The sequence below is a fragment of the Pongo abelii genome, chromosome 11 (assembly GCF_028885655.2).
Source record: "Pongo abelii isolate AG06213 chromosome 11, NHGRI_mPonAbe1-v2.0_pri, whole genome shotgun sequence".
NCBI classification, from domain to species: Eukaryota; Metazoa; Chordata; class Mammalia; order Primates; family Hominidae; genus Pongo; species Pongo abelii.
Genome location: NC_071996.2, coordinates 85,896,055 through 86,040,233, shown reverse-complemented (window position 1 = coordinate 86,040,233; position 144,179 = coordinate 85,896,055). Strand labels below are relative to the sequence as shown.

The 144,179-nt window shown below is 37.0% G+C and overlaps 1 protein-coding gene across 1 annotated transcript; it reads right to left on the bottom strand.

The window, feature by feature from the left end:
- Positions 1–75,621: 75,621 nt before the first annotated feature.
- Positions 75,622–121,320, bottom strand: LOC100448860 (protein lin-28 homolog A-like). The gene is made up of 3 exons (XM_054548836.2): positions 121,269–121,320; positions 113,523–113,578; positions 75,622–76,413 (listed from the first exon to the last, which is right to left on the bottom strand). Exons 1-3 carry the CDS (start codon positions 121,318–121,320, stop codon positions 75,715–75,717), a joined length of 807 nt encoding a protein of 268 aa, XP_054404811.1. The 3' UTR covers positions 75,622–75,714.
- Between the last annotated feature and the right edge of the window lie 22,859 nt (positions 121,321–144,179).

Here is a 144,179-nt window from a genome sequence, read left to right as displayed (position 1 = left end):
GTTGGTCCACAAAGCAATTTTATCCCTATTAGGAGAGCTAAAAGACACAACTATTAAAAACAACTGTAGTTACAATAAGTTGTTCAGAGATATAAATTACAGAAACAACTGTACATTTTGACATCAGAATCATAAAAGGGCAAGGGAGTGAAAACGTAGTTTTTGTATGCAATTAAAGGCAAGTTGTTATCAACTTGAAGTAACCTAGAGGGATAAGATATTTTTTGTGAGCCTCATGATAACCACAAAGCAAAAACTTACAGCAGTTGCACAAAATATAAAAAAGAAAGAATAAAAGCATACAACCACAGAAATCCATCAATCCACAAAAGAAGACAGCAAGAGAGGAAGATAAAAAACAAATGAACTACAAAATCATCAGAAAACAAATTACACTATAACAGTAGAAAGTTCCTATCAATAATGACCTCTAATGTAAATGAAATTCTCCAATAAAAAGACAGAGTGGCTGAATGGATTTAAAAATAGACATACAAGATTCAACTATATGCTGCCCATAAGAGATTTGCTTTACTAGTGAAGATACACATAGACCGAAATATGTGCATTTCATGCAAATTGAAAGAGGGCAGGGGTAAGTATACTTATATAAGTCCAAATAGATATGTCAAAAACTATAAAAAGAAACAAACAAGGTCATTATATGATGGTAAAAGGATCAATCCCCCAAGAAGGCATAACCATTGTAAATATATATGCACTCAACATTGGAGCACTTAAACACATAAAGCAAGTATTAAATGATCTGAAGGAAAAGATAATCTGCAATACAATAACAGCAGAGACCCTCTCCTGGTTTTTAACAATGGATAGATCATCTAGACAGAATATTATTTAAAAAAATTAAACTTGAATTATACTTTAGTCCAAATGGACCTAACAGACATATACAGAAAATTCTACCAAACAGCAGCAGAAGACACATTCTTCTCAAGGACACATGAAACATTCTCCAGGATAGATCATATGTTTGGCCACAAAACAAGCCTTAACAAATTTAAAAGGACTGAAATCATTTCAAATATCTTTTCAGATCGCAATGGCATGAAGCCAGAAATCAGTAACAAGATAAATCTAGGAATATACACAAATATGTGGAAATTTAAAAAACAATCGCCTAAACAACACAGAAAAAAATAAAAAAATTAAAAAACACCTTGAGACAAATGAAAATTGAAACAAAATATACCAATACTCCTGAGGTGCAGGAAAAGCAATGCTAAGAGGGACATTAATGGCAATAAATGTCTATATCAAAAAAGAAGAAAGGTCACAAATAATCTGACTTTATACCTTAAGGAACTATAAAAAGAATAAATTAAGCCCAAAGTTAGCAGAAGGAAGGAAAGAACAAAGTTCAGATAAGAAATAAATGATACAGATACTAGAAAGTAAGAGAAAAAAAATCAATGAAACTAAATTTTTGGAAAGACAAAATCAACAAATCCTTAGCTAGACTAACTAGGAAAAAGGAAGAAACTACTCAAATAAGATCAGAAATGAAAACAGAGACATTAAAACTGATATCATGGAAACACAAAGGATTATAAGAAACCATTATGAACAATTTTATATCAACTAATTGGGAAATCTATAAAAAAAAAATTCTGAGATGCACACAACAGAGACTGAATCATAAAGAAATAGGAAAATCTAAGCAGTCCAGTAATGAGTAAGGAGATCAAATCAGTAATAAAACATCTCTCATCAAAGAAAAGCCCACAACCAGAACACTTCATTGCTGAATTCTAAAAGACATTTAAAGAACTAACACCAATTCTTTTCAAACTCTTCCAAAAATTTAAAGAAGAACAAAGACTTTCTAAGTCATTTCACGAGACTAGCATTATCCTGATACCAAAGCAATACAAGTACACTAAAAGAAAAGAAAATTATAGGTCAATATCCCTGATAAACCAAGATGCAAAAAGCCTAACCAAAATACTAGCAAACCAAATTCAAGAACACATTAAAAGAATAATTCACCATGATCAAGTGGGATTTATCCCTGGAATGTTAGGATGTTTCAACATACGCAAATCAATAAATGTGACATACCACATTACAAAATAAAGAAAAATTATATGATCATCTCTATAGATGCAGAAAAAGCATTTGACAAAATTCAACACCGATTCATGATTTTTTAAAAAACTCTCAACATATTAAGTATACAGAGAATGTACCTCAACACATTAAAGACCACATATGCCAAAATCGTAGCTAACATTATTCTCAACAACGAAAAGTTGAAAGCTTTTCCTCTAAGATCAGGGACAAAACAAGGATGCCCAATTTCCACCACTTCCTTTCAACATAATATTGGAAGTGCTGGCCAGAGCAACTAGGCAAAAGAAAGAAAAGGCATCCTACGAAGAGAGGAGGAAGTGAAATTGTCTATATTTGCTGATGACATTATCTACACATAAAAAAATCCAAAAGATTCCACCAAAAAAACTATTTGAACTGATTTAAAAAATCAGCAAATTTGCAAGGTACAAAATCAACATACAAAAATCAGTAGCATTTCTATATACTAATAATGAACTACTCAGAAAGGAACTTAAGAAAACAATCCCACTTACAATAGCAACTCTAAAAAATTAGGTATAAACTTTACCAAGGACATAAAAGTCCTTTCTACTCAAAACAAGAAAACACTGATAAAAGAAATTGAAGAAAACACAATAAATGTTAAGATATCCTGGCCAGGCACGGTGACTCACACCTGTAATCCCAGCACTCTGGGAGGCCAAGGCGGTCGGATCATGAGGTCAGAGATCGAGACCATCCTGGCTAACACGGTGAAACCCCGTATCTACTAAAAATACAGAAAATTAGCCAGGCGTGGTGGCGGGCGCCTGTAGTCCCAGCTACTTGGGTGTCTGAGGCAGGAGAATGGCGTGAACCCAGGAGGCAGAGCTTGCAGTGAGCTGAGACTGCACCACTGCACTCCAGCCTGGGCAACAGAGGAAGACTCTGTCGCCAAAAAAAAAAAAAAAAAAAAAAAAAAAGATATCCTGTGTCCATGGATTGGAAGAATTAATATTGTGAATATATCCATACTACCCAAAGTAACCTATAGACTCAAGGCAACTACTATCAAATTTCAATGTCATTTTTCACAGAAACAGAAAAAAATAATCATTAATTTGTATGGAACCACAAAAGACCCCAAATAACCAAAACAGTCTTGAGCAAAAAGAACAAAGCTGGAGGCATCACACTTTATGATTTGAAACATTATAAAGTAACAATAATCAAAACAGCATGGTACTGGCATAAAAACAGAAACACCGACCACTGGAATTAGACAGAAACTTCAGAAATAAACTCACCCATTTATAGTCCATCGATTTTTGAAAAAGGTGCAAAATACACACAATTAGGAGAGGACAGTGTCATCAATAAATAGGGTCTGGAAACTGATTATACAAAGGCAGAATAAAATTAGACTCTTAAACCGTATACAAAAATAAACTCAAAATAGATAAAAGACTTAAGATCTGAAACTATATAACTACAAGAAGATAACAGGTCAGAACAATGATTTATTTGGATATGACCTCAACAGCACAGGCAACAAAATAAAAATAGACAAATGAGATGGCATTAAACTAAAAGCCACTGCACAGCAAAGGAAAAAAGTGAAGAGACAACTTACCGAATGCAAGAATATTGAAAAGTGTACATCTGATAAGCGATTAATGTCCAAAATATAAAAGAGACTCAACTCAATAGCAAGGAAACAAATAGCTCAATTAAAAGATGGGCAAGGGACCTGAATAAATATTTCTTAAAAAAAGATATATATGAATGACCAATAAGTACACGATATTCATTACTAATCATTAGGGAAATACAAATTAAAACAATGAGATACCATCTCCCATCTGCTAGAATGGCTTTTATCAAAAAGATGAATGGTAACAAGTATGGGAGAGGAGGCAGAAAAAATAGAACTCTTATACAGGCATATTTTGGGGATATTGCAGTTTTGATTCCAGACCATAGTAATAAAGCACATATTGCAACAATAGAGGCACAAGAGTGTTTTGGTTTCTGAGTGCATATAAAGTCATGTTTACAGTGTACTGTAGTTTATTAAGTATGCCATAGCATTATGGCTAAAAAGACAATGTACATATCTCAGTTAAAAGTACTTTACTGACTGGGCGTGGTGGCTCATGCCTATAATCCCAGCACTTTGGGAGGCCGAGGCAGGTGGATCACAAGGTCAGGAGTTCAAAACCAGCCTGACCAACATGGCAAAACACCATCTCTACTAAAAATACAAAAATTAATGGGGTGTGGTGGTGCATGCCTGTAATCCCAGCTACTCAGGAGGCAGAGACAGGAGAATCGCTTGAACCTGGGAGGTGGAGGTCACAGTGAGCCAAGATCATGCCACTGCACTTTAGCCTGGACAACAGAGTGAGACTCCATCTCAAAAAAAAAAAAGTACTTTATTACAAAAAATGCTAACAATCATCTGAGCCTTCAGAGAGTCATAATTTTTTTTTGCCGGTGGAGGATCTTGCTTCAATGTTGATGGCTGCGAAATAATCAGGATGGTGGTTACTGAAGGTCAGGGTGGCTGTAACAAATTAGTAAAATAACACAACAACAAATTTTGCTACAACCATTGAACCTTCCTTTCACAAAGAATTTTTTTATTATTATAAGTTCTGGGATACATGTGCAGAACGTGCTGGTTACACAGGTATACATGTGCCATGGTGGTTGGCTGCATCCATCAACCCATCGCCTACATTAGGTATTTCTCCTAATGCTATCCCTCCCCTAACCCCCCCCACACCCCGACAGGACCCAGTGTGTGATGTTCCCCTCCCTGTGTCCATGTGTTCTCATTGTTCAACTCCCACTTATGAGTGAGACCATGTGGTGTTTGGTTTTCTGTTCTCGTGTTAGTTTGCTGACAATGATGGTTTCCAGCTTCATCCATGTCCCGGCAAAGAACATGAACTCATCCTTTTTTATGGCTGCATAGTGTATGCATGGTGCAAATGTGCCACAGTTTCTTTATCCAGTCTATCATTGATGGGCATTTGGGTTGGCTCCAAGTCTTTGCTATTGTGAACAGTGCCGCAGGAAACATACATATGTATGTGTCTTTATAGTAGAATGACTTATAATCCTTTGGGTATATACCCAATAATGGTATTGCTGGGTCAAATGGTATTTCTGGTTCTAGATCCTTGAGGAATTGCCACACTGTTTTCCACTATGGGTGAACTAATTTACATGGTCACCAACAGTGTAAAAGCATCCCTATTTCTCCACATCCTCTCCAGCATCTGTTATTTCCTGACTTTTTAATGATTGCCATTCTAACTGGCATGAGATGGTATCTCATTGTGGTTTTGATTTGCATTTCTCTAATGACCAGTGATGATGAGCTTTTTTTTCACATATTTGTTGGCTGCATAAATGTCTTCTTTTGAGAAGTGTCTGTTCATATCCTTCGCCCATTTTTTGATGGAGTTGTTTATTTTTCTTGTAAATTTGCTTAAGTTCTTTGTAGATTCTGGTTATTAGCCCTTTGTCAGATGGATAGATTGCAAAAATTTTCTTCCATTCTGTAGGTTGCCTGTTCACTCATGATAGTTTCTTTTGCTGTGCAGAACTCATTAGTTTAATTAGATCCCATTTGTCAATTTTGGCTTTTGTTGCCATTGCTTTTGGTGTTTTAGTCATTAAGTCTTTGCCCATGCCTAGGTCCTGAATGGTATTGTCTAGGATTTCTTCTAGGGTTTTTATGGTTTTAGGTTTACATTTAAGTCTCTAATCCACTTTGAGTTAATTTTTGTAGAAGGTGTAAGGAAAGGGTCCAGTTTCAATTTTCTACATATGGCTAGCCAGTTTTTCCCAACATCATTTATTAAATAGGAATCCCTTCCCCATTGCTTGTTTTTGTCAGGTTTGTCAAAGATCAAATGGTTGTAGATGTGTGGCATTATTTCTGAGGGCTCTGTTCTGTTCCATTGGCCTATATATCTGTTTTGGTACCAGTACCATGCAGTTTTAGTTACTGTAGCCTTGCAGTAGAGTTTGAAGTCAGGTAGCATGATGCCTCTAGCTTTGTTCTTTTTGCTTAGGATTGTCTTGGCTATACATGCTCTTTTTGGTTCCATATGAAATTTAATGTATTTTTTTCTAATTCTGTGAAGAAAGTCAATGGTAGCTTGATGGGGAGAGCATTGAATCTATCAATTACTTTGGGCAGTATGGCCATTTTCACGTTATTGATTTTCCTATCCATGAGCATGGAATGTTTTTCCATTTATTTGTGTCCTCTCTTATTTCCTTGAGCAGTGGTTTGTAGTTCTCCTTGACGAGGTCCTTCACATCCCTTGTAAGTTGTATTCCTAGGTATTTCATTTTCTTTGTAACAATTGTCAATGTGAGTTCACTCATGATTTGGCTCTCTGTGTGTCTATTATTGGCATATAGGAATGCTTGTGATTTTTGCACACTGACTTTGTATCCTGAGACTGCTGAAGTTGCTTATCAGCTTAAGGAGTTTTTGAACTGAGATGATGGGGTTTTCTAAATATACAATCATATCATCTGCACACAGAGACAATTTGACTTCCTCTCTTCCTATCATGTGATTCTATTTGATCGCTTTTGATTCATAGACCTTCTTTCAAATATGAAGTCTATCCTCTCAAAACTTGATGCTGTCTTATCAACTAAGTTTATGCAATATTTTCAAGTTTTTGTCACCATTTCAATAATGTTCACAGCATCTTCAGCAGGAGTAGTTTCAATCTCAAAAATCACTCTCCTTATACCTAATGCTAGATGACGAGTTGGTGGGTGCAGTGCACCAGCATGGCACATGTATACATATGTAACTTACCTGCACATTGGGCACATGTACCATAAAACCTAAAGTATAATAATAATAATAATAATAATAATTACAATAAAAGAAAAAAAAAAAAAACAAGGATACCTATAAAAAAAATAAAAAATAAAATAAAATAAAATAAAAAAATAAAAAAAAAATCACTCTCTTTGCATAATCATAAGAAGCAACACCTTATTCATTCAAGTTTTATCATGAGACTGTAGCAATTCAATCACCTCTTCAGGCTCCATCTCTATTTCTATTTATCTTGCTATTTCCACCACATCTGCAGTTACTTCTTCCACTGAAGTCTTCAACTTCTCAAAATTATCCACGAGGGCCGGAATCAACTTCTTCCAAAGTCATGGTAATGCTAATATCTTCCTTCTCCTGTAAATCTCAAATATTCTTAATGACATCTAGAATAATGAATTCTTTCCAGTAGGCTTTGAACTTACTTTGCCCAGATCCAACAGAGAAATCACTATCTATGGTAACTGTAGTCTTACAAAATGTATTTACTAAATAATAATACCTGAAAGTCAAAATAACTCTTTGATCCAGGGGCTGCAGAATAGATGTTGTGTTAGCAGATGTGAAAACCACATTAATCTCCTTGTAAATCTCTATTGGAGCCCTTAGGTGACCAAGTGCATTGTCAGTGAGCAATAATGTTTTCAAAGAAATCTGTTTTTCTGAGCAGCAGGTCTCAACAGTGGGCTTAAAATATTCAGTACACCATGCTACAAATAAATGTACTATCATCCGGGTTTTGTTGTTCCATCTATACAGCACAGGCAGAGTAAATTTAGCATAATTACAGAACCCTTAAGATTTTCAGAATGATAAGAGAGCATTGGCTTTTACTTAAAATCACCAGCTACATTAGCCCCTAACAAGAGAGTCAGCCTGTTCTTTAAAGGTTTGGAGCCAACAATTCAATTTTTTTTCTCTAGCTATGAAAGTCTTAGATGATACCTTCTTCCAATATAAGGCTGTTTCGTCTACATTAAAAATCTGTTCTTTAGTGTAGTCACTTCCATCACTTATCTTAGCTACATCTTCTGGACAACTTGCTGCAGCTTCTCCATCAGCACTTGATGCTTCACCTTACACTTACATGTTATGGATAAGTATCTTTCCCAAAACTTCATGAACCAGCATCTGCTACCTTTAAACTTTTTTTCTGCAGCTTCCTCACTTCTCTCAGCCTTCTTAGTATTGAACAGAGTTAGGGCCTTTCTTTGGATTAGGCTTTGGCTTGAGGGAATGTTGTGATTGCTTTGATCTTCTATTAAGATCATTCAAACTTTCTCTCTATCAGCAATGAGGCTGTTTTGCTTTCTTATCATCTGTGTATTCACTGGAGTAACATTTTTAATTTCCTTCAAGAACTTTTCCTTTTATTCACAACTTTGCTGATGATTTGGCACAAGAGGCCTACCTTTCAGCGTATGGCAGTTTTCAACATGCCTTCCTCACTAAGCTTAATCATTTGTAGCTTTTGAGACATGTAACTCTTTATTTTACTTGAACACTTACAGTCCTTGCAGGTTATTAGTTGGTCTAATTTTCTGCTGTGTGTCTCAAGGAATAGGAATGCCTGAGGAGAGGGAAACAGGTGAGGGAATGGCCCATTGGTGGAGCAGTCAGAACATACACAACATTTATTGATTAAATTCACCATTTTATATGAGTGCAATTTGTGGTGCCCCAAAACAATTACAATAGTAATATCAAAAATAACTCATCAGCCGGGCTCAGTGGCTCACACCTGTAATCCCAGCACTTTGGGAGGCCAAGGTGGGCGGATCACAAGGTCAGGGGTTCAAGACCAGCCTGGCCAACATGGCAAAACCCAGTGTCTACTAAATACAAAAATTAGCCGGGCGTGGTGGCGGGTGCCTGTAATCCCAGCAACTCAGGAGGCTGAGGCAGGAGAATAGATTGAACCCAGGAGGTGGAGTTTGTGGTGAGCCGAGATCAAGCCACTGCACTCCAGCCTGGGTGACAAAGTGAGACTCCATCTCAAAAAATAAATAAATAAATAAATAAACAATTTTAAATTTATAGATAGTTCAAGAATGACCAAAATGTAACACAGAGATACAAAGTGAGCACATGCTGTTGGAAAAATGTCACCGATAGACTTGCTAAATGCAGTCTTTGCACAAACTTCCAATTTGTTAAAAAAACACGTATCTGTGAAGCACAATAAAGCAAAGCACGATAAGATAAAATGAATTAAGCATATATATTATTGGGGGGAATGTAAATTAGTAGAGTCATTATGGAAAACCTTATGGAGGTTCCTCAAAAAACTAAAAAGAGAACTACCATGTGATCCAGTAATCCCATTTCTGCATCTATATCCAAAGAAAGTGAAATCAATATGTTGAAGATCTTTGCACATCCATGTTCACTGTAGCTATTCACAATAGCCAAGATATGGATTAAACCCATATCTTGGATAAATGGATATGGATTAAACCCATATCAATGGATAAATGGATAAAGAAACTATGGTCTATATATACAATGGAATACTAGTCAGCCTTAAAAGGCAAGGAATTTCTGTTATTTGGGACAACACGGATAAATCTGAAGGACACTAAGCTAAGTGAAATAAAACAGGAACAGAAGGAGAAATACCTCATGATCTCACTAATCTGTGGAATCTAACAAAATTGAACTCATAGAAGTAGAAAGTAAAATGATGGTTATCAGAGGCTGTAGGCAGTGGCGGGTGAGAGGATAGGAATGGGGAGTTGCTGATCAAAGGGTACAAAGATTCACATAGGAGGAATAGGTTTTGAGGTCTTTTGCACAGCAGGGTGACTATAGTCAATAATATTGTATTAAGTATTTCAAAATAGTTAAGAGAGTAAATTCCAAATGTCTCACAATAAAAAATAGGTAAACAATGTGAAGAATATGTTAATTAGCTTGATTTAATCATTCCACATTGTATACATCTATTAAAACGTCACACTGTGCCTCATAAATGTATACAATGATTAACCAAAAATAACATTTTTGTATATATTCTTGCAAGTATTTCAGAAATTATATTAGACATTTCTTGATCTGACCAAAGAGGAAACATCTTGCTGAAACACATGTAAATTTAACCTTACAACTAGTTTGATGGCGGTGCCATCTAATGTTGTTACAACAGTTTAATTTAGGCAGGAGGCAAAATGTACTATCAGACCTAAACAAAACAGAAGATCCTCAAAAACAGTTGATGTTTACATACATGTTTTATAATATACTATTATAAAAATAATTTTATCTCTCCACAGTATTTTGCATGAATTTTGGCTTGCTATTACTAATAATTTTAGCAAAAATTGGCTATAAAAGCCAAACAAATCTAAATTTGGCTTTTAATAAGATTTTCAATTTGTTTTTAATTTTTAGCATAAGTAATTTTTCTAGATTGAAACAAATTGCATGTGAATATGTAACAAAAGTGACAATTCAGTAAAATACTTTAAAAATCATAAGGGAAACATTTGCATGACTAGAAAATATTTGCATATAATGAATCCCAGTACTAATTTCTACAGAAACTGTGTTCTGGTCCTTATCAATCAAAACACAACCTCATTCTTTATAATATCCCAGCATTGAAAAATATAAAAAGATGATCTTTAAAACGTTGCATGGCTCTAGGTACTTATGTAAGAGATAGTAAAATTGCAATATAAGTGATAGTACCTTATAAAATGTTAGAATTTTTTCTAATATTTTCCAAAATAAAGATCATTTATCATATTTGAACCTATTACAATGCTTGAGCATGTTATATACAAAACATGGGTCACTCCAGAATGCTTTAAGAATTCCAATAAAAATTCCAACTGCAACTGCATGAGCAGGTGTGATCCAGTTTAGGTAAATTAAGTAGAACCAGAAAGAAAAAGCCTATGATTAGAAAAAGAAAACACAGATAAAAATAATTCTAAAGTTTCTGTGAATTGGGATCATAGGAGATAAGGCTAATGTCCGAAGGGGCTCAGGGCAAACAGCCCTCTTGTTGAGAAGGTCTGTTCTCATGCTTAGGGATGTTTCTGCTTCCCTGCACTGACCAGGTTCCTGCATGCATATACTGAGTGCCTGTTATGCCTCACAGAGAAACCTAGCACTAGGCATACAGGCTGATTTCAAGGAACTCACACAAAAGTGGCAGAGACAGTTATGAGGAACCCACAATCACAAAGAGTACAGACAGTGTTATAATGGAGGTAAGTAGAGGCAATGTGATTGCAAAGGGGGCTCTCCTAAGACAATATTAGTGGACCAAAGGTTTACCTGAAGATTCTTGATCTCAACCTTAACAAGCGAGAGTAAGCCAAGTGAAAGGGAAGGATAAAGATGTTCAGGGGGATATGCAATAGCACCATGGCAAAAAAAAAAAAAAGATCGTGGTATGGGTCTTTTGATATGGCTGACAGTCCAGTGTATATGGGGAAATAAAAAGGGATGACTCCTAGGTATTTTATTCTCTTTGTACCAATTGTGAATGGGAGTTTGCTCATGATCTGGCTCTCTATTATTGGTTCATAAGAATGCTTGTGATTTTTGCACATTGATTTTGTATCCTGAGACTTTGCCAAAGTTGCTTATCAGCTTAATGAGATTTGGGGCTGAGACGATGGGTTTTCTAAATGTACAATCATGTCATCTGCAAACAAAGACCATTTGACTTCCTCTCGTCCTATTTGAATACCGTTTATTTCTTCCTCTTGTCTGATTGCCCTGGCCAGAACTTCCAATACTATGTTGAATAGGAGTGTTGAGAGAGGACTTCCTTTTCTTGTGCCGGTTTTCAAAGGGAACGCTTCCAGGTTTTGCCCATTCAGTATGATATTCGCTGTGGGTGTGTCATAAATAGCTCTTATTATTTTGAGATACGTTCCACCAATACCTAGTTTATTGAGAGTTTTTAGCATAAAGGGGTGTTGAATTTTATCGAAGGCCTTTTCTGCATCTATTGAGATGCAGATGAGATCATGTGGTTTTTGTCATTGGTTCTGTTTATGTGATGGATTACGTTTATTGATTTGCATATGTTGAACCAGCCTTGCATCCCAGGGAGGAAGCGGACTTGATCGAGGTGGATAAACTTTTTGATGTGCTGCTGGATTCAGTTTGCTGTATTTTATTAAGGATTTTCACATCGATGTTCATCTAAACACTGCTTTAGCATCTAAACACTGTTTTAGCTGCGTCCCAGATATTCTGGTACGTTATGTCTTTGTTCTCATTGGTTTCAAAGAACTTATTTATTTCTGCCTTAATTTTGTTATTTACCTGGTAGTCATTCAGGAGCAGGTTTTTCAGTTTCCATGTAGTTGTGTGGTTTTGAGTGAGATTCTTAATCCTGAGTTCTAATTTGATTGCACTGTGGTCTGAAAGACTGTTACGATTTCCATTCTTTTGCATTTGCTGAGGAGTGTTTTACTTCCAAATATGTGGTCAATTTTAGAATAAGTGTGATGTGGTGTTGAGAAGAATGTATATTCTGTTGATTTGGGGTAGAGAGTTCTGTAGATGTCTATTGGGTCTGCTTAGTCCAGAGCTGAGTTCAAGTCCTTAATATCCCCTGTTAATTTTCTGTCTCATTGATCTAATATTGACAGGGGGGTGTTAAAGTTTCCCACTATTATTGTGTGGGAGTCTAAGTCTCTTTGTAGGTCTCTAAGAACTTGCTTTATGAATCTGAGTGCTCCTGTATTGGGTGCATATATATGTAGGACAGAGAGCTCTTCTTGTTGCATTGATCCCTTTACTATTATTTAATGCCCTTCTTTGTCTTTTTAGATCTTTGTTGGTTTAAATTCTGTTTTATCAGAGACTAGGATTGCAACCCGTTTTTGTTTGTTTGTTTGTTTTTGCTTTCCATTTGCTTAGTAAATATTCCTCCACCCCTTTATTTTGAGCCTATGTGTGTCTCTGCACGTGAGATGGGTCTCCTGAATACAGCACACTGATGGGTCTTGATTCTTTAGCCAATTTGCCAGTCTGTGTCTTTTATTTGGGGCATTTAGCCTGTTTACATTTAAGGTTAATATTGTTATGTGTGAATTTGATCCTGTCATTATGGTGCTAGCTGGTTATTTCGCCTGTTAGTTGATGCAGTTTCTTCATAGTGTTGATGGTCTTTACAAGTTGGTATGTTTTTGCATTGGCTGGTACCAGCTTTTACTTTCCATATTTAGTGCTTTCTTCAGGAACTCTTGTAAGGCAGGCCTAGTGGTGACTAAACATCTCAGCATTTGCTTGTCTGTAAAAGATTTTATTTCTCCTTTGTTTATGGAGCTTAGTTTGGCGGGATATAAAATTCTGGGTTAAAAACTCTTTTCTTTAAGAATGTTGAATATTGGCCCCCACTCTCTTCTGGCTTGTAGGGTGTTTTGCAGAGATATCCACTGTTAGTCTGATGGGCTTCCCTTTGTGACCTGACCTTTCTCTCTGGCTGCCCTTAATATTTTTTCCTTCATTTCAACCTTGATGAATCTGACGATTATGTGTCTTGGGGTTGCTCTTCTCAACCACTGCTATTCAACATAGTATTGGAAGTTCTGGTCAGGGCAATTGGCAAGAGAAAGATATAAAGGAAATAGGAAGAGAGGAAGTCAAATTGTCTCTGCAGATGACACGATTGTATATTTAGAAAACCCTATCATCTCAGCCCAAAATCTCCTTAAGCTGATAAGCAATTTCAGCAAAGTCTCAGGATACAAAATCAATGTGCAAAAATCACAAGCATTCCTATACACCAATAATAGACACACAGAGAGCCAAATCCTGAGTCAATTCCATTCACAATTGATACAAAGAGAATAAAATATCTAGGAATACAACATACAAGGAATGTGAAGGACTTCTTTAAGGAGAACTACAAATCACTGCTCAAGGAAATAAGAGGACACAAACAAATGGAAAAACATTCCATGATCATAGATAGGAAGAATCAATATCATGAAAATGGCCATACTGCCTGAAGTATTTTATAGATTCAATGCTATCCCCATCAAGCTACCATTGACTTTCTTCACAGAATTAGAGAAAACTATGTTAAATTTCATATGGAACCAAAAAAGAGCATGTATAGCCAAGACAATCCTAAGCAAAAAGAACAAAGCTGGAGGCATCACGCTACCTGACTTCAAACTATACTACAAGGCTACAGTATTAAAGCAGCATGGTACCGGGACCAAAACAGATATATAGACCAATGGAAAGAACAGAGTCCTCAGGAATAATGCCACACATCTACAACCATCTGATCTTTGACAACCCTGACAAAAAAAGCAACAGGAAAAAGATTTCCTATTTAATAAATGGTGTTGGGAAAACTGGCTAGCCGTATGCAGAAAACTGAAACTGGACCCCTTCCTTACACCTTCTACAAAAATTAACTCAAGATGAATTAGAGACTTAAACATAAACCTAAAGCCATAAAAACCCTAGAAGAAACCCTAGGCAATACCATTCAGGACCTAGGCATGGGCAAAGACTTAATGAATAAAACACAAAAAGCAATGGCAACAAAAGCCAAAATTGACAAATGGGATCTAATTAAACTAAAGAGCTTCTGCATAGCAAAACAACCTGTCATCAGAGTGAACAGGCAACTTACAGAATGGGAGAAAATTTCTGCAATCTATCCATCTGACAGAGGGCCAATATCCAGAATCTGCAGAGAACTTAAACAAATTTGCAAGAAAAAAACAAAGAACCCCATCAAAAAATGAGTGAAGGATATGAACAGACACTTCTCAAAAGAAGACATTTATGCAGCCAACAAACATGAAAAAAAAGCTCATCATCACTGGTCATTAGAGAAATGCAAACCAAAACCACAATGAGATACCATCTCAGGCCAGTTAGAATGGCAGTCATTAAAAAGTCAGGAAACAACAGATACTAGAGAGGATGTGGAGAAATAGGAATGCTTTTACACCATTGGTGGCAGTGTAAATTAGTTCAACCACTGTGGAAAACAGTGTGGCGATTCCTCAAGGATTTGGAACCAGAAATACCACTTGAAACAGAAATACCATTTGACCCAGCAATCCCATTACTGGGTATATACCCAAAGGATTATAAATCAGTCTCCTATAAAGACACATGCACACATATGTTTATTGCAGCACTGCTCACAATAGCAAAGACTTGGAACCAACACAAATGCCCATCAATGATAGACCAGATAAAGAAAATGTAGCACTTATACACCATGGAATACTATGCAGCCATAAAAAAGGATGAGTTCATGTCCTTTGTCGGGACATGGATGAAGCTGGAAACCACCAATCTCAGCAAACTAACACGAGAACAGAAAACCAAACACCACATGTTCTCACTCATAAGTGGGAGTTCAACAATGAGAACACATGGACACAGGGAGGGGAGCATCACACACTGGGGCCTGTCGGGGTGTGGGAGGCTAGGGGAGGGATAGCATTATGAGAAATGCCCAATGTAGATGGTGGGTTGATGGGTGCAACAAACCACCATGGCACATGTGTACCTATGTAACAAACATGCATATTCTGCCCATATACCCCAGAACTTAAAGTAAAAAAAAAAAAAAAAAAAAAAAAAAAAAAATGTGGCACATGTACATCATGGAATACTATGCAGCCATAAAAAAGGATCAGTTCATGTCCTTTGCAGGGACATAGATGAAGCTGGAAACCATCATTCTCAGCAAACTAACACAGGAACAGAAAACCAAACACCGCATGTTCACTCATAATTGGGAGTTGATCAATGAAAACACATAGACACAGGGAGGAGAACGTCGCACATTGGGGCCTGTCAGGGTGTGGGGGGTAGGGGAGGAATAGCATTAGAAGAAATACCTAATGTAGATAAGAGGTTGATGGATGCAGCCAACCACCATGGCACGTGTATACTTATGTAACAAACCTGCACGTTCTGCACATGTGTCCCAGAACTTAAAATATAAAAAAAAAAAAGAGGCCAAAAGTGAAAGAAAAGTTTCAATCAACTAGATAAGTGCTTGCCTAAATTAAGGCAGTTGCAACGGAGAAAAAAGAGGAGATGCAATAATGAAGACATTTTTTTAAAAAGCAATTGACTTTAATAGTTGGTGGTACGTGTGAGCTAAAGAAGGTAAGTCTAGGATGATTCCTTATTTCTGAATTGAGGGACAGGGTAAACAGCAGTTCCACCTATCAAGATAGGGAATAAAGAGAAAAAGTTGGAATTTAATTCACATCAACTTTATTTTAATGGGATCTCATATTTAATTTTGTTCTGAGTTTTCCCACTGAATTTCCAATAACTCTATTATCACCAACTTCATTGGATAAAGTGTCTGTCAAATGTGTGTGCTGAGACTCCACAGTAAGCATCTTGAAATATGGAGGGTAAAACATTTGTGGGTTTGCGGAATCAAGTTGCTATCAACAACAGGATTATCCTCGATAGAAAGACATACAAAAAGCTGCTCTTGCTTTCTCTTTTGCCATAACATATATATTTAGGCTCAAAATATAATCATGTCATCTGAAAGGATTCTGGGTAGAAAACTCTTCAATCAAAATTACTTATTTCTCTAGCTCTGTCACAAGTTTGCAGTGGTTTTGTCACAATGCTGAATTTTCCAAGCAACAAAACCAAAAGGTTACTTACTAAACATTAAGATGCCAACTGTTTTTCTTCCTTTGTTGATTTCCCTCTTGAAACTGTAAACAGACACCCTATTCCCTGAAAACTTGTTATCAGTCAGCTCCTTTCATACCATACTTCATACCATATGCTTCTCTAGTAAGTTGATTCAATCATTCTAAAGGGCAACATCTATTTCTTTCCTTTCTGCTCAAAATCTTTGCAAACTATAAATTTATATAACTCAAGAGCTAGGAAAAACTGCAAGGCAAAAATCCTCTACACATGAAACAGGATCATGGCAAATAAATGAGTGTACCTGTAATTGTGCATTAAAGAGTCTATCTGTAACTGTGCATTAAAATAACCAAACACAGGCATAAAAATTTAAAAGGAAATAAAAGAGGCAAGACAAATAATGGCTAGTGATAGATAAGAGTAAACCCTAGGAAATCCTGACAATTATTTCATGTGGAAGTCAATTCAGATTTCTCAAAATGAAGTAAAGATGAATGTCTCTTAAACATGATAGTGAGTAAAAGAACAATGCATAAAAATATTCCATGTAGCCTGGTTCCATTTACATAAATTTCCAAAACTGTATTGTCTAGGAATGCACACATAGGTGGCTAAACAAGAAAGATAATCAAGGGCATTTTAACCACAGAATTAATTTCGTGATATCTACTCTCTGAGATGAAAGAATATCTGGGAGAAAGGACCTTCTGAAAGCTGTTGATGTTCTCATTTTTAATCTGGGATGCTTTAGAGAGATATTTGCTTTGTAACAATTCATTATACTATACCTTGATTTTTTTGCACTTATCTGTGTCTTATATTTCATTATAGGTATTTTCTTAATTAAACAAATAAAAGAACATAGCACAGATAAGTACACTCAAAAAACGTTTCTTCCTATAGGTTATCATCAAGCTGTGAAAAAGTTCTTACTTGAAAAGTTTATTGGAGCAATTTCAATAGACTCATTTAGAAAAAAAAAAATAGATAAAGCCATGGAGGACAATATATAACGAAAGAAAATGAGCCAAAGAATTTTTCATTTTTCTGAAAAACACTACTTGCATGAACATTTTTCAAAAAATAGGAAGCAAGAGCCTGAAACTTTATAAGTTTCTCTAATTCTCAACAATGCATATGTCAAACTCTGTTTAATTCTATCACCCCAAGATTGCTAAATTTCAATATTCTGACCAGAACCTCTTGGCCAGATTCTGGTCAGAATTTCAATATTCTGACCAGAACCTATTTTGACCAGAAACAAAATATTTATTTAACTTAATGATAAAGGGTATACATATACATAAAGGGTATACATAATGATAAAGGGTATACACTTTACATATTTCCTATAAAACAATGTTATTACAGGTTTAAGCCAAGATATGCAATATGTCTTTGTCATCCTGAGTTTCATATTATTCTATTTATAATATAACCAAAAAACCTCGAATTATTTCCATGGAAAATTGTATTAATCTTACCATAAAAATATAAACTGTAATAAGAAATTACATTAAAATAATCTTTGAAACATCAAGATCGAAAATGATTATCCCCAGTAAAGAACAGAAGCAAACACCAAAAGATGATTTGGGCACTTTAGCTTGCCCCTCTACCACACCCCACAATTTCTCTCAGTACTCATCAGTCTCTCCTAAGTAAAAAAGTCAAAATCAAATGAATGAATGAATGAAGGTATACTTGGTACACAGCTTAAAGCAAGAGATCCAGTACTATCGTGTACATTGTTTATGTCCTGCTATATCTGAAATTATTTGCTAAGTACACACCAATAGATCTTTATTAAACATGCTATATTTTAAAAATTAATATCCTCCTCCGTATAGCTCAGGCACAAGGTCTAATTTTGAGTCTATTTTAAACTACCCTCTAAAATTATGATAGGTATGATCTGACAGTTACAGTTTATAGAGATCTTACTAAATAAATTCACTAAAGCTTCAGTCCTGTGACTTGGTAATCACCAGACCATAGACAATTTATCAAAGAGTTCACAGATTTAATTAATGAAAATTAACTTGGAAAAGCTTCTTTGGTATTCAAACATATACATCAGTGCCTACCACATTTGGTTACAATTTGCCCCCATCCTGCAATAAGGCCCATCCTGCAATAAGGCCCAATATGCAGTGAAAGAAAACACACTTAAGAGCAACCATTTTTCTTCATAGGATTAGTCCATTTTCTAGGAACTAGAATATTTTTTTGGTCCCGACGTACCAGATCCGGAGAACATTGAATAATTTCAGGTGACATGAATATCAAAGGCCAAAGGAAAACAGATTCTTATGGTTAAAAGACACTTTAAAATCATCAAGTCAAATTATCAATTCAACATTGTACCATATTTCAGTCATTCAGCCTTTATGGAACTTAACATTTTTGGAGTTGATGAGTATGTAGTTATATATGCAGTATGATTCCATTTACATAAATTTCAAAAACTGAGAACACTTGTTTGCAAATGATCACTTTAGCATGTGAAGAAGAGATGGCTAGTCAGAGCCATTCCTTCATTAACCCTTGTTTTGTTGGTAGGCAGGCTACTACCCCTTAAAACAGCACCAGGGACTGGTTTCATGGAAGACAATTTTTCCACAAATGGGAGACAGTTTCTGGATGAAACTGTTCCACCTCAGATCATCAGGCATTAGTTAGTTTCATAAGGAGTGCACAACCTAGATCCTTTACATGTGCAGTTCACCATAGGGTTCTCATTTCTATGAGAATCTAATGCCCCTGCTGATCTAACAGGAGGTGGAGCTCAGGTAGTAATGCTGGCTGGCCCACGCTCACTTCCAGCAGAGCTGCCCAGTTCCTAACAGCCCGCACACTGGTATCTGGCCATGGCCCACAGGTTGGGGAGCCCTGCCTTAAAGGCAGGAAGTTGGCCCCTCACTTCCTATTTTATGGGCTTTCTTCCACTACCTGTATCCAACCCCATGGTTCATTGTCTATTTGCCTATGACAGAGTGAAAAGTGAGGTCAAACCTGTAGTACAAAACCTATCACCAATTCAGTGGGTAGAAAATAAGAAAACTTCCTGACCCATGCTTTGTTCCCCATCTAGCTTCTTTGAGATATTTGAAGAGTCATAAAAGCAACACTTGTTCATATCTGTATAATAGCAAACCTTATGTGTATAACTAAATCTCAAAACGAAGGTGAGAGGTACCTCGAACTCCTAACAGCCATGCTGTGATAGACATTACTGAGGTCTTAATAGTAGAACATAATGCCCCTACCCTCAAATAATTTACAGACTAAATGAGGCACAAAGAATTGCAGCTGATAAGAAAAAACTGTGTACTGGATACAGTAGTTGGCTCTACCTGTAGGAGACACAAAGTTTTGATGAGAGAACGTTTAATTCAAATCCTGAAAGATTTGTAGATATTACAGGTGAATGAGAAGAGAAAGGGCAACCCCAGTCAAAGAGACATGAGCAAAGGTGAGAGGCGTGAATCAGCAGGTAAAAGTTAGAACGTTTCTTTTTATCTTCACTTGCTACTCTCCACTGCACATTGATGGTGAGCAGTAACTCCATATAAAAGATCCTCAGACAAACTGATAGAACTCTGTTTACAGAACAGACTATAAAGTTAAGCACATTTTCAGTGGAAAAAATAACTAAAAAGTATAGGGGATGGGGGTAGTAAGTAGTAGTAAGTGATCATTCTTCCATTCATATCAGGTGGACAATAGATAGGGCTCCTAAGCAATATTAACTACTTTTGGGTAATTGAAAGTCTTCTGGCCTATTTCTGGAACTTTTCACATATTTGAACCATTGTCTTCCCATTGCCCTTTTCCCTCATGTTTCCCACCTCTCAGTGCATCCTTCAGTCACAGTTTAACACCTCCTCCAGGAAGTCTTCCCTAATCCCAGGTGTATGTTATATGACACTGCCCATTGCTTTCATAGTCCCTTGTACTTACCCAAGACAGAATCTCTGCTTTGGAATTCTGTTATTCATCTCCTCAGTCAAGCTATAAGGTTCACGGGGGAGTTGACCTTATCCTTTCTAGTGTGTATCCAGAGACAAAAACATCGCTTGGCTCACAGTAGGAGCCCAGTAAATATTTATGGACTTATTAAGCAATAAGTTAGATAATGTTCCAAGAAAACAAATTTTTTAGGTAGAATATTTAATGACAGATTATACATGTGTTTTTCAATGGGTAGGGAAATATAAAATTCCCAATTAAATTTTTACTACAATTGTGATATAAATGGAATAAACTGAAACAGAGCTAGAAAATGTATCTTGACGGACAAAAAAATTTATTAATAGTAATGCTTAGTAACTTTGCATGTAGATATAAAGGGCTGATATTTAGCTGAAGCACACCTGTAAGATGTTTCAAATGTTTATAGCTGGAATTTCGTCTAATTGCTCAGTCCTTGTCAGGTGTCTGTATTACATCAATTGTCGAATATTTTCAATATGACCCCTATATAGACATAAATGAAAAAACACAGATAAGTATCTCCCGAAAAAATTAGTAATGGTCATGCTATAAAGTGATTTGAATCCCATTATTGATTTTTATATTAGTGCTTTTCAAACTATGTGCTTGTGACCCAAGGGAGTTAGAGACATCACTGAAGCATGGGGAAATTGAGGCTCTCATCTCAAACCCCCAACCCCCTGTCAGAGCAGCTGGGTCACTAGCTGATCTCATCCTCCTGACTCAGTCACCTCTCTCTCAGAGAGCCGAATACAAAGCTGTTTCTTCGCTATTCCTTTCCTTACTAGATTAGGAGGCACCCTGGGCCGTGTGTGTGTGTGTCTGTGTGTGTGTGTGTGTGTATATAATAAGAGTTGCTTGATTCCACAAGGATGATTACAATCTGGTAGAACTCTTTTAAACATTCATTTAAATAGATTTATAAATGCAAATAACTATTAACTAACTATAAATTTGCTGCCTTTATACTGCTAATAAAGACTATCTATACTCATTCATTATTGGAAATTGTGAAGATGTATTTTCTTATTTTGTATCAATCTGCTTTTTTATCCTACAGGGATCATACAAAATTAATAAATTCAGTGTTATCTAAATTTTAAAGCATTAATCTATTACTTTTCCATACTGAAGATCACTATCTCAGAGAAACAAAACTATAAGTAGTAAATATAAGCAAAAATTATATTTTGTTTCATATCAGATTAAAGAAATGTTCTTATTTGGGATCCTATAAAACTGAGAGCCCCCAAGAGTTTTTTTATTACAGTGTGGGACAGAAAGCACCCTAGGGAAAAACCACCTTCAGATCAGCTACTAAGTCAGGCTTAAGTTTTTCCTACTATCATTTCATCGAGCTATCTGAATTTTTATATTCATTGAAGTAGACCTTTGACTGTCTGCCAACTACGCTTTTCCTTTAGGGAATCACTTTCTCCATAGTAATCCTTTCATTCATATGATTCATGTGAAGCTGACTCAGCTTCAGGAAGGAACACTTGCCTCAAGCCAGAACAATCAAAAATGGCTCTGGAACTTCTCCTATAGCTGTCTATAAAGGCACTCTAGGATCCTATACGATCTTTAAATTAAGGATTGTGTACCCTGAAGCTGCAGGTTCGTTTCCCACTATACAAAGTGTGTGCCTGAGAATGAAGCCAACACAGAGAAATGCGGATCTGAGAGATGGTACACAATGTGTTCAACAGTAAGTCAGTAAGAACTAGCATGGACTAGAGAAAGATTTAGTTAGTTAGAGACAGAGTCTCGCTCTGTCGCCCAGGCTGGAGTGCAGTGGCATGATCTCAGCTCGCTGCAACCCCTGCCTCCCAGGTTCAAGTGATTCTCCTGTCTCAGCCTCCCAAGTAGCTGGGGTTACAGGCGCCTGCAACCATGCTCGGCTAATTTTTGTATTTTTAGTAGAGATGAGGTTTCACCATGTTTGCCAGGATGGTCTCAAACTCCTGACCTCAGATGATCCACCCACCTCAGCCTCCCAAAGTACTGGGATTACAGGTGTGAGCCACCCACACCTGGCTGAAAGATACTCTTTATAAAACATCTTGGAAGCATCACTTTGGTGGGTTTGTTTTTTTTTTTCAATCTATGAAAGGAAGTTTTCTTCTCTTATTAGAATATAATTTTATATGTTTCAAAATGGGAAGGTATCATATCAGCCATCCATAGTGACCATGTAAATATATAAAGAGAAGAGGGAAAATAAATGCCCTCTTAAAGGAAAAGTACTATTTCATCCAAGAAATAGAATTCCTACTTTATTTAAAGTTTCTTTCTGTGCATTAGCTAAATCACTACTTGCAGTCATTCCCTTTCTCCTTTTATCAGCTGCATCATCATTGTACCTAGAAAAATCTTAGGCCCTCCCAGAGACAGTCTATACTGGAATGATGCCAAAATGCATAAAATAACAAGCAGTCTAGCAAATACAAGAGGTGGGCAGCCGAGCTGAGAGCATGGCAGGGTGAAAAGACAAGTAAAAGAATTTCTTGAAAAATATTTTTATGAAAATGTCTAGCACAGAGCACAGCACAAAATAGGTACTCCATATTCCATCTCTATTTACTCAGCCAATTTCTAGAGAATCACTCATTTACTACCTACATTTATTTTTCCCTGGTTGCTAATATTTATTGCCATTTCTGGAAGGATCTGCTGAGCAGAAAGTCTCTTCTTTGTGCAAAAGTTCTGAGTAAACTCCAAAGAGTTAGGGTGGCTTAGCAAGCCAAAAAACAAGGTCAGGCACCTGGAATCACAGGGTTACCAGGCTGGTGTATCTTCCAAGGCAGATCTAGGTCTGCCTTCTGTGAGACTGTGCACTGTCCACTGAATCACATCTGACATTCACTTGGGTGAGGGGTGAGAAGATGGCTGAAAAGGGCAGATAGAACTTGCTGGACAGGTATAGGGACCTTGGACTCCAGATAGGAGAACAATCAGCACACCTGAATCTGTGGCAGGGAGCTCAGGTAAGAAGTGTTTATGAGCCCAGCTACAAACCTCTCCTGCACACCTCTACCACATACCAAAGGAATTGCGAGGAGAAAAGAAGCAATAAATCAGCAGCAAGCAAAGGAGAAGCTGACAGCAGGCAGGGAAGGAAAAGAGGGTCCATAAATTCACAATCCCTATTCTGATCAAACTTAAGAAAAATCTGAGCTGCAAAAATTCTTGAACTTCTCTCATTTGACTGTGACAGGATATGCTATTTCTGGTGTTTGACCTTAGAACCTTGTCCCCTTTCTGATTTGAACAGCACTGTCATTGAGCAACCTGCCACAGACATACATGATTAAATCATTCCTTAAGAGCCATTAGTATGGCAAAAACAATTGGTACCAAGGTTAATTTCTTTAGTAACCTTTAAATTTATTCTAGACATAAGTCACCAAGTATATATCAATAATTATTTGATTTGCAGATGTTTCTGACAAAGCAGAATAAAGAACCATCTTTCAAGATACATGATAAATGAAACAACAGACCCAAAGAGTGACTGGAATATTCCTTCTTAGCCTAAAGCAGGAAAATTTAAAAGTTATTGATTCTCATGGTCAAGAGATTATCGCCATAATTTCCAAAAAACTTTAAGCTCATTGATCGTGATATCAGTCTCATTTTGATGCAAAGAAATGAGAAAATACATAAAGCAAACAAACGTGCCAATATCACAAAGTAAACTAATGAACAGAGACATTTAAACAACATCACAGGTTTTCATTATGGAAAACCAAAATAATTAGCAATTTCCACTGAAAATGCCTCCTACTTCTTTTACAAATCATTAAACAGAAGCACTTTTGTCATGAAATTACTGTGCAATTCTATTTTTCTTTCATAATGTTCTTTTTCTTTTGCTGTTTCAAAATAATGGCTTAAGTAGCCATTAATGCTTTAAATCTTGTGTAACTTTCACAATTTAAATTCAGAAGATACGCACTCATGTCTGTAGAGGAAAGTGTGAAATTAAGGCAGAGCAAAGGCAGAATGTTGAGGAAAAGGGTGGAATGATTAGAAAACTCGCTCTCCAGGATGGAAACCCCACCTTACATGATGTGGTAATTACACATTGCGTGTCTGTATCAAAACATCTCCTGTACCCAATAAATATATACAACTACTATATACCAAAGAAATTAAAATAAGAAATGTTTTAAAAAAGAAAAGAAAACTCATCTTCCAAAGGAACTAGTTTGCATTTTTAACCTAGCTCCTTTTAGGCCTGTACTGCCTTGAGATAAACAAATGATTTTGGAGGCAAAAACTCTTGATTTGAAGTTGCTATATGTTGTTAGATAAAATTTACTATTGCAGGAATGTCTATCAACTTGACTGGATCGCAGGATGCCTAGATAATTGAGTTAAACATATTTCCTGAGCATGTTTGTGAGGATGTTTCCAGAAGAGATCAACATTTGATCAGTACTGAGTAAAGCAGATGGCTCTCCCCAGGTGGGTGAGTATTGTCCTATCTGTTGAGGGCCTGAATAGACAAAAAGGTGGAAGGAGAAACTCGCCCTCTCTCTGCCTGAAGCTTTAGCTGGAACATTGATTTTCTGCCCTTGTTGTTACTGGTTCTTAGGTCTTCTGTCTCAGACTGAAATCTGCAGCAATGGGTCTCTGACTCTTAGGCCTTCAAACTGCACCTCCAGTTTTCCAAGTTTTCCAGCTTATGGGGTATCTCAGCCTCTATAATTGTATAAGCCAATACCTTATAATAAGTCTTTCTATATACAGTATATTATCTATAGGTAGGTATATCTATATCTGTCTTCTGCTAGTTTTGTTTGTTCTTCTTCTGGTTTTGTTTCTCTGGAGAACCCTGATTAACATAATTCCTGATAGTCAGTATCTATGTTTTTGTTTCTCTTAAGAGGAGATGTGTGCTTAGGTCTGAACAAGTTATTTTTTTTTAGTAACCTAAAAAAAGAACAAATTATTAAAAGTTATATTATAACTCTAAATGTTAATATCACCAAGCCATAGCTTCTTAGCAATTACAAACTGAAGGGATGTATACCTCTTATCATTCCAGAGATTAAACCAAATGATTCACCTATTTTAAGGGAATCAAAGCAGATACATGATTGTCTGATAGAACTCAAAGTTGACATTACTTTGAGAAATTTCACCTCTTGTAAGCAGTGCCACTAAATGAACGGCATACCATATTCAATTTTGATTGATACGGTAATTGTTAAAGGCTATATTTCAAAACAGTGCACATGTCACCAGTGTCAGAGCTATGGTTCCCTAGAAATATCTACTGAACAACAACAACAATAACAATAAAGTATTGCCATTGAGAAAAAAAGCAGAAGTAAAAGCAGTCTTGATTTCCTGGAATCAAAACCCCCTCCCCCTCACTGTTTCATTACTGCCACTGTCGTAGTTCCGATCCCCATCACCCTAACTGACCGATCTCAAGTACTTCTAATTGCCTTTCCTGGTTTCTTACACTCAGTCTTGTTTCCCACCACAGCCACTCTCAATCCTTTCTGCATACAACCACTAGATTCACTGTGGAAAACAGATTGCCTTACTATTATCTGAATCCCTTTGTCTAATATAATATAACATAATATAATATATATAGAATGGGCAATGGTGTAAGACTTTAGCAATTGTATATAGCTCCAAGGCATGTGGTCTTGCATTCAAAGTCTCCCTCTGATTCCATCTTATTATTCTAACTCTATTTTCTATTCATACTTACTCATCTCTTTACTCCTTACTTTTTGCGTATATGCAAAAGTGTCATAAGCATCATTTGCTTCAAATCCTTTTGGAAATGTTATTGGGTAATTTGTTAAGTAATTATTCATTCTTTTAGGTCCAGCTGCAATGTTGCCAACTCTGTGAACCTTTTCTGCCCTCCTCCAGGGAGTCACTCATACCCCTTTATGCCACTGAATTATTTCATACACGCCTCTATTAAAGCATTTGCCCAATATTGTTGAGATTATGGTTCCACTTAACTGTGACAGGAACTCGTCACAGGAACTCTGTCATCACTGTGTTTAGCTCCAACATCTTACACTTTGATTAGTGGGCACACAATAAATATTTTTGAATAAATGTGTGGTTCCTGTTCTTAGGTAACTAATTATCTACCTCAAAGTGTCATGAGGATCAAATGAAGAGTGAGCAAGTCAAAGGTGCAAGGAGTCCAGTATTTATTGAGCCTTCGCTACCTGCAGGTGCTGTTCTAGTTGCTGGAGAGGGATGAACAACAGGTTTCTTCAGGCCTCTTGGAGTTTATAGGCCCATCAGGGAAGAAAGACAAAAATATATATACACAAATACCATATTACTTCAGTTGGCATGGCTAGGACAAGAACCAGGTCTAACTCTGAAGTTTGTACCTTAACAACTGCATAGCAATTTTTATAAGCAAATTTTATAATTGTGAATATCATTCACAATTTAGTGGGAAATAATCCCTGATTCTAAATGCCAAAAATATAGCTGTACTTAAAGGAATATATAATTAATAAATTCATGCCCAACACACTTCCAAAAGCAAATTGAAAGATGCCTTCAATTATAAGGGACAATAAATTTTCCATGATATTTCATGGAATTCTCCATGTTTCAATAAATTCTCCAAGATAAAAAGAAATTACCACACAAAATGATTTTTTCAATTATCGCAAATTTTTAAGTGTTAAAAATGTTGAAACAGCATGTCTTAAGATTGAAGAAATACAGAAACGACTTAAATAATTATAAGTGTTCAAGTCTACAAGAAAGAAGTACAGAGTGCTATGGAGGCATAGAATAAACAACCCTCAATCAGTTGTGGGGAAGGGTCAGGAAAGTCATTCCCATTGAGTGCTACATTTAGGCTGGAATCTAAGAGACTGTAAGGGAAGAAAGTATTGGCAATGTTGCCAATGTGGGAAGATGCATCGTTAGCAGAATCAATGACAACTCCATAATGGGCATTAGCAGCAGCTCTGCTAGAACTTACGCATGGAAGAGGAAACCAAAGTGGAAAACATGAACCTACTTGTATCCGAGTATACAGAACCCTAAGGGATCCCTCAGTGCTATTTAATGAGGTTTGGATATGTGACCCCAAGCTCTGGAAATGCCAGTTAATTTGGCCATTAATCTGAGATCATTTGTGTTCAAGGGCTGGTAAATCTGGGACCCAGGGTTACATCAAGGTGTATTTACCAACACCATTATATTCTAAGACTTAAAGGAGGTTATTCCAGGCTCTTCACAAAGAATCTCAATTTCCACAATGAGACTTTGATACTGAGAGTGGGGAGATTGGCCTAATGTCTAATAGATGGATGTTTTAATTTTGAAAATTCATTAGTAGTTAGAGAAGTCCATTTTAAAGTGCATTAATTTTAGGAACACCAGGCATCAGCCTAAATTGCTTTAGTTATGCTCAACTTTACGCTTTCAAACCCTTTTATACAAACCTGTGCCTATTCTCCTTCGAACATATAATAGTTTCCCCCAAACCACAGGGATTTGGGTCCAGAAGAATTCCTGTAACATAATTTATAATCAATAAACTAAAGCCATGGAAGAACAGAGCTGGGGAAACAATGTCATAGCTAAATCTGTAAGAAACCTAACACATACTTTCACATTTGTAAAACAATATACTAAGTGAAGATATTAGCCATGCAATATATACACCTATATTAATGATAATATGAATTATACCTTTGCATGCTAGAAGTTTTCAGGAGCTCCCTCTCTTGCCACCTCTTTTCTTCAGTATTGACATGCTTACAAGTTACTTTTGTTTTGTTACAGAAAACAAATATTTCAAAGCAACTCTTTTTAAATTTATCTGTGTCTACATGTCAATGACCATCATCTTTTCAATTTTATGACTCAGAATTGGCCCTGTGGCCCCACCTGCTGCCTCCCGGTCTCTCCAGTTTCCAGGCCCAGTCCTTAGCTCACTGAGGCCTCAATCACTTACCCCTTTTCTTCCTCCTAAGGAGTACTGGTGAGGAGCTTTCCAATCTTTCAGTATCTTTCCCAGTTGTTATAAAAATTCATATTTCTTCTCCACCATCAGCTTTACTTCCTTTTTAAATATTCCTAACTTCCAGTTGCCTTTTCTCAACTCAGAATTATTACTCACAATTCAAATGCAAATAAATTCAAAATCTTTTGATTGACAAAAAGAGCTACAAGGTAACCACATCTCACTTTCAATTTTTACTGGAATCTCATGTTTAGGAAGGGATTATTGTATTTCATTCAATCTTGCTACATGTTTGCTGTGCAGGCACTAAATATATGTATAGTTAAATATTCCTGTCCAAATTTAGATCACACTGAACATCTTCACTTTTGACTGTCTCTAGTTTCATTTAGAAAAAGACATAGATGTGGCATGATCTAGAACAGAAAGTTAAGAAATTCTGGGAGAAAAAATATATGGTAGTATAAATTAAAAAGTTGCCATTAGATGTAGGGGCCCGGGTTTCATATCTGTAGTAAATCTCTATCTACTGTACAAACTATATTCTTAAAAAATTAGAGCGTTTAATAACATGTATTAAACTCCACTATCCAAAATAAGAACAATGTAAAAATTGTTTTAATATGAAACAGAAATTGAACAAAATAGTTGATAAATATATCTGGGTTTAAATTTCTTTAGATTTTATCTTTAAAAATCCTACTCCATTAAAAAGTGGTCAAAGGACATTAACAGATACTTCTCAAAAGAAGACATACATGCAGCCAACAAACATGAAAAAAAGCTCAACATCACTGATAATTAGAGAAATGCAAACCAAAACTACAGTGAGATATCATCTCACGCCAGTCAGAATGGCAATTATTAAAAGTCAAAAAACAACAGATCCTGGCAAGGTTGCAGAGAAAAGGAATGCTTTTATGCTGTTGGTGGGAATGTAAATTAGTTCAACCATTGTGGAAGACAGTGTAGTGATTCCTCAAAGATTTAGAACCAGAAATACCATTTGACCCAGGAATCTCATTACTGGGTATATACCCAAAGGAATATAAATTATTCTATTATAAAGATATATGCACACATACATTCATTGCAGCACTATTCACAATGGCAAAGACATGAAATCAACCCAGATGCCCATGAATGATAGACTGGATAAAGAAAATGTACATATGCACCATGGAATACTATGCAATCATGAAAAGGAATGAGATCATGTCCTTTACAGGGATATGGTTGGAGCTAGAAGCCATTATCCTCAGCAAACTAACACAGGAACAGAAAACCAAACACTGCATGTTCTCACTTACAAGTGGGAGAGGAACAATGAGAACACATGGACACAAGGAGGGGAACAACACACATTGGGGCCTGTAGAGAGGGTGGGAAAGGGGTAACATCAGGAAAAATAGCGAATGCATGCCAGGCTTAATACCTAGGTGAGGATTGATAGGTGCAGCAAACCACCATGGCACACATTTACCTATGTAACAAACCCACACATACTGCACATGTACCCCAGAACTTTAAATAAAAGTAAAAATCTTGATATCAAGCTTCACAAGCATTTCATAAAGTTTAGGAAGTTATTTACATATGGGAAAAAATCAACATCATTTCTGTTGACTTATATTATGATGTCTAAAATCAAGTATAAAATATTTTTTCTACCATTTGACAGTAGATATGAAGACACGTAAAAAGCAGTAGGAAGCTCTCAGGAAAACTACATTTTAGAAATTAATTCCATGTTCTAATAACAGATATAAAAAAATGAAAACGATGTTAACTTTGAATGTCAAGAGTTCACAGTAAACCTACTAAACTGCTTATTAAAATCTTCACACCTCTAAAGCAGTAATATAATTCACACCTCTCTCTATTCTCACCAATTAAAACAAAAAACACTATGCTTAAAGACTTCTCTTTCTTTTTTTCCAAATTGTTTCAGGAAATGATGATCCTGTGTTTCAAATTATCTTAATTAGAACTACTAAGTCAGTCTTCTCTGAAAATAAATCTCTTTTGTCTATTTATCAAAATCTATTTGCTTTTTCTTTGGGGGTATACTTTCCAGAGAAAGTAAAGAACATTAATCCAATTCCTTTACACTCTAAGAATTCTTAGTCAGTGAAAATTTAACACCATAAAAAAAATGAAGATTATACAAATCAAAGGGAACTTGATATTTTCACAAATTGTAAGTGATTTTTAATATATCTATTTAAGGTTATTTGGCCAAGTTATGTGTATTTACTAGGATTTTTTTCTTTATATATTAGGAAATATGGAAAACCATGCTCTGACCAACCTCTAGGAATGTCTCCTACCCTCATTCCTACACGACTGGAGAACAAAATTTAATAGATCTCCTGGGCCCATGTTACAAGGAGTATCACATTTCTCCTTGAAGATCTTTCAACGACAACAGCCAAATTTATTGTAGTTGTTAAAATTAGTCACCTCCTAATTTTTGAAACCGAATTATCTTCTCATACTTTTCTGATTTTCCTGCTTCCAGGCCAGCCAGATCCTTTAGGCCTACATTGCCTGTACTGACTCCCAACCCCTGTTCTTTCCCCCTAGAGGTAGGTGTTTCCCAAAGCTCACCCACTACATTCCATTCTCAGAGTCTAGTCCCATTGTCATATCTCAACTACCACTTTTTGTGCAGATAATTCTCAAATCTGTGTCTTTAGCTCATGATCTCTTTACTGAAGATGTCTTCCTGGCTACCTTCCATGGGTTTCCACTGAGATCTTGCCCACACACTTGAAGCCCGACACAATTATCACCCTCTGACTTTTCCTTTTCTGCTCATGGTAGTTCATTTCTCATTGTTTTATCCATCAAGTCTCAAACTTCTGTCTCCCTTGCCTGCAGCTTCTTTTTCACCTCCTTAATCCAACCTGTCATTAATTTCTATTCATCCTTCCTTCAAGAGTTCCCCAATCTATACCTCTCTTTTAATTTCTATACCTACCATATCCATTTGGGCTGTAATCATAATACCTAAACTGCCTCAATAACCTCCTACTTGACCATCTCATTGTAGTTTCTCACACATTACAATCAGTCCTGCTCTCCACTATAACATGAATCTCCCTAAAATGTTTTACTCTTTAGTTGTATTTCCAAGTCTTACTTCCCAGTACTATTCAACAGGAGGAAGCACCTGCCTTATTCATATCTATCTAATCCCCGATCTTCTAATCTGTCCCATCTGGTTTCCTTGGAAAGCTCTTTCCATACCCTTTACCTAAATATGAATTACCATTCAAAGGCCAGCTCAGATTTTACCTCCTCCATGGTCTTTTCTCAAAGTACTGTGACTTTTCATTCTTGGAACATATTGAACTAACAGTCTGCCCACTCCTATAGCAGCTCAGTATTGTAAAGCAGAAAAGCACTCAACCAAGCACCATACCCCACCCTACCCCCAGGTCTAAGCACAACTCTGCTATTAAGATGCCTTAGGATGCCCATTACAAGTCATTTTACCTCTCCACCTTTGGAGTCTCACTGAAAAAAAGAAAAAAGTGGGAAGGACTAAAAGAGATCTCAGCTTTAAGGATGCAGTGACCCAACTGCCTTATGATACTCGAATATTATTGTAAATTGAACATTTTCAATAAATCTTGTCTGCAGAAGTGGACCGTAAAGTTCCTTAGAGAGCAGCAATGTTTGCTACTTGTTGATGCATGGTGCCTAATACCATACTTTGCATTTTCTAGGCCTCCAAGAAATATTTTACATATTGCTGGGTAAGAAACTTGTTGAAGGTAGCATGCTTCCTGAATTAAAAGAACCCAAATTAGAACCCGTCGATGTTCATTTTTGGGTTTGATTGTTTAAGTGTACACCAAGCCACCAAGGAACAATTTTCCTCAAAGTCTTTTGGAAAAGTAATTATAAATAACTAAATCAAGATTCACCTTTGATGGGGACAACAACGAGAAATGTACTACCATCAACAGAAAAGGAAAAGTCAGAAGGGAAAGTCAGTTTTAAGGGGAAGGTGATAATTGTTTTGGGCTTCAAGTAAGAAGATGACATCTAACTGGAGATCTTTGGAAAGTAGCAGAAAGGTATCTTATGTTCACTGAAGAGATCACAAGCTAAGGATCACAAGGACTCTACTGTAGGAAAACTGAATTTTAACCTGATTTTCTGACATTGGATAGCCATATAAATTAACTTCCAATGTGGTCTTGTCTGAGAAATCATGACTGAAAACTCCTGCCATGCTTATTAAGACATGGCGTAAATGGTAAAATACTGTGGAATGTAAAGTTATTGTTATTGTTTCATAAATCCAAATGGCACCCTGCACTTAATTACAGGTCTACAAATGCTAACTTCATCTACCTAGCCCTCCTGCTATGAAAGGTTGTTTGACTGTACTCGTTCATTATCGGTGAAATCATTTAAAGATACATATTTCTAAACACAAGAACTCTGCTCCAAGAGAGAAACAAGTGCAGTCTTCCGCATAGAGAAGCTTTCCCTTCAGAATAGGATGAAAAGATCATACCTTAAGCCAGGAAAATTTGAATTTCCACGCTCTTCTGAGATATAGATGCTGATGTTTTGGGGCATTTTAATTTTTGCCAAGACAACCAAATCATTGAATTTTGGAAAGACAACTGTACAACATGGTTTTAAAAATCAATTTGTTCTAAGAGACTATTTATTTCTTTCCCATCAAAGGAATTACATGCATGGGTTATTTCACGACATATAAGAAAACATCCCTCATTTTTATGATGTATATGGCACCACTTGTGACTTTGGTGCTCATGTCTTAAAGACTATAACTTGCTCATAAAAATAAATCAAATGTTTCTGCAGAGCCGTGTAATGCTGCTGCCGTCTGCTTACCCCCAGTACCTAATGAGGCATGAGACAGGCTCTGAGCACAATCAAGTTGTTTACTTTCCTCTGGCCAATAAAGAACTACAAAAACGTATTAGAGTTTATATTCAGCTATATCATAGACAAAATGGACACGGCAGGGTGGGGAGAGGAAAGAAAGTTCTTCAACATTAAAATGCTTCCAAGTTTTTTCTACATAACAAGACAAAAAAAAGTGAGTATGAACAAGAATGAATTCAAGCAATGGTGCTATCAATAGCATCGAGATGAAGAACAGAATATGTGTCAGAAGCAGCTAAAGATGCTATCCTCATGTCTCTGGGATCCTCTTAGTCATCCAAAAACAGCCTTTTCTCTTAACATGAAAGGAAGAACAGTCCTAGGAAAGAAAAGAATTGCCTCTTAATAGACGGCACAAAAAAAGATAGGAATCCTGTTATGCATATAACCCTAGCTTTGGAAATGTCTTCTTTAAAATTAAAACACTTAAAGCTTGGTTTTGCAAGAAAAATGTCAACTCTGGCAGCAATAACATTTTCATTGTGTCATAATTTAAAACATTCTGGTAATTTTGGGGAGTATTTAAGGGGAAAGTAATACTACTCTCGTAAGACTTTTACATGTTTATATTGAAAAACATCATTTATTAGCACCTTGGTGATAATGCAAACCTCTCCCCCTTCCAGGTCTTCAGCAGCAGCAAGGGCAGAAGACCAAATGAGGAAGGGGCTGCCACAATGATGGATAGTCTACTGCTCACAAAAGCACCTGCTGAGCTTCTCCCAATTCTGGATTCCTGCCATGCAGCAAAGGTGAAGAGTCAGGCAAGCAAGGCCACATGGCTTCATAAACGTTTGATTTACTCATAGTAGTTGTAGCCCTGCTGGTTAGTGAAACAAGCTTATACAATGTCCAAATTCCTCTTAAACATACAGAATCAGTATATCCCTTTATTTACCTTTCAATTTATTTTTGATGCAGCCCCCAATGCAACCCCAGTCACTTCCCTAAGACAGTTCAGAAAACCTCACATAGTTCCACTCTTGAAATACTTTTATTCCTCTGGTGAGGTTTTGCTTACTGAACTACTCATGTTTTAACTGATAGACATTGCCAGTTTTCCAAACTGGTTGTACCAACTCCCACAAGCAACATATGACAGCTGCAGTTGCTCAACATTCTTGTTAACAGTCTTGTATTTTCAGTATTTATAATTTCAGTCACTCTGATGTCTGTGTAGGGGTACCTTGTTGTGCTATGTCATCTCCCTAGTAACTGATGATGTTGAGCACCTTTCTACATGCTATGGCTTTTGGATAGCCACTTTTGTGAAATGCTCAAACATTTTGTCCATGTTTTTATGGAGCTTTTTTTTCCTTATAGATTTGTAGGAGTTATTTACATATTCTAGATACAGGTCTTATGTTTAATATATGCACTCCAGACATCTCCTCTCAGTCTAAGACTTGCCTTAGAGAAAATACATCTTTTCCTCACCCATCACAAGGTTTGTGGCTCAAAACCCTATAATAATAAACAGATTAACAGTAGAAAAGCATACAAATTTATTTAATGTAAGTTTTATGTGACACAGGGGCCTTCAAAAATGAAGTTCCAAAGAAGCAGAAAACTGCATATATTTTATGCTAAGTCTGATGAAAAAGTGAATAGTTGTGGAGAAACATGATTGGACAAAAAGAGGTATAACCTTACAGTAATTAACTGGGGAGAACATAGTAAGGCTGGTTTGCTTAGATTATTTTCCATGTCTCTGTAGTCCTTCAAGCTAAGAATATTCTTTTCCTCTGAGAGTAAGGAAGACTCCCCGTTGAATGAGGATTTTACAATCTATTTTTAGGGGAAGGTCAGTTAAATTTTACAGTTCCCTTCAGGGTAAAAGGGGCAAGAGGAATTCCTCCTAGTTCCTATGGACTGCTTCTGCTGTTTCCTCAAATCCCAAAGTGTCTTATTTTTGGGTAGCATGTCCTGAACCCCATCAACTTCAATTAATAGATATTCTTATCATAGTGAAGTCAAATTTATTAACTATTTCTTTTAGGAATTATGCTTTTTTGTGTCTTGTTTAAGAATTGTCTGCTTACCTCAAGGTCATGAATACATTCTCCTGTATTTTCTTCCAGAAGCGTTACTGTTCTCTCCTTTTAGATTCAGTTCTATCATTCAGCTAGCCATAATTTGTGTATGGTATCAGTTAGAGAAACAAAGTTTGATTTTTCTTTCCCATATAGATATCTATTTGATTCAACATTATTTATTGAAAATGCTTTCTTTTACCATAAGTTAGTTGATAGTGTGTATGTGTATCTGTTTCTGGACTCTTTTGTTCCACTGATAAAGAAAAGAGTCCAAAGTTGGTAAAGAACTAGGAGTAGATTCTGTTTGACATATCTACTCAGAACTAGGAGTAGATTCTGTTTGACATATCTACTCAGGATAAATCTATCACATAGCCCCACAATTCCACTCTTCTGTCACGAACATACCCAAGAGAAATGAGTATTTATATCCACCAAAAAGAGATGTACAAAAATGTTCATTAAATCTTCACTCACAATAGTAAAAAATATACAACCGAAATATTCATCAATGGAATGCGTAAATTATAGTATATTCATATAATGAAAAGCAATTTTAAAAGCTGCATAGCAGATGCACATTATTGCATATCAATAAAAAAGAATAAGTGAACAAACTCTATAGGAAAAAAATCTAATAATCTAATTAAAAAACAGTTGAAAGTCCACATGTCCTCACTCATAAGTAAGAGTTGAACAATGAGAACACATGGACACAGGAAGGGGAACATCACACACCAGGGCCTGTTGGGAGGTGGGGGGGAAAGGAGAGGGGGGGCATTAGGTTAAATACTTAATGCATGCGGGGCTTAAAACCTAGATAATGGGTTGATAGGTGTGGCAAACCACCATGGCACATGTATATACCTATGTAACAAACCTGCACATTCTGCACATGTATCTCAGCACTTAAAGTAAAATTTAAAAAAAAGAAATGTGTGATATTTAAATAGAAAATATGGAAAGCTACATAACATTTTAAAAGTTAATATTCAAAAAGCTGCTAAAAAATAGGTGAAAGATTTGAGTATGCATTTCTCAAAAGAAGACATACAAATGGCAAACAGATATATGAAAAGATGCTCATTATCATTAATCATCAGAGAAACACAAATTAAAACACAGTGAAATGGCATCTCACCCCAGTTACAATGGCTTTTATCCAAAAGACAGGCAATAACAAATGCTAGTGAGGATGTGAAGAAAAGGGAACCCTCATACACTGTTGGTGAGAATGTAAATTAGTACAGCCACTATGGAGAACAGTTTGGAGGTTCCTCAAAAAACTAAAAATAGAGCTACCATATGATCTAACAATTAAATTTTACTGCTGGGTATACACCCAAAAGAAAGGAAATCAGTATATGGACAGATATCTGCACTCCCAAGTTTATTGCAGCACTATTCACAATGGCTAAGATTTGGAAGCAACCTAAGTGTCCATCAACAGGGAAATGGATAAAGAAAATGGCATGCATATACACAATGGAGTACTATTCAGCCATAAAAAAAGAATGAGCTTCTGTCATTTGCAACAAAATGAACAGAACTGAATGAATGTCATAATGTTAAATGAAACAAGCCAAGAACAGAAAGGCAAACCTCACATGTTCTCACTTATTTGTGGGAGCTAAAAATTAAAACAATTGAACTCACAGAGATAGAGGGTAGAATGATGGTAAACAGAGGCTGGGAAAGGTAGTGGAGAGGCATGGAGAAGTGGGGATGGTTAATGGGTACAAAAATATAGTTAAATGAATAAAATCTAGTATTTGATAGCACAATAGGGCGACTACAGTTGACAATAATTTATTGCACATTTTAAAATAACAAAAAGAGCATAGTTGGAATATTTTTAACACAAAGAAAGGATAAATGATTAAGGTGATGGATATCTCATGTACCCAGTTGTGATTATTACACATTCTATACCTGTATTAAAATACCTCATGTACCCCATAAATATACGTACCCAGTATGTACCTACAAAAATTAAAAATAAAAAAATTTTTAAAGATTTGCTGGCAAGATGGCTGAATAGGAACAGCTCCGGTCTGCAGCTCCCAGCGAGATCAACACAGAAGGTGGGTGATTTCTGCATTTCCAAGTGAGGTACCCATTTCATCTTATTGGGACTGGTTGGACAGTGGGTTCAGCCCATGGAGGGCGAGCTGAAGCAGGGTGGGGCATCGCCTCACCCAAGAAGCACAAGGGATCAGGGGATTGCCCTTCCCCAGGCAAGGGAAGCTGTGAGAGACTGTGCTGGGAAGAATGGTGCACTCCAGCCTAGATACTGTGCTTTTTCCATGGTCTTCTCAACCAGCAAACCAGGAGATTCCCTCTGGTGCCTACTCCACCAGAGCCCTGGGTTTCAAGCACAAAACTGGGCAGCCGTTTGGGCAGACACCGAGCTAGCTATAAGAGTTTTTTTGTTTGTTTGTTTCATACCCCAGTGGCACCTGGAACACCAGTGAAACAGAACCATTCACTCCCCTGGAAAAAAGGCTGAAGCCAGGGAGCCAAGTGGCCTGGTTCCGCGGGTTCCACCCCCATGGAGCCCAGCAAGCTAAGATCCACTGGCATGAAACTCTGGCTGCTAGCACAGCAGGCTGAGTTCTACCTGGGATGCTGGAGCTTGGTGGGGGGAGGGGCACCCACCATTGCTGAGGCTTGAGTAGGCGGTTTTACCCTCACAATGTAAACAAAGCCACCAGGAAGTTTGAACTGGACAGAGCCCACCACAGCAGAGCAAGGCCACTGCAGCCAGACTGACTCTCTAGATTCCTCCTCTCTGGGCAGGGCATCTCTGAAAAAAAGGATGCAGCCCCGGTCAGGGACTTATAGATATCACCCCCATCTCCCTGGAACAGAGCACCTGGGGGAAGCGGCAGCTGTGGGCACAGCTTCAGCAGACTTCAACGTCCTTACCTGACAGCTCTGAAGAGAGCAGCAGATCTCCCAGCACAGTGTTTGAGCTCTGATAAGGGGCAGACTGCCTCCTCAAGTGCATCCCTGATCCCCAGGTATCCTGACTGAGAGACACCTCCCAGTAGGCCAACAGACACCTCATACATGAGAGCTCTGGCTGGCATCTGGCAGGAACCCCTCTGGGACAAAGCTTCCAGAGGAAGGAACAGGCAGCAATCTTTGCTGTTCTGCAGCCTCTGCTGGAGATACCCAGGCAAACAGGGTCTGGAGTGGACCTCCAGCAAACTCCAGCAGACCTGCAGCACAGGGACCTGACTGTTAGAAGAAAAACTAACAAACAGAAAAGAATAGTATCGACATCACCAAAAAAGGACGTCCACTCAGAGACCCCATCCAAAGGTCACCAACATGAAAGACCAAAGACAGATAAATCCTTGAAGGTAAGGAGAAGCCAGTGCAAAAAAGCAGAAAATTCCAAAAACCAGGACACCTCTTCTCCTCCAAAGGATCTAACTCCTCGCCAGCAAGGGAACAAGACAGGAGAGAGAATGAATTTGACAAATTGACAGAAAAAGACTTCAGAAGTTGGGTAATAATGAATTCCTCTGAGCTAAAGGAGCATGTTCTAGCCCAATGCAAGGAAGCTAAGAACCTTGAAAAAAGGTTAGAGGAATTTCTAACTAGAATAACCAGTTTAGAGAAGAACATAAATGACCTGATGGAGCTGAAAAACACAGCACAGCACGAGAACTTCATGAAGCATACACAAGTATCAACAGCCCAATCAATTAAGCAGAAGAAAAGATATCTGAGACTGAAGATCAACTCAGTGAAATAAAGTGAGGAGAAAAAAGAGTGAAAGGAAACAAACAAAGCCTCCAAGAAATATGGAAATATGTGAAAAAGACCAACTCTACACTTGAATGGGGTACCTGAAAGTGTTGGGGAGAATGGAACCAAGTTGGAAAACGCTCTTCAGGATATTCTCCAGGAGAATTTCCCCCACCTAGCAAGGCAGGCCAACATTCAAATTCAGGAAATACAGAGAACACCACAAAGATACTTTGCAAGAATAGCAACCCCAAGACACATAATCGTCAGATTCACTAAGGTTGAAATGAAGGAAAAAATGTTAAGGGCAGCCAGAGAGAAAGGTCAGGTTTACTCACAAAGGGAAGCCCATCAGACTAAGAACAGATCTCTCTGCAAAAACTCTGCATTTCCAACTGAGTTACCCAGAAGATAGTAGGGGCCAATATTCACCATTCTTCAAGAATTTTCAACCCAGAGTTTTATATCCAGCCAAACTAAGCTTCATAAATGAAGGAGAAATAAAATCCTATACCGAGAAGAAAATGCTGAGAGATTTTTTCACCACCAGGCCTGCCTTACAAGAGCTCCTGAAGGAAGTACTAAATATGGAAAGCAAAAACTGGTGCCAGCCAATGCAAAAACATACCAAATTGTAAAGACCATAAAGGCTATGAAAAACTGCATCAACTAATGAGCAAAATAAACAGATAGCTTTATGACAGGATCAAATGCACACATAAAAATATTAACCTTAAATGTAAACAGGCTAAATGCCCCAATTAAAAGACTGGCAAATTGCATAAAGAATCAAGACCCATCAGTGTGCTATATTCAGGAGCCCCATCTCATATGCAAAGACACACGTAGGCTCAAAATAAAGGGATGGAGGAATATTTACCAAGCAAATGCAAAGCAAACAAGCAAGGTTGCAATCCTAGTCTCTGAAAAAATAGAATTTAAACCAACAAAGATCAAAAGAGACAAAGAAGGGCATTACATAATGGTAAAGGGATCAATGCAACAAGAAGAGCTAACTATCCTAAATAAATATGGACTCAATACAAGAGCATTCAGATTCATAAAGCAAGTTCTTAGAGACCTACAAAGAGACTTAGATTCCCACACAATAATAGTGGGAGACTTTAACACCCCACAGTCAATATTAGACAGATCAACGAGACAGAAAATCAACAGGGATATTCAGGACTTGAACTCAGCTCTGGACTAAGCAGACCTAATAGACATCTACAGAACTCTCCACCCGAAATCAACAGAATATACATTCTTCTCAGAACCATATTGCACTAATTCTAAAGCTGACCACATAATTGGAAGTAAAACACTCCTGAACAAATGCAAAATAACGGAAATCATAACAGTCTTTCAGTCCAGAGTGCAATCAAATTACAACTCAGTATTAAGAAACTCACTCAAAACCACACAACTACATGGAAACTGAACAACCTGCTCCTGAATGACTACTGGGTAAATAAATTCGTGAGTAGACCAATAACAAGTTCGGAAATTGAGGCAGTATTTAATAGCCTACCAACCAAAAAAAGCCCAGCACCAGACAGATTCATAGCCAAATTCTACCAGAGGTACAAAGAGGAGCTGGTACCATTCCTTCTGAAACTATTCCAAACAATAGAAAAGGAGGGACTCTTCCCTAACTCATTTTATGAGGCCAGCATCATCCTGATACCAAAACCTAGCAGAGACACAACAAAAAAAGAAAATTTCAGGCTAATATCCCTGATAAACGTCAGTGGGAAAATCCTCAATAAAATACTGGCAAACCAAATCCAGCAGCACATCAAAAAGCTTATCCACTATGATCAAGTCGGCTTCATCCCTAGGATTCAAGGCTTGTTCAACATATGCAAATCAATAAACATAATCCATCACATGAACAGAGCCAATGATAAAAACCACATGATTATCACAATAGATGCAGAAAAGGCTTTCAACAAAATTCAACTAGGCATTGATGGAACTAGGTATTGATGGAACATATCTCAAGATAATAAGAGCTATTTATGACAAACCCACAGCCAATATCATACTGATTGGGCAAAAACTGGAAGCATTCCCTTTCAAAACTGCCACAAGACAAGGATGCCCTCTCTCACCACTCCTATTCAACATAGTATTGGAAGTTCTGGCCAGGGATTTCAGGCAAGAGAAAGAAATAAAGGGTATTCAATTAGGAAAAGAGGAAGTCAAATTGTCTCTGTTTGCAGATGACGTGATTGTATATTTAGAAAACCCCATCGTCTTAGCCCAAAATCTCCTTAAGCTGATAAGCAACTTCAGCAAAATCTCAAGATACAAAATCAATGTGCAAAAATCACAAGTGTTCCTATACACCAATGACAGACAGAGAGCCAAATCATGAGTGAACTCCCATTCACAATTGCTACAAAAAGAATAAAATGCCTAGGAATACAACTTACAAGGGATGTGAAGGACCCTCTTCAAGGAGAACTACCAATCACTGCTCAAGGAAATAAGAGAGGACACAAACAAATGGAAAAACATTTCATGCTCATGGATAGGAAGAATCAATATCGTGAAAATGGCCATACTGCCCAAATGAATTTATAGATTCAATGCTATCCCCAATCAAGTTACCATTGACTTTCTTCACAGAATTAGAAAAAACTACTTTAAATTTCATATGGAACCAAAAGGGAGCCCATATAGCCAAGACAATCCTAAGCAAAAAGAACAAAGCTGGAGGCATCACGCTACCTGACTTCAAACTATACTACAAGGCTCAAGTAGCCAAAACAGCATGGTACTGGTACCAAAACAAATATATAGACCAATGGAACAGAAGAGAGGCCTCAGAAATAACACTACACATCTACAACCATCTGATCTTTGACAAACCTGACAAAAACAAGCAATAGGGAAATGATTCCCTATTTAATAAATGGTGTTGAGAAAACTGGCTAGCCATATGCAGAAAGCTGAAACTGGATCCCTTCCTTACACCTTATACAAAAATTAACTCAAGATGGATTAAAGATTTAAACGTAAGACCCAAAACCATAAAAACCCTAGAAGAAAACCTAGGCAATACCATCTAAAACATAGGCCTGGGCAAAGACTTCATGTCTAAAACACCAAAAGGAATGGCAACAAAAACCAAAATTGACAAATGGAATCTAATTAAACTAAAGAACTTCTGCACAGCAAAAGAAACTATCTTCAGAGTGAACAGGCAACCTACAGAGTGGGAGAAAATTTTGGCAATCTATCCATCTGACAAAGGGCTAATATCCAGAATCTACAAAGAACTTAAATTTACAAGAAAAAAAACAAACAACCGCATCAAAAAGTGGGCGAATGATATGAACAGACACTTCTCAAAAGAAGACAATTATGTGGCCAACAAACATATGAAAAAAAGCTCATCATCATTGGTCATTACAGAAATGCAAATCAAAACCACAATGAGATAACCATCTCGTGCCAGTTAGAATGGCAATCATTAAAAAGTCAGGAAACAACCGATGCTGGAGAGGATATGGAGAAATAGGAACACTTTTACACTGTTGGTGTGAGTATAAATTAGTTCAACCACTGTGGAAGAAGACAGTGTGGCAATTGCTCAAGGATCTAGAACCAGAAATGCCATTTGACCCAGCAATCCCTTTACTGGGTATATACCTGTAGGGACCAGCCCTACAGGGTCTGTGGGTTTTTCTCCTCGTGTGCGGAAACAAGAGATCATAGAAATAAAGACACAAGACAAACAGAAAAAAAGACAGCTGGACAACTACCACCAAGACGCAGAGACCGGTAGTGGCCCCGAATGCCAGGCTGTGCTGTTATTTATTGGATACAAGGCAAGGGGGCAGGATAAGGAGTGTGAGCCATCTCCAATGATAGGTAAGGTGACGCAAGTCACGTGTCCACTGGACTGGGGTCCCTTCCCTGTTTGGCAGCGGAGGCGGAGAGAGAGAGAGGAGATAGCTTACACCATTACTTCTGCATTTTGAAGACTTTTAGTACTTTCACTAATTCTGCTACTGCTGTCTAGAAGGCGGAGCCAGGTGTACAGGGTGGAACATGAAAGCAGACCAGGAGCGTGACCGCTGAAACACAGCATCACAGGGAGACAGGCCTCCGGATGACTGCTGGCGGGCCTGACTGATATCAGGCCCTCCACAAGAGGTGGTGGAGCAGAGTCTTTAACTCCTCGGGGGAAAGGGAGACTCCCTTTCCTGGTCTGCTAGGTAATGGGTGCCTTTTCTAGGCACTGACGCTACCGCTAGACCAAGGTCCGCTAGGTAAGGGGCGTCTTCCCAGACGCTGGCATTACCGCTAGACCAAGGAGCCCTCTAGTGGCCCTGTCCAGGCATAACAGAAGGCTCACACTTGTCTTCTGGTCACTTCTCACTGTGTCCCTTCAGCTCCTATCTGTTGGGCCTCGTTTTTCCTAGGTTATAATTGTAGAGCAACAATTATTATAATACTGGAATAAAAAGTAGTGCTACAAACTAATGATTAATGATATTCATATGTAATCATATCTATAATCTATTTCTAGTACAACTATTCTTATTCTATGTATTTTCTTCATTATACTGGAACAGCTCATGCCCTCGGTCTCTTGCCTCGGCACCTGGGTGGTTTCCGCCCACAATACCCAAAGGATTATAAATCATTCTATTATAAAGACACATGCACACATATGTTTACTGCGGCACTGTTCACAATAGCAAAGTCTTGGAACCAACCCAAATGCCCATCAATGATAGACTGGATAAAGACGATGTGGCACATATACACCATGGGACACTATATAGCCATAAAAAAGGATGAGTTCATGTCCTTTGCAGGGACATGGATGAAGCTGGAAACCACCATTCTCAGCAAACTAACACAAAAACAGAAAACCAGACACCGCATGTTCTCACTCATAAGTGGGAGTTGAACAATGAGAACACATGGACACGGAGGTGCAGGGGCATCACACACTGGGGCCTGTCAGGGGGTGGTGGGCTGGGGGAGGGATAGCATTAGGAGAAATACCTAATGTAGATGACAGATTGATGGGTGCAGCAAACCACCATGGCACATGTATACCTATGTAACCAACCTGCATGTCCCGCACATGTACCCTAGAACTTAAAGTATAGTAAAATAATAAATTTAAAAAACAGAAATATTGCTATGTACAACACTGAACCCTTACAGACATAATGATGAATAAAAGAAGCCAGACACAAGAGTACATATACGATTTCTTTATATGAAGCTTAAAAACAGACAAAATTAATCTGTGGAAGAAAGTCAGAATAGTAATTACCTCAGGGGAAAGACAGAAGGATATTGACTGGAAAAAAAAAAAAACAGGAGGGAGCTCTCTAAGATTCTGGAAATATTCTATATCTTGACTTGGGTGGTGCTTACATGGCACTATAGATGTAGAAAAATTCATCAAGATGTACACATATGATGTTATGATGTGCGCATTTTACTATACACTACTATATAAGTCTCTATCACTACCCTAATTAGTTACCACAAATTCAGCAGCCTAAAACAACACGAACTTATTATCTCACAGTTCTGTAGATAAGAAGTCCAGGTTTGCTCAGCTGGTTTCTCTGATTTGGGTTTTACAGGGCAATAATAAAAATGCTGGTAAGCTAGGTTCCAACTGAGAATCTCTGGGAAGAATCTGCTTCCAAGCTCATTCAGGTTTTTTGTTTGTTTGCTTGTTTTGCAGAATCCAGTTCCTTGATTTTGTATGACTGAGGCCCCCATTTCCATGCAGGCTGTTTCCAGGAGCCACCCCTTAGCTCATGAGGTCTCTTTCTAGTCTTTGTACATGGCTCCTGCATTTCAAAGCCAGTTACAGTACATTAAATCCTTCTTAGATCCTTGTTCCCCTTCTTTACCATCTCCTCTTTTTTCCTCTTCTACCATGTCTCTGACTCCTGTGTCTTCTTCTTTTGCTTTTAAGGACTCATGTGATTACACTGGGTTTACCCAGATAATCCAGTATAATCTCCATAAGGTTCATACCCTTATTCACATCTGCAAAGTCCTTTATGACATGTAACATAACATGTTCATAGGATGTGGGGGTTATAGACATATTTGGGGGGCCATTATCTGAAAAACCACAGTTGTCTTCAATGACTTTTTAATACAGTCACATGAAAAGACAGATCTCTTTACCAAAGAAACTAGGAATGAGCCTGTGCAGTTCATTTTTAGCCTAAATTTCTCTCCCATTTGATCTTATTCCAATTATGTCCTTGACTCACTTCATATTTAGGGTCTCAAGAAAGTAGAATATTCATAGTGGACTCCTCCATATCCATCTGTATTATAGATATAGATATATAGATATATTACTGATAAAGATATGTGCTATGAAATCCACTGAGTTATTACATTTCGATAATAGCATGGCATAAAAAATATTTCTAAGATGTAATACAACATTTTTATACACACCAGTCACACCAGCCAACACATTTTATATGCTAAGCTATTGAAGTAATTCATTACATTTTCTTCTGGTCAGTTCTGTCTGTCAGTTAGCATAACTTCTTTAAAGATTAAAAACAATATTTCACTATTACTTAGGGCACTATGTCAAACAGATTACATAACTATGTTCTCAAAGAGCAAACATGTTTAAGAAGTTATTTGGAATATTGATTTATTCCTTCCAATTTTCTTCAAAACTCATCTTTGCAACTATTATTTTTACTTGATGAAGATTCATGGAGAAAAATTACTCAAACTACTTGATAATTTATGCAGTTTTACTGTCAAAATCTGATGTACTTTCAACTTCCAAAGCACGTATGTTCTTGTGCTGTTTTCCACATAATACAGCATCAAATAAAGGCATCAGTAATCTTGACTTGATTGCACCATAATTATTCAAATATCTTTAATTTTATGCTCTGGTCTAATTTCCATATTTGTTATCATTTAAAAATGATTATAGATAATGTACCTAAAGTACTTCCATTAATTGGAAAATGCAATTCTTGAACAATAGTAGTCATCACAAAAACAACTCAACATAAAGGCCACAATGGCAATGCAGCTGTATTTACTATCAGCATCAATCATGACCAGCACCACAATCTCAGCACCTAGTGGTCCCCTTTGAACTTGGCATAATCATTCCTCAGTGGATCTGACCAATGGCCATTTCAGTTCACCAAGTCATCCTTCCTTACACCTTGCAAATAAGGCAAAATCTCAGGTTGAGATCAATGCCTTAAGAATACTCACTTCTTCTGAAGCAGGGATTTGCTTTTTGCAGCTGCTCAGCAGGGCTCTGCACCTCTTATCAATCAAGAAGGAGCTGCAACATTTCCTCCCTGCTGCAGGAAACAGTGTCTCTAGCTGAGACTTATCAGCAGGGATTCTAGCAGTTCCACAGATAAGAAAAGAATTCAGGGTCAAAGAGAAAAGAAAAAGGTATAAAGGAAGCCAAGAGAGGAGACAAAATTACAAACAAATTAGAGACCCTGTTTATCATAGACCCCTTTGCAGCACAACACAGGAGGTTTCAGCAGGAAACTATTGGGGGTTGAAGAATCTTTGAATATTGCACATTTAAAAAAAACTTCAAAAACTATTGCCCATCATAAGAAAAGAAGCTTTAAGCAGGAGGTAGTATAAAATTTCTTTAAGTGCTAAATATTTTATTAACTTTGATTTTCACCAAAGTGTCCTATATTTCTCTGAACACCAAAACAGCCAAAACCTGAACCAACAATGCGTTGTTTTAAGATATTATAAAGTCCATCCAATTAAAGATTATCAAATTGCTTTTGTTTAATTCTAACTTACATTTTATGGTAATTGAACAATTGTATTAAGTCATTAGCAAGCTATTGAGAGCCTGGAGAATACATACATACCTGGGAGACATTGTGAGTTCGGTTCCAGATGACCACAATAAAATGAGTCACATTTTTGTTTCCCAGCTCATATAAAATTTATGTTTATACTATACTGTAGTCTATTAAGTGTGTAGTAGCATTATGTCTAAAAAGACAATGTATATACTTTATTTAAAAATACTTTGTTTCTAAAACATGCTAACAATTATCTGAGCCTTAAGAGAGTCTTAATCTTTCTGCTGGTGGAGGATCTTGCTTCAATGTTGATGGTTCCTGACTGATCAGGGTAGGATAGTGGTTGCTGAAGGTTGGGGTGGCAATGACAATTTAATAAAATGATTAAAAAAATGAAGTGTACTGCAATGATTGACTCTTTCACAAAAGATTTCTCTGTAGCATGTGATGCTGTTTGATAGCATTTGACTCACAGAAGAACTTTCAAAATTGGAGTTGGTCCTCTCAAACCCTGCTGCTGTTTTATCAACTAAGTTACATGCTATTCTAATTTTTTTTTCACTTCAGCAATGTTCACAGCATCATTACCAGGAGTAGGTTTTATCTCAGGAAACTACTTTATTTGCTCTTTCATAAGAAGCAACACCTTACCTATTCAAGGTTGCTCATAAGATTGCAGCAGTTCAGTCACATGTTTAGGCTCTATTTACAACTCTAATTCTCTTGCTATTTTCACCACACCTACAGTTACTTCCTCCACTGAGGTCTTCAAGCCATCAAAGTAATCTGTGAGGTTGGAGTTAACTTCTTACAAAGTTCTGTTGGTGTTGACATACTGACCTACTCCCATGTTCTTAATCACATATGTTCTTAATGGCATCTAAAATGTTCTTAATCACATATGTTCTTAATGGCATTTAAAATGTTCTTAATCACATATGTTCTTAATGGCTTCTAAAATGGTGAATCCTTTCCAGAAGGTTTTTGATTTACCTTGCCCAGATTCAGAGAAATCACTATGTATGGCAGCTATAGCCTTATAAAATATATTTCTTAAATAAGACTAGAAAGTCAAAATTACCCCTTGATCCATGGGATGCTAAATAGATGTTGTGTTAGCATGAGATTGGTTTGGCTCTGTGACTCCACCCAAATCTCATCTTGAATTATAATCCCCAGGTATTGAAGGAGGTGCCTGATGGGAGGTGATTGGATCATGGGGGCAGTTTTCTCCATGCTGTTCTTGTGATAGTGAGGGAGTTCTCATGAGATCTGATGGGTTTATAAGTGGTTGGCAGTTCCTCCTTCACATACTCTGTCACCTGCTGCCATGTAAGATGTCCCTCTTCCCCTTCTGCCATGATTCTAAGATTCCTGAGCCCTCCCCAGCCATGCAAAACTGTTAATCAATTAAACCTCCTTTCTTTATAAATTTCCCCATTTCAGGTAGTGTCTTTATAGCAGTGTGAGAAAGAGCTAATACAGCAGGCATGAAAACAACATTAATCTCTTTCAGAACTCCTGCATGACCAGATGCATTGTCAAGGAGCAGTAATCTTTTGAAAGAAAACTCTTTTTCTGAGCAGATCTTAACAATGGGTTTTTAATATTCAGCAAACCATACTGTAAGCAGATATACCATCACCCAAGCTTTGTTGATTCATTTATAAAGCACAGACAGAGTACATTTAGCATCATTATTAAGGGCTCTAGGCATCGTTATTAAGGGGTCTAGGATTTTCAGAATGGTAAAGGAGGATGGGCTTCAACTTAAAGTCGTCAGTTATATTAGTGTCTAACAAGGGAGTCAGACCATCCTTTGAAGCTTTGCAGCCACGTATTGATTTTTCCTCTCAGCTATGAGCCCAGGGTGGCATCTTCTTCCAATAGAAGGCTGTTTTGTCTGTATTGACAATCTGTTATTTAGTGTAGCCACTTTCATCAATTATTTTAGCTAGATTGTCTGGATAACTTATTGCAGCTTCTCCATCAGCACTTGATTCACCTTACATTTTTATGTATGGAGACAGCTTCTTTCCTTAAACCTCATGAACCAACCTCTGCTAGCTTCCAACTTTTCTTCTGCAGCATCCTCACCTCTCTCAGCCTTCATGGAATTGAAGAAAGTTGGAAGTTTCCTGTGGATTAGGCTTTGGTTTAGGGGAATGTTGTGGCTGGTTTGATCTTCTGGTTCAGACCACTAAAACTTTCTCCCTGTCATCAATAAGACTGCTTATGGTTTTTTATCATTTTATTTGAGTAACACTTTTAACTTCCTTCAAGAACTCTTTGTATTCACAACTGGGTTAACTTAACTGTCTGTCTCAAGACACCTAGATTTTGGCCTATCTCAGCTTTCCACTTGCCTTCCTCATTAAATTTAATCATTTGTAGCTTTTGATTTAAGGTGAGAGATTTGCAACTCTTCTTTCACTTAAACACTTAGAGTCATGGTAGGGTTATGAATTAGCCTAATTTTATACTATGTGTCTCAAGGAATAGGGAGGCCTGAGGGGAAAGAAAGGGAAACGGCCAATGGGTGGAGCAGTCAGAACACACACAACATTTATCAATTAAGTTCACCATCTTTTATAGGCACAATTCATGGTGCCCCTAAACAATGACAATAGTATCATCAAAGATCACTCATCACAGATCACCATAATCAGTATGATAATAACGAAAATATTTGAAATATTATGAGGCATACCAAAATGTGACACAGAGACACAAAGCGAGCACATGCTGTTAGAAAAATATCACCAATAGACTTGCTTGATGTAGGGTTGCCACAAACCTTCAGTTTGTAAAAAATGCAATATTTTCAAAGTGCAATAAAACAAGAAAAGCCTGTATTGTGACAGTGCCCAAAGCCTAAGAAAATAGAGATATAATAGTGCCTGTCTTTGAAAGTGAAGAAAAATGCCAATATTGGGGCAAAAATGCATGCTACCTTTCCTCACCCATTACAGCCAACATTTGTGTAGCAATAGACAAAACAAATTTATTTAATCAAAGTTTTACATGATGTGGGAGACTTCAGAAATGAAGTTTTTATTTTTATGTGTAGATTTGATGAAGAATGGACAGCCATGTGGGAATGTGATTCGACAGAGGGTATGGTCTATAAGGTCTGGTCAGCTGAGATTCTTCTTGGTCTCTCCATGTAACATTCCTTCCTCCAGGATGTGGGGTAGGACACTCAAACAAGCCAAAAAACCTAGAGAGGTCACTCCCTTCTCCTTTCTCCCTAGGTCCTTGAAGGGAGTCTAGTTTCTCCTTTCTCCCTAGGAAAGAGAATCTAGTTTCTATGACTCCTTCTGGGGAAAAAGGATTCTGGTTTCTATAACTCACTTCAATGGGAGAACACGAGGGCAGAAGGTCAGAAAGACCTTGCTTCTGAAGCTGTTCCCATCTCCTTCAGTTCAAAGTATTCAGCTTGCCGATGCACTGTGGGGATCATGTTCTGAGCCCCAATATCAACAAAAAGGATTATATAGTCCTACGAGAGATTTAAAATTGTCAGTCTGCCAGTTTACTGAACTTAAATTTTTACTATCTCATTCTTCTAAGAAAATGGCAGATATTTTTTCTACAAAAAAAATAAACATCATATATTACGTAAAAGGGAGAAAAAGTAAACTAGACAAAAACCTATCTAGAAGCCCAAGTGGTACATAAAATAAAAATTCAAGAAATGTTACCAAAGCTCTGATCCTCAGCTCTGCCATTGATTAAAATAAAGGTAACACAGGCCAGCGCGGTGGCTCATACCTGTAATCCCTGCACTTTGGGAGGCCAAGGCAGGTAGATCATGAGGTCAGGAGATCGAGACCATCCTGGCTAACACGGTGAAACCCTGTTTCTACTAAAAATACAAAAAATTAGCTGGGCATGGTGGCAGGCACCTGTAGTCCAAGCTACTCGAGAGACTGAGGCAGGAGAATGGCGTGAACCTGGGAGGTGGAGCTTGCAGTGAGCCGAGATGGCACCACTGCACTCCAGCCTGGGTGACAGAGCAAGACTCCATCTCAAAAAAAAAAAAGGTAAAATAAAATAAAAAATAAAGATAACACTACACTACTCTTACCTCAGGATAAATGATGATAATTAGGTATAATCTTTGAGCTCTGTAGGAGAAAGCAAATTTATATGCTTCTAGGAAGAATAAAATACCATTTTTTAAATGAAGGATATATGTCCAGTGTTCCTCTCACAAGTGAATTACAGTGGAAGAATTAAAAAATAATTTAACTACTAACCATGCTCTTAACTCTACTTATTTTGGTCCAACATAATACGCAATTCTATCTGTGAGTAGAATCTAAGTCAGTACTGCAATCTGTACACGGTGGTCATAGCATAGTTTTCTACAAGCCACAATAACCAGCAGGTATTAAATAGAGTTGACACAGTGACTTCACAATCCATGTATCAGAGTGGGGAAAAAAAGTTCTATAGCTATGAGACGATCTACAAAGATGTCAAAAAATCTCAGAGAAACTAACTACCCCATCAGCGATGTAGAATTTACTGTTAGGAACACCTGCTCCCTTGTACCAGTCACAAAGGAAAAAAAAAAAAAAAAAAAAGCTAGTAAAAGACAGAGTGGCACAAAGGTATAAGAAGAAAAAAAGAACAAAATGCCCCAAGTTTGTAATGAAAGGAGTTTTCTTCACTTGCTTAATAAAAAAGAATACCTTGCCAAATTTCCAGGGTTCATTTTATATTTAATTTCACACAAAGCAAACCTTAATTTTGCATAAATTCCATAATTTCTAGCTTAGAGCTAAAAGAAAAAGGACCCCCTGCCAAACATCAGCCCAGAAAAGTCAGGTTTGTCTGAGTGTCAGCATGAACAACGCATCTGAAGGTTAATATTTAATCTGGCCTCGTCTCTGATCCCTAAAATCATGTGGATAAGGTGAAGTTATTTTGAAATTGCTGAAAACAAGGTTTCATTCACCATGAAACAAAGTTATGTCGGGAAAGGGGAAAGAAATAAGAAAGCCATGAAGGATCTATAGAGGCTGAATAAATTTCTTGTACTGGCAACATGTTAAAGAGGACAACTAATTTGAAAGCATAAAGTATCTACTTTAATCTTGGCTTTTCATAGGAATAAACCCTTCAGAGATTTCACTTCCTAAGTATTTATGCTGAGCTAACTCAGAAACAACCAAAAGAATAGGAAGGCCACGTAAAAGATAAAAAGAAAAAAAGTCAGGTATAAAGGGGAGATGTGGGCTAATTTCAGTCTAAAATGTTTGATTCACTATAAGAAAATGTCTGAATATGTTTTGCTTTCCTTATAAATATTTATATATATAATTATATATTATGTATATTATATATTATAGATTATAATATATTTATATTAATAAATATATAAATATATATTTATATTATTTATATATTATATTATATATTATATAATTATATTTTATATTATATATAATTATATTATATAATATAATATAATTATATATTATATTTATATATAATATAATTATATATAATATAAATATATATAAAGAATTCATATATATATGAATTCATTTCTTCACAGCATCTATTCCCAAGTCTAGGTTGTTAACTTTCCCAGGGTTCCCTATCAAGAGAACTTTCCTTCCTTCTTTTCTTGTAGGTTTCAAATGCCTGATTGTCCATTCTTTCATTTGGTCATGAAAGTAAATATTTAAATCCATCCACAGAAATTCCATGTATTGGAATCAATGACCCCATTAATTGCGAGTTATTCCCCTGTTTTGGCAAAAAAAAAAGTGCGATATAAACTGGAGGATTAAAGTACCACATCCACCCAATTTTATAATTCAAAATGATGAGTCATGCATGAAAAAGTATTTATTTTGGCTTTGGAGAATAACGTAGTTTTGTAAAACCATAATGAAATAAATTCCCAAGACAGGAAAAGGAGACGGGTCAAAATAGGCAATCGATAATTCTTTGAGGGTAAGATTCCATTTTCAATGTACTACTTAACACCTACTGTAAAAGATGTTGGGCTAAATGCATTTTTAAACCTTTTTAAAAAAATTTCTTCAGAGTTTTTAGATGCAAGGATTGAGCTGAAAAAAACGTATAGCCAATTGCCATTCTAATATTGGTGCTTTGTTGTTTCTTGTCCTTTTGAAATCCGATAATATTGTACTATCTCAGTGAATTTACAAGTGTCACCTTAGATTTACATTTTCAGAATATTTTCTGCCTCTCCTTCTGAGTTGTTATGAAATCCCTGCTGTTGGCCCTTTAATTTTAAGGTTAATTAGAGATCACATCCTTCTGAAGGTCTCGCAAAATGCGCAAGTGTAACCAGGGAAACTAGCCCACGAAGTGCTACACGTACTACCCGGCTTCTTGAGGCTATGGGAAAAGAGAATTCAACCAAACACTCAGCTTTCACAGCTGAAAGCTCAGTTGAGTTCAATATGATCTATAAAGAAACTAGATGAAAAAAAAAACACAGAAAGAAAAATCATTATAAAGTAAGGCTATGATTAGAATAGTTTAATTGCACAGTTAAATTTCAAAATATTAGAGCCTTGCAGTAATGGTTGTGTAATTCCTGCACTTCCTGGGTTATGAGCAGATGTGTGTGTATCTCTCTAGATGGAGACCATGTCAAACCAATTTTCGCATCTCCAAAGCCCTCCCAAAGCCAAGTACACAGTAAGTGTCCAAAAAATATTTGCTTGAACAAGTACAAGAGTCATAAGACTCATCTCTAATAGAATGTACAGGAAATAAGAAGTCACAGGTACAAGGTGGTAACCGTTGACTGTGGAGGCAGATTACTCAGCCCACATAATCCCTCAGGGGCCATTTCTGAGGAATGTCTACCAGTGCCCCATTCCCTTCTTTTGAGTAATATCATCTTCCACAACATGCAATCTAAATGGGAACTACTTAGACTGGGTAGTTTATAAACAAGTTTGTTGCTCACAGTTCTGTAGGCTGAGAAGTCCAAGATCAAGGCACCAGCAGATTGTCTGGTGATGGCTCTGTTTCACAGATAGTGACTTGTTTCTTTGTCCTCAACCTGGCAGATGGGCAAGAAAGCTCTCTGGGGCCTCTTTTATAGGGCCATTAGTCCCATTCAGGAGGTGCAGAGCCTTTATGACCTAATGACCTCCAGAAAGCCCCATTTCTAATACCATCATGTTACTTATTAGGCTTCAAGAGAGGAATTTTGCAGGAGGCACAAACTTTCATACCATAGCAGGAACTAACCTCATCTTCATGATTAATGGCTAAGCTTGTGAAAGAAACCAGAATCCAGCCCAGGGACTTTTCAAATTGGAAACAAAGTGATGTGCTTTACCTGGCTTTCACCTCTTTGCAGTGGAAAAGAATGAAATCAACAAGTATAGAGAAACAAAGACAAATGTTGAAAGAGAAAGTTGGGGCTGGGTGCAGTGGCTCACACCTGTAATCCCAGCACTTTAGGAGGCCGAAGTAGGTGGATCACCTGAGGTCAGGAGTTTGAGACCAGCCTGGCCAACATGGTGAAACCCTGTCTCTACTAAAATTACAAAAATTAGCCGGGCATGGTGGCAAATGCCTGTAATCCCAGCTACTCAGGAGGCTGAGACAGGAGAATTGCTTGAACCCAGGAGGTGGAGGTTGCAGTGAGCTGAGATGGCACCATTACACTCCAGCCCGGGCGACAAGAGCAAAACTCCATCTCAAAAAAAAAAAAAAGAAAGAAAGTTGGTGTGGCATAGCTTCTGGTCTGGGTATCTAATTACACTCCTGCCCTTCCCAGTTTTATGAGCACATAAATTCACCTCTTGGCCTAGTTAATTCAAATTGAATTGAACTAAAAGAACCTGACTTATAAAATGAGTGACCCCTTCCGCAGCGAAAATACATCACCTGAGTCTCTCCCCAAGGAAAAGCGCTCAGGCTGGAAGTGGGGATATAATGACAGAGGACATTGTATTTGGAAAGATCACCTGTTGTTGCTTGATTGGAATTTGTTCTCCTTTTGATAATAAATGCCTCCGTGGAGGCCAGAGATTGTGAATATGCTTATAAACCCCATACTTTCAGAAAAGCCTATGAATAATTTCCTCATTAGAAATAACAGCTTCTAACACACAAGGCATTTGAGTCAGCTGGGAAAGTTATCCTGTCACCCTTTGTCACTCTTGCGAAAAATAAAAGGCCATGGGGCAGGCTAGAATTTCCGTAGAAATTTGACCCAATTATGTCTTGAACCTTAAGTTATTCTCTCAGACTAAGGTGGTTATTCATCTCGTCATCAGAGCCTACTCTATGAGTTATTGGTTTTATCTTACCACTCAGTAAGCAATTCACCAAATACCATGGTCCACTGTGCCTCCATGCCAGTGTCTGTCCCGCAGACCCCAGCGGCACAACGGATGAATAACATACTCAGACACCGATACTCAGTGAAAGAGCGGGCCAGGGGACCAGGCTGCTGACCAAAAGAGTTGTAGCAGCAACAGCCCTGACTAGCTGGCCCTACCAGCATTTGTTCAGCATACATTAAATCACAAAGGCTTTCAGTCAACAACACTAGAGGGTAATTAACCTGGTCACCTTCCCCTTGAGAGAGCCATCTTGCCCACAAATGATCAAAGGTTAGTTTTAGGACCACATGAGTAAACAAGCTATTTAGATAAACTCCCTTACATTCCTTTGTTCCTACTCTAAGTTATTTACTCAAGGTAAAGATTAGGCTGCCTTCAGCCAGATCTATTACTGGAGCTTATGAAACCCCCTGGCCTTCCAAGAAGGTTTGTTATTTCTTATAACTATCCTTGACTTGGAACCAATGCAAATGTCCAACAATGATAGACTGGATTAAGAAAATGTGGCACATATACACCATGGAATACTATGCAGCCATAAAAAATGATGAGTTCATGTCCTTTGTAGGGACATGGATAAAGCTGGAAACCATCATTCTCAGCAAACTATCACAAGGTCAAAAAACCAAACACCGCATGTTCTCACTCATAGGTGGGAATTGAACAATGAGAACACTTGGACACAGGAAGGGGAACATCACACACCAAGGCCTGTTGTGGAATGGGGGGAGTGCGGAGGGATAGCATTATGAGACATACCTAATGTAAATGATGAGTTAATGGGTGCAGCACACCAACATGGCACATGTATACGTATGTAACAAACCTGCACGTTGTGCACATGTACCCTAGAACTTAAAGTATAATATATATATAAAATAAATAAAATAAAATAAAAAATTTTTAAAAAAACTTTTCTCACAAGCCTGACTGAATTCTCACACCTCCACAGCATGACTCTTCCCTAACTGTCTCCAGCTTGGTATGTTAACCCTCTGTAAAGTCAGCACCTCCATTTTGCCTTGCCCCTTCTCAGTTGGCTATCCTATATTCTGGCTAACTTTGATGATGTCAATTTTATAACATCAATGCAATAAAACATTAACTCTTCAAGTTTAGACCAAAAAGAAGTGGCATTTTTTTTCATTATCCAGAGGCTATCTGGAAAATAACAACATAATAATAACTGCTATTTCCTAAAGGCTGAACACCTGATACACGCCCTGCAGTAGTTCTCTCTTGTCCTCACAACAGCTCTGGAAGACAGAGATTTTAAGACAAACAGATGAGGAAATGAGGAGCCAGGAGGTAAATTAATTCAACTGCTATTTTATCCAAGTATATGTCAGGTTCCTGGCACTATTCTTGGCACCTGACATATATAATTACCTCCTATGCCTGTGACTCACCAATAAACAAGGTATAATGATTTCATCTTATAAATAAAGAAACCAGACTGGGCTCAGTGGCACACACTGTAATCCCAACACCTTGGGAAGTAGAGGTGAGAGGATGGCTTGAGGCCAGGAGTTCAAGACAAGCCTGGGCAACATAGCAAGACCCCATCTCTACAAAAAAATAAAAATAATAAAAAATTAGCTGGTCATGGCACCTGTAGTCCCAGCTCCTCAGTAGACTGAGGAGAGAGGATCCCTTGAGCCCAGGAGTTCAAGTTTACAGTGAGCTATGATCACGCCATTGCACTCTAGTCTCTAGTGTGGGCAACGGAGCAAGGCCCTATCTCTAAAAAAGAAAAAGAAAAGAATAAAAAAGGTGGAGGTGTCTTAGAGCAGTCAAATGCTTTATCCGAGGCCATACAGCTATTAAATAGTGGGGCAAGGATAGAGATGTGTGTCTCTCTCATTTCATAGCCCCTGATCTTTTTCCACTACACTATGCTGTACTTCATGAACTTTTTTTGGTTCAACTGCTGAAAGTTCCCTTCATAAACACGGAATGATTGAGGTTTACACTTCACAAGCTCTCTTTTTATCTTTCTTATGCATCTATTTTCAGGGCAGGAATAAGGTTTTATTTTGAAAATTAAGTCTCATGTTTGCTTTAGGCCCTTTTATTCTAAAAGGAAGCTTCGGTAAAGGTATAGATGGGAGAGGCATACTAACATTCATTAATTTCAGAGCTATGACTCCTTAGTTATCTGGTTTGTATTACCGTAGTCCCTCCTTACCCACAAGGGTTATGTTCCAAGACCCCCAGCAAATGCCTGCAGGTAGCACCAAACCCTATATATAATGTTTTTGTAATATATACACATACTTGAAGTTTAATTTATAAATCAGGCACTGTAAGAGATTAACAACACTAATATTGAAATAAAACAATTATAACAATATAGTATAATAAAGATTATGTGAATGTGATCTCTCTTTGTCTTTCTCCCAAAATATCTTATTGTAGTATACCGTAACTGAAACGGTGGGAAGCAAAACCATGGATAAGAGGTGACTACTGCATAATAAGATGCATGCTTTCTACATTTAAAAACGCCTAAAACTGGCATGCGTTTCATAATCTAATTTCAAGAAAATGTACCTATTATCACCCAGATGAATAAATTCAAATAGTCCCAAGTGTTCTAAGCCATCTATATAATCTGCTCTCTGATTATCATCCTCAGTTGAGGTTTTTTTTAAGTTCATAACACCAGAACAGATTTAATTTTAACTTAAATTTGAATTCTTAACTGTTACAACACTATCTTCAAAGAATGCACATGATGCTGCAATAAAAATAAAAGTTATTTTTTAAGTGTAGAAGATAGTCACACACTAGGACTGCGATTAAAGAGAGTAGACATTTCTAAATCTTCTGAAATACTTATGTCATAGAATATTCAAATACAGGAGAAGTCTGCATACATCACCAGAATACAAAGTCTCAAAACTGATTCAGATTAGTTACATTCTGAATGTGAAAAAGGCTTAGTCCCATATTTTAATAATATTGGAAAAAAAGAGGTATTGGTGCTATTGACCATTAATTTAAAAATCAGTTGTGATAGGAAGAGGGAGACCAAAATAACCATTGCCATGTAATCTTTCTGCAGAAATGAGGACTACAGTATACATTCAAAATTTCTTTCTATTTATTTTAATGTTTATAGCTATAATTTTTTTTAATTTTCTTCTATTCACTTTTTTCTGCTCTTTCATGTGAAGCATATTGTTGGTTCTTCTTTACAATTTAGTCCATATGTTATAGAAAATCAACACAGGGCCAGGCTCCCTGGCTCATGCCTGTAATCCCAGCACTCTGGGAGGCCGAGGCACATAGATCATTGAGGTCAGGATTCAAGACTAGCCTGGCCAACATGGTAAAACCCTGTCCCAACTAAAAATACAAAAATTATCAGGGGTGATGACATGCACCTGAAATCCCAGCTACTCAAGAGGCTGAGACAGGAGAATTGCTTGAACCTGGAAGGTAGAGGTTGCAGTGAGCCAAGGTCGCGCCCCTATGCTCCAGCCTGGGTTATGGAGCAAGACTCCACCTCGAAAAATAAAAACAAAAATAGAAAATCAACACAGGATCACGATGAAAGTAGATGAGAAATGGTCACAAGCTAAAGATGCTGGACATGGAACTGGACGTGAAAACCAATGAATTTTATACCGTCTTCCTTTTGCAGAAAGGATGTATCAGATTTGTTTGGGAGTTTGTTGCACTAACTCAGATTAGAACACTTAGTTTTTGCTATTGTTGATATTGGTTAAAAGTTTTTAAAAAAGAGAGAGAGAAAGGGGGACAATAGACATAGGACAGTCAAGGGAAAATTTTGGTGGACATTTTTCATGCTTTGGGGTCACTAGTACTTTTTAAAGTGCTTCTATCTGAAGAATTTGACACATTTTGAATCTATGCCAGCAACTTATTTTCCCAGTTTCTCCTGCAGTCAGGGTACAAGGATGATTTGGCTATGATATCAGAATCACCCTTGCAAATATTCTATTCAAATGCAACGTGAAAAAGTAGACATCTCACAGGACATGTTGTATCCGCTACGGTGAGAGCAGACACATCTAGCTGTCAGAAGCAGCACTGACAGAAGTTCACTGGTACACTTTGCAGTACCTGTGCCTGATGGGAGCTGTGCGGTTGCTAAAAGAGCAGCCCAGTAGTAAACTTTTTTTTTTTCTGCTTAAATCAGCTATATGTTCTTACATGGGATCTCAAGAACGCACAGAAAGTTTATCAGTTTATGAATTGTTTTTTATATAAATGCAGATTTTACCCCCACCAACCTCTCTTTTTCACACTTCTGCACCCCACCCACATACCCTTCCCAGGCTCTGGTGTCTTATCATTCTATTCTCTACCTCTATGAGATCAGGAATTTTTTAGCTCCTACATATGAGTGAAAACATGTGGCTTCTGTCTTTCTGTGCCTGACTTACTTCACTTAACATAATGTCCCTTAGACTCATCCACATTGCTGCAAAGGACCAGATCTGATTCTTTTTTATGGCTGAATAGCATTCCATTGTGTATATACCACATTTTCTTTATCTATCTGTTGATGGACATTTAAAGTTGATTCTGTATCTTGCTTATGGTAAATAGTGCTTCAATAAACATGGGGTACAGGTATCCCTTTGAAATACTGATTTCCTTTCCTTTGTATATATACTCTCAGCAGTGGGATTGCTGGATCTTATGGCAGTTCATTTTTTTCTCTACATCCTCATAAGCATTTGCTATTTTTTATAATAGCCATTCTAACAAGGGTGGGATGATATCTCAATGTGGTTTTGATTTGATTTCAACTTTCTAACTCATTTAAAAAGAGAAACACTAAATGAAAATGTTAGCAGTGTTTTTATTTGTGTAGTGGATTTGTAGTAATTCTTTCCCCTAGTTTCTTCTCAATATTCTTTAAACTATTCTGCATTTCCTTGGTTTTAAACATGTATTTATTTTATAAGCTTAAAGACATATATTTTTAAATGTTAAAATGAAAAAACACAAAACCTTGAGAAGAGAAAACCAGAATGTAATCAACCTGGAATGACAAATCATTCTGGAGATTAACAGTAAAAAGGTATCATGCAATTTCCCAGCATTTGGATCAGTGAATGAACAGAAAATGGATAAGTGAATGAATGGATGGATGGAGGGATGGATAGATGGGTGGATGGATGGAGGGATGGATAGATGGGTGGATGGATGAATGGATAATATTGATGTGATTCATGCATATGATGGATAGATATTTCAATAATGGACATTTTTTAATATGTAATTATCAGAGTGAGACACATATTCTAGCAGAGAAATTCCCTTCCCATTGCTCCCCCTCTCTCATTCCTCTCTAAGTAAGGGTCACTGGACTTCCGATTGCTTACAGCCTGTAGAACAACCATTTCCATGTCTCTCAGGATTTTTTCTACATCCATATATTGAAACCACACACACACACACACACACACACACACACACACACACACACACACACACACGGCCATGACCCAAGTATTATCTCCCCAACATGCAGGTTCCGGACACTAGTCTCCAAGACTGAAATTCCCTTTAACAGTGATCAAGATTTCAGTTAACTTGCAAAGGCCTGAACCTGATACTGTCCCATTGCCTTCCTATTATCCTCCACTGTTACTAACTCAGAACTGACATAAGAATTTTTCCCACTCTTTTTTGTGCCCACACCAACCATATACATTGTTAGAAGAGAATATAGTAAGAATATTATTATACAGACATTTTAAAATATTCTGCAAATTTTATCTTTAAAAGGTTTTATTTCATAAAAGTATCAAACCATACAAGTAATGAATACTATAGTTCATGATCCCTAACACACAGGGCAAAAATATAATTGAAAAAAATATAGAATAAACTGCTGCAGTTCTAGAGCACTGTTCTTATTTTTTTGCTAAGAGAGACAGGTTCATAAGAGGATTCATAAGCCAAGAAATTGGGGGTGGAGTGGGTTCAATAAAAATTCATTTAAAATCAAATTTACAAGTGAAAAACCTTTAACTTTCTGTGGATTAACATTGGTATAATATCAGGCAAGAGAGTTTACTGGGCTATAATTTTAAGACTCTTCAATGCCTTTGGCAGATATCAAATAATAGCCTATTTAAAGGCAATCCTACTTACTTGAATCAAGGGATGAACTTGAAAATAACATAACTACAACCTCTGGAAAAAGACTTTTAAAATGCTATCCTTTACTAGGACATAGAAATCAAAAAAGAAATACAAAGTAAATTCTATAAATTATGACCTAAACCAACATTAAACTCTTATAAACAAAAAAGTTAGAAAAGAAAGGGGGTGGTAAGGGAGGGAGGGTGGAAAGAAGGAAAGGAAGAATGAAAGAAGGGAGGGAGGGAGAGGAAGGAACCCTGAAGAGAAATGACCTAAACAATTCCTTAAATATAATTTTAAAAAGTTACTCAATAAACAAGTATTTATTAAGATACATCAGAATATATAGAACTGTATAAAATATTAATATTAAATATTAAATTTCAGATAAAATATTGCATATTAAATAAAAGATACAGGCTCTGTCTTTAAGTATTTTATAATCCAACAGAAGGGATATACAGTCAAGTACACAGTTCAGTATAAATGTGTGAGAGAGGTGTGTGGGTGGACGGGTGGGGAAAAGAAGAGTGAATCTTCCCACCTGCTGCTACTCACAGGTCTACCCGTGAAAAGAGAAGGACTAGAGAAGATGAGGTTCTTAGAGTCCTCGTGAGTTGTCCACGCTGAATTTCGTCACTCAGTCAAGTGCCCTTCTGTGACTACAACTATGCCATGAACGACTGCTCACTCTCCTGCTGCCTGGATTTCCTGGCACATCCTTGACACACATCCTTGACAGCTGCTACCCTATCTACAGGGACCCTACCCCTGGCTGAATTGGGGACAGACCAAAATTCCATTTGAGCACCTCTATTTGTTCTCTACACACAAATTCACTACATACAAATGAATGAATGATCCCAAATTTCCTGAAGTTGGTTAATTAAAGACAATTCAAGGTAATACTGAAACCATGTATAGTTATTGATAAACATGACTTCTCCCGTAGTACCAGGAAAAAGTAAGCAAATGTTATGTATTCATGATGTCCCTAGTTCTCCATCTTGATGCCTTGTTGTACAGTCTGTGCTACTGTCAAGAATTTATCCTTCCTTCAACTCTCTCCAGCGTTCAAGAAACTTCTAACACTCACCAGAGGTGATACCATTCTGTCATCCATGCTTTTCCCTCAAGAAGTTCATTTTTGCCAGTGAGTTCAGTTTAAAAAAAAAAAAAAGCCCTGAGCCTCTAACAGGATACTTTGTGGTGATCTTTGACAACCCAAATCCCCCAGAACAATCCAGGATCAGTATGGGCTCTCCAGGTTTAGTTTTGTATGCAGTTCCCTCCCAGTGCATGTTACAAATACACATGCATGCATACACACACACATACACATACATACACACACATCACATAAAAACACACCTTTCAAAGGAAAATATTAATTTTTAAAGACAGTATGGCCTAATCCTATAACAAGGAGCAAAAGGAGTTTTCTTCATTTGAAAGCTCCTTCTCACCATTGGGTTACTGACTTGCATTATTATACAGAATTGTATTTATCCCTTTCGCTCTCCTCTACCCCTCTTTGGCATATGTCCCCTGGCCTGCCAAGGGCCTCACTGAAAGTGATAGTCTCTAAATATCTGTCTGTTCTTAACCAAGAGACTAAAATACTACCTTGATATTACTACTCGTAAAAGCTCTTATAAGAATCCCTTATATTCTCCAGGATGAGGCTATCTCTTGGGGAAAAACCTTGTGTCTTCAGTTTTACATATGCGTGTATGCCTGTTAATGAACACGGACTCATACACACACACACACACACACACACACAGATGCACATATTAACATATCACTATGAAATTGATTTTGAAAAAATAAAATGGGTCAAAGATTTTGTCAGAGGTTTGAAGAGTATGTTGAATTATTTGGGGCACAGATTTTTCATGGGAGTCCATCAATCTTGGTTTGAAATTTGAAGATGGAGAATGTCACATTTTGTACAAGAAGAGGAAATATTTCACTATGATTGCTACAGTAAAAGTGTGAAAATTGTAAAAAGTTAACCTTGTCAGATATATAGAATGACAATATAGAAGTTTATTTCTATATTTTATTAATATGTTAGCAAATGGTAAAAAAAATAACTTTGAAGAAAGCAGTGTTACCTTTGATCTATAAAAACAGGAGAAAAAATAATAAATTACAAATGTATTGCTCTAGTTCAGAACCATCATTCTATAAACTTTTTAATCCATAAATGTCTATATTTCTATTGCAATTTTAATTACAAAAGTCTAAACTTTTTTAATTGTATTAAAGTTATAATTAAAAGTTGATTTTTTAAAATAATAAAATGGATAAACCTCTAGTTAGACTAATCAAGAAAAAAGAAAAGACACAAATTTTCAATATCAGAAATTATATTTAATGTCACAGTCATATTTTTATTAATATTTTCCTTATATTGGTATTTATCTTTCGTTTCTAAAATAGAAAGCTATTTTTTTATTTTCTGACACCATCCCATTCTTCTGAAAATATCATTCCAAAACTTTCTTCTAGAAACTGTCCTTTACCTTCAACAGGGACTCACATTCTATCTTGTGGTTTCTAGAAGAACTACTATGCCAGCATTAATTGACCCAGGAGTTGGCAGCTGACCCAACTGGGTCAGTGAGTTCCTTTCCAAGAGATCACCTTGACTCTTTGTAGTACCTGAAGCTTTTATATGTTAAGTTTGGAAGCCATCAGTAGCCCTACCAGACAGAACAGTGAAAGGAATCCAGTTTGCTGACAGAAAAATACTGATGCAGATAAACTGAGTGGTACAGAGAAAAGTGATGAAAAGTTCTAACATTTTAAAACATATTTTCTCAAAAATTTGTTGTATAATAGTCCTTCTCTGATCACTCATTCTTCTGACTGTACCTTAGAATCTCCTCCTCACAAGAAGTATCTATTTACTTTATACCGATTGGGGTTTTTGCAACATGCAACCAAGAGAGTCCTAACTCATACATCATTCAAGTTAGTATGTTTGTATTATGATCCTGCTTAAATACCATGCACATGAAATAAAACCTTCATTAACTGCCAATGAAGGTTTTATTTCACTGGCTATTCCACGTGTATATGAGTATAGATACATAAAAATAAAATGATAGGCTTTTGATATGTATTTTTAAATGTCAATTTCTACCAACTAATCTTTGAAATGTGTCACAGTTGACATGAACAGAATAGGACATATTATTTATTAAAATATCTTTACAAAATGGAATTGCTGCTCCTGGTCCACTTCTGCTCATGGCTTTTTCTCAATACTCAAATCAAAAGCAAGTTTTAACAAGAACAAATTAAAGGGCACTTTCCTGTCAGGAATCAAGACAAAGAAAATTATGAAAAGCACAGGTTCAGGATTGGTATGAAATATAGACATAGATATAGATATTTATTTAACGTCTGTTAGCTTCACATCATCTTTAACAAATACTGAAATATTTAACTTTTTAAAAAACAAAGAGAATCTGAAGTTAGGTTGCCTGGATGTAATTTCTAGTTATCCCACTTCCTACCTGGGTGTCCTTGAGCAATTGCATAATCTCTTTTTTCCTCAGATTCCTCATCTATAAAGTGGGAATAATAGTAGTACCTGGTATGTCAAAGACTTATTTGTACTCCCATGTTCATTGCAGCTTTGTTCATAATAGCCAAGACATGGGAATTACATTAGTCTGCTTTCATATTGCTATAAAGAGCTACCTGAGACTGAATAATTTATAAAGGAAAGGAGTTTAATTGACTCACAGTTCAGCATGGCTGGAGAGACCTCAGGAAACTTACAATCATGGCAGAAGGCAAAGAGGAAGCAAGGCACCTTCTTCACAAGGCAGCAGGAAGGATGAGTGCTGAGCAAAGGGGAGAAAAGCCCTTTATGAAACCAACAGATCTCATGAGAACCCACTATCACAAGAACAGCATGGGGGAAACCACCCCTATGATTCAATTACCTCCAGCTGGTTTCTCTCTTGACACATGGGGATTATAGGGATTATAATTCAAGAGGAGACTTGGGTGGAGACACAAAGCCTGACCATATCAGGAATCAAACCTAAGTGTCCATCAACGAATGAATGGATAAAGAAAATGTCATATATATGCATACACAATGGAACACTATTCAGCCTTAAAAAAGAAGGAAATCCTGCCTGTAATCCCAGCACTTTGGGAGGCTAAGGCAGGTGGATAATGAGGTCAAGAGACGGAGACCATCCTGGCCAATATGGTGAAACCCTATCTCTACTAAAAATACAAAAATTAGCCAGGCGTGGTGGCATGCACCTGTAGTGCCAGCTACTCAGGAGGCTGAGGAAGGAAAATCGCTTGAACCCTGGAGGCAGAGGTTGCAGTGAGCCAAGATCATGCCACTGTACTCCTCCCTGGAGACAGAGCAAGACTCCATCTCAAAAAAAAAAAAAAAAAGAAGGAAATCCTCTCATTTGTAATAACATGGATGAACCAGAGGACATTATGTTAAGTGAAATGAGCCAAGCACAGAAAGACAAGTACCATATGATGTCAATTATATGTGGAATCTAAAAAGTCAAACTCATAGAAGCAGAGAGTAGAATGATGGTTACCAGAGGCTAGGGAGTGGGAACATGTTGATCAAAGGATAGAAAGTTTCAATTAAACAAAAGAAGTTAGTTCAAGAGATCTATTGTACAACATGGTGACTACATTTAATAACAATGTATTGTACTCTTGAAAATTGCTAAAAGGGTAGATTTTAAGTGTTCTTACCACAAAGAAAAGTATGTGAAGTAATGTATATGTTAATTACCTCAATTTAGCCATTCCACAATGTATAAATATTTTAAAACAACATATTATACAAAATAAATATATAAAATGTTTGTTAGTCAAAACCATGTACTTATATTTGAAAAACTATATATGACAGTGCTTAGAAAAAATTTGAGAACATTGCCTGGCATGCCATAGTGTTATATAAGAACGCTTTTATTTTCATTATTTTACTATATTATTTTCATTATTTTAATATATTATATAATATGTAGCAAGACCCTATGTAACAGAGTAATCAATTCATTTATTGCTATAATTTTTTTGTTTTGTAACGAAGTTTTTAATGATTTAAACGCTTCTTAGAGTCATACCCTTAAACATAGCTTATGTGATTAGTTCCTTTTTTTTTTTTTTTTTGAGTCAATATAGTTTTTTGCACAGGCAAAAGCTGGAAGGATTCCCAGAATTGGAACAAGACAAGGATGCCTATTCTTACCATTCCTATTCAACATAGTACAGGAAGTCCTAGCAAGAGCAATCCATCAAGAGAAAGAAATAGAAGGCATAGAACTAGGAGAGGAAGTCAAATCATCTCTGTTCACTGAGGATATGATCCTGTACCTAGAAATCCCTAAAGACTCTGCCAAAAGTCTCCTAGAACTGATAAAATGGCTTCAGTAAAGTTTTAGGACATAAGATCAGCATGCAAATCACTAGCATTTCTGTACACCGATAATATTCAAGCTGAGGGCCAAATCAAGAATACGACCCCATTTACAATAGCCATAAAAAAATAAAATATCTAGGAATACACCTAACCAAGAAGGTGACATATCTTTATGAGGAGAACTAAAAAACAGTGCTGAAAGAAATCATAGATGACATAAATGGGAAAACATTCCATGCTGATGGATTGGAAGAATTAATATCATTAAAATGTCCATACTACCCAAAGCAATCTAGAGATTAAACATTACTCCTATCAAGCTACCAACATTATTTTCCACAGAATTAGAAAAACCATTCTAAAATTCATATTGAACCAAAAAGAGGCTTGAATCTGAAGCAAATAAAAAAACAACAAAGCCAGGCCAGGCGTGGTGGCTCTCTCCTGTAATCCCAACACTATGTGAGGCCAAGGTGGTTGGATCACTTGAGGCCAGGAGTTCTAGACAAGCATGGCCAACATGGGAAAACCCTGTCTCTACTAAAAAATACAAAAACTTAGCTGGGCGTGGTGGTGCACACCTGTAGTACCAGCTACTGGGAGGCTGAGGCACAAGAATTGATTCAACCAGGGAGGCAAATGTTGCATTGAGCCAAGATGGCACTGCTGTATTCCAGCCTGGGTAACAGAGTGAGACTCTGTATCCAAAAAAAAAAAAAAAAAAAGAACAAATCCAGAGGAATCACATTACCCAACTTCAAACTACATACTACAAAGCTACAGTAACCAAAAAAGCATGATACTAGTACAAAAACAGACACATAGAACAATGGAACAGAAGAGAAAACCCAGGAATAAAGCTGCACACCTACAACCAACTAATCTTTGACGAAGTCAACAAAACAAGCAGCAGGGAAAGGACTCCCTATTCAAAATGGTGCTAGGATAACTGGCTAACCATATACAGAGATTGAAACTAGACCTCTACCTATAATCATATATAAAAATTAACTCAAGATGGATTAAAGACTTAAATGTAAAACTTCAAATTATAAAAATCCTAGAAGAAATTGTAGAAAATACCCTTCTGGACATTGGCATTGGTAAAGAATTTATGACTAAGTGCTCAAAAGTAATTGCAAGAAAACAAAAATTGAAAGATGGGACTTAATTAAAGAGCTGCTACACAGCAAAAGAAACTATCAACAGAGTAAAGAGAGCCTACAGAATAGGAGAAAATATTCTCAAACTATGCATCCAACAAAGGTCTAATATCTAGAATCTCTAAGGAACTTAAATCAACAAGCAAAAAACAACCCTATTAAAAAGAGGGCAAAGAACATGAACAGACACTTCTCAAAAGAAGACATATGAGAAGCCAACAAACATATGCAAAAGTGTTCAACATCACTAATCAGAGAGACGCAAATCAAAACCACAATGAGATACCATTTCACACCAGTCAAAATGGCTACTATTAAAAAGTCAAAAAATAACAAATGTTGGTGAGCTTGCAAAGAAATGAGAATGCTTATACACTGTTGGTAGGAATGTAAATTAGTCCAGCCACTGTGGAAAGCAGTTTGGAGGTTTCTCAAATAGGTAAAAATAGAACTACCATTTGATGAAGCAATCCCATTACGGGGGATATGGTTTAGCTCTGTGTCCCTACCTAAATCTCACCTTGAATTGTAATCCCTATATTCCCCACATGTCAAGAGCCAGACCAGGTGCAGGTAATTAGATCATGAGGGCGGTTTCCCCCGTACTGTTCTTGTGATAGTGAGTGAGTCTCACGAGATATGATGGTTTTATAAGTGTCTGGCATTTCCCCCGCTTGCACTCATTCTCTCTCCTGACATCCTGTGAAGAGGTGCCTTCTGCCATGATTGTAAGTTTCCTGAGGTCTCCCTAGCCATACAGAACTGTGAGTCGATTAACTCTTTTCTTTATAAATTACCCAGTCTTGGGTATTTCTTCATAGCAGCATGAGAATGGACTAACACACTAGGTATCTACCCAAAGGAAAATAAATCATTCTACCAAAAAGATACATGCATTTATATGTTCATCGCAGCATTATTCACAATAGCAAAGACATGGAATCAGCCTAGTGCCCATCAATGGTAGACTGGATAAAGAAAATGCAGCACATGCACACTATGGAATAGTGCCATGGGGCAGGCTGGTCTAGACAGCAGGGGGATGTTTTCAGGATTAAAGGTTCCCCCAACCTAGTCCTGAACACAGCAGGTGCTGGAGCACCTGTGTTCCCATGAGGGCAGCGTGGGCCACGCATGACTTCGAAAGACCCTCAAGGCTTGACTAAGTACAACAGTTTCATTCTGAACATGCTGCTCTAAAACACACCCCTGCTGAACCACAGCAGGATCCGATACGTGAGCTTCTGGCCTATTGATGCTCAAGAGCCAGGGCATGCAGGGAAGACTCCAGAACTCCTAACTCTTGCTAACCTTACATCTGGGGTTCTTACGCCCTCAGCTAAAGAACTCGATGAATTTCAACTTTGAAGAGGTTCTTCTAACACTTGGCCATTTCAACCAGGTTTTGCTAAAGTCCTCTGAAATTGGGGAACTGAAAGCCAACTACTTGGATCACAAGTTGCCTGAGAAATCTGCAAGGATCTGCTGTCAGGGCTCATTAAACCCCAAAGTATGGCACCTTGGCATGCGGACTATTCTGACCCAGAGGAGACTGGAAGGCCTCAGAAGCCAGGTCTTTGTCCTTCCCTCCTGGTTCCTGCCCCCTTTTCTCCCCCAAAGTGAGTCACAGAAACCAGAATTCTTTTTCTCCAAGGCAGGTCATAGAAACTAGAACTCCTCTCTCCCAAAGCCAGCCATAAAACCTAGCAAGGTCACTCTCTCCCTTCTCCCTGGAAGACCCTCATTCCCGAGGGGTCCTGCCCCATACCCAGGGGAAGGGGAATTGTACAGAGTGGCCTTGCTGGGTTTCCCCACTCCATCCATCACTGTTAGGCCAGATCCTTTGTGTCCAATCACATTTCTGCATGGCTGTTCATTCATCGAACCTAAATATAAAAATAAAGGTTTTCCCTGGGTTTAAAAAAAAAGAAAAGAAAGAAAGAAAAGAAAACATAGTGTGTACATACTATGGAATACTACACAATAATAAAAAAGAATTAAATCAATCATGTCCTTTGTGGTAGTGGATGCAGCTGGAGGCCATTATCCTAAGCAAATTAATGCAGAAACAGAAAACCAAATACCGCATGTTCTCACTTATAAGAGGGAGCTAAGTATTGGGTACATATGGACATAAAGATGGAAACAATAGATACTGGAGACTACTAGAGCAAGGAGGGAAGAAGTGGGGTAAGGGATGAAAAACTACCTACTGGATACTATGCTCACTATCTGGATAACGGGTTCAGTTGTTCCCCAAGTCTCAGAACCATGCAATATACCCTTATAACAATCCTGTACATGTATACCCTAAATCAAAAACAAAAGTTGAAAGTTTTTTTTTAAATGAATACAGTTTTTACTGTATTGTTAGCTGAAAACTTTAATAATTTTCATGTGTCTGTTTTAAATGTATCTAGTTTTTGGTGTTTTGGGAATTTTTTTTTTTTTTTAGAGAGTACAGGTGCAGGTTTCACATACATTGTGTCGTGGTGAAGTCTGGGCTTTTAGCATACCCATCTTCTGAATAGCAAACGTTGTACCCAACAGGTAATTTTTTTGAGCCTGACCCTCCTTTTACCCTCCCACCTTCTGTAATCTCCAGTGTCTATTATTTCACTCTGTAGGTCCACATGTACCCATTGTTTAGCTCCCACTTATAAGTGGAAACATGAAGTATTTGACTTCCTGTTTCTGAGATATTTCAGTTGGGATAATGGCCTCTAGTTCCATTAACTAAAATATTTGTATATATGTTCATGTGTTTGACCTTGCTAACTCCTTGGGGGGAAATTTGAGTGTTTTATAATATATTAGAAATTTTTTAACATCTGAATTTTTTTTGATAGTTTGAGTACCAATAAGCCTTTATTTACTCATTGTATTTTCCCAGGGAAAGGAAAAGGAAAGGGAAGAGTAAGCATGTGTTAAAAAAAATGATTAGAAAATGGGAAAGGAAGTACCCAGTACAGCAAAATCAACCGTCAAATAAACACACCCCAGTGATGGGGTCACCAAAGCCCAAAGGGGCTCAGTCTCCTGCAGTTCAGGAATGAGGGAAAGGGATCAGGAAAAGAACAGACAGGTACAGGCTTTCCTACCTTTCCTCCCCATAAATTCAAGATTTTACACAAAGCTTTGGTTTCTAGCAGTAAACATGGAGTTACATTTGTTCATCTCCTATTAAACAATCTTGTGACCACTTTGACATAAGTTTCTAGCACCTGTATAAAAGTTCCTGAGTGACTTGGATATACATTCATATTCTCTTTCTAGGCCTTCCGACCTCAATTTCTACATGGAAGGCCCCCAGCTGCATCCCTCTACTTTAGGATTAAAAATTAAGTAGGTTTGATCCATCCAAAATACAGCAGTGTCTTTTTTTTTTTTTGAGACGGAGTCCCGCTCTGTTGCCAGGCTGGAGTGCAGTGGCACAAACTCAGCCCACTGCAACCTCCGTGCACCTCCCCCCACCGCCTGGCCCAAGGGATTCCCCTGCCCCAGCCCCCAACCTCCCTCCGGAGCAGCTGAGACCACAGGCATGCACCACCACACCTGGCTAATCTTCTGTATTTTAGCAGAGATGGGGTTTCACCATGCTGGCCAGGATGGTCCCGAACTCCCGAACACATGATCTGCCCACCTCAGCCTGCGAAAGTGCTGGGACCACAGGTGCGAGCCACCGCGCCCGGGCTACAGCAGTGTCTTAAGTGTTTGGCATGAATATATCAAGAAATGGTCGGCCCAGCATGGTGGCTCACACCTGCAATCCCAGCACCCTGGGAGGCTGAGGTGGGTGGATCACTTGAGGTCAGGAGCTCAAGACCAGCCTGGACAACCCAATGAAACCCCATCTCCACTAAAAATACAAAAATTAGCTGGGTGTGGCGGGCGCCTGTAATCCCAGCCACTCAGGAGGCTGAGGCAGGAGAAGCACCTGAACCCAAGAGGCGGAGGCTGCAGTGAGCCAAGAACACGCCACTGCACTCCAGCCTGGGCGACAGAGCAAGACAAAGGGAAGGGAAGGGGAAGGGGAAGGAAGGGTAATGGTCTTGACTGAGGAAGTTGGGAACAAGTGATGGAGGGTTTTCTTAGCTTCTTTAGGATTTTTGCATGCATCGTTTAAGAGTTGTGGAGACACTCCAAGCATTAAATGTCTATGTGTGTGGGTGTGTACGTTTTCTTTTGGGGATGAACAGAAAAGACGGCAGGATAGAAGACAAGTTTTTAGGACAGAAGATCTGGTCTAATAGGTAATAGGGGAAGGGGAATACAAAACAAAGGATAGTTCAAGATCCCCACTTTAAGAAGAGGGCCCCCCAAACTAATGTTTCAGATCTTTTTGCCTGGTATAGAACCTTCTGTCAAAGATGCTTTGGCTATTTTTCTTTCAATACAAAAAGAAGTTTGTAAACAGAACCCCCAAAGAACATGAAGAAAGACTAATACATTATATTTACACAAACTAGGCCACCTAGCAATCACCAATTTAGTGAAATCCTATAAAACCCAGACAAATACAATAAATGGGGCGGGGGGGAGCAGCATTTAGGGGAGACAAGAACCCAGGATCAGACACACACCGCCCAATGCATTCTATTGCATTTGTCCCGTTTCAACACAGTGAGGTAGGTTTGCGGTGATCTCACAGCATATAAACAAAATCCCCTTTTTCTCCTTTAGCTACCGTGACAATATTAACCACTACTGCAACAGGCCAGGACACAGGCCCCAGGCACCACAAAGCCCTTGCTTATGTGTCTCCCTGGAACCCAAGAATTTTGAAAGGTTAAGGATACCTTACTTCATATATCCATCCCTTGACAGCACAGGATTAAGTACAGGGGTATTGGTCTTAAAACTTATCCTTACCAACTCCAGTTTTACGAACACACATACCCTGTCGTGCATGGTAGGCCTAGCCTAATCTGGTGAAGAATGGATCTGGGGTATAAAGCACGTCCTGTGCCCTAGGATTAGTCAACCCTCACCTAATCGTGGCTTCCTCTCTGGGCCTTTCACCTGGCCCAGCCTCTCCTACCCTCTCTGTACCACCATTTCCTGTTTAGACTAATTCCCAATCTTCCAGTAGGAGGCAATCAAGTCATGGGGCAATCCAGTTAAAACCTAGTCTCCCATAAAACATTTTCAAGGCAGAGGGGGTTTCAAGAGGACACTATGGCAGAAAAGCCAGCTGTCATTGGCAGAAATGAGGTAGTTCAATAGGCTGTGCACTCCAAATAATCGCTCTCCACGGTGGCAAAAACAACAAAAGCATAGTTGTAGTCCCTGGTGTGTGATGTTCCCCTTCCCATGTCTGAGTGTTCTCATTGTTCAATTCCCACCTATGAGTGAGAACATACGGTGTTTGGTTTTCTGTCCTTGTGATAGTTTGCTGAGAATGATGGTTTCCAGCTTCACCCATGTCCCTACAAAGGACATGAACTCATCATTTTTTATAGCTGCATAGTATTCCATGGAGTATATATGCCACATTTTCTTAATCCAGTCTATCATTGGTGGACATTTGGGTTGATTCCAAGTCTTTGCTATTGTAAATGCTGCCACAATAAACATACGTGTACATGTGTCTTTATAGCAGCATGATTTATAATCTTTGGGTGTATACCCAGTAATGGGATGGCTGGATCAAATGGTATCTCTAGTTCTAGATCCTTGAGGAATCGCCACACTATCTTCCACAATGGTTGAACTAGTCTACAGTCCCACCAACAGTGTAAAAGTGTTCCTATTTCTCCACATCCTCTCCAGCACCTGTTGTTTCCTGACTTTTTAATGATCACCATTCTAACTGGTATGAGATGGTATCTCATTGTGGTTTTGATTTGCATTTCTCTGATGGCCAGTGATGATGAGCATTTTTTCATGTGTCTGTTGGCTGCATAAATGTCTTATTTTGAGAAGTGTCTGTTCATATCCTTCACCCACTTGTTGATGGGGTGGTTTGATTTTTTCTTCGAAATGTGTTTAAGTTCTTTGTAGATTCTGGATATTAGCCATTTGTCAGATGCGTAGACTGCAAAAATTTTCTCCCATTCTGTAGGTTGCCTGTTCACTCTGATGGTAGTTTCTTTTGCTGCGCAGAAACTCTTCAGTTTAATTAGATCCCATTTGTCAATTTTGGCTTTTGCTGCCATTGCTTTTGGTGTTTTAAACATGAAGTCCTTGGCCCATGCCTATGTCCTGAATGGTATTGCCTGGGTTTTCTTCTAGGGTATTTATGGTTGTAGGTCTAATATTTAAGTCTTTAATCCTGAATTAATTTTTGTATAAGGTGTAAGGAAGGGATCCAGTTTCAGCTTTCTACATATGGCTAGCCAGTTTTCCCAGCACCATTTATTAAATAGGGAATCCTTTCCCCATTTCTTGTTTTTGTCAGGTTTGTTCAAGATCAGATGGTTGTAGATGTGTGGTATTATTTCTGAGGGCTCTGTTCTGCTCCATTGGTCTATATCTCTGTTTTGGTACCAGTACCATGCTGTTTTGGTTACTGTAGCCTGGTAGTATTGTTGGGTGGGGAGAGGGGCGAGGGATAGCATTAGGAGATATACCTAATGTAAATGACAAGTTAACAGGTGCAGCACACCAACATGGCACATGTATACATATGTAACAAACCTGCACGTTGTGCACATGTACCCTAGAACTTAAAGTATAATAATAAGTATTCCTGCTGTGCAGACCTCAAGCTGCTGCCGAATTATCCCCGAGATTGCTCATGCACCTGGGAATACAGTGCAGGAAATGATGGCCTTACACTAAAGTATACAAAAATACAAAACCAGAATATTTATATTAAGGAAAAAAAAGTTAAACTGCACAAGATATATCATTTGCACACAGCTAGTGCAGCTGGCATCCTGGAGAAAGTGGGACTCAAGGTGCAGTATCCAAGGGAGCAAATAAATAAAATCACATTGGCCTAGAATGGGGCAGGGGTAAGCATAGGAGCAGCAGGTCTGCAGCTGTTCCCCCAAACATCCTTTTTGCCATCATCACTACCCATTGCTTGGGACAGTTGCCAGCACCCTATCCCAAAAGTGGGTATGAGGATACAAGATGTGAAAAAAAACACTGCCTTACTCCTGATAGATTTCCTTCCACAGAATGCAGCGGCTTGGCTCCATGAATCTGGTCTTAATCATTTCACTCTGGCATGGGAATTATTACATATCCTTCTTTAAAGGAAAACAACTTCCCTATCCAGGCCACTTTCAAAAGCTGGAAATTCTGGGGATGGAGCCTTAGATAAAGCATGCAGATTGTAGGGTGATTCCCACCTCCTGGTTGCCCCCAGACCCTCACTTGTATTTGGACAGAGCACGGTTGGAGTTCCTTTGACTCACCCTTTCCCCCAACAGAGGGAAGAAATGGTGATGGTGTGAACCCCAGCCTGAGAAACATGTTAGTGCCAACTAGCCCCAATATACCCTATTCCCACTTTCTCCACTCTGCCTGCTCCTCAAAACTTCCTGATAGCAAAAGAATAGCCCCCACCCATTGTGGCTCAATTCTGCGCCTCCGGGAGCAGGGCAGGGCTGTGGATTTCTTCTTCTTCCTCCCGAAAGTAGGTTGGCTTTCCCTGTGCGCTAGGGCCCTGCTGGGCCTTCAGTGGACATGAAGCTACCATATGACTGATGCTCTGGCAGAAGTGGCACAGCTTGCATTCCTTGGCATGATGGTCTAGACCTCCACAGTTGTAGCACCTGTCTTTTGATCTGCGCTTCTGCATGTTCTTCCCCTTTGGCCACCTCTCACTCCCAATACGGAATGCCCCGCCAGGTCCGGTGACACGGATGGATTCCAGACCCTTGGCTGACTTCTTAAAGGTGAACTCCACTGCCTCACCCTCCTTCAAGCTCCGGAAGTCTTCCATGTGCAGCTTACTCTGGTGCACAAAGACGTCCACTGGGGTGTCAAGCGCGACCACGGTGCAGGCGGTCACGTACAGTAAGCCAAACCCCATGAACAAGTTGAACCACTTACAGATGCCCTCACCGTGCAGCAGCTGAGCCTTGTCCGCCGCCCGGGCCGCATCCTCCGGCGCCTCCTCGGCGCAGCCACCTGCAAACTGCTGGGTGGACACGGAGCCTATGGTCGTCGGCTGAGCCCGTGGCCCCGGGCGCCTGGTCAGGCAGCTACTGGTCCCAGAGAACTCCGAAGGCCAACATCTGAATTTACTAGAATCCTGATTGTTAAGTATATACTGTCAGGAACAATTTTTTTATTACAGAGTTCATAGAACAATGCTGAATTTACCAAACTTAGTATTTTGCTGCAACTAGGAGTTCCAAGGGTTAAGAGGAGGCATGGTTGATCTACCTAATCTCAGATTTAAAAGGTAAGAATGTCCTATTTAGGAGACCCTTCCTTATACACCTATCACTCATTAATTTTCCCAAATAATTTTGGATTTATTAAACAGACATTTTCTTACTTTTATACACAATTCCCATAAAATATACACAAAAGTCAAAAAATAAATTTTCTTTTCACAAACGGTTAGGTATAGTATTAATCATAATTCATGTTACACAAAATCTGTGAATTTTGCTTGTTCCCTTTACAACTGAACATACAGACAACTGATTAAGTCCTGTGGACACCAAGTTGTGGTTAGTTTCTATTCTTCATTCCTAATCTTTTTACACCTTTGAGTCAATTGTGTGATATTTATAAGACATGGGCTTTCATCACTTCTATCAGTACCTTTAATTTTCCTCACTTTCACTCTCCTACTCGTACTTTTCCATTCTTGTCCAGAAGTTTCAAAGGGGTTGTTTATAGCCATGGCTTCTTTGGGGACACCAGCTTTAAAGATCACATAAGCTTGGATCTGTCAGGGCCCACCATCCCAACAGATAGAGAATGACTAAAAGTGCAGATAATGTGGGGAGGGTCCATGGAGAGAGTCAAACAATTATGAGAAAAAGACTTCATCCTAGTGTGATCATTTGAACCCCAGAATCAGAAAATTCTATGACCTACTCCTGGAATATTTGGATATATAGTACATAAAAAATCCTTTTTGCTTAAATCTTAACCTTTTTATTTTAAAATAAAACAGATACAGAGAGCCACACAAAATACCACTCTTGAAATCACCAGCCAAGTCAAGAAATAAAAATTTGCCAATTATCTCAGAAGCCCCTTGTATTAGTCTGTTTTCACTCTGCTGATAAAGACACACCCGAGACTGGGCAATTTATAAAGAAAAATAGGTTTAATGGACTCACTGTTCCATGTGGCTGGGGAGGCCTCACAATCATGGCGGAAGGAGAAAAGTTTGTCTTACATGGTGGCAGACGAGAGAGAATGAGAGCCAAGTGAGAGCAGAAAACTCTTATAAAACCATCAGATCTCATGAGACTTATTCACTACCACGAGAACAGTATGGGGGAGACTGCCCCCATGATTCAGTTATCTCCCACTGGGTCCTTCCCACAACATGTGGGAATTATGGGAGCTACAATTCAAGATGAGATTTGGGTGGGGACACAGCCAAACCGCATCACCCCTCTATGTGCCCTGCCTCTAGCTCAAAAAAGTAATCACTATCTTGACTTTTATAGCAATAATTTCCTCATTTCTTTATAGTTTTGCCACCCAAATGTGCATCCCAAGCCACTATAGTTTATTGTTGTCCATTAAATTTTATTATCATTTAAATCCCTTTCATCTATGTGTTCTCCCCACCCTCTTTCTTTACATTTGATCTGTATTCGACCTGTCTGCTTTCCCAGTGAAGTTGGCCAATTACATATTCATGACACAGTTCAGCATGTTCCTCTGTACTCTGTTTTTTCTCTTCTGTTTCCAATTTCCAGCAAATTGGCAGCTAGAGTGAAAGGCTTGATCAGACTCGGGTTCAATGCCTTTAGCAAGAACACAGGTGGTATGGGTCTTTAGTGAAATATAATGTCTAGCGGCCTCTTTCAATTGTGATACAAGCAGCTATTGTGGTTCAGTCTCATGTTGTAAGCAGACAATTTCTCCAAAGGAACCCTGGTTTCAAGACGACATATTTGGCATTAGGAATACACATTACTACTGAGCTGGTCATTGTTTCTAGAACTCATCTCAGTCTTTCTCTCCATATTCAAGAGTTCATGCTGACACTTCAAATTCAAATTCAAAGCTACAGTTTTTATTGTTGTTGTTTTAACTCAATCTTTTCTCAGACTTCTCTTTTCTTGTCTCAGTTGTCTCTATTTTGCTTGACTTGCTCTGACTCTATTCCAAGCTGTTTCATCTTACAGTGGGGCACTGTCCTGGAAGAGAATCCTTGCAAGTCTGTTTCAGTGGTGAATCTAGAAGCTAAACGATTCCAGATCCTTCAGCACACACCATCATTCCCTTGCACTCACCCAATACCAGATTGAACAAAACCCTCTCAGTATTCATTGCTGTTCTCAAATTGGTCTGCTCACTTTATGGTGAACTTCTGTGACTATTTGGTTCTCCTGTTCTCCACTGATTCCTCTGCTCTCTCTCACTGTACAGGTCTTGGGTCAAGTGGTTTGTCTTCATATACTGACTATCTTTGGTTTGTGGGGATAGCCTGTCTCCCGGTTTTGTGGTAAATATTGTCAATAGGTTTTTAGTGTTGCTATCTAGCTGTCTACTTTTATGTAGGCATTTAGAGACACAACGCCTTCACTGCTGCCATATTCCCGGGACCGGGATCACCCAAACTATTTTAAGTAGATTTTTGCATTGTAAGTCAAGAGCGTATTGACTAACACAGCCCCCAATTCTTTTTTTTTTTTTTTTTTTTTTTTGAGAAGGAGTCTCGCTCTGTCACCCAGGCTGGAGTGCAGTGGCTCAATCTCGGCTCACTGCAAGCTCCGCCTCCCGGGCTCACGCCATTCTCCTGCCTCAGCCTCCCGAGTAGCTGGGACTACAGGCGCCCGCCACCACGCCCGGCTAATTTTTTTAGTAGAGACGGGGTTTCACCGTGTTAGCCAGGATGGTCTCGATCTCCTGACCTCGTGATCCGCCCGCCTCGGCCTCCCAAAGTGCTGGGATTATAGGCGTGAGCCACCGCACCCGGCCTCACAGCGCCCAATCATTTATCTCATTAAAAGCTACCTTACATACACTAACATCAAACCATTAAATTAAAAGAAAATAGCATAATGATAATTTTAAATTCTTATAGTAAATATAGACTCTAAATGAATGGCTAAAAGTGAACAATATACTTTGAAATAAACCTTTTTGTTAGCTATTTTTTTATGGTCTTTAGTCCTTTAGTGGGTGCTCCTAACATTTTAAAGAAAAATGTCCAGCAGCAGATTTGCAAGTTTTCTTTAGCATAAGACCCATGCCCTAGTTCTGTTAATCAATAGATTTAAGAACACAGACTCAAATCATGTTAAATTATTTCCCTAATACAACTGTTTACAGCAGTTATTTCATCTATTGATTAAAGAAATAAACTGAAAACTTACTCTACTGTGATCCCTAGAGTCAATGCTGCAGGTAAAACAACTTTATAAGGAAGTATTCAGGAAGAGAACCTCCTCAGACATGGTTCAAAATCGCTGGCTTTGTATTAAGTGATGGTAAGTTTTTAGTACAAAATATGAACTAATTTTGAAAATTATCAGTGTTATTAATGAGGAAATGAGTAACCCACTGGTTCTATTTTATTAAATAGTAATTTAAAGTAACTTCAAATAAATCCAATTATCCTAAAGTCAAGTGCTACTGCCTAGGCTTATCTTTTTTCATCAGGCCAAAAATGGCCACCACTGCTGTTTACAAACAAAAACAGCTTATATTGTGAAAGCTTATAAGCCTCTATCATCTTAAAATCAATAACATTTAAATAATATTGTTGGGTGAAATTGAGAGAAAAGCCCTGCAGTTAACTCATCATCTCTGCTTTAATTTGTGAAGGAAGTTTCATGCTCGTAGGAATTCAATTGCAACAATCATGAGATTATTACTCTCCATTAATATATTCTTCAGAGCTTCTCATAGGCTTTAGTTAAAAGGAGCTACACAGATGTAGGAAATGACAAGATACTGCTTGGTCTCCATCACAACAGAATACTCCAAAGACCTCTCAAACGACACATGTCCCATTACATTATCCCTCGCACCCTTCCACGTTTATTTGTGGTGTTGAGACACTATATAGCTTCTTGTTAACTTTGCCCTTTTTGCTCAGGGCAAAGTCTTACCTTTTTTAAGATCTCTGCAGCAACTGCTGCAATAAACTGCTGCCTGCTGGGCCATCAAATCCAGATGCCTTGTGAAAAAGAAATGTTTTTTTCTTTTTCAGCTCTTCATTCACATTCCATTCTGTGCCATACACAAGACAATTTTTATTTTTAGGCTCGCCCATTATATTAAAAGTAAAGGGCTAATGGTGGAGAGAAAGAACTCAAACAATAGGAACTTTGTAAGAGTGGCTTTTTCTAATTGTTGGTTATAAGAAAATGAAATATAAAAATCCTAACTCTTTTAAGAAAAGTGCAGAAGGAAATGGGGCTTAATAGCAAGAAAATGATGTTTTAAACACTTGACTTATTTTCTCCCATTTTAATGTAGTGAATTATGTCAAAGACCTTGTACAAAACTTTAAAAAATCATTTTCTGATGTTATTAAATGAAAATTAATTTCTGCCTATGCATTTGGAACTGTGCCTCGCACACAGTAAGGAGTCAGTAAATATTAGCTATTATTATTTAAATTATTATGACTGACAAACTTGGTTGTATTTTTTTGTTTTTGTGCCTCCAATCTCAGAAGCAGCAGCAGTCCAATCAATTTTGTATTCCGTGTCATCTCACCAACTCAGGCCCTTGCATTCTCCCCCTCTTTTCTCTGCTGGCTATCTCCTCTCTGCTGTAATCCTAATTAGTTCTAATTTCAAGCCCTACTCTTTATCTCCATTCTTTCTACCACCCAACTTCTCATCTTCTTTTCAAGACCAAGCTGGATCTAATTTCTCACCACCTATACACTCCATGGACCACCAAAATAAACAGTTGGTCATAGAAAGAGGAGCTAGCAGTGCCTGAGATGCAATTGTGAAGTTGGATCACTTTCCAGCCAGATGGCAACTAGGACACCCTCTCTAGTGTGAAGTGAGTATTGAAGGCCTCTGGCACACTGCAGCATGGCAATTACCAAGAATTTCACCTGTGGTGACTTGGAATGGATGACAGGTTGAAGGGATGCAATGGTTTCTGTGATATCTTTGGCATTGTGAAGTATGATAGAAATAGTAATGATAAGGACTGGGGGATCTGTTTGGTTGTTGCTAAGTGTTATTGATGCACCGAAGAGAGAAAATAACAAGCTCCATTCAGCCAATTAGCCACGTAAGGCAAAATGTGAAAGTTAGAAGGCTCCCAGGGCAGTGTTTACAGACACCTTCCTCTCTTACGACCACAAAACAGACCATGCTAGAGACAAGGCCTTCATCCTAATTGTAAGAGTAGAGAAGTAAGAGTTGAGATAATCCTGAATTCAGAGCACCAACAAGTCTCCTACATTATCAGGGAAGGAGTGGGACCCCAAGGCTAGGGGTAGAGATATCCAGGTGGATACACTCAAGAACATTGAACTCTCAGACTCTCCAGAACACTCTGGGCTTGCAGAGGCAGCCCCCTCCCCCTTGTTAGACGACGGTAGACCTTACTGCATTGCCTAAAGACTAGGCAGAGGCCTCAACTTAGGCAGATGCTACATAAGACAATATCAGCTCTCCTCAAAAACCATCCATGTTTTTCCTTCTGACCAAGATGAATAGCTAGAGTCACAGATCAGTATGGCTCTGGCTAAAGGAATAAAAGGGATTATTCACTGAAAGTGCTGAAGGATGTGGTTAATATGTAGCAGGAGAATCCAGAAAAGCCATTTGTAAGTGCAGCTTCTGGAGGACCCAACGTGAGGCAAATATAGACATTTTGCGGATCCCCCATATCAAATGTGGGCATAATAACTAAGCATATGAGAAGAATCATTGAACTTGGAAATGGAATGATTCAAATCTAACCTCGACTTCCACTGTCGGTTTTGTTTCGTTTTTTTCTTTTGAGACAGACTCCGTGTCACCCAGGCTGGAGTGCAGTGACACGATCTCAGCTCACTGCAACCTACGCCTCCTGGGTTCAAGCTATTCAGGTACCTCAGCCACTGGAGTAGCTGGGGATTACAGGCACGTGCCATCACACCTGGCTAATTTTTTGTATTTTTAGTAGAGACGAGGTTTTGCCATGTTGGCGAGGTTAGTCTCAAACTCCTGGCCTCATGTGATCTGCCCACCTTGACTTCCCAAAGTTCTGGGATTACAGGCATGAGCCACCACGCCTGGCCCCTACTGCCTTTTTTGTTTTGTTAACAAGAAACAATTTGGCAAGTAGTACATAATTAATAAATGTTTGTTGAAAGAAATAAAAAACATACAACATTTTAAATCATAAATATTCCCCAAATCAGTCATTAAGGCAATACCTGCTTTTTATAAATTCATATTTTCATGTTTAATTATATGCAGACTAAATATCCTAATTAATGAAAACTAAGGACAGATGCGTCAGGCTTTTCTGACTGCAAGCTTAGTAGGCAGAAAATCACTCGGGCTACCTCAAGAAAGATGGATTTGTTCTCAGGAAATACATGGAAGCAGAGGAAATCGGAATCACACGGAAACCCTGCTCAGCGTTCAACGGAGCCTCACAGAGGGCGAAATGCAGCGGTAAAATGAAATGCTCTGATACATTTCCAGGCCTGAATTATCTTGCTGCCCCCTCAGCAGCAAGAGGCGGGAGAACATATGCCATGATGACTCAGTCCTCTTTGCCCCTGCTTCTGCTACTCTCCCAACTGACCAACTTCCTCTACATGTATAGCATCTGCTTATTCATAACTTTGTCTCCTACCTCAGGTCCCTCTCGCCGTATCTCTTTTTACTTCTGCTCCCGCAGCCAAATGTCAGCTTTCTATATATAGCTCTCACATCCAAATCTTCAATAAAGTAGAATGTTGTTGGTCAGAAAAACTCTCTCTTTGAGCAGTCTTTTGTACTCGGCACCTTAATGCTGATTGGATAGTTCTGTGACAGATGACCCTTGTCTGATTAGCCACGGGAAAGAAGACAGCTGCTTGATTGGTGGTTGATAACTGATGAGTGCATGGACGCCCCTGGATGCAAAAGGGCCTAAGAAAAGCAGCACCTGGCTGGGAAGCTGACCCCCAGCAATAACCCCAGGCCAGGAAATGAGAAAATGAGTTTTCAGTGTATAGTTGATCATCTCTTCGCGTTTGTTTTAGCTTGTTTGTGTTGCTGTCTGTTCATTAATTTGTTCATTTGTTTTTAAGTGTAGAAGATGAGAGCAGGGGAGCTCCCAGAACAGAGTTTAAGTAAATTGAAGGAAGTTTCTATCTGGAACTAATAAGGATTATGGAGATGAAGATGAATTGTCAGAGCAAAGCAAAATAATTAGGAAAAGACTAGACTAAAACTGGCAGGAGTTTTTGCATCAAACCCTGGTTTTGTCTTCAACTAGTTATATGTTTTGGGGGCACGCTTGGGGGTAGGTACCTATCAGAATAATTGCTAAAGTAGTTTAACAAACAACCCAGGTGCTCACTCACCTCCCATCCCCCCTCACTCCCATTGCCACTGTAACATGGTTGCCATACCAGAATTCTTCCAGAAGATAGGGAGGCTGTTTTTGGAAAAATGCTTCAGAAGTGATTTAGATAAACCCACTACCACTCCATCATCCTGGTTTACAGTCACTGGACTAGTTGATATCTCAGATAATGCTTTGATTCTTTTATAACTTACGAGTTTCAGAAGTAATAAAAAATTAAAAACTCTTTGGAAGATAATCATGAGACTGTACAGGCCGGGGACGGTGACTCATGCCTGTAATCCTAGCACTCTGGGAGGCCGAGGCAGGTGGATCACCTGAAGTCAGGGGTTCGAGACCAGCCTGGCCAACATGGCAAAACCCGTCTCTACTAAAAAGACAAAAATTAGCCAGGCATGGTGGTGGGTGCCTATAATCCCAGCTACTTGAGAGACTGAGGCAAGAGAACCACTTGAACCCAGGGGACAGAGGTTGCAGTGAGCTGAGATTGCACCACTACACTCCAGCCTGGGCGAAAGAGCAAAACTCTTTTTTTAAAAATCTGTAATATAAATTATAAACGTAATTTTATAATAGTAAGAAGTTTAGAAACCATCTGAATGTCTATCATAACAATATAGCTGGATCTCTATGATATATTAAATGAGGGGAAAAATAAATACTATAATACTTATGCAAATATTTATTAAATATGCAAAACAACAATTTAGAGTTCCAACATTTTCTATATATATATGTATCTAAATATATTAACAAAGCCTGGAAGGATCTCTGGGGAGTGGAAAGGAGGAAACAAAGATGGGGAAGTGGCCCGAAGGAACTCTATTCTCTGTAGATCAGAGCTTTATGTTTTTAAAAGGAGAATGTACTCATGCAGTATATGTATAATTTAGTTAATTTGTAAAGGAAACAGATTCAAATACGTTATTTGGAGGCTCCTGCCTGACTGGCACACCTGAGCTTCTTAGAGGATATGTCACACCCACAGCCCCTGCTGAAAATTTTCGTTCTCTATTCCACCCATATTTAGTGAGCACCTGCCATGTACTAGGCTTTGTTCAATCTAGGCAGTGGGGGTGCTGCTGTGAGCAACTGCTCAGTGTTCTTCCCCATATACTTGCTTCTTCTGCTAACTCATCATTCTGCCTCTCCTACTCCATATCTTTGAGTTGCATGTGGCTTTGGTTTGCTATAGAACCAGCTCCCCACTCTAACACTTTGAAGACAGTGTCATATAGTGGCTAGGAGCACAGGCTCTGGAGTCAGACTGACTGGGTTCCAGTACCAGCTCTACTACATCTTTTGTCAACTTGTATAAGCTATTTGACTTTTCAGTCATGCCTCCGTTTCTTTATTTGTAAAATGGAATCACACTGATCCATATCATACAGTTGTGACGATTAATGCATTAAAACATGAAAAAAGCCTAGGACAAGAGCTGACACACAGTAAGCTCTTGACAAATATTAAATGTTATTATCAGTATTTTAAGAGCCAGTCACAAATAACCAATGTCTCAGGTCAGTTTTTTTAGAGAAAATCCATCAGCTCAGTTCATCTGAGGGCTTTACTTCTCCTTCTCATGTTGTTCACATATGGCCACAAGATTATCCCCGACCATAACCTCAAGACCTTATATGATCCAGCTTTGGCTGGTGTGATGGTTAATACTGAGTGCCAACTTGATTGGACTGAAGGATGCAAAGTATTGATCCTGGGTGTGTCTGTGAGAGTGTGGCCAAAGGAGATTCACATTTGAGTCAGTGGGCTGGGAAAGGCAGACCCACCCTCAATCTGGGTGGACACCGTCTAATCAGCTGCCAGCACAGCCAGAATATAAAGCAGAAAAACGTGAAAAGGCTAGACTGGTTTAGCCTCCCAGCCTACATCTTTCTCCCATAGTGGATGCTTCCTGCCCTCGAACATTGGACTCCAAGTTCTTCAGCTTTGGGATTCAGCCTGGCTTCCTTGCTCCTCAGCCTGCATATGGCCTATTGTGGGACCTTGTGATCATGTGAATTAATACTACTTAATAAACTCATAAATGTAATATATATCTCCATCCTATTAGTTCTGTACCTCTAGAGAATCTTGACTAATACAGCTGGCCCCACCTGACCTCCTCAAGTTCACCTGGGGCCATCTGTTAAAAGTAACTTACAAAATAAAAAGAGAAAGAATATGGCATTCTGACATTCATTGTAAAACCTGACTATTGTTCCCGTATTTTGTATTCATGAATTTCTCTCTTTTTTAAATAATCCCTTTTTTCTTGAACCATTTGAGTGGGTTCCTGTTCCTTGCAACCAAAGAGCCTAGAATAGAACAATTCCTTCAAGTAAATGGGTCATACACAAAATATCCTCATACTCATTGCTTATGCACTAGTGTTGTACAAGTGACTTATTATACAGGAATGATGTTCAAGAAAAGTAAAAGCAGAAAGCCAAGTCTTTTTTGTGGTTCAAGAAGAGAAAAGATGCTCTGGGTGGTAACAGCAGAGTGTCATTCAGATGCAAAATCCAAGCACCCTGAGAATCTGTTTTATTACCTTAAGTTCTATTCTGTATTCATTAAATTGAACCCTGAAGGGACTTTGATTTTGCAATATTTCATTAGTTACAATGCTAACCTGAAAGTCAAAACTATATTTTGTTTTAAAGTATTCTATAATTCTAATTTCTCAGAAATTTAAACTGCGTTTCTTTGCAGTCTGATAAAGTGAAATTTTTATCTGTTTTCTAGGATGATAGGAATGATGTGGGCATCCCCTACCTGTTCAAACCCGCACATAACCTGCTCCATGGCAACTCTGCCCATACTGAAGAAATAAAAACACTTATCTCTGGAGTCAGCAATTGGCAGCTGCTTTGCCTCAAGGACAAGGTCTATGTCTTTTTTAACTCAATCAGCTCAGCACCACGCCAGTGCCCTGCACAGACAGATGCTCCATAAATGCTTTTGAATCGACTGAGATGGCCAGAAAATGCAGTGTCTTCTCTCCTTTCTTCACCTGCTGCCTAAAGTGAGCTGAGAATTGGTAGAACATGTTGGGAGAGAGAATGATAAAGGCAGAACTTAGATGCTGAGCCTAGCATTTAGAATAATAATGAAATTTTCTGAGAAGATTCTTCCTAAAATCCACATGTATTCAGATAATCCCACCAGGGAATATTACAGGTGATAAATTCAGCACAATCACATTTTCCCCAGGTTCCCAGGAACATTTTATCCATCTCAGTGTGGTAGCCAGAAATCAAAAGAAGAGAGTGCGGAATTAATACCTGCACATTTTTAAGGATTTAATGAAATATTTATAGACTATTTCAGGCTTCTAATAAAAGTTATTACCCTTTGGTTGGTAAGTGTGACCTCCAGGGGACAATAACATTCTATTACATCTTAAAATTCTATAAAGTTATTAGTTATCTCCTATGGGAAACAATCCTTTATTGACAAGAGATAGGATGGATAGTCTAATAACTGAAATGATTCCATAAATAAATTTCAACTTGAAAGCTCTGTTGGATACAGTTACCAAATCAGAACTGTAACATTTGTTATTACAGGACTCTCAAAATTATAGCTAAGTATTGCTGAATTACATGAGCACATCAGAACCAGCTTTACTCTTGTCTTGCAGGACATGTGATTATGAATTGTGTAACAAAACTGATGAAAAAGAAATGATATGTTTCCTGTCATGACTAATAGTCTCCTCTCATGTCTTCCTTTTAGGTCTATAAAGCTAATAAAATATAAGTCTGAATCATTAACAAAACTCTAAAAAATGAACACTGCTTTTCTAAAAGGAGATAAATTATGTTAAATAGGTTGTTTCCAAATTGATAAAAAGTTTTGAAACATACACTTAAATTTGTAAATATGAATGAGATTGAGACATATTATGTGCGTGTATGTATATAGAATAGTCTAATGCTTTTTCATTTGAGATAGAGTATAAATAAAGTAAATTGCACCATCTGCTGGCTATATTTGGAAACAGACTCTAATTCTAAGCTCCAAGGAAAGGAGGTAAGAATTGAGAATTACCACCAAATATCAGGAAAAAGGCTACATCCAGCAAACAATGAAAAACATCAGTGCACTTCCATTCAAAGCCTTGAGGGTTCACTAGAAAGCCACTCGATATTGTAGAATCAGTTGCCATCTCAGTCCTACCAAGCGTTTCTGCCCTGGTGCTGGCATATCAAAACAGTGAAATTCATGTCAGTATCTACTCCAGACCCAACAACAAATACTAAACTTTAATGTTGGGACATCCAAAGCCCATTCACACAAACAGAATTTCCAGGTTCACAGCATTTGGAGCTCATATTTTGGTAAAAGAAGTTCACAACTCAGCAAATTTATAAATCTTTTAGCCAGCCAAATTCTGAGTAATGTAGTACATTTGTATACACTTTAATAAAAAGAAGAGAGTCTCCAAATTTGGAACTGGAGGCCTGTTGAGTCCTACCTATGAGCTGAGATTTATAGTTATTTTTTCTTAGTTTTAATCCAGCACTCAAAAAAAATAGATCCATACCACAGCTTTCAGCGACTTCACTTAGTTTATCATTCAAAAGGTAAAATATTGTCCTATATTCTCCTTGCTCACTAGTCCTCTTACTGAACCTGGTATTATTTTCTCTTTCACTGTTAAATTAGGCAAGTGAGGAGCTTTCCTATCTCAAGATGTCTGAAAACCACCCCGTATTAATATTCACTCCCTACTAATTTTTCTAACCTGTTCAATCACTGTTGCATTTGAAACATTTTATCCTTATTCCATCTACTACACTAAATCACATCTTGAAAAATTCAATTACAAGTTCATGTGAATGATTTGAACTTGGGTTTTGTTGTTTATGATGCCACTGGAACGCATCAACTGTGCTGCATTCAATGCAGGGAGAACATTACTCTACACAGTAATAGCTTCTTGTGAGGCTCTGGCTTACTGTAGACCTGGAGCTTATCTGTAAAATCTTTTTCCTTCCTAGTGTATTTTTCATGTTGTGAACCTGAATCATTTTTCTATTCTATTATGAAGTACCAAAGTAACTTGTATCTTGTTGTAAAGAGGAAAATCAACTTATCTTTTGAAGGAGTCCAAGTTTTATATTGAATGTAAACTACTAAATGCAGTTTTCCAACTGGATGTGACAATGTAGGACAAATGTTCTTGTCAATGATTATTTTCAAGGTGATTTAATCTTTCTCAAAAAGCAAGTTATATTTAGCCATTACTTTGGGGGAAAGGTAATTTTTTCAGTTAACATTTCCTCAACCCTGACATTTTCTTGCTTTTATGTATTTGTTATTTGAAATCTCTCCATTATTTCAACAATTCTTTGAATACACAATTCAACCCAACAATTTAATAAATGTTACTAAAGTCTTCTTGGCAGGAGCTTATAATCTAATAGGGAAAAAATACAAAAACAGCTATTACAGCACAATGTGGTAAGAACAATAGTGGAGATATACTGTGTGCAAAGGCCCTTGTCGCATCCTTTAGAGACTGAGAAAGACATCAGGGAAGAAGTGACTTGGGCTGAGCTGGCCCCTGAAGGATGGACAGGAATTTATCACCTGGCAAGGGACAGATGGGGAAGAGATTTCAGGCAAAGAAAAAGCATGTGAAAAACTCAAGATGTGAAATAATGTGTAAAGTTTCCTTTTTTCAATTCCCAGTTCCTGTGACATTTTAGATGAAAAGTTCCACATGGAGAACTGATTTTCTAATAATGTCAAATATAAACTAAGGAAAGTTTAAATTTTTATAAATGAAATACCTTTTAGTAAACATGTCTTCAAATATAAAATCTTTATTACCAAAACATATATATTCAACTGTATTTTATAAATGTTTTCAGAGTTCTATACATGGTCAGTGGCAGGGAAGGAGGGGTTCCTGAAGGAATCATTAGGTGCCATGGGGTCAAGTTTAGTGTGATTACAAAATAACCTGAAAAAGATCAGTATAGGTATATCCTTGTAGAGTTCGCTGGCAAGAAAAAAAAAAACTAGCTTTGCTTTGTACTCAGAATAATCCATAGTCAGGTTGGATAGCAGGGCTATGACCTTGTCAATGACTTTGTTTTTTAAAATAAGATAGGTAATTAGTTGTTCCTTTTGCATTTATTAGGATAGACACAATTGGGAATTTCTGCATTTATTTTCATAAGAAGTTTCACCTGATTCTCAGCTTGTGGCACCCTGTGCTATTGAAATTGAGATTTAATGATGAGGAAATGAATAGAAACATGGGCTAAATACTCCTGGAAATAAATGCATGCACTTTAGTGCCACTGAGCGATTGGAAGTTTTGACAAGTTAGGGCTTGAGGGTCACACGTTTACACTGCAGTAGATCTGCATTTCATTTCCACCAATTTTCCCTATGAGTGTGGGGGCAGAGGACAGAAGTATATGTGTTTCAAACATATGGGTATTTTTTAATTAGGAAAATTTCAAATGTACACAGAAAAATTAAGATTATTATCAACATAATCAAGTTTGTTTCATCTATAACTTTCCTCCTCTTGCCCAGATCATTTTTGAACCAGTCCCAAACATGAGATTATTTTCTCTGTAAACATATTAGTATGTATCTCTAAAATATAACTCTTTGAAAACAAGACCACAATACTCTCAAGGGATATTTTTACAGTATTAGAGATTAAACTTTATATAACTTCTATATCTAATTTATGTTATGTAATTACTAAATAACTTCTACAAACATATATTTTGTCTTTTTCATGAATGAAAAGAAACTTACTAGCTAAACGGATCTTCAATAACAAAGCATTTGTAGACTACATATAGAGTATATATTTATAGGAAGAGAAAGCGTAGTATAACATATATATGTGTGTATACATATTCATTATACATATATATACACATATGTGTGTACATACATGTATACTCATTTACTCTTTACTTAAAATAAATCCTAAATGACAAATAGTAACTCTTTAAGAATTTTTCTCAGTGGGACTTAGAATAAATTGGCAGAGTTTATGGGTTACTCATGGAGCAGAAACCAGAACCGCACTCCCAGAGTGCCAGGAGAATTAGCAGAACCTTAGACGAAAGTGAACCTTCTGAGAAGGTTCTGAGAAGATGGAACACAAGAGGCCAAGAGTTTCAGCCCTAGCAAAAATTCCCACTCTGAGCTTAGTACAAAATTTATAGAGCTACTCTCTTTAAGGAATCAAATGGGATTGGACTGAAGAGCAAAGGATTGCCCCCCAAAAGCTATGAATGCATTAACTCAAGTACTGTGGACAAAATTTATACCTGCTGCAGGTATTTCCATATTTATTTGACTAAAGCTGGAATGGCCGTCTATGACAGAAGGAAGCTCCCTACTGTCTGAAGTCTGTCTACTGCAGAAGTAGAAGTGGAAATCTGTCTACTGTACCCTGCAAGCTTACACAGTCTATTAAAAAGGGTTGAGAAACACTAGCCTGACGTATAAATTCTCCCCTCCCAAAAGAGTTATGAATATGTGTGGATGATAAATTTATATAACATACCCAATTATAATAAATTGAATTGTACTTTGACCATTTAATTCAATATTAAGTTGATTAATTTTGAGGAGTATTCTCACCTTATAAATTAATATTTAGAACAGATGAAACTGATTGAGTGTTAAAGTAATAGTCCTCTCAGCCCTGCTTTGAGGACACCAGGAAGCTGTATAGAAAGTTTATCAATCTGTGAATTGCTTTTTATATAAATTCAGCTTTGTAACTATAGATTATTCAGTAAGTCTATAGATGAAACCATAATAATGATTAAATTGTCCTATAGATTCAAAATCTGTGCATATGGGAAAAGAAAGTAGGTGACACCATTTAAAATATCCACTTATGAAAAGTAGTTTTTGAAATAACTGTTACAGACAAGTAGGAGTCATATATTGCAGAAGTTAGTTAAATGAATCTTGATGGGATGGGAGTCAGTGACTAAACAGGATAAGTATAGCAAGAGGAGAGGGGAGAGAGCTCTGTGTGCCATTAATCTCCCTAACCAGATGTCTTCATCTCATTGGGAAACAGGTACCGTGGTGTTTTATGTCCAAAAAAAAAAAAAAAAAAGTGCGTGGTTCTTTCTCTATCTTTCTTTATTACTAGCTAAAAAGGGAAAAATTAAAATACCAAAAATGAAATTTTGGAAATCTAACCAAAAAGTCATTGTAGTGTGGTGGAATACATTTTAGATAAAGAATCAAGAGACCTGAGCTCAGCCCTGACACAGATCCTTCCCTTAAAACAGTCAATTTTCCCTGGTGAAAGAATTTCACTCAGCTATCAGTGACTGTATGGAAACCTAGCTCTCTGGCCTGGCCTGCTTGCTCCACTGAGCCTCCTGCTGGGCCTTTCCATCTGCTTTCTCTATCAGCAGGGCTATACCAAATTAGCGAATTTTATATGTATCTGAATCTCCTCCTTGCAAAGAACCAGGTGAGCCATTAAGGGTGCCATCTGTTTGGGTCTTCATTTACTCATTCATCAATATTTACTCAATTGAGCATCTACTATGTGCCAAGAACTCTGTTAGGTGCTGGGAATACAGAAGTAAACAAGACAGACACAGTCTCTGCTTTAATGTGGTTTACAGTTGAACAAGGGAGGCAATTATAATTGTGATATCTGCTACAAAGAAAACTACAAAAATATAACAGGAGTGCCAATTGTAATTATAAGAGCTACAAAGGAAAACAATATAAAGAAAAGACCAGTGCTTTTGAAACTAAAGTTGCAAATCATTAGTGAATCATGAGATCAATTATATTAGTCAAGACCACCATGCTTTTATTTAATGGAATGAATTGAGATAGAAATAAATGAAAAAAGGAAATATGAGAGTGTATCACATGTAATAAAGGAAAGTACTGTTTCAAGAATTTATATATAGATGAATGCTGGAATGGGATTTAAAAACGTATTTATTCCTCTGGGTTGTGGTGGAAAAAGTTTTAAGCCCATGGATTTAGACACAGCATAGGGACTGTAATAGACACAAGTATGAATGTCTACTCAAACCACAGCTACTTCAACAGAGACTACCTCATTCAAGTCTGCATGACCATACTCCATAGTCCTTGAACATGTCGGAGTAGTCAGGGAGGGGCTCCTGAGCTGAGCTCAGCCGCATATTGCTAACAATTAATAAGATTTATCTGTAAGGATTTTAGAATTGAGGCACTGGAAGTCTGAGTCCATCTGACACAAGGATTTAAGCTAAAAGATCATGTATTATCAATGTTGAGATGGCCGTATAGGCTTCTGTGCAAGATGAATATACTCAGGAAACTGTGAGAAAGAAGAATGGAGAAAACACTGAAAAAGAAGGAGCAAGGAAACTCAGTTCTTGACTTCAGTTATAAAAGCACAAATCTTCTTTATTTGCTCTTCTCAGATTCATAAGATCTTAGCATTTTTCAATAAATACCGTCCCCCCTTCAGTTGAGCTTTTTGAATAGGTTAATTTTCATACAACTAAGAATCTCCTCTAGGAAAAAACAATTGGCAAAAAGTTTACGTTACCTTCTTTTTAATGTCGGTAACAATGTGTCCAGAAAGAACAAAGCAAGACAAATAACATTTGTTTAAAGACATCAAGGAAAGAATATTAGTCCTTTAGCCAAGAATGCTCTGCAAATAAGTCCTAAATCATTTACAGTCTAATGTCTAGATTGAGAATTTTTCAGCCTGAAGACTGTACCTTTCCAAAAGAAATGATTTTCTACATTGGCTTCACAGTATTCTCAGCGGTACAGTAATCCATTTTTAGATGGAGCAGAGAATCTGGCTCTCTTCCAGGTCACTCTCTTGTTAATGACACATCAACAATATCTGAACGAACTAAACTGAGAGATTCAGTGTTCACTTACAACAGAGTCTGTCTGTTGCCTTTATTTTGAATGGCATAATAACTCAAATATGGAGATGCCACTGATAGATGACACCCTTGTGTTCATTCACATTGAGCTTTGTTTGCTACTTGAACTTGATTACAACAGACATCCATTGAGGAATATAAAAACATCCACGCTCCCTTTAGTCATTCAGGCACATAATGAGTTTCAATGAACACACAGAGGAATCCAAGAATCTGCATCGCCCAGACAGTGCCCTTGAAATGAAGCCTTACCTTTCATTAGAACAAAATGTTATCCACATTAAGAGGAAAGCTGGAAATGTGTACACAGCAGTTGAGGTTTTAATTAGACTTGTCCTATTTTTCCTGTGCCTATAAAATGTAAATCAAAGACATCAAAATTATTGAGTAAAATACAGAGAATGTTGTTTCTTAAGGGTAAAGGATGAGATGGAGTGGGGTATGAATTAGTCTCAAATTTAAAAAGACAAATTTTTCAAGCTGACTTCAGAAAATAATTTCTTTTCAACCTAAAAGAAGCAAAGGAATGTAAGGACACAAAATAAAGAATAGAAAGCCTGAAATCCCAGCACTTTGGGAAGCCAAAGTGGGCCAATCGCTTGAGCCCAGGAGTTCAAGACCAGCCTGGGCAACAGGGTGAAAACTTGTCTCTGCCAAAAAAAAAAAAAAAAAAAAAAAAAAAAAAATATATATATATATATATATATATATACACACACACATATATATATACATATATATATGTATATATACACAAAAATTACATGGTGGCATGCACCTGCAGTCCTAGTTACTGGGGAAGCTGAGGTGGGAGGAGTGCTTGAACCCAGGAGGGATTGGCTGCAGTAAGCTGAGATCATGCCACTGCACTCCAGCATGGGCGGCAGAGCAAGACACTTTCTCAAAAAATAAATAAATAAATAATAGAAAAGTGTAGGAAAGAAAAAGAAATATCAATCTAGAAAAACATATATGTCCAGATGGACTAGCAACTAGTTGCATTAGAGAGACAGCCACAGGCTGTGTAGGCCCTGATGCTAATATGCTAGTATGACCAAGACCAGATGTCTCCTTCAGGTTAGTCCACATTCTCAGACAAAATCTCAACCCATACTAGCCATCCTCCAACCATATGTAAGGATGTAAAAATAAACTAAAACCTCAATGCTGTTATCAAAAAATAATTAAACTTACCCCATCATCAGGGCCCCAAAGCAATATCTTAGTGTATAATAAAAGCCAATTATGGTTAGAGCAAAATAAAGCTTTATAATCTTATTTGTCACTTATTAAGCATCAAGAAGAACCTGAGAAATATCCATAATTGCCTATTATTTTGACGCCCTTTGTTTTTTTCTAATTGATGTATTCTGAAGAAGCAACGGGGAAACCAGGTGCCTAATTACCCTGGTGCAGGACTAACAGTTCAACTAGGCAATGTGGTTCTGCAGAGCCTCAGTTTAAATGGAGGAAAGATCTTATTAGCCCGGAGTCTTTCTCAACCAATTTCCTTTTTCTCTTATTCTCAGGATTTATTCTAAGCCTGGTCTGAATGTTATACTATACTCAGAAAAGAATTAAAGGTCTTTGGATTCCTAGTTGATTATAATGAACTCAGTATCCAGTATCAATCATGTTTGACCAATGCTATTACTCAGACCTACTAAAGGCCATTTAACTAAGTCAGGGAAGGGTCTGTGAAACTCAGGCCTGGGCTTTCTTTTCTAGTAGTAGACCTCTTAAGTTGGGTCCGGAAGTGAAACGAAAGCTGAGAAATATCCAATGTCAATCAGATATCATTTTAATATTTATAAGGAGATTAAAAAGAAAATGGAGATTCTAAGCTTTCATCAGGTTCAAATGCCTTAAAATTTACTTGGAAAAACATTTTATACCTTAGAATTTCATTAAGTTCAGAAGTCTTTAGAGTTGAAATGATATATACAAGTAATCATCCTGATTAGAGTTTGTAGATTTCTCTAACACACCAAAGAATTAAGCAATGTATAAAACTCAAACAACTCAAATCCAGGGTGGTGGACTACGTGATCACCTGTTGGAATTATTGATATGGCAACTACAAATGTAGTTCACTGTGCCCCTCAGAGTCTCCAACAAGAATCTGGACACTGAGCAGACACAAATATCTAGTCATAGATAACCTCAATGCTATGAACTAAATGTTTGTGTCTCCCAAGATTATATGTTGAAATCCTAACCTCCAATGTGATGATATTATAAGGTGAGGCTTCAGGGAGGTGATTAGGTCATGAGACCAGAGCCTTCAAAATACAGTTAGTGCCCTTATAAAAGAGATCCCAGAGAGCACCCTCATCCTTTTCTTCATGTGAAAACACGAACCAGAAAGTGGCCCCTGACCAAACACCTAAATCTGACAGCAACTTGATTTTGACCTTTGCAGACTTCCAGAACTTTGAGAAATAAAATTCTGTCGTTTAAGCCACCTAGTCTATGATAGTTTGTTACTGCAGCCCCAAATTGACTGAGACACTCAGTTAACTGGGGTGATAACCACCTGACTTAAGGAGTTCGCATTTTTCAACTCCAAGAAGATTTAAAAGTATAGAAATGTATTTAAGAAAATCAAAACCATAATATTAATATTTTTATGTTAGAAAGTAGTCTAAATATATTTGCCATTTTCTGTGCTTGTTTAAAAATTTTTGGCCTATTAGCCTCATGATTCTAATTTAAAATGTATAACTGAATGATGACTTAGATTAATAATTTTCAGTCAATGCTTTATATAAAGCATTGAACATATATGTTTACGATATTTTTAAGTTTAATTAGAGAGTTTTTAAAAAACAGTGCTTTGGAAGATTTTATTAAGTCAAAGAATTATTTTTAAAGGAAATAAAGTATATTAAATATATAAAAACACTTGAAAATATTTAAATATGTTTAAATTGAACTAAATATTAATCAAAGTGTCTTTAAATATATGTAACCTTTTCTAGACTTATAAACAAAATAATAAGATATGGAAGCTAAATTTAAGAGGCTAAGAACTAGGTATTACTAATTTTTTAAACTAAAAGTAAACTCTGAACAGTCTTCTCTGAACACAAAAAGTCACACTGAATAACACCAAAAAGCACATATCAACATTTTATTCAGGAGCTGTAAGTATAGACATTGCGAGATGCTTATAACCCCGACAGCTATTTATATCAGAGTTTAAGAGTGAGCCTCTCATACCAAAGAATGGGCAGGATGATTATGCATGCTTGTTTAATATCTCACGTGTAAAACCAATGCTTTCTCTTTATGGGAGTTCAGTCTAATATTCACAAACTGAGGGAAATGAAGCAAACTGAAATTGCATAGAACATACTGACTTCTGGGAACGCTAAGTAACTTAGTAAGGCTGACCATAAAGTACAATGGAGCACAACTTTAAATCTCATAACATATTTGAACACAGAGATCAGAAATCGAGGAACACAGTTTGTTTTTTGTCTTGGGAGAGGTTTTCTTAGAGCTAGAAGCAACTCTAGAGAGACTACCTGTTTCATTTTACCAATAGCAGAACTGCGTACGTCCAGTCTAACAGCCAATTAAATGCAAAGCCCAAATAAGAAGCTATAGCTCTGTTATATGCTGTTAAAAATTTTTCAGTGACTGGAATAACTTTCCCATGTGACTGGAATAACTTTCCCATAGGACACTTGACAATTCTTGATTGGAAGGCAAATGCAATTACAGTGTCATAATTAACAAATAAAAGCAAAGTAACAGCAAAAGGTGCTTGAAAAGATGTTGAGAATAACTAGTTCAGTCCTCAAAGTAGAATGAAAAAGAGCCATCAGATCTGCCGAACATTAGTGAAAGCAACTGGAAATTTAAAGAATTTTTTTTTTTTTTGAGACGGAGTCTCGCTCTGTCGCCCAGGCTGGAGTGCAGCGGCGCGATCTAGGCTCACTGCAGGCTCCGCCTCCCGGGTTCACACCATTCTCCTGCCTCAGCCTCCCGAGTAGCCGGGACTACAGGCGGCCGCCACCGCACCCGGGTAAGAATATTTTCAAACTGGAATAATATACATAAAGAAACTAAGTACTTGCCGCTTGGTAGAAATGTAAATTAATAGAGCCATTATGGAAAACAGTATACAGGTTCCTCAAAAAATTAAAAATAGAACTACCATATGATCCAGCATGCTCACTATTGGGTATACGTCCTAAGGAGATAAAAATCAGTATGTCAAAGAGATGTTTGCACTCCCATGTTCATTGCAGCATTATTCACAATAGCCAAGATATGTAATCAAACTAACTGTCCATCAGTGAATCAATGGATGAAAGAAACACAATGGAATACTATTCAGCCTTTAAAAGGAAGGAAACCCTGCCATTTGAGACAATATGGATGGACCTAAAGGACATTATATTGAGTGAAATAAACTAGTCAAAAGACAAACAATGCATTATCTTATTTAAATGTGGAATCTGAAAAAGCCTAAGTCATAGAAGCAGAGAATAGTCTAACAGCTAATTAAATGCAAAGCCTAAATAAGAAGCTATAACGCTGTTATATGTTGCTAAAAATTTTTTTAACAAAAAACCAAGGAATGGGAATGGGGAGTGTGGATTGAAGAGATTTTGGTCAAAGGTTTAAAAATTTCAGTTAGGCAGGAGGAATAAGTTCAGGAGATATACTGTACAACATGGTAACAATAGTTAATAATAACGTATGGTATACTTGAAAATGTCAAGAGAATAGATTTTAAATGTTCCCACCACAAAACAAGGATACGTATGTGAAGTAATTAGCTGTTAATTAGCTTCCTTTATCCATTCCACAATGTACACATATATTAAAACATTATGAGCTGGGTGTGGTGGCTCATGCCTATAAACCCAGCACTTTGGGAGGCCAACGCAGGTGGATCACTTGCGCTCAGAGTTCAAGACCAGTCTGTGCAACATGGAGAAACCCTGTCTCTACATAAAAAATTAAAAATTAGCCAGGCATGGTGGTGCATGCCTGTAGCCCTAGCTACTTGGGAGGCTGAGATGGAAGGATCACTTGAGCCCAGAAGGTCGAGGCTGCATTGAACAGTGTTTGCCTCACTGTATTCCAGCCTGGGTGACAAAGTAAGATCTTGTCTCAAAAAAAACCACAAAACATTATGTTGTACACCATAAACATATATATATAATTTCATCAACTAACAATTTAAAAATAAAAATTAATTTTTAAAAAGAAATTAAGTACTTGCTCCTACATGAAAGGAAGTAAGAAAAAAGGTAGAAAAAGTACTGACACCCCTTGCCCATTCCAGGAAATCTGACAAAGTTGTGTTTTCAAACCTTTGTCATTCAAGTTCAACTTCTACAGTGTTTGATGTATCCTAATAACATTTGTCTCATTATTTACTTAATCTTTTTCTTAACATTGAATTTGGCCTTTTTCTATACAGTAATATTCTTGGGATCACAACTCTGATGTGTTAGTTATATTTTTATTTTTACTAATACACATTAAAATAAATACATTTCTATTAATTTGTCCTATTTTATCCATGCCTCAGCTGAAATCACCATACATGCCTCTAGTGATAATTATACATTACCACACACAGGAAAACACTAGCAAGTAGAAAAATGGTGCCTTTGATCGGGAATTTCCAAATACACAGAAGTTTTCTCTAGCTCCTAGCAAGAAAAATTTTCTGCATTTGGCCTTCCTCTAAAAGAATTATTCATCCTAAAAGTGTAGTTCAACAAGCATGAGCATTTACTCCATGTCAAGTCCAATACTGTACCCTGGTGGTACCAAAGACTCATCCTTGCCCTCCAGGAACCTAGAATTTAATGCCAAGGGAACAAATGCCACCCCCACCACTGAAAAAATTACTTATCATATCCTAACAAATATTCCTATTATGACCTAACCTTAGCATCTACTTCCTCTTGTGACCATTTAAAGTACCATTTGAACAAAACTAATTCCTGACAAAACAGACTGGGGAGCATAGAATCAAATGTTCCCCAAAAGGAGCCAGGTCAGATCAATCCTGTTTTTTTATTTTTTAGGTTTTTTATTTTTATTAAATAAAATAGAGACAAGGTCTCACTATATTGCCCAGGCTGGTCTCAAACTCCTGGGCTTAAGCAATCCTCCTGCCTCAGCCTCCCAAAGTGCTGGAATTACAGGTGTGAGTCACTGCACCCAGCCTGGATCAATCCTGTTTGACACATTAAATTCTAAAACAGACCATAAAATAATATGTACAATAGGAGCATCATTGTATGAATGTGTGTATATTTATGTGTAAAATAAAAGTTAGAAGGAAATACACCAAAATCAAAATATTAACAGTAATTATCTCTGCATGTTGGAATTCCAATGGTTTTATTTTCTTATAATTGTCGTATTGTACAAATTTTCTTCGATGGGCTTATAATTTTTTGGATATCAGAAATAAAATCTCTCCATAATTTAATATTTGATTCCCATTTACTTAAGACTTTTTAATCACAGAGATGTGTTTTTTATAAAGGCTACTTTGGAAAAGAAAAATTAGAAAAGCTTTTAAAAAGTTTAACCACTTGTTCTTTGTAAAGGCTTCATCATATGTCTTCATATCTTTGCAGTTCCCTCTGATCCAAATGCATTTCCCCTCACTTCCACATGTGAAATTCATACCTATGAATTTCCATGAAATTCAAAGTTAGAAGCAATTTCTTCTTCTGAAATGCTGTAGCACCTTATGTGTAACATACATATGACAATCACTTCCTAACATTTTGAACATGAAATGCAGAATCACAGAATTTTAGAACTCAAAGAGATCACCAAGATTAACTCATTCAACCTACTTTACAAGTGGGGAAATTGAGGCTCAATTAAATTATATGATATACTCCAATTTTCACAGTGAGTTAAATGTAGCATCAAGACCAGACTCTTGGTTCCATCCAGGAACCTAGGACCCTATTCTTTCTGTTTACACTGAGTTGTACCTTTTTGGAGCCACTGGTTAACTTTTTTTTTCCTAAGTTGAATGGAAACTTTGTCAACTAAGAGTCTTACATTTCTTGTCCCCCGGTGAGTTTACCAAATATTTGATGATTATGTCTGGCACAAAATGAGGCAGCTGTGAATTCACTGGGGTTTCCCTTTGTCTTTCTTCTTGCTCTTGTGTGCCCACTGTTGTGTCTCATGAAAAGGAGAAAAATAGTCCATAAAGTTGATGACATAAATTTGAGTATCAAACATAGATGAGCACTCCATTTTGAGCAATAAGAAAGATAGTTTTTAAATCTCATATTGTCAGCATTGACTTTTTCTGTAGTTTCCTAGTAAGATACGTAAATCTCTTCTCCACCCATCCATTCCCAATTATTTCATTTAAATGTTAATATACTGGAAATACTTCACTTTATTGATTGCCAAACAATGCTGATTTTCAAATCTAGCAGGCATTTCACTCAAGCATTTTGTAGGAAGTGATCTTACAAATCATTAGGGATCCTCTTAAAGGGATTCCTTCACTTTCATTCAACCCATAATTCCTTACATCATATTTTTACCTCTCTAAGACACCTTGCACACATAAAATCCAGATTTTTTAGCAATATTTAGATGAACATTTCAAGTTAGCTAATGGTGGTGCAAATTTTCAAACAACAGTTCTGTTTCTTTATCATTGTGCAATCATTTAAAGATTGTATTACATTTCCTTTCGTACAGTATGGGAAATGAGAAAATAAAAATACACACACAACTCTAGTATTATTAATGCAATTGAGAGGGAAAATGGCAATCTCTAGGTATACTGAAAATAACATATTTTAGCCTCAGTCAGACACTCTTTAGACTTACAGGAGACCTCCTGTGTTTATAATTGTGAAGGAAAAGAAGGAAATCAAAGAATATGTTCAAAAGATTGCAGATATGTTATCAAATATTTTCTGAAAGGCAATATTTTATAACATTGTTTCAACTATCTGGAAAAAGAAACCTCTTTAGAATACGTAAGTCTTTCTCAGATACCATTCAGGTTCCAGTAAATCGTTTATTATTTCTCTTTGCCTTTTTGTTCTTGGATAAAGGAACTTCCTTCTGCACCAGCTCTGTAGGCTTTCTTCTCTTTCTAAAATATTGGTTCCTTCCCCGTTTTGTTCAGAAGCCAAATGATTAGCTTCAGGCTCATGACTGATTTCCTATTGTTCCATTCACTTTAACCTCTCTCATTGAGCCAACAATCTGGACCCCAGAGGGATTTGTCACGGTTCTCCAATTCTCTTTCTCCCTTGGCAGCAATTTTTTATTTGATTTTCCTTTTTCTTTACTTTCATAAAAAGAAAAATTCTCACTTTAACACTTTCTTTTAAATTATCCTTTGGTTATGAGAGGCAGAAAGGGCCTTAATTTCTTGAAACTCATGCAATGTTGACAGTGAACACTGGTGCTCATTTCTTTTTGTTATGACCCAGAGAAGTGAAAATGATATTCTCAAAAATGGTGTTGCCCTTCAATCTATATTTGAATCTATTCATCATAATGACACACTTTAGTCTGATTCCATCATAGAATAATCTATCTTTTAAATCACCTACAAAGTAAGAACAATCAACAATTAAAGGAAGGCAAAACTGATACCTTCATCTCAAAGAAATATTAGTAGTATGGCTTTCAACTAACAAAGTACATTCAATGATAAGACAAACATAGCCATTGAAATCATGCTGAATAGAGAAATGTATTGTTATTGTTAGTGGTCGCAACAATAAAAATAACAACAGCTACTACTTGTTGAGACCTTTCCATCATCCATACAGTATACACTGGAGATATTTAATCTTCAAGACACTCTAGAGGCATATAGTTTTTATCCTCCTTTTATATATATACACCTCAGGAAACAGCCTCAGAGAGGTTGCTTAATGCTCGGTATCACATAGCAGAGCCCAAATTCAAACTCATGTATAACTGAAAGGCCAGGATACAAGACACAAGTCAGACAAATGAATTTTGTATGGGATTCCATATGATTTGGAATCTGTAAGTTTTCACCAAAGATAAGAAACAAAATCAAATATCTTACTTCACTGAAATCACATCAGTACTTCTGGTGCAGTTTCTGAGCCTGTATTTTATAAGACAAGACAAGTGGAAATATTTACCAATAACTCATTTTTGTGAATTGTGAATACAATTATACACAAAAACTGGTTCAGTTAAGGACAAAACTCTAAGGTATTGTAAGAAACATCTGATCAATAGTTATCAACACTATTAAGAACTTTATTAGGTTTAAAGTTTACTTATAAACTTTATTTATTTATAACTTTATTTATTACTTTTGCCATTAGAAGTAATGGCAAAACCCACAATTACCTTTGCACCAACCTAATATTTTTATATTTGAAAATGTTGATATATATTTGTTTATTCCATAATTCAATCCATATAAACAACTTTTGTTTTATTTAACTCATTCACGTGTATTATCACACTATTTGAAAAATTTTTTTAATATTTATATATAAGAAAGGTATCAAGGGTGGACTAAAAGTAGAAATTTGAAAGCTATTAGTTGTCTGAAGTTCTAATTCTGATTTTCTTTACTTAAATTGGCAGTAAGATGAAACGGATATGAGATTATTGTTTTGGAAGCAATCCCAATGACTACAGGATAGTTTTTATCCATAATTCATTCTTTATTTTACATCACAGAACACAAAGGGTGGGTGGGCATTCACATTATTGCAAAACAACTCTGAAATATAAAATATTCTTCTTAATTTTAATCATGATTTTTAAGTTCCTTCTGCACTGTTTACAATTATTAAATAAGAGACTCCATCTCTGGAGTAAGAGACACATCCCTACAAATTGAGAATATATACCATGGAATACTATGCAGCCATAAAAAAAGAATGAGTTCATGTCGTTTGCAGGGACATGGATGAAGCTGGAAAACTAACACAGGGACAGAAAACCAAACACTGCATGTCCTCACTCATAAGTGGGAGTTGAACGATGAGAACGTATGGGCACAGGGAGGGGAAGAAACATCACACACTGGGGTCTGTTGAGGGTTGGGGGGCAATGGAAGGGATCGCATTGAGAGAAATACCTAATGTAGATGATGGGTTGATGGGTGCAGCAAACCACCATGGCACATGTATACCTATGTAACAAACCTGTACGTTCTGCACATGTATGCCAGAACATAAGTAAAAATAAATTAATTAATTAATTAACCTCTTCATTTAAAAAAAGCATAATTTAAAAACTTTTTTCTTCTTTCCCCTGAGGATCTCCAAGTCAACATAATAGTGCCACTACTACTTTCCTTCTATCTCTTTTCTTACTTATATGCCTATAACATCAGTCCTTTTTTAATAATATGAAAACAAATTTGTGTCTTAAATCTCTTGATTTGGAGAATGATTAAAAACAGCTAAATGTTGAGAAACAGAAGGCTTAGAAGGCAGACAGAGCCTCTTTTACTTGCCAAAACATGATTTCCTGTTGCACAAGCAAATGAGGAGGCTTTAAAAGGTTTAACTGATGTCCTGGGCGCCTCTGAGCTTAACATGACATTTTGATAAGAAAAGTTCATAAATACATAAGGACTATGTTTCCCTGGAAATTCTCAGGGTTTTAAAATCTAACAGATAATGTGTTTTGAGCTTTCATCTAATTCTCCATTCTTGTGAAATGCAGTGACCCTGAACATTGAAGATCTCTCCCTCACCTAGGATTACGAATCTGTCTGGAAACACTAGCCACATATTGCAGCAGATCAGTAACGGGGACACATAAACAGATCTGATGCACCAAACCCACACTGTACATTCAGACTTGTAATCCAAGCCCATGAGACACATGAGAAAGCAAAAGGAGTAAAGTATCAGAAGAGGCCAATGAAACAAAGATGGCACAAGAGCATTGTAAGAAATTTATTGCACTAACAATGAGTTGACAATTCTCCATCTTGAAAAATCCCTGCACATTAATACTATAAGAATCAATCTCATTAGCCTACGAAACAACATTAAAAGAGAGAATTTTTTCCTATATTCATTGGCCACAAATAACACATTTAATCAGCTGAAAGGGATGTATCTCTATAGAGAAAAAAAAATCCTTCAAGCATATCATTCTATTAAACAGTGTCATGCAGAAACAAATCTCAAGATTTTAATAATTTTTTAATGTAAGAGAATCCTTAGGAGAGGAATTTTACAAACCAGTGACCTAAAAATAAGCTGGTGGCATAGGGAGCTATATACAAAAGCACTTCAGGAAGGGGGGGCTGGGTAAGTGGGCATTGCAGTCACTGTAATAGTAAACTATGCTAAGTGCATAGTTGCCAGAGACCTAAAAATGCTATAGGACTTAGCACTGCACAAAAAAAAAATGAATATTTTCAGAGCATCTACTATGTTCTAGGTGCTATAGTTGCATTACATATTTGATCTCTTTTTATCTTAAAAAGCTGTGATATAAGGAGTAGCAGTGTCATCTCTAATGTATAAATGAAAGGCCCAGGATTCAGAAAAGACAAGGCAAGTCACATCTAAGTGTCAAGATTGTTCAAAAGATTTAGAAACAACATATACAATATTTCTTTATAAATATAAACCACATATAGAAATGCAGATATATAGTACTTTAAGATTTTATAGTTAACTTCTGGTTCAATAATGCCATACAAAGCATACATATTCCTCTTCTCCCTTCCAAAATCCCTTTGAAATAACAGTGAAGGGAGACAAAAAAGAATAAATTCATGGCACTGTGAAATCAAGAGAGGATGCCTTCTACAGATATGACATTCAGATATTTTCACAAACTTCTGGTAGATAAAGAATTATATTTATACAGTCAGCCTTACAAAACTAAAACAGTTCAGCTTACATATATGAGAAGGCTGTAATAGAGAATGCCATTCACTCTGTTGGAACAGATGCACATTCAGGAGGGCTGTAGCATTCATCTTCAGCTGGAGCCCCAAGAACTTTTAATGAAAAAACAGTGAAATATTTATTTGGTAAGGACTATTAGTGTAAGTGTTTGGCTGAAGACTTAGAGAAAGCCTGCAAGAACTCCAAAATACTTCAATGAACCTGAAAAGTAAAACAAGAATGGCTTCCTCCAAGAAGTAAAATTCCCTAGAGGTCACTGTTACAGGTGGCTTTTGTCCTCCCTCAAATTCGTATGTTAAGTTTCTAACTCCCCAAACCTCATAATGTTCCTATAGTGTTTGCAGATGAGGTCTCTAAAGTGGTAAGTTAAAATGAAGCCATTTGTGTGGGACCTAATCCAATATAGTTGGCCTCTTTACAAGAAGAGATTAGGAGGCAGATAGGCACACAGGGAAAAACATGTGAAGACAAAGGAAAAAGATGGCCATCTATAAGCCAAGGACAGGGGCCTCGGAAGAAAGCAACCCTGAAAAAACCTTGGTCGTGGACTTCCTGCCCCCAGAGCTATGAGGAAATTATTTTTTGTTGTTTAAGCCACCCAGTCTGTGATATTTTGCAATGACAGCCCTGGCAAACTAATCTCATATCACCCACAGTAAAACCTTACTTGAAAAATTGTGGGAGTTCCAGGATAGTCTACCAATCTCCACTGATGGATCCTAAAGGGAAGTCTATAGTCAATCATGCCATTCAAGACAGACCTTCTGCAAAGATCCTATACCAGCTATTTCCCTGAATCAATATACTTCTCATTTTAAAGATACGATAGTTCAACAAAAACTTAACAGACATCTAAGGAAAACAGGATGAAATAGAAAAATGTGACCCTGGATGGATTAAAAATAATACATCGCAGAGATGCAATCTCAAAAATAAAAATTCTAATTAGTATTTTTGGAGTGCTTCAAGCTATTATGAAACGAAGAGCCAGTCTCAGAACAGAGAGCTATTTCATTTGGAATTTAGAAAATCCTTTCTGAGGCTGAGCGTGGTGGCTCACTCCCACAACCCCAGCACTTTGGGAGTCCAAGGCGGGCAGATTGCTTGAGGTCTGGAGTTCGAGACCAGCTTGGGCAACATGATGAAACCCCACCTCTACAAAAAATACAAAAATTAGCCTGAAATGGTGCTGCATACCTGTAGTCCCAGCTACTCAGGAGGCTGAGGTGAAAGAATCACTTGAGGCAGGGAGACAGAGGTTACAGTGAGCCAAGATTGTGCCACTGCACTCCAGTCTAGGTGACAGAGCAAGACTCTGTCTTATTAAAAAAAAAAAAAAAAAATCCTTTCTCAAGACAACAGCCCGCTTTTAAAACTGCAAAATCTTAATTTTGAACCTGGGCAGTTAAATATTGTCTTTGTTCTTTTTGCATTTTTTCTTATTCTTCCCAAACCAAACCCAGACCAATGGATGCTCAGGGACAACTGAGGTCATCATGTATTAAAAAAAAAAAAAAAAGAAAACCACTCTTCCTAAATAACTGATTTACTTATAAATGTTTTTTAAACGCTTTAGTCATATTTCACAGTAGTGATTCATTCATTGTGGTCTTTGCATGCCAGCTAGGGCTTCCCTGCATCTAAAGATGCACATAAATACCACTGAAACTTTTGTGAATGATTTGTGGAATTTCCAGTGCCTTCCCTACGAGTGTAATAAAGTCTCAAGACTTTTTTGGGTTGTCTCTGATTAACTTCCTACTTCTTCTGAACTTTTTTTCTCTTCTCTGCTTTCTGTGATTCCTGTAAGTCTTGTTCACTGGTGTCAACCCAAACATGGAACATAGCCCCATCTCCTGGATTTCTTCCTCCTTCTCTCAACAAACTTACATGTCAGCTCTCAGTGACTGACTTCAATAGAGATTCGGAGGTAAGAGCAAGGGAGACAGCATATCAACACTATAGAAAGTATACAATTAAGTATTAGACATTTGTTTTCTTTAAAAAAATCATTGACTTTTTACAACTCAGATTCAATTTTCCACTCTTTTGCTCAATCATTTTACTCTCTCTCTCTCTGTTCAAGCTGCAGCACAACTTTAAAAATTTTGCTTCCATTTTATTACAAAGTCCAGCACTTACCTCCAATTTCATCAACTGATAGGCTTTTAAAATGTGATATATTCATACAACAGACTATTATTAGGCAATAAAAAGGAATGAAGGGTCGGGCGCAGTGGCTCACACCTGTAATCCCAACACTTTAGAAGGCCGAGGTGGGCCAGATCACCTGAGATCAGGAGTTCAAGACCAGCATGGCTAATGTGGCAAAACACCATCTCTATTAAAAAAGGAAAAAAAATTAGCCGGGCGTAGTGCCGGGCGCCTGTAATCCCAGCTACTCTACTCAGGAGGCTGAGGCAGGAGAATCACTTGAACCTGGGAGACCAAGGTCGCAGTGAGCCAAGATCGTGCCACTGCACTCCAGCCTGGACAAAAACTGAGACTCCGTCAAAAAAAAAAAAAAAAAAAAGGAATGAAGTACTGACATATACTACAACATGCATGAACCTTGAAAACATGTCAAGTAAAAGAAGCCAGTCCCAGAAGACCACATATTCTATGATTCCATTTATGTGGAAAGTCAAAAATAGGGAAATCTATAGAGACAGAAAATAGATTAACGGTTGCCTAGGAGTGGGAAAATTGAAGGGAAATGGGAAGTAACTGCTCTATGGACATTGAATTTTGCTTATAAATGATAAAACATTCTAAAATGGATTGTGCTAATGGCTGCAGGACTCTATAAAATTATTAAAAGTGATGGAATTGTACACTTTAAGTGGGTAAAATTTATGGCTTGTAAACTAATCTGAATAAAGCTGTTATAAAACAAACAAACAAAATGTACTCGCACCTAGCAGTCCCTGCTGACAATTGCAATCAATATTTTGTGGCCAGAGGGGGTACAGCAGGTGAGCAACAACCTCTAAAAAAGGGTGTCTTAAAAGGGTTTTTTCCTCTCCAGGAGTATGATACGCAGTGATGGCTTCCACATTGATTGATATCTGTGATTTAGTAACATCACCAACCTTCTTTTGGCATACTGATTGTAGTTCATTGCCACCTGTTCTCCGCTTATCTCTTGCTGTGATTCCTATTGTTCTGTTCATTCTATTACTAAATAAATCTGTTTCATTTTGTAAGGCTGTGTTTTGGCTTATACTACACAACAATAAACCCTTGGAAACTTGGCTCTTCACACTTACTTCTGATATCATTTTAATGGATTTTGGCACACACAGGCAAACTACAGGTAGTCCATTTTCTTTTTATTTATTTATTTATTTATTTATTTATTTATTATACTTTAGGTATATCTCCCAATGCTATCCCTCCCCCCTCCCCCCACCCCACAACAGTCCCCAGAGTGTGATGTTCCCCTTCCTGTGTCCATGTGTTCTCATTGTTCACTTCCCACCTATGAGTGAGAATATGCGGTGTTTGGTTTTTTGTTCTTGCGATAGTTTACTGAGAATGATGATTTCCAATTTATGTCCATCAATGTAGGCTTATTTTTTGGCTTATATGGGTCCAGGAGGACAAGGAGTAGACCTCCTAGGTCTTTGTCCTAGATGAGGGTTGCCGGAAAAATTAAAATCTGAGTCCATGTGAAGGTGCTCTCAGGAAGAGGACAATACTAGGTTGCAGAAAGGAAAAGAACTGCATCTGAAGCAAGGAATCTGCGAAGGACACACAAAGCAGCTGATTGGGTCCCTGCGGCAGAGCCTTGAGAGATTCCCTAAGGTAATTAGATACATGAAGTGAGATGTAGTGAGACAGAGCTTTCCAGGAGCTGCTGCAGCCAGCCTATGAATAGAAAAGTCTTGTGAAGGATACTGACATTCTGATTCTTTAAGCTTCATTTTTTCTTGAGTACTTAAAATGTAGTAGATTCTATGCCCATGCATATTTCCCAAAATTGTAAGTGAGAATTGGAAATGCAACTCCCAAATCTTCAAATCTGAAAAATTATTCAATCTCAAAACTCATATTCATACTATATATAATAACTTATACCTCTTCCCTCCTGTGACTTTCACATGTCAGCTGGAGTTGGGGGAGAGGAGACTAAATCACCCTCCAGGCACAATTTACCACAAGTTCCCAAATAAACCTTTCACCAACTCACTATGAGAAAGCATAGATGAGAGAAATAACAGCATGCCAGGTTCAACCGAGTCCATAGGTGAGTGTAGCTGCTCAGTAAGTGTTTGTTGATTAAAATTAAGGATGACTAAATCCACGCCCGGACTGAGTCCTTACAAAATGCCACCATAAAATATAAATTTTAGAAGAGTTAGTGAAAGACTTCTGAATACTAACTGCAATGGAGATACTACACAAAACCAGTCATATTAACTCCTATGACCCTTCAGAAGAAAGAGCCCAACTGAAAGTAAGATACGCTGTAATTATGTTGATCCTGGCTTTTGCAAATTCCCAAAGCACAGATTACTATCCACTAGGGCCACTTAAACCATTTACTCATTCAGTTACTCCGAGGCTTCCAGAATGAATAGGCGACCAGTCATGGTCATTCCATGAACACTTTATGATAGTCCAAAAAAATAAAAATAAAAATAAAAATGTGGGACTCTTTTTGAAGATGTCAAAGAACATCTGTCTCTTCCCCATTTTCTAAATAGAAATCTCATTATGTTAGTAATTATGCATGACATCTCTGGAAGAATTTACTTAGAAAAGAGAGTTTCAGTGTTCTCTCAGTAAATTAAGAAAAAAAGATTTATCAAATTAATATGAAACGCAAATTTCCTGAATAAAGTCTTAATTCTATTGACAGTATTAACCATTTATGCACAATTAATTATTCTCACACAAAGTTCATTTGTGACATTGTTCCATATTTGTAAAATATAAGGAATTTTGGCTGATAAGTTTTCATGGGGCTGTCTTCAATAAACCTGCTACTTTTCTAATAGGTAGTGATATGGTTTGGCTCTGTGTTCCCACCCAAGTCTCATCCTGAATTGTAATCATGTGTCAAGGGAAGGACCTGTAATCCCCACATGTCAAGGGAAGGAGGTGTTTGGATCACGGAGGCAGTTTCTTCCATACTGTTCTCTTGATAGTAAGTGAGTTCTCACAAGACCTGATGGTTTTAGAAGTGTTTGGTAGTTCCTCTCTTGTCCATTCTCTCTTCTGCTGCTCTGTGAAGAGGTGCCTGCTTCTTCTTCACCTTGCACCATGATTGTAAGTTTCCTGAGGCCTCTTCAGCCATGCAGAACTGTGAGTCAATTAAACCTCTTTTGTTTACAAATTACCCAGTCTTGGGTAGTATCTTTATAATGGTTTGAGAATGAACTAATAAAGGTACTTATTGATTATAGGCATTGAACTATCACATATTCCAATAAATAATCATGCATTCTACAAGCTTAATGAGTATAGGGCAAGATAATGAGAAACAAGGTGGGAAAGCTTTTAAGCAGAGAAGGAAATAAAAATATGTAACTGTGAGGTGAGTATTTCAAAATCAGGCCAATATTTAAGAGTAATTCCAACACAAATACAGTAAAATAATTTTTTTAATCACAAAAAAGATGAAGTTCAATGTTTGTAATTAATAAGGACAACTAAAACTATTGGAGGTGCCAATTTTTTAACTACAGACAACATAATTGACCTACAAGAGTTATTTGAACAGTTTCTGACACTTTTTTAAAAATCTAATTTTATCAGCTGCTGCTGCCAAGGAAGGCACCAAGTTAAAATGAAAATGTCATACAAAGTGCCCTTCAGCATAAAATCACCAAAATGTTCCATGCTATTAACAACAAGCACCTTGATTATTCACAGAGATTTTCATTTCAGTGCCTTTGACTGAAAAGGGGTTAACTTAGTGAACAGTATCCTCCATTTATTGCATACTTTCTCTAAAGCCCTGGACATTTCCAGCTGACAAATACAGACACAGTTTTCATTTTCAGAAACAACATTAGTTTGCTGCACCATTGGGTGAAATCCAAGCATTTAGTAAGGCTTGTTTCCCTTGCTGCCTGGCTTAGCACATGTAATGAGAATTATGTCTTTCACTTCCATGCCAACTTGAATACATTAGAAGCAACAATAACAGAGTCAGCACTATATCAAGATAGACATGCCCACAGAAAATAATCTAATGTGTCCTTCCTTACCCAGGTGGCATTCAACTTCTAAACACTGTAACTAATGGACCACAAAAAGCTAATGACAAACTACAGTTTTACATTAGTCTCAGAAAATTTCATAATTTAAACTATTAAACCCATTCGTCCTCTTTTTTTTAACCCATTTGTTCTTTTAAGCAGCATAACCTTAAGATTGCCCAATAATATACTCAACTATTTTTTACCATTTTGAAAATAAATTATAAAAGTAACATAGAAAGAAGATTAGACTTTATTTGAAAGGCTAAAAGGGTAAAATATCACAACAAACAGAATATAATTTTCTAAAGAACAGTTAGGATCATGAAAAGTAAATCTGGATACCCATAATTTTTCACTTAGTTTTATATATAAATTTTGGATTTCTTTTCAGTAAAGTGCTAGGATGTAGACTATATTATTTTGCATATATTTTCTAATTTTAGTTTTATAGTCCTAAATGAAGTAGATACTTCATTATCTTAAAATAAGGATTTTAAAAACTGAGCCTTAGAGAAATTAAGTAACTTACATGGATGGTCTAGAATCCAAATTTTCTGCTGAGTTATTTAATCACTAGGCTATATGACCTCCCTAGGAAGTTTTGTCCTTTACAAACAATGACCACATGCTTCTATCATTTTCATTGTATTATATTAATTTTATTTTATATTATTCTATTTCATTTGTTATAATTTTTCATTGTATTTGATTCCTAGTGCTTATACTCTCCAAAGATAAGATTTTTCTTATAGGAGTTAATATTCATAAACCCAAATTTGCACCGTTTCTTGCATTTTGTTTTTTTGAGACAGAGTCTTGCTCTGTTGCCCAGTCTGGAGTGCAGTGGCACGATCTTGGCGCACTGCAACCTTCCCCTCCTGAGTTCAAGCGATTCTCCCACCTCAGCCTCCCAAGTAGCTGGGATTATAGGCACGTGCCACCAAGCCTGGCTAATTTTTGCATTTTTTTTTAGTACAGACGGGGCTTCGCCATGTTGGCCAGGCTGGTCTGGAACTCCTGACCTCACATTTGCCTCAGCCTCCCAAAGTGCTGGGATTACAGGTGTGAGCCACCACACCTGGCCTCTTGCATTCTTGAGCTAACACAACTCTTGCTGTTACATTAATATTCATTTATTAATTCAGCAATTTTTTTTTTTTTTGGCTACTGTGATAAATACTAGCTATCCCAATGGCCACTCACAAGCCCCTTCCCCTTGGCTCACCTCTGCTTTAGAATTTAGATATTTTCAATATTCACTTTCCAGACTTCCTTTCCACTAGGGGTGGCTATATGACAACGGTTCTATTCAATGAGAGCTAAGTACAAGTCAGCTGAGGAGTTTAGCTGCTCATAAAAGTGATAAATATTGCTAGTACCACCCCTTACCTCCTCTTTCTGCTTCGCTTGTAAACATAATGCCTGAAACTGAGGCAGCCATCTTATGTCCATGAGTCAAAAACATAAGGACAAAGAACAACACACCAAAGCTGGCAGTGCGGATATAGAGAAAAAGTCTTGAGACTTTTCCTTAACCATGTGACAACTGACAACTGAGATTCTTGTCAAGTATCAGTGAAGATCATCTAGTTAAAGGCGCTCTTGGTTGTATTTTCTGTATCCCAGAACCGAAAAGCAATTCTAACTCACCCCGGTGTTGACCATATTCCAGAGGGCACAGCAGATGTTCTCACGAAGCTCACATTCTGGAAAAGACATTCGACAATAAACAAGTAAAGAATGTTAAGCACTACGGAGAACAATAAGCATTCAGGATAAGGAAGTAGAGAGTGACAAGAAGAGCCTAAGGGAAGTTTCTCTAAGGAGGTGGCATTGAGCTGAATAAATATGGGACCAAAAAAACATGCTTTGGAGAAAATTATTGCAAGCTGAGGCAACAGCATCTACAAAGGCTATGAGACAAAGAAATGCCTTACACATTTGAGGACACACAAATAGTCAGTATGTCTAAAGCCCAGTGAATTAGAAAGAGCAAAACATTGCCACAAAAGTAAGCAATTCAGTTAATATCCATGTAAATTTATTTGAAAGCCTTTTGTTTATCTGGAAGCATTAAACTTCTTAAATCGCCATTCACTTGACTTTTGGCAATTTGCTTCCCTGCACTAAAAGTTTTTTGTAGAACATTATTTTATCTCAAATATCATTTATCCATGACAACCTTGGAACGATTTCAAACACACAAACATTCACCTGTTTTTAAGGACAATAATGGTACCAAAAACTTTCTTCAAAATTCGACTTCAGAGATGCAGGAGATGAATAATGGTGCTGGCTGGTACCATAAAATCAGCTCTCTGAACAGAGGTCTGGCATATTTTTCACACTTATTTCTCTAAGATACTGTCGATACTAACCTACAGCACTTCTTGGTTTTTCTTTTTAACTGAGTTAGCACCAAAGAAGAGAAAAAATTAAACAATTTCCTCACAGCATGTTCAGAAATTTTGACATCCACATTTAACGATGAACTATGGGATTCCTTCAAGCCACCATCTGTGAGCAGAGCTGCTTTAGGAGCAGCAGTGCAAAGATGTTGGATATTTCCCTCCATGAAGAGACAGCTGGCAGGATTAAAAAAAAGAGAGAGAGATGAACTAATCTAATCAATTAATCTGGTTTCCATATTCCTTTGTATTTGCATTATGGAAATAAGCTAAGGATGATTTCTTTCACCTTGCATCTAAGAGGGAAAAAATGATAGATTTGCAAAAGAATATAACAGTTCTACAAATGGAATCGGAGGGAAACAATGTATCAAGTGGCGAGACGGGATTCTCTTTTAAGTATTCTCTTTTCATGCGGTTTGAAATTTTAATATTAATGTGCAGGTGATCAAATAAGTCTTCAGTAAAAGCATCATAAGGCTAAATGTTAAATCAGAGGATAAACAAAGACACATCCATAGAAATAAAAAATATCATATTGTGTTTTCCCTTACATTGGATTGAAATATTTATGAAAGTTTCATTCCATCATAGGAGAAAGTTTTTCTTTACAGAGGAATTTCAACCAATAAATGTTGAAGGAATTGTAATATTAGAATATGACCATTTTGCAACACAAATGAAAGCATTGATTCAAGCAATAACTATCAATATATAAAACCATTAGGTAACAGGTTGATGGCAAACTTTTCAATGGGAGGCATCAGGCTGTCACCACCAGAAATCACTGATCAATTTGTGTTACAACTAGTGGGGCCACCTGGCATAGTACCTCCCAATGCGATGAATAGAAAGCACGTAGACCCACCTAAGCAATATTCTGACCAAGAAGTTGAATCTGAATCTAATCAAACTCCCAGAACTTTCATTTACAGGAAATAGGTGGAAAGGAGGAACAATTATAACATCAAAAGAAAGCAGGCAGGGCGCAGTGGCTCAACCCTGAAATTCCAGCACTTTCGGAGGCCGAGGAAGATGGATTACCTGAGGTCAGGAGTTCGAGACCAGCCTGACCAACATGGTGTAAACCCCATCTCTACTAAAAATACAAAAAATTAGCCGGGCATGGTGGCACGCACCTGTAAACCCAGTTACTTGGGAGGCTGAGGCAAGAGAATCGCTTGAACCTGGAAGGCGGAGGTTACGGTGAGCGGAGATCTTGCCATTGCACTCCAGCCTGGGTGACAGAGCAAGACTCCGTCAAGAAAAAAAAAAAAAAAAAGCGCCAAATCCAGAGCATGAGCATTTTATAGAACATCTATAGCAAGTCAATAGCCTGGAGAAAAAGCTAACGAGAAGAGTGCTTTACGTGAAAAGAGACTTCCGAGGTATGACCCCTCCAAACATATCGACTTCTTTGAATCCTTATTCTGAAAAATCATTTCTAAAGAGACTTTTTAAAATTAGGGAAGGGTAATTCCGAGCTGTGTATTAGATGATAAAAAATAATTATTTGTAATGTTCACTGTGCTAGTAGCACTATGGGAAAATAGTTTTGGTTTTTTTTTTCCCCTTTAGAAAGGCATACTGAAGTTTACAGGGAAGAATTGATATTAGGTTTGGAATTTGCGTTAAACTAAATCAGCAAAGAAGTAGGGGGTAGATGCAGCAAATGCAGCAAAATCCTCATAATCTGAGTGATGGGTATAGCTTATTGAATTATTTGTCCTATTTTTTCCTATTTGAAAGTTTTCATAATGATTTTTAATGGTCATTAATCAGAGCTTCATTAGGTACTTTGTATGAAAATGTCTTTCTAGGACAAATGATATTAGCAAAAGGCAATTAAAAAGAAAATATATGGCTGTTGAAAATGCAGTAATAAATACAAGCTGTCCTGTATCCATGGCGCACCACAGGTAAAAAGCCATTTGCATTTATATATGACATCTTTTCATTAACTATTTATGAAATGTATCTATTATCAATCCTGCTTAATGAAAGAAATAAACATTAAAAAAAATTAAAGAAGGGCTCATAACTGATCCTCAGTTCATATCATTTTTAAGAAAAAAAAGTCATATCATAGCGTAAACATGCAAATAAGTTTTACCCATTTAGAATTTCTTACAGAGCCATATAGCCAACTATCTACAGACTTCCACAAATTTAAACATCAGTCCTTTTTTTATGGCTCTGGAATTTTGTCTGTTTAAAAGGGATCATTGTAAATCATTGCAGCCTTTTTAGAGAGAAATCTGGCAGTGTATGGCAAAATATTAAAATATTCAAACGCTTACATTTTGAAATCCTATTCCTGGTTCTACATCCCAAGAGGAAATTGTTCAAAAGAATTTTTAAAATAGCTGCGTCATAGCCAAGTATTTATGATAGCAAAACTTGGAAATAATGTCTAACCATTAGAAACACTTAAGTGAACCAACTCAGTGAAATACTATGGAAAATCTGAAGATTATATAAATATATACGGTAGTGTATATTCATACTATTAAGTTGATGGAAAGTATAACTGTAAATTCACTAGATTTAATATGATGTTGTTCTAAAATCATTTTAGCTGTGACTTTGAATATGCAAAGGGTGTGCTATGCAACACCGTAGCTTAGTTTCCTTCAGAGAGTTATCAATAAATTTTATCAAAAGCAATAGATAAATATTAGCTCTTATTCTGATTACTATCATTATTTATCTTATTAGAAGGGGCCAAAAAGAAATGTAAAGAATAGTATGTTTGGGACAAACGAAAAATGGGTATCACTTTTGTAAAGATTTTTTTTCAAATCCTATATTGTTTAAAATTTAAACTCAAAGGTTAAAGCTGAGTCATATACTTCTCAAATTTAGGATGACTTCCTTCTCTAGATGTATTTGATTTACCCAGGCAGTGTCTGTGTCTGACGCTTCCGTCAATCAAAATCTGGTAATTAAATTTAACAGTACAGTTAATGTGATAAATTATAGTCAAAGATTTTCTGTTAACCTATTCCTATATTTCTGGGGGAAATAATGGTCTATGATTTATTTATACGTTGCTTAATTTATTTTTGCCAATATTAAATTTATATATTTGTCTTCATGTTCATAAAGTGTGTTATCCTGCAATGTTTCTTTCTCATATATTTCTTTTCAAATTTTTTAATGTTTATTTTTTGTAGAGATGAAGTCTCACTTTTTTGCCGAAGCTGGCCTCAAGTCCTCTTGCCTTGGCCTCCCAAATTCCTAGGATTACAGGTCTGAGCCACTGTACCCAGGTCTTTTCATTGTTTTTAATCAAGGTATATTAGCATCATAAAGTGACCTAGAGAGCATTAAATTTTGAAAAGTTTAGAAAAGTTTCCATAAATTAAAGATCATTTGTACTTTTTTCTTTTTTTCCAGTTTTATGATTATTAGTTTTTTGAAGGATTGTTATAACACATCTGTAAAACCATCTGGGGCTGGATGAGTGTATGTGTGTGTGTATATCATAGTGTGTGTGTGTATATCATATGGTGTGTGTATTTCATAGTATGTATGTATGTGTTGTGTAGACTTTTAACTACTGATTCAGCTTCTTTTTACATATTTATACTTATATATTTATACTATAGGTATATTTAGAATTTCTATATCTTCATAAACCAATTTTCTAGAAAAATGTCCATGTTTCCATGTTTTCTAACTATTCTAGTTTATCAGCATATATCCGTTTATGCTATTCTCTTATGATGTTTAAATCTCTGTTGTATCTGTAGTTCTACTCACTTTTGTTCCTAATATTATACATGGCTTCTCTCTATCATTCTTGTCAGACTGTCTATTTAATTCATCTTTTAATATAGTCAGCTTTTGGCTTTTTGAAGTTCTCTATAATTTGTTTTCTAATTCACCAATTCAGCTCTTTTCTTTACTGTTTCTTTCTTTCACTCCTTTATGTTTGCACCATTGTTCTAACTTCTTAAGTTGAATACTTGGCTTATTAATTAATCTTTGTTTTTTTCTATGATAAGCAGTTAAGATATAACATTGAAAATAGCTTCAAGGCAAAACTTGTTACTGATTAAATATGTGTTCAATTATAGAGAACAAAGATTTATGGTTAATAATTTAAAATGGAGAAATAATAGAAGAATATCAACCATCTAAATTATTTCATAAATATTAGTGAATTGGTGTGATAAATAATGTTAAGTTAGCAAAGTCAGGTGATGTTGCTAACTTGTTCCTCTTGTTAAATAAAGCCCATGAGAAGTGGCAGATAGAAAAGGAGAGTCGAAAATTTGACAGCTATATTGCAAAAGAACTCAACTTGGATAAAAGTCAGGTAAGAAAAAATAACCAATTGCCAAGACTTCTAATTTACAGTGATGGCTTCTCAGACTGCAGGATATTCCACACAGGGCTTCGTTAGTACTCATTAAGTGTCTCAAGCAAAGTTGTTTTTCAAGCACACCTCTCCCTTGCTTAATGACTTTCATTAGTATCTGAAAACCCTACCATTAAGTAAAGAGCTTTTAAATGAAAAAAAAAGTTTTCATTAAATTTAATGGAAAAATTATGATATGTTTCATCTCAACACAAGATACCCAAATAATTTTCACAGCTAGAAAAATATATCAACTGAATAAAAATGTGTTTTTATTAGTAATAAACAGCAATTTGGGAGTAAACAAATACAGCTTATATATAAGTGGCAATGTTGTACTTGCTTTATTTTTCTTATTTCTGAAACATTTTTTCACTAATATTTCAAACTTCGGGGGCTCATGATTATTTTGCACTTAAAGTAAAATTATCCCAGAAAAACACCTTTGGGTAAAATATAGATTAAGTATATAGAGGCATAACAGACAGAAGATTCCCAGAAGATACTGCATCTTCATCTCTTGCTTAGAGATGAAGATAATAGCAGGCAGAAGTACTTTAGAGTATGTACAGAGAGCAAAATGCTTTGGCTTCATCCATACGTGGAAGGCAATTCAAATGTGATCCATACATTTGGATCTGACTAAAAATTGTTATGTCAAGTAAATTGTCAAATGTGTCATTGCCTGAAATCACAATGTTGAAATGCCCATTTTTATAGTATGTTTTTTGGTGAAAAGGTTGTTAGACAATTTTTCAAGTCATTGTCCAAAATATTAGCATTTTGCAAGAGTCATTCTAGCAAAAAGTTGTTCACTGAACAGTCATTATAGAGGGTAAGTCTGAAGAAAGTTAAAAATGGGAAACAGATTATTTACTCAATAAGAATATATTCAATGCTTACTTAAAACAAGTTGGACTGCTTATGTAATCTAACCCTTAGGATTATTTAACTACCTAGTTTATCTTTTATTGAGATTTTGCTAAAGGAAATGCCATAGGCTTAACTGCTTTAACCTGAACTATGGCTTTCCTTTGGGAGATTTCTGCAAAACAAAAGGTATATCATTTTGCTACAATTTAGCCTCACTTTTTAGAACAGAGTAACAGCAACTAACACTATTAACCATACAATATCGAGATAAATCTCATATATTGAAAAATTATTGCTACAAACCAAGAGAGTCTCTCTAAAATAAAATTATATTCATTCAGGAATAGGACATTGCTAAGGGAATATGAATGTCATAGTAAACTATGTGCATATTGACAGAGATAAAAGAAGATAATTTTTTAAAGGAAAAAATGAGGAGGATTACACAATTGTTTTGAGATAATTTTCTTTGGCTACTAGGATCAATAACAAGGGTGACAGTAGCCCAGGCAGTTGAACCAGCAGTTGCTGGGCAGATGTCCTTACAGAAGTATTTTTTCTTGCAAGAACTCAGTCACTGTTATGGAGACAGCACCAAGCCATGAAGGGTCCACTCCCAGGACCTAAACACCTCCCACCAGGCCCCACCTCCCGCACTGGGGATTACAATTCAACATAAGATTTGGATGGGGACAAAGATCCAAACTATATCACATTCTAAAATAACGGTTCTGGCAGCTGTATAATAGAGAGCAAAATAGAGGGAACGAGCATGGATGCAGAAAGAGCCTTCAGAAGATTAGAAAGTGGCCCTGTGAGTGCTAATAAATGGCTGCGAAGAGTAGTTCCTACAGCAATCTATAAATAATAGCTGTTGTGTAGGAACCATTTTTTGAAACCCTGACGTAGACCACTAGGTTAAGAGAGCAGATGCTGAAATTTCTTCACAAATCAACTCAAGTCCTCAGACTGATGCCTGAAATTCACTAAACTAAGAGACTATGATACATGATCATTCAGGCATAAATGGAGATAACCCAGGCAAAAAGAAGAAAGAATAATCCAAGGAAATGATGAAATTATAGCACTTGGTGACAGGACTACAGGACATGAGAAGGAATTATGAACTATAACTCTGAAATGGTCACAGGACTCAGAACAGAGGCCACATAGCGACTAAGCAGCATGTGTCCATTTGGAGGTCTAGATTGTACTTGTTTGAGTTTCCTTATCTGTAAAATGGTCAAAAACAAAAGCTTCCACCTCATGATATTGTGAAGATTAAGTGAGCTAAGAAATATAAGCGCCTAGAATAGTGCCTCAAAAATTGTAGGTGGCTCAGAACATATACAAACTTTGTTTAAATAAATTTAAGTGAAATGTCAGGTACCTCCCACATTTTGTTTTGTCTTCCAATAATAGCAATTCCATATGGCAAGCTAGAAAAACTGAAGTTAATATTTACAATGTCTTTTCAGTATAAATATTGTTGACAGATGACTTAGCTGCCCCATTTTCTTAAATTTTATTTTTCATCAGTTATTTTATATACACTCAGTTACCTCCTTTAGAAATCTTATCTATTTTGTGGCTCCCTATTGAGTTTAATAAGATATTTACTCTTAATAATGTAATAACTCTAGGTAAAACAGTATGAATAGTTGAAATTTATTTTCTAAGTTAATACTACATTTAAATCTCTAAATAGAGCTCCTTTGCAAGACTAAGGTCAAGTTACAAAATACTCACCTTTGAGATGATGAGTAAAGATCTGCAGACCTGAGAGAAAAGGAAACGGCATTCTTACACTCAAAACATTTGGGAAAAATGATAAAAAGAAGTATTTTTATTTGAAGTATGATTCATACTACTCTTCCAGCGACTGCAAATACAATAGAAGTATTTCATTACATTTCAATACCAAAATTATAAATCAAATAGCTATTTGGAGCCATAAGTATTTACCATATATAATCAATTTTTCAGTCACAAGTGCTGGTAGACATCAGTGTTAATGTTTTTATTCTCTTCCTTTTAAAAATGTCTAAATGATGAATATAGTTATCACAAAGAGATTAAGGGATTGAAAACCTTTGAATTGTTACTGAATCCTGAATCCTGTTCTGAACTTGAATTTGCTTTTATGGAAATTTTAAGCACTAGCAGTTTGAACCCAGTTTCCTTTTTATATAAATGCCATTTATTTCTTGAAACTTGCTTTTAATAATTGCTTAAGTCATTTAAATGCAAGCCGACTTCTTAGTAGGTGCTGAAACTGTGTACCAGGACTGAGGGTAAAATTAAATGACTCATTTCCATTATGATCAAAGCTGAAAACCTTTTCTTGTTATTATGTTGTGAATTCCACCAAATAACTACACAGTCATTTATTGAATTTTTCCTCTTTCAGACATTCACGTTCCAAGCTATTGTATAGTAAGTGAACTGGTAACTTTTTTCAATATACTTCAAAATTTTACTATAAAATGCCCTGCAGCGAAGACAATACTAGCTATTACCTAGCAGTGGGGTGAGCTAGTTTACCCTTTCTAGAGTTTGACATTTAAACGAAGTCCAGAAACATAAATTAAGAACATCTTAAATGATACTATAGATTAATATTCAGCAAAGAACACATTTGCCATTAACTAATTTTGAAAAAAACTCTGCTTGCAAGAAAAAAAATTAACCATCTTTCCTAAACAAGGTATTCTCTTGTGAGTAACCTTCAAGTATAATTCCCAAGGTCACAAAGCATCTTTGCTCTTTTTTTGCAAATATAACAGTTTCTATTCCTCTACTTACATCATTCTAATGAAAGAAAAACAGAAACTCTACAACCACAAAAGTAAAACCAAGCAATTGCTAAATGGCAAGTGTCAAAGGTCAAGAACAAAATATCTGTAATAAACTCTAAGAATTCTGGTAGTTGTTTGCAAAAATATCTACGAAAGATTGATGTGATTATCTGATGGTGGTTTGTTAAAGTGAATTTTCTAATCTCCTTTAAAATCTTTCTCAAGATCAGCCTGGTTTTAGATGAAAAAGTATTTTAAGTTATCAAAAACTAGTAAAACCATGTTCTTCATATGCTTGGCAAATTGCATTTCTGGTTTCTGGTCCTGAAAAAGAAGACAGCAAGACATCAATCAATTGATATGACATCCCACAGACTCTGATAAGAGATGAATTAGGGCAGTGTTACGTGCAATACTGACCATTAAAAACAATACAAGCATCCTGGCTAACACGGTGAAAACCCGTCTCTACTAAAAATACAAAAAATTAGCCGGCCTTGGTGGCGGGCGCCGGTAGTCCCAGCTACTCGGGAGGCTGAGGCAGGAGAATGGCGTGAACCTGGGAGGCGGAGCTTGAAGTGAGCCCAGATTGCGCCACTGCACTCCAGCCTGGGCGACAGAGCGAGACTCCATCTCAAAAAAACAAAACAAAACAAAACAACCAAACAGAAAACGATACGAGATCACAGTATAATTTTTGCAGGTAGCTTTCACTTTCTTCTTTTGCTTTCCATATTCAATCTGTTGCCATAGGCTATCATTCTTCGATCACCTCCCTTCCTTCTCTTATTCTTTCTTCTTCTCTCCCAGGTTTTCATTATGTTATGCCTGAGTAATTATGGTATTCTTTTAGCTCAGTGGATCTCAGATATCATTCTGAGTATCTGTGCAGCTATATCACAGAGTTACAGGTAGAGGAGAAAGTGAGAAAACAGAGGCAATGTAGTAGGTCTCTAAGAACATCAAGTTTATTCATCTTAGTGTTGTGTTCTTTACTCTGGGAGTATGTCCTTCCTGCTGATTTGATGTTAAAATTTCATTCCTGTATGAAACAGTGAAGATAGTATGTGGTAATTTACTCTTTATATTTTGTTGTTGGGGTTTTTAAAATATTCTTTCCTTCAAGATAAATAATTGACAACTACATGTTAGTCCTTAAGAATTTTCTAGGAGCTTTATTGGCTTATGAAATTCAAAATTCTACAAAACAGTATAGCTGATCTCCCTGAGTCTAGTTGCTTCCAAATTCACCATTTGTTAAGATTGTAGGATGCTCTGCCTAAAACCCAGGATTAGGCCAATCTATTAATGTTCAAGAAATTTTAATACCTCTTTGTTGCATTCAACATGTATTTCAACACCCACTGCAGCCACTACAATCTAGCCTTATTGTACATAGGTGTTCACCTGCTCTGGTCAAGCAAGTGTCCTCACTGTCTCCCATACATATTATCCTTCTTTCAGCTCCAGGCTTTTGATCATATTCTTAACCCTTCGGAGAAAAAAAAAAAAATCACTCTTTCTCAAATTTAAATACACTATTCCAATAAGTAGTTGCTCACTCTGTTTGCTTGTTCTAGTTCTCTACTAGAATCAAATTTCCTGAATTCATTTTCTTGGTAAGTAAGCCAGTTAATCTTCTTCTTATTACTGTCTTCACTATTTCCAGTAGCCTGTGCACCTTCTCAAGGAGACCACCTTTGAGAAGAATTGAACTATGAAAGGTAAAGCCTGCTTTTTTTAAATCTGAGTAGTCATGTTTCCATTACTTTCATTTCAAAAGCTATCTAGAAAACTCAGATTTTTGCTTATCGCATACATTATCACATACATATCAGTCTTACAAATAGAGCAGTGTTTTGCAGGTTCATAGGTATTAATAAATGAGCCAGAGATGCCCAAAAAATTTTGTTATGAATATGTTGATTATGTTAGGACTAACTGAAGCTTAAATCAACAGACTGTGGCTATATTTAAGGTAACGATAATATCCAATTATTTCTCTCACTATTTTAACTCAAACTCCTTTAACTTCTTCCCATTGCAAAAGAGTATTAAACACCCATCTCTGTATTAAAGACAACACAACTGTGGTATGAAATAGTATCTATTAAAGTATATGGTGGTTCCTTATTGCCAACCTAAACTCATTTAATGCAAAAACTTTTTCAATATACAACATTTTGATAAGCATCAAGATTGCTTAAAATTGTTAGAAATGTATAATCCTGTAACGTTTGAAGAAAAATGTCAATTAGAAAAATAAACCTACTTTGAAGAATCACTATATCATGTTGTCACTTTTGTACACATACTACATCCAAGTGGCTGGGGCATTGTAGAAACTGCTGTATGTTTAGAGTCAGAAAACACACACACACACACACCCTGTGGCAGGATGGATGTGGCAATTTGTCTCTTTTGAGTTTTAGTTTCTTAATCTGTAAATAGGCGGAAATCAAATATCCTGCAAAAGTTGTTTGATCCTGTCTACAGATATTGTGATGAAAAAAAAAAGACAAAACTTGTTTGAGAATTAAGTGAAGAAATGCCTATGAAAAAAATTTGCAATATTGTTGTGTCACTACAGGGAAGTCTCAATTAAACAATGCTTCATTAAATTTGTGCTCAAGTACTGTGACTATAAGCCAAAAAAACAAAAGAGGCAAGCTGCCTGCAGTCAGTATCTCTACTGAAAAAAAAGTGAATGTGAAAGAAGACACCTTTTACATCTTTAAAATTTGCAACCAATGGTAATATTTCAAGTGACACAAAAATATTTTTATTGTGCAAGTTTCTATTTACTGCTAATTTTAAAATATTATTTCTTATTCCATCCAGTTTAACTGACAGTTTCAACTTTCTCTTTGGCTAATACAAAATTAATGGCTCAACAAATAATCATGCACTGTATTATCACATAAAATTAAAGAGATGCAGAAAATAAAAAATCTAAATTATATGCGATTTTTATAAAAAGTCTCTTTGCATGAGCCATTTCAGTAGATTAAAGAGGTCAAAAGTCAATTTGCAGTAGGCTGAAGTGTGGATAAAGGGGTGAGGAAGTGCAAATGGCAATTATATGCTTTTCTTTTAAGATGTTCCCCAATGAGATACCATCTCACACCAGTTAGAATGGCGATCATTAAAAAGTCAGGAAACAACAGGTGCTGGAGAGGATGTGAAGAAATAGGAACACTTTTACACTGTTGGTGGGACTGTAAACTAGTTCAACCATTGTGGAAGACAGTGTGGCAATTCCTCAAGGATCTGGAACTAGAAATACCATTTGATCCAGCCATCCCATTACTGGGTATATACCCAAAGGAGTATAAATCATGCTGCTATAAAGACACATGTGTATGTCTATTGCTGCACTATTCACAATAGCAAAGACTTGGAACCAACCCAAATGTCCATCAATGATAGACTGGATTAAGAAAATATGGCACATATACACCATGGAATACTATGCAGACATAAAAAATGATGAGTTCATATCCTTTGTAGGGACATGGATGAAGCTGGAAACCATCATTCGCAGCAAACTATCGCAAGGACAAAAAACCAAACACCACATGTTCTCACTCATAGGTAGGAATTGAACAATGAGAGCACTTGGACACAGGAAGGGGAACATCAAACACTGGGGCCTGTTGTGTGATGGGGGGAGTGATAGCATTAGGAGATATACCTAATGTTAAATGACGAGTTAATGGGTGCAGCACACCAACATGGCACATGTATACATATGTAACAAACCTGCACGTTGTGCACATGTGCCCTAGAACTTAAAGTATAATAATTTAAAAAAAAGGATGGAGGAAGCTGTGATGGAATCTACAGGGATGCAAGGAGATAAGAAGGAGGGAAAGGAAGGAAGGAGTAAAGAGGTTCTTCAGTTCAAAGTGAGCAGGGAAAAGGGAGGAGAGAAATTTGTGGGATCAGAATTCAGATTTCTGTCAGACAATGACAACAATAAGAGCCTCACTTTTGCTACAGCCCGCACTTATGACTTCTTTTTTCTCTTTAATTGCTCACCATTTGAAAGAAACTGTATATTTTTTCACATTGCATAATTTACCAAAATCACAAATGACCCACAAAATGCCAAATTAAAGGAACACTTTCCAATCTATATTTTGCAATGAGGCATTTGACATCTTCATCTTCTTGAATCTTCTTTCTCCATTCTTTTTAAATCTTCTTGAAAGTCTCCTTTTCCTCAGAGAGCAGCAGCCTCAGCTCCCAGTTCCTGGTTCCTAATTCCTGATGCAGGCCTGCTCTCAGATTTCAGGCCCTGCCTTTTATACCCTGCTCCTTTGACCAAAAAAAAAAAAAAAAATAGTACCTTTCCAGTGCAGAAACCTGGCAGACAGCACCTTAACCAAGCGATCAGAGTTAATGTTACCTGTATGAGGACACATCCACATGATGAAATACTCAGGACACAGCGTCACTCCATGGGGGTCTTGCCAAGAATGCAGAACCTCCATCTAATCCTGAGAAAACATCAGGGAAACCGAAAAGGAGAGATGTGCCACAAAGCCACTGGCCTGGGTTCTTCCAAAGCATCACAGTCATGAAAGACAGAAAAAGACTGGGAACCATCCCAGACTGGGGAAGACAAACAAGACATGACACCTAAATGTGAGTAAGATCTAGACCAGGAAAAAACACAAGTGGAGCAACTGGTGAGATTTTAGTGCAGTCTATTAATAGGACAGTATCATTGTTAATTTCCAGGTTTTTATCATCAGCCCATGGTTTTGTGGAAGCTGGGTGCGGGGTATATATTGGAAACTACTGTGCTGTTTTTGCAACTTTTCAAAAATCTAAAATTACTTCTGAATAAAACAAGAGTGCCTTTCTTGTTTCAAAAAAAATAAAATAAAATAAAAAATAAAGTCTTCTTTTCCTTAGACTCTCCTTGAATCCTTAGGATAGACTTGGTTATGGTGTGGTAACAAATAGTTCAGTGGCCTAACCCAACAAAAGTGTATTTCTCACCCACACTACAAGACCATGACAGGTCTTGAGGAGTTTCACTATTGATAATAACTAAGGAAAACAGGTTGACAGAGGCTCCATGTCAACATGTTACAGAATGGGGTCCCGATCCAGACCTCAAGAGCGGGTTCTTAAATCTCGTGCAAGAAAGAATTCAGAGCAAGTCCACAAAGTGAAAGCAAGCTTATTAAGAAAGTAAAGGAATAAAGAATAGCTACTCCATAAAGCAACCCTGAGGGTTGCTGATTACCCGTTTTTATAGTTATTTCTTAATGATATGCCAAATAAGGGGTGGATTATTCATGCCTCTTCTTTTTAGACCATATGGGGTAACTTCCTGACATTGCCATGGCACTTGAACTGTCATGGCGCTGGTGGGAAGTAGCAGTAAGGATGACCAAAGGTCACTCTCATCACCGTCTTGGTTTTGGTGGGTTTTTGCTGGCTTCTTTACTGCAAACTGTTTTATCAGCAAGGTCTTTATGATCAGTATCTTGTGCCGACCTCCTATCTCATCCTGTGACTTAGAATGCCCTAACCGTCTGGGAATGCAGCCCAGTAGGTCTCAGCCTCATTTTATCCAGTCCCCATTCAAGATGGAGTTGCTCTGGTTCCAATGCCTCTGACAAACACATTTCAAATCATCAAGCCAAGGAGAAGGGAACCAGCTGACTGGTGTATTGCCTGTGCCGAGAAGTGACAAACATCATTTCTGGTAACATTCCATTGGCCAAAGCTAGCAATGTGGTTATAACTTCATAGTGACCAGAGAAATGCAATCCTACCCCATGCCCAAAAGGAAAAGAACAGAAATACTTTTAATTGCCTCTGTAACTACATCCTCTCCTTCTCACTGCAAATATTTCTCAAAATTTGATTCTTGACCTCCTATTTCCATTGTGTATATTCTTCCTGAGTGACTTCATTCACTTCCTATATGACAATGACAACCAAATATACGTCTTGCCCAAACCTCTCCCATAAACTCTATAGACAAATATATCTCCACTTAGGTATCCCCAAAGCATCTTTAACTTACCACCCTTTCCCATTTCCTGTAATGAACTGTTTGCTTTTTCTTCCTATTAAACTATAACTTTCTTTAGATCATAACTGTGTTTTATTTATGTTTGTATCCCCAGTGCCAAGCAAAGTGCCTGTAATCTTAAAAAGCATTCAAGGAAAAATATTTGTTGAGTGAATGAATGAATGAAAGATGGCCATATTTATGGTGTTTGCATATATTCTTCAAAAGCCTCAGATGGATCATACAAGCCTTAGGATTCAATGCCTTAAACTGAATGAGTGCCTGCTATTGAGGGATGTGCTTTGAAAGTGACATGCTGGGAATGAGGAAATCAGTCAACAAACATATATTGAGCACCTACTATCTGCCATGCACGATTTTAGGCATGTTTTTGTTTATATCAATAAACAAAGTAACAAAAATTCCTGCGATTTGGGAGAAGAAAACAGTAAAAAATAAGCATTATATAATATAAACATTAGAAAGGAAATTATATAATATGTTAGTGTGAATTAAAGCATGACAAATGGCATGAGGGGTCCCAAAGCAAGAGATAGCAGTGCGATTTTAAATACAATAAATAGAGTGATCACAGTATATACATCATTGGAACAGTAACATTTAAGCTGATTTGAAGGAAATGAGGAAGTTAGCTGTGTGGCTATCTGGGATTTTGGTTGGCAGGAACCACAAGTACAACAGTTTTAAAGTGGGAGCATTCCTGGGATGTTTGAGGAACATCAAAGAGAAGAGGGTGGCTGAAGCTGAGTGAGAGGGAAAGGAGGAGCTGAGGTCAGTGAGGAAACAGTGAGAGAAGGGGCCAGATCTTGAAGGCCATTAAAGACTTTGCATTTTGCTCTGAGGGAAATGGAGAGCCATAGGACAGTTGTGAGAAGTCCATGATCTGACTTTTTCTCTTTGATGAAAAAAACTGGACAAAATGATCTGACATATTTTTAAAACATGGTTTGGTTGCTGTTATGAGAATAGATTAAAACAGGTTGTATTAATTACCTATTCCCACATAACCAAAATTTTCAAAAATATAGCAGCTTAAAACAATATATATTTATTGTTAATTCCTGTAGGTCTGGAATTTGGAAGCAGCTAAACTGGGTCATTGTGGCTCAGTCTCTCAGAAGGTTCACATGTCAGCTGAGGCTACAGTCTCCTCCAGGCTCAAATGAGGCCACAGGACTAATTTCTGAAATGGCTGACCCATGTAGCTGTGGGCAAGAGGCTTCAGTTCTTTTCCTGTGTTCTCTCCATTGAATTGCTTGAGTGTCCTCAAAGCATGGCAGCTAGTTTCCCACAGAGCAAGAAATCCAAAAGAAAGAAGTCACAGGATCTTTGCAACCCGGTCCTCAGAAGACATACACTCTCATTTTGCCTTATTCTATTTGTTGGAAGCAAGTCTTTCTATTCCCCCAACCCCAGCTTTTTCCCCAATTTTCTTCTTTCCTGAGCTTCATTTTTGAGAGAAGTGCTTAAAAAGTGATACTCAATTTTTTTTTTTAAGAGTTAGTGTCTTGCTAGATTGTCTAGGCTGGAGTGCAGTGACTATTCACAGGCATGATCATAGTGCACTACAGCCTTGAACTCCTGGGCTGAAGGGATCCTTTTGCCTCAGCCTCCTGAGTAGCTGAAACTACAGGCATGCATAACCAAATGATTGCTATTTCTATTCAATCTATTTTTATCACAATTTTGACTTGTATTCATCCTCAATTATTTAAAGAATTAAAAAGTAAATGTAATTGTCTTCAAAGTGTTCAAATGTGGATATATTTGCACCAAAAATATAAATTAAATTAAGTGCTAAAAAACTGAAAAATTAAATTATTCCTCATTGTATTAGGCTTCTCTAGAGGGAAGGACTAATAGGATAGGTGTATATATGAAGGAGAGTTTACGGAGTATTGACTCACACGATCACAAGGTAAAGTCCCACTACAGGCTGTCTGCAAGCTGAGGAGCAAGGAAGCCAGTCCCAAAATCCCAAAAGTAGGGAAACAGACAGTGCAACTTTCTGTCTGTGGCCGAAGGCCTCAGAGTCCCAGGCGGATCACTAGTGTAAGTCCAAGAGTCCAAAACCAGAAGAACTTGGAGCCTGACATTTGCGGGCAGGAAGCATCCAGCATGGGAGAAAGATGAAGGCCGAAAGACTCAGCAAGTCTAGTCCTTCCAACTTCTTCTGACTGCTTTATTATAGCCCGCTGGCAGCTGATTTGATGTGCCCACTCAGATTGAGGGTGGGTCTGCCTCTCCCAAGCAACTGATTCAAATGTTAATCTCCTTTGGCAACACCCTCACAGACACACCCAAGAACAATACTTTGCATCCTTCAATCCAACCAAGTTGGCACTCGATATTAACCATTTGGCTCATGTTTTTAAATAGTTTATTTCTCTCTTAAAATATTCAAAACTATTTCTTAAAATTAAAAGGCACACATACTAACAGAATCAATTTTTAAATCACAATTATTTAAAATCAATTTTCTGCCTAACTTTTTGAAAATTTAAATAATATTATTAAATACTTGGAAAAATAGCAGTGCCTGTAATCCCAGAACTACTTGGAAGACTGAGGCAAGAGAATTGCTTTAGCCCAAGAGTTCAAGTCCAGCCTGGGCAACATAAAGTGACCCCTATTTCTTTAAAAAAAAAAAAGTTTTTAATAAATACTTTAGAAAATAAAAGCATCTATAATTCTAATATTCAATGCTAATGTGCTAGCTGCCAATGTGTTATGCTTAAAACATATTACATTTAAGATTGTTTAATTTTTAATAAAAATTTAAGAATACATACATGCAGATAAATATAATACCTACATTCATACATACAAAAATACACATTTAAAAATAAAATAAATTGCTCACCATTGCAAAATATTTCTCATCAACCATGTGCAACCATTGAGAATACCTTACTAACACATGAGTACTTCCAAAATCTCATGCTGGACACAAAGTGAAACAAGAAAATGACACCAGGCACTGTGAGGATCAGCATTCATGCCTTCTGATTGGAAGAATTTGGAAAGTCAATCTGTCTTTTCTCTCACTTAAGTGTTTGCTCTGCTCACACTCTCCCCATGCTTTGAAGCAGTGTCCTTCTCCAATGTGAGCACACCACCACCACACACAAATTTCACAGCGTAAGGATGCAGCTGCATTTTGTTTCAAGGACTTAGGTCAAGAGATATAGGGAAGTCTTCCCTGGGGTTTGAAAAATGAGTTGTGAGAGTGAATATATTGCAACTGCATTTCACTGTAGGCACTTTCTCTCTCTCCTCCCCCATGAAAGAAGAATAATAAAAAGGATCAGAAAGGCCCTGCTTCATTGCAGCCATAACCCTGTACCCACAACAGGCTGCTGAATGAAAACTAGGCACGCTCATCTGTGCCCAATCAGCAGTAACAGGAACTTTGGGACCCAGGACCTTCTGGAACAGCTGAAGACTGTCACCTTCAGGTAGAGGGCTGAAAGCAGTATGATTAATAGTATTACACTATTATGGGGAGTATTGCATTTGAAAGAGAATAAAGGGCATGCAAAAGCCTTTGAATAATCTGTCTCCCTTAGTGTCCTAAAATTTCCATCTCATTGTAATTAAAAGAATCAAAGGAAGGTCTAGCATAAGAAAGAAAATCACCTCTAGTTTTGGCATACTATTTTCTATTTTAAGATCTTTTTTGTTTTATTTTTAAGCCCTCTGTCCTACTTCCTTCGATCTTAATTTCCTTTAGTCTCTAGAGATGGGTTAATTTATGTAATTACAGCATGTCTTCCATTACTCATCATTCATAGGGGAAAAATCCATAGTTTTGTGTATATCCTGATTCGTGGATATAATCATGCAGAATTTTTATGGCAGTTCAGATCTAAAATTTAGCACTTTTGGGGAAAAACAATCTCTTCCAAGAAGGTGGTATACTTCCTTTTTTTTTTTAATAGTTACAATATTCCATACTTAAGTCTATGAAAGTATATGAAGGACTTCATACTTAGTCCTCCATTGGGCACAGGATAAAACTGATCCTAGATGCAGTTTTTATTTCATTAAACACAAACTGAAAATGAACATGCTCTTTCATTTGGGAACAAAATTCAATTATAAAGAAACAGAAAATGCAATCTGAGATCAATAGCCTATTACAGTGCCAGCATGTGGGATAATTTCAACTGAGTTTAATCTACTGAAATATGTGGCTATATACTGTTTATTTGCTTGTGCGTTCCTACATAAGAAGTAACATACATTTAGTTTAGTTTTATTGGCGTACAAAGGTTATGTGTAAAATTGAGTAGTATTCAAAAGCATGATATAAAATTCAAAATCAACAAGCTAACAACCTGAGGCAAAAAAAGAAGTGTCTCAATGTGATATATAGATCCTCCTTAAAAATACAATTGGAATTTTAATATTCAATAGTCTGATTTTAATGAACGTTTTATTTTTTAAAAGCTGATTGGCAAGAGTACAAAAATGCAGTAGGTCTCTGAGCTGGAAATTAAATTTAAAGATACATGTTTCAATGTTATACATTTGTTTTAAAGGTAGGAAACTTGTATAGATTATGTAATCCACTTCTACAGTTTCATGGATGAGCAAACAGAGGTCCAGAGAGATTGAGTGACTTGCTTAAAGTCAATCAGCCAGTTCCTTGGAATAAGAAGTGTGTTCTTAAAGCTGGTCAGTTGGGATAGGAAGCTTGCCGATTTGGAATGTCTCTAAGAGCACAGGCTGTGTAACTAGAATCTCAGTTTCTCCACTTACTAGCTAAGTGATCTTTTAAGGTTACCAAATCTCTTTGTCCTCAATGCCCACACTTGTAAAATAGGGATAATTATATTGCCTACCTTTTAGAGCTTCGGTGATGACTAAACAAGTTAATAGATGTAAAGTATTATGAACAGTGCCTGGCACAGCAATGTAAATGGCACCCCCAGAGTAGTGCAGTGTACAGCCTATGCAGCCCTTTACATCTATATATACAGCCAATGTACCAAAAGTATTGTGGATTGGATCCTGAAAGAGCAAAAGGACATTAGCGGGAAAACAGTGACATCCAAATAAAGTCTGGGGCTTAATTAATAACAATGCACCAATGTTGTTTTTTGTTTTGAGACAGGGTCTCATTCTGTTGCCCCAGCTGGAGTACGCAAACACAATTCACTGCAGCCTCAACTTCTGGGGCTCAAGTGATCCTCCCACCTCAGCCTCCTGAGTAACTGGGACTACAGGCACATGCCACCATGACCAGCTAATGTTTGTACTTTTTGTAGATACATGGTCTCCCTATTTTACCCAGGCTTGTCTTGAACCCCTGGACTCAAGCAATCCTCCTACCTCGTCCTCCCAAAGTGCTGGGATTACAGGTGTGAGCCAACATGGCTAGCTTATTTTCTTAGTTTTCAAAAATGTACTATGATGATATACAATGTTAACTTTAGGGGAGACTGGGCAAGAGACATAAGAGGAATCATTCTACAACATATACTTATAAGTAGACGTCACATTGCACCATATAAATATATTGTTGTTATTTGTCAAATCAAGAAAAAAAGAGAAAAAAATGAGGAAAATGAAAACTTTATACTGTAAATCTCAGATTATTCCAAAAAAAAGTCTATTTTTAAAAATCTAATACAGATTCTAGTCAGCAAGGCATAGTGGTGCATGTCTACAGTCCCAGCTACTTGGGAGGCTGAGATGGGAAGATTGCTTGAACCCAGGAGTCAAATACCAGCCTGGATAATATAGACTCCATCTCGAAAAAAATTAATTTGTTTATTAATTGAAAAGCTAATATAGATTGTTTATGATAGTGTTACTTTGACTTTTATTTTTAGATATCTGGATTCAATCTGAATTTAACTCAGTAGGAAATTTTAATGATCTCATGTTATTTATTCTTCACTTAGGATCACAGATGAGTTAAGACTGGATTCTTAAAGCAATATAACAGTCAAGTAGATAATATGGTGTTCAGTAAAAGTTGATAAAGACTTTATCAGTTTTTTAAAATATTAATATCCAAATACTTGGTTTGCACAATAAAACATATATTGGTTAAGCACTAAATCCAATGGTCTCCTTTAAACAGTTACAAGATGCATGAAAAAAACCTGTGTCCATTTTCTCATCTGTGTATTCGTTTACATATTTTACCTAAAAGTATTTTATGTTTGTTGTAAATAATTCAAACAACAGAGAGACCTAATGTTTCACTATTTAATAAATATCCTCTTCATGCAGCTTCATTTTCTTGTAAACTAACATAATGCCAGTTTTACAGTCTTCTCAGGAAATTTCTCCCTCCATGTCAATATTCACTTTTATCAGGTGCTAGTTTCCTATCAAATACATTCTTTTGGTGTTTGTAAAATAAACTTAGTCTGTTCTTAGGACTCCATCATTTTGATTTTATAAACAATGATAGAGGAAGTGAAAAATAAAATTTGAACAAAAAAAATAAGAAAGCTATCTTGACCCCTAAATTCTTCAATGTTCTAAAATTCTGTTGAAATTTCTTCTAGATTTCTTCTATGTAATTTTCTTCTACGATAATAAACATTGGTGCAGTGTTTCCCAAAGGAGGGGAGATGGACCACCTGTTCAGGATCACCAGAGGAGCATATTGAAACAGCAGATTACCAACTTAGGCCCCAAATCTATTGGTTCAGAATACCTTATGTTACAGCCAGGAAATGTGCATTTTTAACAAGTTTTCTTCAACTCCCAACCTACTCCAAGCGATTCTTACCCACACTAAATTTTGAGAACCCCTGTGGTTTGGTAAGTCTTAGTTACAATCGTCAGTGCCTCCTATGCCTTCATATAGATACAGTATGATATCGCTAATAACATCGAACAAAGGACTTCTTTGAAATCCTTCACTAGCACTTGGAGTGGGACAATAAATTTATAGCAAATATAAATTTAATTAGGAGGAATAAAGACATCTTAGGTGTTTTTATTTTTTTAATTTTATTGCATAGATTTTAGGGCTACAACATTTTATATGTGTGTGTGTGTGTGTATATATGAACACGCACACAGTAAATGGATTATTACAGTTTAGCAAATTATCATCTCATATAGTTACCTTTCTTTTCTCTCTTTTTTTTTTTTTTTGATGGTAGGAGTATCTAAAATTTATTCTTTTGGCAAATTACCAGTATATAATACAATATTATTAACTATAGTCCTCATGTTGTACATTTATTATTATTGTTATTGAGACAGAGTCTCACTCTGTTGCTCAGGCTGAAATCCAGTAGGGCAATCCTGGCTCACCGCAACCTCCGCCTTCCAGGTTCAAGCAATTCTCCTCTCTCAGCCCCCCAAATAGGTGGGATTACAGGGGCCCACCACCACACCCAGCTAATTTTTGTATTTTTAGTAGAGATGGGGTTTCACCATGTTGTCCAGGCTGGTCATGAACTCCTGATCTCAAGTGATTCACCCACCTCGGCCTCCCAAAGTGCTGGAATTACAGGCATGAGCCACCACACCTGGCCCTCATATTGTACATTAGACTCTAGATTTACGCATAATTGTCACTTTGTATCCTTTGGCCTACACTTTCCTACCTCCCATCTCCCAGCTCCTGATACCACTGTCCTACTCTGTTTCTACATATTTCATTTTTTTTAAAATTCCACATATAAGTGAGATCATGCAGTATTTTTGTGTTCTGTTTATTTCACCTCACATAATGTCCTCTACATTCATCTATGTTGTCACAAATGGCAGCATCTCCTTTTTTAAGACTGAATAATATTTCATTATATACCACAATTTCTTTATTCATCCATCAAAGGACACTCTAATTGTTTCCATATCTTGGCTATTGTGAATAATGCTGCAGTTAACATGAGACAGCAGCTAGCTACAGGAGCGGAGATTTTATTTCCTTGGGGGTATATATCCAGAAGTAGGATTGCTGGATCATATTGTAGTTCTAGATTTAATTTCTGGAATTATAATAGTTCTATCATATTTTGGAGATATGGTAATTCTATATTTAGTTTTGGACTATGTAGGAAACCTCCATACTGTTTTCCATAGTGGCTGCAACAATCTACGTTCCCACCAACATTATACAAAGGTTCTCTTTTTTCCACTCCTTCCCCAACACTTGTTACCTCTTGTCTTTTTCATAATAGCCATCCTAACAGATGTGAAGTAATATCTCATTGCAGTTCTGATTTGCATTTTCTTGATGATTAGTAATGTTGAGAACCTTTTCATATACCTGTTGCCATTTTTATGTCTCCTTTGGAAAAACGTATTCAGGTTCTTTGCCCATTTCTTAATCAGGTTATTCATTTTTTTTGCTATTGAGTTGTGTGAGTTCCTTATATATTTTGGATATTAGCCCCTTATTAGATGTATGGTTTGCAAATATTTTCACCCAATCTGTAGGCTACCTTTTCATTTTGATGATTGTTTCCTTTGCTGTGCAGAAGCTTTTTAGTTTGATGTAGTCCATTTGTTTATTTTTGCTTCTATTGCATGTGCTTTTGGAGCTATAACCAAAAAATCATTGCCAAGGCCAAAGTCAAGGAGTTCTGCACCTATGTGTTCTTGTCGGGGTTTTGCAGTTTCAGGTCTTATGTGCAGGTCTTCAAGCCATTTTGGGGTTTTTGTTTTTGCTTTTGTTTTTTTGCATTCCTTAATATAAGAGTCTGATTTTATTATTTTGCCTGTGGATATTCATTTCTCCCAGCACCATTTATTGAAGAGACTAACCTTTCCCCATGCCATCTCATTGGTGCCATTGTCAAAAATTAGTTGACTGTATGTGTTTGGGTTTATTTCTGGACTCTCTATTCTCCATTGGTCTGTGTGTCTGTTTTTATGCCACTACCATACTGTTTTGATTACCATAGCTTTGTAGTCAATATTGAAATCAGGTAATATGATGCCTCCCTCTTTTGTGGTTCCATATGAATTTTAGAATTTTTTTTCTATTTCTATGAAAAATGTCATTGGATTTTGATAGGAATTGCATTATATCTATATATCACTTTGGGTAAATATGAACATTTTAACAACATTAATTCTTCCAATCCATGAACATGGAATATCTTTCCATTTATTTATGTTTCTTCCATTTTTATCAATGTTTTATAGTTTTCTGTATACAGATCTTTCACTTCTTTGTTTAAATTTATTTCTAAGTTTTTTATGCTATTGTAAATGAGATGGTTTTATTTCTTTTTCTGAGTTTATTATTAGTATTTAGAAATACTTCCTATGCCTTTGTCTAAACAGAGTATGGTTTCATAAGTTGGACCACAGGAATTCTTTGAAAACATTCATTTTCTCCAATAACAGGAGAATACACTTATAAAATTTGCATTAAATATAGATTTAATTAACCTAGGAAGAATAAAGATAGCATAGATTTTTGCATGAGTTCTTTCATTTTTCACTCTATATCCATATAAACCAACAGTATTCTTAGGTCCCCTGAAAATTTTTCTCTATAAATTGTCCAAAACACAAACTTCACACTATCCCAAATTAGAGTACCTTTTCACTCGTAGCCCTGTTCTTGTGTAGCTGTGAAATGAATGTTCTGTCTTTGGCAAATTACAATCAATCTCTACTTCTTGGCAATCCACACGACATTAAAATACAGCCTTATTATTAAAAAAATCAAAAACTTGTTCAGGATATCAGAAAGTCATAAAAGCTATGGAGAAAAACAAAGCAGGAAAAAAGGATAAGAAATGCCATATTAGGGGTGGAGATTGATTTTAAATAGGGTAGTCAAAGAAGGTCCTACTGAGAATGTGTCATTTGAGAAATAAAAATAAATACTGTGAGAGCTTGAATCATGCAGAAATTAGGGATGAGCTTTCCAGGCAGAAAGAGGAGCAAAGGCAAAAGCCCTGGGATCAGAATGTACCCAGTGTGTTTGAAAGACAGAAACCTGGTGCAGCTATGCAGAGTAAGAATGAGGAGAAGTAGTAAAAGATGAGATAAAGAGGTGAGGGAGAGGGGCCACGAAGACTGTAAGAACTTATATATCAGGATACAAACTTTAATTTTTACTCTGAGGGACGTAGTAGCCATTTGAGGGTTTTAAGCAGAGGAGAGACGTGACATAACTTACATTCAAAGCATCACTCTGGTAGAGCTAAGAATAGACTCTAGGGAGACAAAGATGAAAGAGAAACTAAAAACTGACAGTGGTAGTGGAGGTAGTGAGACAGAGCTGGATTATGGGATTTGCTGATGGCTTTCATATAGATTGTGAGAGAAAAGGAGGAATCAATGATGACTCCAAGGCTCTTTGGCCTGAGCAACCATAGAATGTAGCTATCATCAGCTGAGAAGGGGAAGGTTCTGTTTGTACATGTTACATTTGAGATATGTATTAGATGTTCAAGTGGAATTGTTGAGTAGGCAATTCACTATAGGAGGTAAAATTTCAGAAGACCCATTTTCAGGCTGGATATAAAAATTTGGGAGATGTCCACATAGAAATAATATTAAAAACCATGAAACTGAATGAGATCACAAAAGGAGTAAGTGTAGACAGAATAGAGAAAACATTCCAGGACTGAACTCTCAGAGCTTCCAATATTGAGAAGTTGGAAAGATGAGGACGTGCCAATAACAGAGCCTGGGAAGTAGCAGCCAGTCAAGGAAGAGAAAAAAGAAAAGCGATCGCCTGTGTCAAGTGCTGATCATGAGTCAAGACAGAGGAAGATGAAGAATCATCCATTGCATTTAGCAATATGGAAGTCATTAGTTACCTTCATAAGAGTAGTTTCAGTGGAATGATTGGGGTGAAAGCCTACTGTAGTAAGTTTTAAAAGAACTTGAAGAATGATATTGGAGGTATTTGAGAAGTTTTGCTATAAAGAAAACGCAGATATGGGAATGAAGAAGAATTAAATTGTATCGAGAGAACTTGTTTTCAATGGTCAGAGATAAACCGTGTTTGTGTGTTTGTTTTATGATGGAATAATTGATAACAAGAAAAAATTGATTACTCAAAAGAGAGGTGAGAATCGTTGTAATACGTAAGAGGAGATAGGATCTAAGATCCTAGTAGAAGAGTTGCCTTTGGATGAATCAGACAGCTCCTCTAATGTTCCAGATGTGAAGACAGAGTATATGGTCACAGAAATTTGTAAGTGAATAGATGTAGTGATGAAAACTTGTGGAAATTCCCTTCAGATTACTTCAATTTTCTTAGAGAAAAAGGAAGCCAGCTCAGCTGAGAGTGAGGACTTGGGGAGTGGGGATAAGTACAGCAGATTCACTAGCAAATTCTCAAATTTATACATTAATGAAATGTGCAAAAAAAGTATATTTTATTTTCTATAACTCATTTAATATCCTTCTCAATATTCCACCCTATTTGAAAGGAAGTGAGAGAACAAGGACTTATCTCAAAATGGCCAATTGATAGCTCCAGTTTAAACAATCTCTGTAATGTAAAATATTTAGTCAACTCAAAGTTTACCTCAATTTCAGAGTTGTACTTTTCACCCTCCTCTTCCCAAGCTGACACCTGGGTATAGGGGAAAGCTTACAGAATTCAAGGGATTATCCCTTCCATGTAGCCTGCCATCCTTGTGCTGGTCTCCGCTGTGAGGTGGCTGGTGCGATCCTTAGATATGCCATTGTTTTACAAAGGAATATAAGGTCTGTTATCTTTGCTCAGTAATGGCCTGCTGACACTTCACCTCCACCCCATCCAACTCACTGATTCAACCCCTAGTCAAATCTTGCTTCCTGTGCAGCTATCTTCATGGAGTTTAAAGGTGACTCCCATTGAATGTCTGGCCTCACCCACTACTGCAGCAAACCACTTTGTGCAAATTCCCAGCAAGACCCCCTCCAAACACAGCTGGATTCTCAGAGCCAGGTACGTTGCCTCAGATTCATCTTTGTAGCCACTTTCATCTACCATTGCCATGTATTACCTCACATGTTGACACAGAGCCACCCTAAGTGACAGCCTCATATGAACATTCCAAAAGAAAAGTTCAACAAAAGCTACTCTATTTTTGGCTGTCTTGCAAACTTGTCAGCCTGGAGAAGGGAAGTCAGAAACCTATGTCTGATTAATTCTTTCTCACATATTCTGAGACCAGAAGGAACAGGCTTTTTAACTTTCCTTCTGTCAAGGTCTTCCAGAATATCAAATCTTCCTTCTTTTGGGTGCTAAGCCTAACTGCTCAGCCTAAATGATAGAAGGATATCTTTGCTATAATATTAAAGCAAATATGTGAGTCTCTTGGCATGATTCTAAACACAGCCTTGGATCGACTTGGAAGTAGGGATTACTAAAAACTAAAATATATTAGTTTAATAGTCCTAAGGTATTATCCTTTCCACACCAACAACTGTAAACATAATCAGTGCTTTCTACTTTCTCTGTGTAATTTGGAGAATTGAAAATACCTAACTTTCCACCATAGTGTGACATTAAAAGGGTGATTTTTTTTCAAACCAGTATTTCATTCTATGATAGTTTTAGTTATACATGTTTTGTTGTTATCATTGTCTTTTCACTTTAATTCTACACTGAGGTGATTTCCCAAGGGGTACAATTTTAAAAAATCAAACCAATCAATAAACACGCTTTACTGCTATCTAAACTCTAAACCCAAAATATTATACCAAGTGATTATGTTGAGGTTATTTATGCAATCCCTTTTTAAAGGTCACTTCTCTAAATTGAAGGCTTTCTATCACACTGGCATTGCCTGTGTTTTGCTCATCATTGTTTAACCTGTAATAACCTGTTTTCCTCTTGGGAGAGGAAAAACTCATTAATTCACATTAATACACACAGATTTGACAGCCAGTGCTGTTAGGCCTTCAATGCTTATTAATACTTATATACCACAACCTTACTGAGAACTTATCTTCTTATCTAATAATGCATTGAAAGCATTATATGAAAGCATAGCTTCACCAAACATGCTTGAGAGTTAACATTATATGTAATGGATCAAAAGTGTTTACTTTATTGATTGTTCCTCTTCAAGGTTTAGTAATTTCTTAATCATATAGAGTTGATTATGATAGAGGAAGTCAATTCACTTGAGCTAAATTTTTTTTGTGATACGAGAACATAGATGTTTTTGGCCTAAACTACAAATATATTGAAGGTTAGATAAAATTGTAAGGTAGTAATATTCATGTTTTACAATGGACAAACAAGTATTAAATTCTATAGCAGTAGAAACTTAATGATATTTAGTCGATAACATCCCAAAATTGTATATTTCATTGTAGTTTTATGTTACATTAGTAGAACTTTTCTGCTAATATTTTGTGTTTTTATTTCATGCTGAACACACAAAAACTTTGGAAAACATTTTCCAATCACCAATTGATGATAAACACATGATAATTAAAATTTTATTAAGTTTCCATCTTCTTCAAAATGCTCTAAAAAAACATTAAAATAACTGGTAGTCTTTGTTCTCAGATGCTAACAATTTCTTGTTTTCTGGAACCAGTGATTCCTACTCAATGAAAGTACATCTTTCACTGTTCTGGATTCTACTTAATCTGAGCAGATATTCAGTGAATACATACTAAATACAACCACTACCACACTGGGTGATGAAAGGGATAGGCTTTTTAAAATTTCCTTTCAGTTCTCTAAGAAGCTTATGGCTCAACTACAGAGAAGCTGACACACATTTAACAGTTAAGTAATAATCTAATGAATTTCCATTTGAGTGCCTTAGCTGTCCTAATAGAACTCATAAAATGGTTTTAAAAATATTTAAGCTGTATTTAAAAGTGACCTGTGGGAAAGCCCTAGCATATAAACACAGAAAACCAGGTAGGTTTTAGTTAAGCAGCTGCCTACAGAACCAACTTGAAAGCTACCACTGGGAGGAGCATGTCAAACCTAGACCTAGATTTGAATCAAACTCTACTCCTTACTACTTGTAGGTCTTAGGGCAAGCTGCTTAACTGCACTAAGTCTCAATGTCCTCGGTTGTAAAATGGGAACAATTATACCTACGTTGCTTAATGGATAGTAAAAATTTTCCATGAAGTGTCTGACATAAATGGTAGGTGCTCAGTAATACATAGCTTAAAAGAGTCCATAAAGAAGAAGGGCTTGAAGGATGGATGCAAAAAAAAATAAATAAATAAGGCATTCTGAATAAAGGGGTTATAAACAAATTCTCAGAAGCAATTTGATCGTGGCATATCTAGAGTGACTGTTAGAGTGAGCAAAAGATTATATTAGAACTAGTGAAAAATAAACTGGAATATACAAGGTAGGGCCATATGTTAAAGGGTTTTGAATTTTAGGTTGAATTTTATCCTTTCCAATTGTTCTCAAATGTTAGTGTGCATCAGAATCACTTATGCTGCCTTCTAAAAATGCTGATTCCCAGAATCCATGCCCAGAGATTTGATTTAGGTGATGTGGGATGGCCACCTTTAGCAAATATCACAAGTGATCCTGATGCTGCAATTCATGCATGATGTACTATGCTTTGCCAAGTGAAATACTAAACTAGGTTTATTCTTTATTGAATGAGTAACATATAGGAAAAAAAAGTTATAATTTAAGATCTGTCTTCCAGCTATGTCTAGAATGAATTAAGCATATAGAAAAAAAATTAAACAGCATTATATTAATCTATTCATAAAATTATCAGGAACTGCAAGACAGTCAAAATCATAGTGGAAGATGATGACGGATATGAAACATATTTCTAGACTAAAACTAGAAGGACTCTGATTAATTAAGAAAATGAAGGCAATACAAAATCCTAAAAACAACCCCAAAATTTCAAACCTAGAAGACTGGGTGGACAGAATGAAAGAAATTGGTAAGAAACACTGATTTGCAAAGAAAAGATGATTGAGTTCCATTCCCAGTATGTGTAGCTTAAGATGGCAGCAGGATTGCCCAACGGACATAAATGTTCATTAGGAGTACTAGAATTCTGAGTCTTGAGTGAGAATTTGAGACTAATAATAAAAGATTTAAACATCAACACAAAAAGAAATGTTTAAAGCCCTTAGAATGGATCGTTTCTTCAAGGAGGAAAATAAAAATGAGAAAAGCAGAGGGTCAAAGGAAAAGAAAAATTGTTAAGGAGACCAACAAGCAATTTAAAGAATGTGAATGAAACATGCTCAAATTGACTAATTTTATATTTATTCTCTCTAAAAACTTTAAAAAAAATAAATTTAGAAAAAAATTGTGATTTGTTTTAAAGAATCCATGTATATTTTATTCAGCACAAATGCAGGTGATACTTCCCCACAAAACTTATAAATTAACAACTGGGAATCTAAACTCATAATTTTCTGAATCATCCACAACTATCCACTGTATGGAATCCATTCTACAGCAGCAGAGGAGAACTTTAATTTGAAGCAGCAAGTTTCCATGCATTACTACAAATGTCCTCTTTTCATTCTCTAATACATACAGTCAAACTGCCTATGAAGCAAATTTCAATTCACCTTATGCTTTAATTGCTAAGAAAAGCACTTGGGAAACCAACATTATTCTTAAGACTATAAGTGATCCTATCTCTTTATTATATTTTCTCCCATGAAATTTTAAACTCTTAATGTAGTTATATTTAACATGAGTATAAATTGAATTTTGAAATTACTGTCTTTCAGATTCTTCCAGCAGTTTAGAATGTTCATACTTGTTTTATGTCTTGAGGAAAACAAAAACCTAATCTCTAATCTAGAATATTATGGCAATCTGTATTAAAAGTTAAATTTATAATTTTATAACAAAGTAATATGGTAAAATAAGTAATGTCCACATATAGCAAAGTA

Bases quoted from the DNA above. Each gene is read 5' to 3' on its own strand.
- LOC100448860 (XM_054548836.2), bottom strand. From the start codon at position 121,320: ATGCCGTTTCCTTTTCTCTCAGGTCTGCAGATCTTTACTCATCATCTC. The intron at 113,579-121,268 runs GTGAGTATTTTG...TGTCTTTTCCAG, and splicing joins CTTTACTCATCATCTCAAAG to AATGTGAGCTTCGTGAGAAC. The intron at 76,414-113,522 runs GTGAGTTAGAAT...TGTTCCTGACAG, and splicing joins GGAATATGGTCAACACCGGG to TATATACTTAACAATCAGGA.